The sequence below is a fragment of the Panthera pardus genome, unplaced genomic scaffold (genome assembly GCF_024362965.1).
Source record: "Panthera pardus isolate Hobbes unplaced genomic scaffold, ASM2436296v1 HiC_scaffold_13, whole genome shotgun sequence".
In the NCBI taxonomy this organism is placed as follows: domain Eukaryota; kingdom Metazoa; phylum Chordata; class Mammalia; order Carnivora; family Felidae; genus Panthera; species Panthera pardus.
In genome coordinates this window covers 195,105,212-195,249,390 of record NW_026526688.1, presented here as the reverse complement: position 1 = coordinate 195,249,390, position 144,179 = coordinate 195,105,212, and the positions used below count along the sequence as shown (strand labels likewise).

Genomic DNA, 144,179 nt, shown 5'->3' with positions numbered 1-144,179 from the left:
AGGAGGCTTCAGAAAAGGGAGGCGACCTTTGTTTGGGGGTTTAGAAAATGTCTCTGTAGAGAAGGCAGGGCAGGGCATCCCAGAAGAGGAAGAGCAGGTAAAAAGGACGAGGGCTGATGTGAGACCCGACAAGGCACTGGGGTTGACTAAGGCACAGGATGAGCGGAAAGGGACAGAGGTGCTAGCAGAAGGCCACGTGACCCTACTTCAGTGTGTATTGGTGAGTAACAAACCCTTACAATGCGTAATGGCTTCAAGCAGTAATGTCTTCTCTCCCATGCAACACAAGTTCCTGGGGGTCATTCAGCTCTACCTGGTGCCCCCTGGGCCCCTGAGGTGGCTACAGTCATCTGGGGGGATCCAGTGGAAGCTCAGCTATGGCCGAGAGCGCCCGTTCTCCTCCTGGTGGGCATCCCCACGTGTCTGCATGGCACCTTCCTTCCAAACAGAAGCGCCCAAGAAGGAAGGTATGGCAGCTGCCAGGCCCATCAATGGCCGCCCTTGGAACCACCATGGCATCACTTTGCCATGTATATTCTATGGGTCAGAGCGGTCACAGACCCAGCCTGGGGCCAAGTGGGAACGGGAGGGAAACTGTACAAAGGTGCAAATACCTGTAGACATGCTTCACCATGGGGGGAGGTCACCGAAGTCAAGGTATCAGCAGTAGCAGTCACCGAACGATGAAAGCCGTGGTTGGCCGACCTGAGGATTCTGTGCTGAGGCAGGTGGTTCTCAACCACAATGCTGTAACACACTCGTTAGTTATGAGGTTGTGTCAAAAAAATAAATCAATAAATAAACAAAGGAGCAAAGCTTTTTGCTTCTTCATTTATTTTAGTAAATTAGAGTACATTTAAGGGGATCCCTCTTATGATAATACTTGTTTTCGCCTACATTGTGATGTGCTGTCTTTTTAGGACTCGGGGAAGTAGGGCTGTCAGCCCAGCATATCCGAGCAGCAGCGCATATCACCGCCATCCATAGCTCCCACAGCTGACTGAACAACAAAGCAGGGAGGTGGGCTTCCATTCTAGAAAGATCACTTGGCTGCTGTGTGGAGCATGAATCCTGGAGATGGAGACATCTATTTGAAGGTTCCAAGAGATATGAGACAGCAAGAGGGAGACCCCACCAGCCGTGGAGAGAAGCTGCAGGAGAAACCAGCTCTGATCTTGTACTTTCAGCCTCCAGAACTGTGAGAAAATTCATTTCTGTCATTTAAGCCCCCCAATATTTGACATTTTGCTATGGCAACCGTAGCAAACTAACATGTATACGTTCGATATTTATATTTGGCATATTCGATGTATACTGATGTATGTTTACTGGTAGGGCTGTGCAATCAGAACAGCTTGCTTGTTTGGCTAACTCAGATTCCCGTCAGGGTCTGTCCTCCACCGCCAGAGTAGTCGGGATGGGTCTCTATCCGCTGTAACCATTACACCCTGGTTAAGACTCTCATCCATCCCAGCCCTTTATCCCAGAGAGTCATGGCAGTCATGCCTGGGACTTAGGCTGGACTCCCACATCCTCCAAAGGGTGGCCCAGCCTAGTAGCTTCTCTGTAAGAAAAGGAACATCTCATCTAACCAAGAGACCGATGTACCCACCTCAACTGGTCTATTGGACAAGAACTGACCTGTGCGTGGAAACCCATCTGACTCCTCTATTTAAATTGATGCAGGCGATGTGTTTTACAAGCTGTCCAGTGTTCTCTTTCCTTTTCTTTTTCTAGAATGCGTGACTCTCATAAGGTTCCATAAAACTTTAGAAAGGCCACGTAATATCAACCCTGTCTAGTGTGAAACTATCAATACATTTCAGATAATGATTCTTCCTAGTGAATCAGTGGAGATGAGGGAAAGAATTTGCGCAAATATAATACATCGCTGCTCTCATTACAGCAGCTGCTATGCATTAAGTCCTTTACTCTCTGCCAGGCACTGTGTTCAATGTTTTATTTAGAGAGTATTTCAAATAAACTTTATTCCAACCCCATAAAATAAGTGGTACAATCATCCTCAACGTACAGGTGAGGAAACTGAGGCCCAAGGCCATATGATTGCCATGTGGAAGTTGCATAATTATAACAAGGCTCTGGCTCCAAAGCTTGTGTTTTTAAATACTTTGCTATATGCTGATCTTTTTGACCGCTTTCATAATACAATCACAAGATGCGTGTTGACAAGTTTTACATACTTCCTACAAGACCTCAGGTCAAGTTCAGTGGTTCTCAAGCATGCTCACTCGTGTTGTTGGAGTAACTAAAGTCAGGCAACATCCTAAACATGGTTACACAGTTAACTAGATTTTTGGAATGTGAGCAGAAACATACATGTGTTCATGACATTAAGTCTCACCCAGCACAAGTATCCATAGAGGAAGGAGCTGACAGTGAGCACAGGAGACTGGAGACTTCTCCTTTATGTGGTTGCCATGTAAAGACTTACAAGAGACATTCAGGGAAGCCAACAGGGTTTAGGGAAAGATTGTAGGAGAAAGACTTAACACTGATGAAAGTGCATCCCGCAGAGCCGGGGGGCCTGGAATGAGGCCTCCTGGATGCCGGTTCTGATTCTACTAATTCGAGCCATACCCACAGTTCAGTTTCCTGATCTGTGAAAGGGGGATAATATTCCTAAGTACCTCCCGCGGTTATTGTAAGGATTAAACAGCACATGTGACATACCTTCAACCTAAGTAGTCAGTAAACACAAGCTCTCATCCCATCGTCACCAATTTGCTTTTCCCACAAGACTGGAAAGGTCTGCCATTATTCTCAGTTGGCATCTGGACATTCATGTCACGCAGAAGCTCCTTGAGACTACTGCTCCAGTGGCACTGATCGGCCACTGATGATCTCAGGGGTGTGGGGCCAAAGAAGGGCATAGGGAGGGATCAGAAAGGTCTCTTCCAATAGTTCTATACTTTCACACTCTTTCACATTTGTTAAGACAGCATACAACACCGTTGCATATTTTCTAATCTAACCATGTCAAAATCAGGTTACCATGAGCTCAGAAATCAAACGATACAATCACGATTTCCTCTTCTGCTCCATCCCATGTTCCATAAAGTCAGGGTTTGGGTCCACGGAGACGGAAGAGGGGATCATCCCAAGATCCGCAGCTAAAAAGGCACGACGCTGTGCAAAATACATAGCGGGGAAGACCTCCCTCAGAGTTAAGGGACAGACTCACATTTCAAGATGTAGAACCTGCACTGGGGTTTTGAGAAGAGTAAAACTAAGATAATAACAAGAAACCACGCCACTTTCCAGCACAAGGCTCTCGCTCAGCGCCGTGTCTTCGCGAGGATGGCAGGCTTCCCCCTGCAGCGTCCCCCCCCTCCTCCCCCTGCAAACAAGCTGGCCAGGAGGGAGGGGGCAACAGCACGTGGGAGGCGGAGGACAGAGTTCACCCTGTGAAAAATCATTAATCATCCTGAGGTCACCAGCCCTGAACACGTTTCCTTCTCAATCCCGTCCTGTGGGCGATCTGTCTCCTAACAGGTTTTGTAATGCTGAGTTGTAAAGCGTTCCTGATGAATTATTGTTGGCACTCAGTCCAAAGACTTGAAGGCTTGAGTCCTCCAGAAGAAAAAGCAGACCCTCTTTCTCCCGTGCCTGTTGTCCGTGGGGCCCAGCACAGGGCTTCCATTGTGTGTGAGGGCGGATGGTCTGTGGGCCCCTCATCCCTGCAGCCCCGACTCCAGGAACGGCCTGAGCCAGACTGGCGTCTATCACTGTGTTTCCAAGCAGGGGCGTTTGAGGGCAGCTCCACTGTTGGCCATGTCCCTGTCACAGCACGCCTCTGGGTGGGGGCAGGATTTATGTTCCACGTTGACAGATAAAGAACCTGAGGCCAGGCCTATGTCATGGCACGTCCAAGATGGCCTAGCTGCTTTGGGGCAGAGCCCAGAACAGAACTCAGGTCTCCAAAACTTCCACCTCTTTCTTTTCCTCCACGCTACTCCCTCTGGGCTGTACCCCCCCCCCCCCACAGTGACATGGGCCCTCACCATAGGACCTCATCATCCCACACCACTCCTGCCTCACCTAAAGCCTCTGGTGCACACCTCCTGCCTGGTCTGCTCCCAGGTACCCCCAGCTCTGTCCCATCCGGTCATCCAGGGCCAGTTTAAGGCAGCCTCTTCAGGGAGGCAGCCATGACCCCAGAGTCTAAAACAGCCTCCATTGTTCTTGATCACAACGTCTTACTTTACTTCTTCATGGCGCTTATCACCCTCCAACCTATCTTGTTTATTCACTTGTGTCTTCGTCCTCTGTGTGTTTCTGTTGTCCCTGAAGGTCCGGCTCACCCAGAGTGCGAGCTGCAGGAGGGAGCCATTGTGGTAGTCTGGTTCTCCACTGTGCACGCAGCACTGAGAACTCTCACTGGCACCTCGTGGGTACTCAGTAAGCTTTCTGTTGATTAATCAACAAACACTGATAATTAATAATGCCTTCCCTTCACAGGGAGGGAGGCAAACCATAAAGCATAGAGAACACGCTGAAGGGTGATGGAGGGAGGTGGGGGGGAAGCCAAATGGGTGGACAAAGTGCACTTGTTGGGATGAGTACTGGGTGTCATATGTGAGGGATGAGTCACTGAATTCTACTCCTGAAACCAATGCTACACTATATGTTAACTAACTTGAATTTAAATAACATCTTGGAAGAAAAAAATTGTCTTCCCTTCACATAAAGACTTTCCAAATATAAATGTGTACATGGATATAGTTAAAGAGAGAGAGAGATGAACTTTCCAAAGCGTTTCTCAAGTAATATTTGACTGTCACATGTCCCGTGTAAGATAGCAAGACTAGGCTTTATTATCACCATTTTACAGACAGAAAAATTGAGCCCCATAGAGATGTAGTGACTTTTTCTCCCAACCAGGGAGAAGTCCTGCAAGTCACCTGCTATATAAAGTTAGAAAGGTCACCTTTCCCCCTTTGTGCCTCAGGCTCCTTGCAACGGGAGATTATAAACTCAAAGATCTCTAAGATTCTTTCTGGGAATAATATTCTAGATGGTATTTCCCAGACAGTGTGCTTGGAACCCCGGGATCCAAGGAGAAGGTAATGGGTGTTCTTTGTGTCCATTTGGGAAACACCAGTCTAGCGTTGACTGTAGTTTACGTTAAGGCAAGTTCCGTATCCCACAGCAGGTAAGATGTGTCAAGGCTTCACGAAGAGTAAGAAACGGAAAAAGAAGGAAATGGATCAGTCCCTGCGCTGTGCCAGGTGGATGGTGAGTACTTCCCACTTCCCATCAGCTCCTTTAATCTTCAGAACCCCCATACTTCTGCACACCTGGGAAACGAAGTACAACTGAGGAAACTCAGAGAGATGACATATACGGTGGAGGATGGTTGTTCAACACCATGACCTCCAAGGGGTCAAGCAAAAACCTTAAAAGGGCTGTAGAAAACTTAATCATTGTTATGCATTTGATTCTAAGGAACCCATGCTTCACTTTCACCTTCCAAATCTCAAGCAAGTGCATCCACTAACTGAATGGGATCTAGAGCTCTAGCTGCAAGGGAGTCTGGGAAATGTAGTTCTCTTGGCTTTTCATTCTCTGTACTACAGGATGGCAAGCCAGAAGGAGGGTGGTAATGATGCTGAGTGCCGAAGGCCGTATTCATCATTCACCCTGAGGTCAACGAGGTTATCAAAGTCTCCTCAGGACTCTATGGGTCTGTGAGCTGGGGAATTAGGGATGGGGGAGGGAATCAGTGAAGGGATGGATTTGGGGTGGGAGCTGGCAAACAGGGTCCAGGATGAAGACACAAAGCTCCTTCCCAAAATTGCAGCAAAAGCGAAAGAGAGCTGAAAATATGGACTCACAGATGCAGAGAGCAGGTGAAATGTTATTTTCTCAGATTAAAGCCACTTCAAGGGGTTTCACTCCTGGTCCCTCCCATCCTCACAGAGAGGTCTCAGGCATCTTCCCTGCCTCTCTAAAAATCACTTCCCACTTTTCTTTTCCCTCTGGTTTGACTATCAGTGCGGCACAGTACGTGGACCAGATTTATTTGTGCCATTAAGTGACGCACACATGAGAAAGACTGTGACTACCTCCTAACTGGCAAAGCCAAGTGGCTTCACCTGTTTGCCTTTTGAGCTAAGCTTATTTAACCTGAAAAGTTATGCGAGTGGCCGAGTGGTCTTTCAATATAATTTCAATTCAGAGGGGCAGGATTTCATAGGGTTTTTATCTCATAGCGATTTCAGGAGTATGTCCTACTTTCACAATCAAGAAAAAAATAAGTGAAAGATATGATGTCTCTCTCGGGAGGGGCAGTGGGAGAGATGAATAGGTAGGGCAGAGCCCAGCGGATTTGTAGGGCGGTGAAAATATTCTCTACAATTCCATAATGGTAGATACGTATCATTACACACTCGTCCAAACCCATAGAATGTCCACCACCAAGAATGAACCATAATGTGAATGATGGACTTTGGGTGATGATAATGAATCAGTGTAGGGTCATCAGTTACAACAAACGTGCTATTCTGGTGGGGGGTGTTGATACGTGGGGGGACGGAGGCTTGGCAGGTCCAGGGCAGAGGGAATATAGGAAATCTACCTCTCCTTCAGTTTTGCTGTGAACCTTAAACTGTCTTCATTTTTAAAAATCTAATGCCTTGATGGGGTGCTCGGGTGGTTCAGTCGGTTAAACATCTGACTTTTGATTTCAGCTCAGGTCACGATCTCACGGTTTGTTAGTTGAGCCCCACATCAGGCTCTGTCCTGATGGCATGGAGCCTGCTTGAGGCTCTCTCTCTCCTTCTCTCCCTGCCCCTACCCTGCTTGTGCGCTCTCTCTCTCTCTCTCACTCTATCTTTCTCTCAATAAATAAATAAACCTAAAAAGAAAGAAAGAGAGAGAGAGAGAGAGAGAGAGAGAAAGAAAGAGAGAGAGAAAGAAAGAAAGAAAGAAAGAAAGAAAGAAAGAAAGATACAATGCCTTGATCAAAGTAAAATAAAATGCCCACTTGTAATCCCTCTTCCTGCACATAGCACATACATAGTTTTGCACTCACAACTGTGACCTAGCATTTACAGTTCTCTTTGTGAGATCACAGAATATTTGGGCCCCAAAATACCCGAGAAATCAAGGAGCCAAGTGACATCAAACCACATGCTGAGGACCCTAGGAATCCCCAGAGAAGCCTCAAGGGCTCCCCTAGCATAGGAGATGTAGTGACCTGGTTCGCACAGTGCTCCTGTGTAAGCCCCAAGGGCTTGGATTTCATCTATTTGATATTTTGGATTTGCCTGCAGGATTCTATTTTAGAAAGAAATCTCGCTGCAACACACACACACACACACACACAAGTATGAACACCAGGGAATGAGCTCAGAGCTACCTCGCTTGTGCCATTGTTCAGATGGGAAAGTGGAGGCAAAGAGAACTCAAAAGCCCACCTATAGTCCCACAGAAGCAGGAAAGCAGCGTCTGGATCTGGAAATCAGAGGCCTAATCTGTTTTCCCTCTGCACCACTGCAAGGATCCCAGGCTGAGTGGCCCAGATAGATGTGGCTGTGATCCAAGGGTCACATCATTGTTGGTGCTGTTTGTTTGCACAACGTGGAACGTTGTTTGAGGCCTGAAGCTCAGAGACATCCCCTGGTGAGACTCTCTGAACTGGAGCCCAGAGGGGCACGTTTCAAGAGCCTGCGGTCTGGACGGAGAGCCCGCTGGTGAAGACAGGGAGGCTCTTCTCGGGTGGTGGGTTTTTCTGTTCCACGCCACGCCCCTTCACAGTATTGTAAACACAAGTCCGGTGTGTGTTTTTAAAACGTGAGAAGAAGCAGGATCCTGCCGGAGTGTTTTGACATAGCCTGCAGGGAGGGAGAATGGGACCAGCGGATCTCGCCTGTGCAGAATGTAATTGCTTCCCGCACCTGATGGTTAATCTCAGGCCGGCCAGGCTGTCGGACAGTCCCTCCTCCGAACAGCCCACACCGGCCACACAGAGCAGAGACTGGGGACCCATGCTGGGCTTCACCACTCATGGGCTCTGGGACTTTGGTCCTCAGTTTCCTCACCTAAAAGTAAAGAGTCTTGGCTTGGCCTAAATCATGGTTTTCCAGCTATCAGAGACTCTGGATCCGTTTTACAAAGTGGGTGTCCTGGTAAGATTTAGGCTGAAGTTTCTGCTACTAAAAGGAAGTTGGAAATCCACTGGACTAGATGTTTCTGATAACTCTTTCAGCTCCAAGATATTGCAAGTCTTGATTTTATTTCTCTTTAAGGCGCTGGAAGAAGTTTCACTTGCACTCAAGAGAGATCAAGAAAGGCACTCTTAGTCCTTGGAAAGGTAGCGGATGATCTCGGGGTCTGGAGAGCCCAATCTTGCCACCCCCCCTCCCCTGCCCCTTTCATTCCTGCAGGGTTAGCTGCCCCCTACTCTGCCCCATGTGGCACCTTATGTCCATACCAATGACACTGCCATGACTGCATTGCTTCTGTCCCACCACCTACCGCTGCTTCTGCTTCCTACCTTCCATCCCCGCCGAGCTGCCTGAAGCCTGTAGCTGTGTCTTATTCCTGGCTGAGACCCCAGTACCCGGCACAATGCCTAGTATACTGCAGATGCTTAATAAATGGATGTTGAATTTAGTTGCATTTGGAACAACTGAACTGACTTTCAAACCTAGCAGTCTACAGCTAATCTTTAAATGCAATTTCCAGAAAGAATATTCTGGCCTCGTGTAGAGACGGTATGTATCCAATCAGTCAGCAGATGTTGAGCATCGACCATAAGCCAAGTACTACTTTAGGACCCAGAGATACAATCGAGAATAAAGCCAACCCCATCTCTGGCGGAAAGGTACCAGAATCACATAATAGAACTAATTATACAATGAGGGCTGGGAGAACCTCTGTTCCCAGAGCATGAATCTTTCCAGTGTCATGAGTCCCATGTAAAAGCTGAGGCTTAAGGTGTGGTGGCCTTAGGGAAGAAGTCCACAGAGCTAGGTTCTTTACTGAGACAAGAGCCCTCCAGAAGGGAACACCAAGCCACCAGTGGAGATGGTAGAAGAGGGCACCGTGAAGAAAAGACAACACAAGAGAGAAAGACTGTACATTCCTTCTCAAATTTCCTGTCCCGAAGACTGTAGCTGGTGGCAGAACCAGAATGGACTTTGATAGTGTTGGCCTTGATTCTGGTCACCGTTACTTGCTGTGGGATGAGAGGTCAGTTGCCCTAACCTTTCTGAGAATGGCCTGGGAGAAGGACCGTGAATTAGGGTGGTGTTATGTTGAGTTGGAAGTGACTTTGGGATTGTCAATGGAAGAGCCCAGGAGACACATGGCCGACAAGGGCTGGAGCTCGGGGTGGTGGGGGGGATGCTAAGGAGAGGGATTCTGGAGTTAATTTACATGTATGTGTTTCTTGCAGCCATTGGTATGCCCGGCCACACCCATGGAGAAGATATAGACAGAAGAGTCGGGGGAAGAGGTGAGGAAGGAACCACAGGTTAGAATGACCCAGAACCTAACACCTCTGACACTCATGTTTGCCCCTCTGTGCTCCTCTAGGACCTTCTACTATAGCTCCCAACAAGCTGCCCCCCTCAGTACTGTGAACTGTCCGAGGATAGGGCCAGGGTTGAAGCCATCTCTGTATCCCCCACATCTCACCCAGTGTTTACTGAAGGAGTACGTGAACAAATGAACTCTGAGAAACAATGGAAGACTCTGTAAATGCTATCTTGGAGAAGACATGGCTCAGGGCACCCAAAGAGGGCTGACCTATGGAAACAGGGAGAACACCACTGTGTCGATGTGAGAGGAAAACTATCTCAGTTCAACACTAATGGAATGGGCCATCTGGTGCAGCAGTGAGTACACGTACACGTAGATGGGTGATGTTCTCCCAGGACCAAGGAACTGGGTGGCAGCCTAACCACACCTTCCAGGCATGCAGCTCTGAGAGTCTGTGGTCCCAGCTCGGCACCCAGGCAAACCCATTACTTATAGCAATTGACTTCAGAAGAGAGGAACGGGGCCCATCCCTACCAAATAAAGATGAATCTCTGCAGGTGTGGGCTTCATTCTATGGAACTTCTAGAAAGCCACCTGGTCCAACCTTTCCCTTGTCATTCTGCACCCTCAGTGTCTGGTCATTGCCTGACGTATCTACTACTCATCAGTTCCACTTCCCACCCTAACCTCCCTTTAGTGGGAACCCTTTGAGAGTAGGGACGAGGCATCATTTGCTCATGAGGCAGCTACATGGCAATGGTTAAGAGTACCAGGACCATGTTAGCCCGCCTTCATTCCACCGTCTGTAAACCTGAGACACTCCTAGGACTAGTGTAAGGATCAAAGGGCTAATGCACACAATGTGCTTAAAACAGTTCTAGCATGGCGTAGGTTCCTAAAAGAAGTTAGCTACTCTTACTATATCAGTTTCTCCTGTACCTGGCAATAAAGGTTTGATGAATAAAAAATTAGTTAATCAATCAATTAGTAACTAAACGTTGATGTTGCAATCACCGACTGGTCAACAAACACTTATTAATTCCAAATAAGCACCCGATACTATTCTGGGAACTGAAAAAGGCAGAAGTGGAAAAAATACATAGTTCTTACTTCCAAGGTATTTTGCGATCAGGTGATAAAGAGAAATGTTGCTAATTTTTTTTTAATTAATCAGTTTATGGCAACATCCAACACAGCTTAAGGAGTGCACTTGTGATGCGCACCAGATGTATGGAAGTGTTGTTAGCATACGCATGAAATTAATATGACACCGTGTGTTGACTAACTGGAATTTAAATGAAAACTTAAAAAAGAAACTAACACAGCTTTTATAAAGTAACACCTAGACCGGGCCCTGCTAGCTTTCCCAGGTTATCTTATTTGATCAAGTTCTAAATTGTAAGGGCTCTCCAGTGAATGCTTTAGGAGAGAAAGAGGAAATCATGTGGGCTTTCTCCAGGAAAAGATTACGACTTTCTTAAAAAGTTCTGTTAGTTTTCTTACTATTGTACGAGTTTCTCTGAAATATTCAAGCCAGGTAAAATGGAGAGGTGAGGGAACAGGGAATAAGCTGTGGCAATATAAAGCATATTGGATTTATACCCTTTATCAATTTGAGTTTATTTAATCCCAACCTTAAAGCTACTAAGCAGGTGTGGGTTTTTTCCCCGGGAAAATCCTGGAGTTAATCATCTCTCTGTTCTCCAGTGTCAGGATCCATAGAGAGATGCTTCTCTGGCACAGGAAGGAGTTCTGCCCTCTGCCCTTCCAAGGTCCAAGGAGCAAAATGGACTTTGGCCAGTCACACAGAATGATCCCTTGCAGTTGGTCATGGGATTATGTGCAAGTTCACCACCAATGTCTTCCCCAAAGAAAACATAAGCACCATTGATTACCTCCTAATAACTATTTTATTATACATTTTATATTTATAAAAGGGCACTGAGAGAGGACTGTTATTATTTCTCTAATCCAAAGCAGATGGGCCTGACAGAGGTAAATGGGACTTTCTGGGTGTGGCCCTGAAAGTTTGTGTTTTCCCGGAAGGTTTTGAGCCAGGGCCAAACCAGACCCAGAAGTTCCCATCCACCCCGTCTCAACACATGACTTTCATTAACAAAATTGCATTGCTCTTTTCTGCAGAAAGTGGTACCATTACTCTAATAAAAACATGTCCATTATGGATCGATTGCCACCTACATGGTGGTGAGGAGGACTCAGAAGCGAGAGGGCAGGGATTGGTGAGAACAAAGAAAGGCTGGTCTTGCAGAGGGAGGCCCCAACCACTGGGCCTCCTTCCCAGCCTGGGGCTGGAGAGGAAAGAGTGAATCAAACTTGTGCCTTCAGCACAGATCACCCCGGGTTAATCCCTTAAAGGTGGAACTTGGCCCTTGGAAGGCTTCTGTTCGAGTCCTTACACCAGCCACGCCCACTACGTGAGCCGTGTCCATGGAGACCAACACAAGCACCACCAGCTGCCTTCTCTCCAGGCCCACTCTTTGGGCTCTTCTAGACCCTCTAACTTTGCTCCTGACTTGGCTTTCTTTCTCCATCCCAACAGCTGCCCCTGTAGTCTCCAACCTCATGCTCACTTTTTAAATTTAATTTGGATTCCACCCACGCCTGGTATACTCAGGATACCCTGCCTGGCCACTAGTGGAGGTGTTTTTTTTTTTTCCCTCTACCTATGATTCTCAAGCTTCTAGCTGCAGGAGATTCAGCTGGGGAGAGCTGGAAAATAATTCCTGAGTCCTATCTTCAGAAATCCTGATTCTATACATTGACAGTGGGCTAAGAATCTGCATTTCATATGGTGGATGGTTCCAGTGGAGGAAGGAGCTGGGAAGCTCTTTGAACAGCAGGGCCTTAAATAGTCCCCATATGCCATCACCAGTACATGACCCATTGGGGAAATATCCATTTTTTTTTTTTGTATCTGCTCAATCCTCTGCAAGCACTTGCACATCCATTTGTCCATGCCACCCTCTCTGATTCTCTCTCTCATTAAAGGTACTACTATGTCCATTTGATGAAAGAGGAACGGAAGGCTCAGGGTAGTGACATGAGGCCTCAGATGCCCAGCCTGTAGACATCTCTGCTGGGCACAGCTCATGTGTGTCCAAACCTAGCATGCCCACAGAGCAGCTCCTGTTCTACCTCCAGATAGATTCTTCCCAAAGACTTCTCCATGCCATTAATGGTGACTTCACCCTTCGTGTCATTGGTCCAAATCTTTGAAGCCATCCTTAATCTGCTCATGTATAATCCACATCAATTCCTTCCAAATATATCCAGTATCAAACTTCCCCCACATCCCTTGCTCTACTCTGTTCCACCATCATTTTTCTCCTCACTCCTGTCCAAGTGTCTTAGTCAGCTCTGGCTGCTATAACAGAATACCATAGGCTGGGTGGCTTAAACAATACACATTTCTTTCTCACAGTTCTGGAGGCTGGAGGTCGAAGGTCAAGGTGTTGGCCAGTTTGGTCCCTCACTTCTGGGAGCTCACTTCGGGCTTGCAGACAGCTACCTTCTCACTGTGTGCTCACTCGGCCGGAAAAGAGAGAGAGAGAAAGAGGGAAGGAGGGAGGGAGTAGTGCTCTGATCTTGCTTCCTTTTCTCATAAGGACATAAATCCATTCATGAGAGCCTCATGACCTCACCAAACGTGGTCACCTCTCAAAGGCCCCACCTCCAAATGCCATCACATTGGGGGTTGGGGCTTCAATATATGAACTTGATGGGGGACACAATTTAGTCTATGGCCCCCACTTAGGTCCATTCTCAATGCAGTGGCCATGATGAGTCTATTGGCATGTAAGTCACATCATGTCCTGCCTCCACCCAAGCCCTCCAGTGACTCTCATCCACTCTGGGTAAAACCAAACTCCTAACAGGGGCTACCAGGCCACGCCGTCTGCCCTCACTCCCCACTGCTCTTTTCCTCCCTCCAGTCCAGGCACATGCCCTTCCTGCCGCTGCTCCATCTCTCCCAGCGTCCTCTTGCCTCAGGCCCTTTGCACGGTCTCTCCCCTCTGCCTGGAATGCTCTTCCTCTAGAGATCCCTGTGGCCACTTTGTCACCTTCCTCAGATCTCTACTCAAACGCTGTCTTCATGAGGTCTTCCTAAACTCTATTTAAACTTGCCACCCCATCACTACTCATAGCCCTTCCCCACTTTATTTTGACCTCCTACTCTTTCTCTCCATTACGATATAGTTTATCTAATTATCACCTCCCAACATGCTATATGGTCCATCTAATTGTTCCGTGAACAACTTCTCTAGACCATCAGTTCCATAAGGGCAGGTGTGAGGGTGTGCACTTTGGCCATCAGCTCCCCAGCGCCGGGAACAATGTCAGTGACAGTGGGCACTTAGTAAATCTCTCTTGAATGAATAAAGAAAAGCCGAGGCCTTGAACAACACCTTCTCTCCCTCCTCCTGTCTCTCTGCCACTTGAACAAGGGTGAGGCACTGTCCCCGACCAAAAAGCAAGGCTCGGGTAGGAATCTGTTCTGAGCTTTTGACTGTGGACTCTTTGGGGACAGAAACCCTGGGCCAGGCACTTCTATATCCTCCCAGGCATCTGAGATGGTGCCCATTCCATGCCTGATAACTCCATGCTGAAGTGCTGAATATGATTTGAGGAGACTTATTTGCATTAAAATCTAGTTTCTTGCCCTAAATGGCAACCTACTCTCTATGGGACGAATTTGGATCCACAGACAGCAGGTGGGAGATGGCCCCATGGTGGTGTGAGAGGCAGCTCTTATCAGGGGCCCAGTGTGCTCAAAAACATAAGGTATAGTTGGCCCCAACGAACAGGCTCTGGAGCCAGACAGGAGACAAATCCTGGCTCTACCCACTTGCCCTCAAGCCTCATTCACGGTCAAATGTCTAAGCCTCAGTTTTGTCTGTAAAATGGAAATGATCCTTCCCTCATAGGTAGTTGTGAGCTTTAGGAGGCAAATTTTTGTAAAGACCTGGCACCCAATGGGCACTCAGTCAATGGTAGTTTTATTAAATTCTTGTCCCTGAAGTCAAAAATGTAATCTAATTAAAGAGCGAAGACTAGGGGCGCCTGGGTGGCTCAGTCTGTTAAGCGTCCGACTTGGGCTCAAGGGCATGATCTCACAGTCTGTGAGTTCGAACCCTGTGTCAGGTTCTGCGCTGACAGCTCGGAACCCGGAGCCTGCTTCGGATTCTGGGTCTCCTTCTCACTCTGCCCCTGCCCCGCTTGCGCTCTCTTTCTCTCTCTCTCTCTCTCAAAAATAAATAAATAAACATTTTTTTAAAAAAATAAATAAATAAAGAGAGAAGACAAACATGCAAGAAAAATGTGAGTCAGGGCTTGAGAAGAAACAGTGTGATACCCGCTGGAAGGGCTGCAGAAGTCTGAAGAAGAGTCACAGTGGGGAAGAGCTTTTGAAGGAGGTGGGACTTCCCTGGGCCCCAGAGGAGACCCAGGAAAACCAGAGAATGGGTGGGCCACTGGCCTGAACCACAGCAGGGCAGCATATTGATCAAGAGGGCCATTTGGGGAAGTGAGTTTTGTCGTTGTTGTTGCTGTTGTTGTCGTTTTAATTCACACCTACTTTGGTATAGATGGAAAGGATTTGAAAAAAAAAGGACCAGGAAAACTATATTTTTTTCAAGTAGACATCAAGACCAAGAATGGAAAATAGGATCAGAGTGTTCAGGTCATGAGGCTACACCCACCTATTTGAGGTCCAGAGATTTTACCCTGCGTGTGCTGGCAACCAAAAGGGAAAGGAAACCAGAGGCAGTTCCATAAATCTTTCTGTCGGAGAGAAGGAAGAAACACATGCTGTTCTGCAGAAGGTAGATTACCTATTCCTAATATTGCATTGTAAAGAAAATGTCTCATTGGAGTTATTTCAAACAAAGTTTTATATGTTGGCCCATATTTGTTGTATATCATGAGGTCTACAAGGCTGTTACTTTGAGAGTCCCTCTAGAAAACATGGACGTATTAATCACAATCCGGCAGGACAGAGAGGACAGGATGACACGTGGGGTAGTCATCCCTGTATCCTCCCTGGTGGATCTAGCTGATGCTCAGGCTTGAGTTAGCCCACGGTGGGGCTGCCTTGACTGCCACCTCATCCGTGACACTGGCCACTGGTGCTGAGCTTTTCAGAGCTCCCCACTCTCTCCCAAGCAAGTCCAAACTCCTCACCATGACCTGTAGAGACCAGCATGATTTGGTTCTTGCCCACTCCTCAGGCTTCTCCTCCCATCCACTCAGCACCACCACACTCAGCCACACTGGCCTTCCAGAAGGGGACCAATCTCTGTCCACCCACCCCCCCAATCCTATGTGCTTGCTCACTCTGTGGACAGGGCTCCTCCCTCAGCTTTTCCCATGGTGCCTGCCTCCTGATTCTTCGGGTCTCAATGTACTGTCACTTCTTCCTACGGCGCTGCTCTGCCCAACCCTTGAAATGAGGCCTCACCCATCATTCTCTAGCAGTCTCCAGTGTCTCTCCTCCATAGTGCTCATCACAATCTGCCTTTACACGTGTGTTGGTGTCTCCCCACTAGAATGTAAGAGGGTGGGGGTCTTGCTTGCCTTGCCTCCACCGTGTCTCGAGGGTCCAAAGCAGCATCTGACACACAGTAGGGGCCTATATATCTATATCTATATCTATATCTATATCTATATCTATATCTATATCTATCTGCTGAATACACACACACACACGCACACGCACACGTGTGTGTGCGTGTGCGTGTGTGTGTGTGTGTGTGTGTGTATATATATATATCTATATATATATATCTATATATATCTGCTGAATAAGGAGGGAAAATTAATGCTCTGTGGGGGAGCCTGGGGGGCAGTCTTCTCTGCATTGAATCCTGGCATAAAAAATCCAACCATTCAAGAAGATATCCTTCCAAGGAAATCAAGGAACCCTAAACAACATTCATTCCAAGGACAGACAGCCAACTCCAGCACACTGATAGCTCCCAGTCCTCTGTGCAGACAAGGTCGAATTTCTCTGAAGAACTAATTTCTTGGTAGAGTCAAATTTGTTCTTTGCTGCAGTATTTGTCAGGGCAGGCTGGGGAGCAGAACATGGAAGGATAGCGGGATTCCTTTCTTCTGTCCCTTCCAATCCAATCCCCAAAGAAAGTTCCCCCAGTGGGATGAAAACATACCTCCAATCCAAAGGCACCAAAGAGTACTACATGGTATAACAAAATAAAAAAGAGACACTGTCTGGACATGAATGGAAAAAAAATTCCTTACTTGGCCCTTTTCTGGTACCAGGGTCCACTGGCATTAATATGCAGCTAAGGGCAGGAGCCTCTCTTGAAGTGAAGCTTCCACCCTGCCCCCCGCAGAGAGAAGCTGGAACCAGAGCGAGGCCACCCACTGCTGTCGGCAGCCCAGGCTCAACTGAGGGCTTATTATCACACTCCAGCCCTCTCTGTTCCCTTTGGTTTCCTCCTCCTTTCCCACACTCTTCTATGGCTCCAAACAGGCCACCTGGTGCCCACACCCAAATTCCTACTCTCCAGTCTGTCCTTCTCTACAACCACCTGGAGCGAGGAACGCAACCTAGAAATTTCTCCAGCTGGACACCAAAGTGGTCAGAGGCTTCATTCCTGCTTAGCCACTCTCGAGCTGTAGGACCTTGAGCAAAACTCTTCCTTGCCTTGCCTGTAGTCATCTGTAAAATAAGCAAACTGTTCTCATTCCTGTACCCACCTTCATGATTTTTACCATTTCTTCATATTACCTATTCTCTTACTTAACACATGATTATCTAATGTTTGCCTTTAAACGTATTCACTTGTTAAATACTATCATGCGTACGCTATGCGTATTTTTCTAAAATATTTTCAAGATATAAAACTATTAAAAAATGAATCAATCTATACCCTAAGTCATCTTGTACTCCATCGGTCTAACATGCCTGCTTGTGGAAACCTTGGATTAATTAGTTGGTCTCTATGATAAGTTCCTACAGTGTGTGATGCCACAACATAGAGCAACTACTTTTAATTCCTGAGGATACAAATGTTGTGGCTGGGATTTTGGCACATCCCCGGTGATGAATCCCTTGCTTGGTGTCCGTGGAATACCAACCCCACTGCTGATGGTAACAAGCCCCAAGAGTGAAGGTCCTGCTCTTAGTATGACTTGATTTTTCAGGCATTGAAGTTCCTGTTACATGTCATGTCTGATGCTAGATGGTTGCAGAACAGAAGCGGTTGAAGACATAGGTTTGTCCTCGTTGGGTCTAGCAGGAGACAGCCTATCGGGGTTGGAAAGTAGGAGCTCTGTTACGACGTGGTGAGAAGGCCAGGCTCAAACTCTTTGAGAGAGGAGACCAAGCAGTATTCACCAGTGAGTCCTGGCCCCTGGCACAGTGCCCAGCACACGGTGGAGACTTTCTTGTCCTCCCTGTTGAGGTTCAATAACGGAGATATTTACACAGCACTGCAAGGGAAGAGCAAAGACAGAAATTCCTCCTTCATAGTGGGCATCATGGAAGGCTCTACTAAGCAGAATTTTGAAAGATGAGGTGTTCTCTGGTGAGGAAGTCCCCCCAAGGCAGACAAAATAATCTAAGCCATGACTAGGAGGTGAGAGACATGGAGTGTAGAGATCTAGGAGTCATTAAAAACCACAAAAACCACATTAAAAACCACTGCGCAGGAAAGTGGTGAGGGCCGAAGAGATCCAGGTAAGATGGCTGAATGGGAAGCATGTACGTGAGTTATGGGGACTGAAGTTCAACTCTGAGCAGGCGATGAGGCGTGTGAAGATGGAGAGAAGGCAGACTGGCGGGAGAGCTCAGGCCCCAAGGAACAATGCAACAATGAAGTCCCTGGGTTTTCTATTTGCCTTGGATATTCTGGACTGGTTAGAGAAGCCAACAATCCCAAACCCCAAGAGGCACAGACAAGAGAAAGAAGAAAGAAAGAAAGAAAGAAAGAAAGAAAGAAAGAAAGAAAGAAAGAGGAAGGATGGAAGGAAGGAAGGAAGAGAAAGAAAAGAGAAAGAAAGAAAGAAAGAAAGAAAGAAAGAAAGAAAGAAAGAGAGAGAGAGAAAGGAAGGAAGAGAAAGGAAGGATGGAAGGAAGGAAGGAAGGAAGGAAGGAAGGAAGGAAGGAAGGAAGAGAAAGAAAAGAAAGAAAGAGAAAAAAAGAAAGAAAGAAAGAAAGAAAGAAAGAGAAAGAAAGAAGCACATGTACACACACACACACACACACACACACACACACAGAACTAGGTAAAGTGCAGTCTAACCAGATAGGGAACTTTCAGACACTAACTGCTCTCCTCCAGCTAAAAAGAAAAGCCCACAGCCCCACTCCTACTACAGCCAGCAGAGGCCAAGGAGGAGCTAAGACCCCTACCTTCATCAGTCTGTCACAGAACAGCCACCCCCACCACCAGGATGGTGTCAGAGAAGGCAAACTGGAGAATGGAACGGTCATCTCTGCTAGGCAGTAATGGGCTCCAGGAGGTTGAATTTCTACCCCTACCCGGAGGTAAAGGGACATGTGGTGGGGGGCTGCCAGAAGAACACCCAGATCTCTTCCACTGCTCAGGGTAACAGGCCACTTCTCTGCAATGCCCGGGGGGTGGGGGGCGGCTGGGGAACAGCGAACCTTAAGTACCTCGCCTCTCTCAGCCAGGATGGCATCAGCAGAGGTCAAGCAGAGAGCCCAGACTCCTCCCTCCACCCAGGAGCCATCGGGCGGTGCCACCCTCTCCCACCAGAGCAGAGTCAGAGGAGGCCAATGCCGACACAAGTTTGCAATAACCTAATTCCCATGATGTCAGGGTTTCGATTAAAAAAAATTCACTCATTATTCCAAAAACCAGGAACGTCTCAACTGGAATAAGAAAAGACAATCACACCAAGATGACCAAGATAAGACAAAAAAATCTCCCCAAGATTTTAATGCAGCCATGATAAAAAAATGCCTCGGTGAGCAATTAGGGTCTTGAAACAAATGAAAATAAAAACAAAACAGAGTCTACGCAAAGAAATAAAGAAAGAGGAATGAAAATCTTAGAATTGAACAACACAATAGCAAAAATAAAAAAAAGAAGGAAGCTCCAAAATCAGTCATGACATCCAGGAGCTGGCAAACTATGGCCCAGGGGCCAAATCCAGTTTGCTGCCTCTTGCTGTTAACGGTCTTATTGGAAGACATCCGCACTTGGCTAGATTACAGACCGCCTATGACAGCTTTGTGCAACAAGGACAGGGTTGGGTAAATGCAACAAAGAGTGTATGGCCTCCAAAATCTGAAACATTTACTGCCTAGCCCTTTACAGAAAATGTTTGCTGGCCCCTGATCTAAGCCACCACCTCCGCAAAGTAGAAAAAAGAGAAAATGAGACCCAAATAAATAAAATAGAAGGAAATAATAAATGTAATCAGTATGAAAGGGTCATGACAGAAGTTTCAAGACTGAGGAGAATGTTCTAAATCTTGACCTGGGAGATGGTTTCATTGTTTTCCAAAACTTATCAAATGACACTCTTCAGGGGCACCTGGGTGGCTCAAGGCGGTTAAGCGTCCGACTCTCGATTTCAGCTCGGGTCATGATCTCACGGTTTGTAGGATCGAACCCTGCATTGGGCTTTTCACTCTCAGCACGGAGCTTGCTTGGGATTCTCTCTTTCTCTCACCTCTCTCTGCCCCTCCCCCTTGCTCACTCTCTCTCTCTCTCTCTCTCTCAAAATAAATAAACTTAAAAAAATTTTAAGACTCTTCAGAGCTGTGTGCATTTTACTGCATGTAAAATATGCCTCCAAAACTTACACGGTCAGAGCACGCCGCTCTCTCGCTCACAGGTTCTCAGTGACCCTCCATGTCACTTAGATGAAAACTGACCTTTCAGTGCCCCCCAGATCCCTGCACGACCCCCTACACGTGCTGCCCATCCTGACACCATCTTCACCCCTTCCTCTCTCACCCCTTTCCAACTACCCTGGCCTCCTTGATGTTGCTGGAAGAGTCTAGTGACTCTCCTACATCAGAGCCCCTGCACTGGCTGTTGCATCTCCCTGAATAGCACAGGCTTCACCCTCCACTCTTTCCGGTGTTTGCTCAATAAGTCCTAGCCTCTGAACCTGCCCTGCCTTTTTCCTTTTCTACGGCATCACCTTTAATACACTACATAACTTACGTTTTTTTTCTTTTCTTTTCTTTTAAGCCTACAGCACCTGGTATTCCCAGGCAGTCTCCCATCAAAGTACTGGCCAGGCCTGTTAGCTTCTGAGACCAGTTATGTAATTTGCTTATTATACCTATCATCTGTCTTCTCCCACTGTGCCAACACGCTAGAACGGAAGCAGAAAGGAGGTGGGCGTCTTTCTGTCTTACTCACTGATCCCTCACAACTACTTAGAACAGTGCCTCACACATAGTGGATGTTCAAGACATGGGCAATAGATACAGGTTGTGAAAGCAATTGAGGCAAAGCAAAGTCTAGATAACATTTATGCGGATATGGCAGAGCAAAAAAGGCAGGTCCTTTACCCTCGACATTCTCTCCTTGTTCTCGGACCCTTCCCATCTTGACCTCACACTTACAAAGCCCACACCCTGAGAATCTATGTTCTCTGACCAAAAAAAAAAAGCTAGTTCTATGAGCAGCAAGGGTAGCACCTTGCCAGATGATCTGTCTTCTTTGCCAGCTGGTATTCTATAGGATTTAGGCATCATCCAAATGGGAGAGTGACTGTCTCTTCTCCAAAATGGGGAGCGGGGGAATCACGGTATATATTAACACCAGAGTGGCCTCCACTATAGCCATTCTTTGATTAATGTCACAAAACACCCACCATTCTGTCTCTATTAACTACTCTTACTAGATTGTTAATTTTCGGCACCTTTTAAAAAGCAGTCGAGAACATAAGGTATGCTTACCAACGTGGGCAATTCACTACCCCTTCTTCAGTTTTGTTATAAAACGACGACCAATCATCTCCGTTCTTGTCGTGCTGTGCCATTAAGTGCCCTGAACCTCTCCCTGTACCTTACAGAACAGAAGGAGCCCTCTTTATCCTAGCCCAGGGAAATTGCTGTTTCTGGGTCTGGAGCGCATGTTAAGGGAAGGTGGGCCCAAGAGAAGTTAATGAGCTCAACGGGAAAGAAAAATCAGCAGAGCTGACCAGTCAGGGTTCTGTTTACATTCTGACTGTCAACTCTAATCACGGTTTGACTGTTGGCATTAATGCCTGTCGGTTCTGCATTTCTCAAATGGGACCCACTCCGCCCATATTTTCACATGAGGGTGGCAAGAGTTGACTGTGATGGCCACCCTTTGTGTATCTGTCCAGGACGCAGGGACCTTGTGCTTCTGGAAATTTTTCTCCCCGCCCAGCTGCCCTTGGCTATTGTTTGCCCTTCTGGCCGTGGCCACTTGAATCAAAGTGGGCACCTGACCCAAGTTCCTTGTTTGTTTGGGTTTTTTTTTTCTTATGGTTATAGTTTATTTACGGTGAAAAGATACAGATTAAAATCATCCAAGGACAGAGACCCATAGGACAGAGTCCAGGAAAATTTTATGTATAGGGCTTCCTGTTGTCCTCTCCCAGTGGAACTGTGGACAGCACTGATTTCCCCAACAGCAGTCTGTGACAAAACAAATGTAGTGTTGCTAACCAGGTTAGCCACCTGAGACTTCGTGTCCAGAGTCTCCATTATATAGACACGGTTGACTGTCTACACGGCTGACCTCAGCCTCTACCTCCTCTAGAGATCCAGCTGATAGCTTGTGACCCAAATCACCTGCGTTGGGGTTTCTTTAGGAACTGTTTGAGACTCATGCATGTGCAACCTGAAGTTGTACAGGATGTTATGACCCATGGGACAACCCTTGACAAATGGGCAATAAGCAAACTCCCTGTTTCTGAGGATTCCGGGACAGTCCATGAGTCTTCGGATGTGGTTGCAGCTGAGGAGATACAGACTCAAGCCCCTGAAGGCAGTGTTTTCCCATCATGGGAGCAAGCAGTCTGCAGCGAGAAGAGCAAAACGAATGCACGAAGAAGCAGAAACCAGGGGAGACCGAGGACTTCCTCGTTCTTGCTCATTTTCCGGTTCTCGGTTTTAGTCTGCAGAGGTACCCGGACACCGTGAGCCATCTAGCTGTCTTTCTTACCATGACTCATTTTTATGTAAGCCAGCCCAACCCGGTTATTGCCGCAAATAAAGTTTGAGCTAAGAATTTAAAGGGTAAAATCATAGCTGAGCAAATAAGTCTACCCTGACCCGAACCATCACAAAGAAGACCCTGATTAACTTATCTACTAATTATTTTTCCCTGGCTGGTACAAACGTCCTCAAAACAGTATTAAAATGCCTCATAAGGAATGCTGATTGCAATAGCTTAATATCTGGCCTTCCGGCTTCCCCAGTGCCCACTCATCCTGCCCCCTCTGCTTCTTTCCCCTTGTCAAGTTATTTCCCAGATTGAGAATTCTGACCAGGTCTTCCAAGCCTTCACAACAAAGCTCAGTTCCTCTGGTGACATCCATCACCTGACAAGCATCTCACATCTCTCTTGGACCTCTTCTACCCCTTCACTTGGTCCACCCCTCCCCGCTCCCCCAGAAGGGAAGGCCTCACAATCCCCTGTGATGCTCATAACCGTGACCCTGATGCGGGAGCTCCCCAGGGCTACACTGACCAGTATGGCTGACACCAGTCACATGTGGCTAGTAGCCTTCAAGTTAACTCAAACTAAACGAAATCGGAAGTTGTAATGTTTCATGGATGCCTATGGCTATTTGCTACCATATTGGATGGCACAGATACTGAGCATTTCCAACACTGCAGAAGTTTTCACTGGACAACGCTTATCTCAAGTGTCCTTCGTCCTCCCATCTCTGCTCGTCCAAACCTGCTCACTTTTCAGGTCATAATCTTCAGTGCCACAACTTTCCACGTGAAAGCCGGATTGCCAATGAAGTGAAATTCAAGTCTTTCGTTTATTCATCCCTTGGTAGTTGCTACAGACTGAATGTTGGTGTCCCTCCGATATTCATGTGGCAAAATCCTAATCCCCGAGATGATGGCATCAGGAGGTGGGGTCTTTGGGAGGTGATCAAGTCTTGAGGGTGGAGGCCTCGTGAATGGGATTAGTGCCTTTATAAAGAGGTTTAAGCAAGCTCCCTGCCCCTCCCACCCTGTGAGGACACAGTGAGAAGACAGCCAGCTGCTAGGCAGGAAGAGGTCTCACCAGGCAGGGAATCTGCCAACACTCTGATCTTGGACTTCCCAGACTCCAGAACTCTGAGAAATAAATGTTTGTTGTTTCAGGCTCCCAGTCTAGGGTATTCTGTTACAGCATACTAGACAGAACAAGAAAGTAGTTCAGTGGGGGAGCCTGTGTGGCTCGGTCAGTTAAGAGTTCCACTTCAGCTCAGGTCATGATCTCACAGTATATGAGTTCGAGCCCTGCATCAGGCTCTGCGCTGACAGGTCAAAGCCTGGAGCCTGCTTCGGATTCTGCGTCTCCCTCTTTCTCTGCCCCTTCCCACTCACACTCTGTCCCTCTCTCTCTCTCTCAAAAATAAAATAAACTTTAAAAAAAAAAAAGATAAATATCAAGAATCTAAGGATCATAAAAGCTATGATCAAATTAGACCGTGGATTTTAAACAAGCTTTTTCCAAAAGGGTCCTTGCTCCTGGCACCTAACATACATGGAAATGCCATGGCCAACACCCACGGCAGTAATCGACAAACGGTTGCACGAGTACGTACCTGATACCCAGCGGCCGACACTGGCTTCTGCTGGGAGTTGCCCCCAGGATCAGGGGGGAGATGAACAGGGAGAGGCCAGGGGGTAGACTGGCTCTGCCACTCTCCACTCCTCCCAACTGCTTCTCAACGTGGGCTCAGACCACTCAGATGGGCAATAGCAACAGGTCTTGACACCCAAGACTCAACCTGTCTCACTGCTCAGCCTTCAAAGGCATTAGCTCCTAAAGAGGCCTGCACCCCTTCAGGATACAGTCCTCAGCACAAGGCACTGAGAGAGGAGGGGGCGGGAAGGGAGGAGAAAGGGAGGTACCACTGGGGTCCAGGCTCCCTTGCAGACCTATGCAGCCTTTCAGTATAAGCTCCCTTGATAATAAATCAATAAGTAAATAAAATAAGACACGCAAATCACACCAAAACCCTTTTAGTCTATCCTGCCACTAGGGAGGCATGAGGTGTGACGGTGTGACGCCCAAGGACATCCCAAATTGTCACTAAGACCTAGAGGTCATGAGGGGGAGTTCTGGCAACATAAAGAGTCTGGAGATCCACTGGATTTATCCACTCTCCCGCCAATCTGTTCATGAATGTTCTGGGTCCTGGAGGTAATAGCAGTTAATAAATCAAAGTGTCTAGTGGTTAATAAACCAGTGTCTGGTCCCACAGAGCTCTTCCTCACTCCCCTCCTTCCTCCTTTCCTTCCTTCCTTCCTCCCTTCCCTCTTCCCTTCCTTCCTTCCTTCCTCCTTTCCTTCTGTCCTTCCCTCCTTCCTTCCTTCTTCCCTTCCTCCTTTCCTTCCTTCCTTCCTTCTTCCCTCCCTCTCCTCCTTCCTTCCTTCCTTCCTTCATCCTTTCCTTCCTTCCTTCTTCCTTTCCTTCTGTCCTTCCTTCCTTCCTTTTGTCCTTCTTTCCTTCCTTCCTTCTTCCCTTCCTCCTGTCCTTCCTTCCTTCCTTCCTCCTTTCCTTCCTTCTTCCCTTCCTCCTGTCCTTCCTTCCTTCCTTCCTTCTTCCCTTCCTCCTGTCCTTCCTTCCTTCCTTCCTTCCTTCCTTCTTCCCTTCCTCCTTTCCTTCCTCCTGTCCTTCTTCCCTTCCTCCTGTCCTTCCTTCCTTCCTTCCTTCTTCCCTTCCTCCTTTCCTTCCTCCTGTCCTTCCTTCCTTCCTTCCGTCCTTCCTTCCTCCCTTCTTTCTTTCTGTCCTTCCTTCCTCCTTCCTTTTTTCCTTCCTTCCTTCTTTCCCAGAATATCTGTTGAACACCTACTATATGCCAGATGTCATTCTAGGTGCTAGGAACATATATATGAACAAAATAATCCATCATGAACCTTGTGTCCTAATGGAGGAGTCAGACAGTAAATAAATTACATAATATTAGAAAATAAGTAAATAATATGATCTTAGAAAGTGATATGTGCTGTGAAAAAAAAACAGGGCACAGTAAGGAACAATTTGAATGGCCATGGTGGTAAGCAGCAGTCACTGTGATTTAAATGAGGCACTCAGGATAGGCTTCATCAAGAAAGCTAGCAAAGACCTGAAAGTGCTGACAGAGCGAGGTATTAAAATACCTGGTAGGAGCAAAGCAGGCAGAGAGAACACTATGCAAAGGCCCTGAGGCACATACAGATTTGAAATAGTGTAACAGTGGTTCCCAAAGTTTGGTCTGAATTATTTTTTCCAACGAAAGTGGCCTGCCCCAGGATGTGGCTGTTCCTTCCATGTGGCACTGGGCTGTTGGGCCCACCAGGTAGAGAATCTCTATCGTATTTTCTTCCTTATCTAATTTCATCATCAAAATAGCCTCTCCACACAAAAGCACCCACTACTTGCAAAGCGATGCTGAGGCAGAAGGAAACCATGTTCATCCAAGGTTCAGTACCAGTGCAGCATGATCTAGAACACAACTCCTGGCCCTTTCTCAGTGTTTTCAGGACAGAAAAGAAAAAGATGTATTTGTTGAAATGGCTAAGATCATGCTTTGGTAGGAAACACCCTCACATCTCATTAGCTTTTCTTCCTCCCATAAAGTCCTCTGTGGATTCAGATGACCAGAAGGGATGGCCTCCTGTGGTGGCTCAGACATTCATCCTGCCCAGCTGTCTGGAAGGTGCATCTCACAGGGTGCTTCCAGAGTGGGCACAGCTGTAGAAATGAGTGCAGGATGGTCTCATGCTGGTGGTTAAATGCTTTAGCCTGGAGGTGAGGCATCTCTCGTGGGCTTACAGCCTACCAGCAGACTGGTCCGTGGGCCCAAATTCAGATGTGGGTGACACCAGAAGTAGCTACCTGAAGTCCTTTCAGAAATGACTTTCCCAGAGTCACATGGCTAAGCAGGGACAGACAGGACGGACACAAGGTCTGCCCACCTCCAAAATGCTACCACATCCCACCCAGCTACAAAGGGCTCCTTAGCAAATAAAACTCCTCTCGGACCCCAACTGGCTGTTGTGTAAACTCGGAGTTGGAAGCTCTTCCAAGGGCACCACCCACAATCTGTTCAGAGGAAGCACAGAGGAGCTTCCTAATTAATCAGACTAATTAATCTAGTTTATTCGGTACATTGAGTTACACCAGAAGAACTGTCAGACAAATAATGATAAACCTGAAGTTTTATTATGGGGGTAGATGCTATATGTGTTCCAAACATTATACGAAATTCCTCAAGTTTGAATATGTCCTGGTATAATGTCATCACTCAACACTGTAATTATTAAAATGTGTGTCGCTAAATAATTGAATTTGCTTACCAACTGAATTATAATAAACTCTCATCAGGTCTTTACAAAAAAAAAAAAAGGAAAAAAGAAAAGAAAAGCATGATCACACATCGAGTGTCAAAGGGGGGATTGTCCCAGAATGAAGACCAACGTAACTTGATCTTGTCTTCAAAGCAAAGACATCGTGTGTGATGCTCTGGGAATGCCTCTTGTCTACAGCATCGTCTGTTATTGCCAACCACCACCCACAATTCCTGGGGCCAGGATTCCTGGGAAATAACAATTGCTTTGTTCTCTAATCTTCAGTCAAACTGAAGATCTGGCCTGTGTCTCTGACTGGACAGCTGCGAAAGGCACTATCGTTGCTCTGGTGTTTCTACAGTTGAGTGAAGCCAGAGATGGGCTGTAACCTGTGCGTGGAGGGAACCAGCTTCTGCTCACTCAGATTATCTAGAATGTGACTCTGTGGGTCCCCAGTCCTGAGAATCTTTGTGAACAAAGTCTTCCTTTGCAGACAAGACCCCAACAGAAACAAGTATCTCGCATAGACAATCATAGTGCTTAACAAGAAGACGTGGAAGGAGATTTCATTTTAAACATATGCTCTGTAAAGTGGAAGCCAGAAGCCCAAGGGATATAAGCTTTTCAAGAATCACCCAAGTTCATGTCTTGCTGCTTAGGAAGATCCCTTTCATTTGAGTGCATGTGGGTCAAGTTACATTTCCTGCCTTACCTCAGGCTGCTTTGAGCCTGGCTATGGTGACAGGGTGGCACAGAGGAAGAGCACTGTCTTTTGGGAAACAGAGTCCTAAGCTCAAGGCCAAGTGTCCCATTCTAGCTATGTGACCAGAAGAGAGTGGCTCAGTTTACTCATATATAAAACAAGGATGAAAATATTGCTCATGCAAAGTTGAATAAAATGCAATGATACCTACAGAAATATCTACCATGGTGTCTGGCCTAAAATGACCATTCAATAGGTTGTGCCTGTCTTCTTAGTTACAGTGAGTACCACTGACCTTTGGAAAGAAGGTTCTAGGTGGAAGAGGTGACATCAAAAGATGGCCAGCCAGTTGGTGGCCCTCAGTGGCCACATCCTTTGAGAATGCATCTGGACCCGGGTCTGGCCCTTAGTCTGGTTCAGCATGCCCAGAGGATCAATCTCTTACTGACAGAGGATGTAAGAAGTCAATCCTTCCCTGGGATCCCTTCCTAAATATCAAGGGTTAGTCATCAAAATCATCACATAAAAAGCAAAATGAAAGCAAAACTACAGAAAGGCTGAATGTACATGTCATTGAGACTACTGTTCTCTGAGGATTAAATTTTCATTTAAATTTTGTGTTTTGATTTTCATGATAGTCTTTTTAAAAGCATATAAGTATATTCTAGATCGATCATATGTGGCTATCAAATTTTCTGTTAACTTTTTATTTAAATTCCAACTAGTTAACATACAGTCTAATATTAGTTTCAGGTATACAATACAATGTTTCAACACTTCCCTGTGTCACCTGGTGCTCATCACGACAAGACTACTAAGATTTTTTTTTAACGTTTTTATTTATTTTTGCGACAGAGAGAGACAGAGCATGAGCAGGGTTGGGGCAGAGAGAGAGGGAGACATAGAATCGGAAGCAGGCCCCAGGCTCCGAGCCGTCAGCACAGAGCCCGACATGGGGCTCAAACTCATGAACTGCGAGATCATGACCCGAGCCGAAGTCAGACACTTAACTGACTGAGCCACTCAGGTGCCCCAAGAATTTTTTTTTTTAATTTTTTAATGAAAAGAAACTTTTTAAAATTAATTTCTTTATTTTGAGAGAGACAGAGCCAGCAGGAGCAGGGGAGGGGCAGAGAGAGAGAGAGAGAGAGGGAGAGAGAGAATCCCAAGCCGGCTCCAGGCTGCCAGCGCAGAGCCAGATGCAGGACTCGAACTCATCAATCATGAGATCATGATCTGAGAGTTGGATGTTCAACCGACTGAGCCACCCAGGCGTCCCTCAAACTGATAAGAATTTAAGAAATTTAGAAGTTCGGTTCTTCAGTCACACCAGCCTCACTCCGTGTGCTCATGACCACCACAGTGGACAGCACAGAAAGTTCTCTTAGATGATGGTGTTCTAGATCACTGTCTCATCAACAAGTATTTTCATAAGATTTAAGACTTCTTTTTTTTTAAATTTTTTTTAACGTTTATTTATTTTTGAGACAGAGAGAGAGCATGAACAGGGGAGGGGCAGAGAGAGAGGGATACACAGAATCTGAAACGGGCTCCAGGCTCTGAGCTGTCAGCACAGAACCCGACGCAGGGCTCGAACTCATGGACCGTGAGATCATGACCTGAGCCAAAGTCGGATGCTTAACCGACTGAGCCACCCAGGCGCCCCAAGATGTAAGACTTCTGAGTATTATTTGTATTTACCACTAAATCAGAGCCACCCAATACCACTTGACAAAGGCTAAGTCTGAAAAAACAACTTAATTAACGTGATACGTGCCTGTTCCCAGCAGGCATGACAGCCGCACTATATTTGTACTGAAGTTGTCGTCTCAGCACAGAGGAAAAGGGACAGGAAAGAACAGAAGGGGTCCCTGTCATGGTCTCTGCAACCAGGGAGCTGGAGAAGCAGAGGTATAATCCGTGGCTTCTGAGGCTGTTGCAGCCTGAGAGTAAAACACAGTCTGCAATCCGAGTGTAAAAACAGTATTGTCAGGCTCTCCGGGAGCCCCTGCCTCCTACTTCTTCCCAATCCATTCAAAAAGTCCCCACCCGGTGTCTCCCCTGTGCCCGAGGACACACACACTGTTGGCCGGAAACAAGGCCCTCTCGGCTGAGGGACAGAACCTGCCATTTCGTCCTCTCCTGCCGGGCCTGGTTGGGTGACATCTCTGGGCCACTTACTGCCCCAGAAGCGGGAGACCACTGTGCTGCCCCCTCCCCAGCCCGGGGAAGTCTGGGGAAAATCTGCCAACCTCTTGGCTTTGTCTCTTTCAGTGACATTTTCAGATATTTCAGTGATGTGCGGTGAAGACTGTTGTTTTCATTGTGGCACTTTCCTCCCTTCAGACACCAGCAAGAGCCCCCAGCAGGAGGCAGAGCCAGTAGACTAGCCAAGTGCTACATACCAGGCTTTACCCACCCCGCCCTCCACACCTCAAATCCTGGAGAAAAACGTGTGCATCTTCATTTTATTTTCCATTGAGATGCACTCCTTCAGGCTAAGCGGAAAAGACTAAAATTTAAAAAAAATAAACAAGAATCTAAGATCCCATATAGAGCTATATTAAATATACATGTAAGAAGAAGAAAAGAAAGTATTACCTGTGGTTACGTGTGTGGGTAATGAGACTCACTTGTTCAACAACTACCTCTTGAGTGTCGAGTAGGTGCCAAGGAGAGTTCGGGCACTGAGGGTAGAGCCGTGAACACCACGGACAAACCTGTCTGCCTTTATGGGAGTCAGTGGAGAGAGAGAATCCCAAGCCGGTTCTGCACTGTAAGAGCAAACCAGGTAAGACACAGTCTGTCAGACACCTTGCACCATGATGAAAAAGGGAGCAAGGAAGCAGAAATGGGGAAAAGGCAAGGCTCAGAAGGGTGGAGGTGAAGGTGGTTTGAAACGGCGTTCACCCATAGAGAACTTCACTGACAAGATAACATTTGAGCATAGACCCACAAAGGTGAGGGAGCAGCCCAAGCCCCGTGGAGAACCTGAAGCTCCTCCTTCTGGGGGGCTCAGGCCTCTCTCCTTCGAATCCTTAAGAATCACTCCTGTCTTCCAAGTACCGCCACCAACCAAGATTTCATTGAGCTCCACTTCAAGGAATTCACATTAACAAAATAATATCTTGGATTGTTTTGTTTTGGTTTCTTAGCATTCTGAAGATAATAGTATGTTATAATACTAAATATCCTCTCTTAAATCAAACAGCCACTGCCCAGAAATTCCATCAGACTCGGTCCCCAAATAACCGCTTTATTGAGGTAACGCTTACAGCACGTGGTATTCTTCCCAAGCCCACTTCGGGCTTTGGGCTTTTCAAAAACTCTGAATTTTCACACTCCCTCTCACGCACAGACATCTTTGCATATACAAACGCTTTTTAATAGCAGTCACGGAACAGCCAGAAAAATACACTGCAGGTAGTTCACACAGAAAGGGAAATCGGTTCTAACGAAACCACAGGGAGACCTGAAGAAGAGAGAGCCAGGGACGGCTTCCACCAGCCCCCTGCTTCACTACTAACTTCGAAAGGAGCCAAAGTTGAAGGAGTCAAAGAATGACCACTGATGAAAACCACAGGCAGCAAAGGGTTAACTCCAGGATAACACCTGGAAGCCACCACAAAGCCCCCCACTTGCCCAAACCCACCCCTCACTGCTGCCAGAGAAGCAATGATACTGATTTGGCCTCTATTCCCCCTTGTAAGTCACCCCTTGGGGCCCATTGTCGATAATGAAATCCGAGCTGGAGGCTTGCTGCAAGGAATTCTGGGAAGGGTCATTCCCAGGCTCCAGGCCCTGTGATTTAGGGAGGAGCATGAAATCTTCACCCCAGGTGGGAGATGGTGGCTCTCACATTGACAAGACACTCTTCTGCACAGTCAACTCGCCGTGCTCTTCAACTGACAAATGTGACTCGTGTAATATCCCTACCCCAGCATCTCAGCCCTGGCAAGCATGCGGATAGGCTCAGGTGAACATCTCTAGCATAGTACTAGAGCTTTATTTCCTATGTCTCTGGAGCCTCACAGGTGACCTGAGGGAAGGTAGCAGGTAGAATTCTGGGAGAATACTCCCTGTGGCAGAACTTAGCTCCCTTGGGACGTAGTCGGCGGAGGGTTATTGATCCAGCAGGATGGCCCCTGAGACAAGAGAGCTGACCAGGACTCCCTCCTGTCCCCGACTCCTTGCACCTCCGGCACCCCCACCCCCGTCCCACTTGACTTCCCACACGGAAAGCCCTAGAGTTTAATAGCCCCTCAATACACCCTGATAGGCCATCAGAAAGAGCCTCAGGGGAACACTAACACAAATTCTCTAATGTACACCTACATTCCCTCTGTTCCTCATCAGCACCACACTTTGTCTAATTTCCATTCTCCTGGGTAGGTGTTCTCTATCAATCCAGGGGAGGATGACTCCCCTCTTTAGAACGGCCCCAAATATTACTTCTTTTAATTCCCCCAAGAAAGGAAGACCAAACAAGTTGAACGTTCATGGGATTCTGTAAAGGTTTTGAGCCCGCGGTACAGCGCTTAGTTGGGTGGGCTCCCAGGCCCCGAGGCTGAGGGAAGCAAGGTTGCGCAGTGAGATCTCCGGGGATTAGGATGCTCCTGGGTCCTGATGGACGAGAACTGTGTAGCCCCTCCAGGGATGACAGTCACAGGCGGTCAGGCTGTGACAAAATCACATGGTGTGCAAATTACATCTTACAGAGAGCAGAACTGTTTTATTTATTCCATGTAAATTGGCAGGGACCCTACCTGTAGACTGCACAGAGGAAGCCAAGCCAGACACAAAATGTCTCCGAATAAGAAACTGAAATCGCAAACACATTTACATCGCAGCGTGAGAACTCAAAGCACACCTGTGTGGATGAAGCAAAACATGTGTTCCTGGATAAAAATAAAACATCCTATCTCCTTAAGTTAGACCAGGAGAGTGTTTAGGAGGAGGTCCATAATATGGCCTTTGCTCTTAGAAATGCCTACAGTTTTTCAACTTTTCGATCACAGACCCTTTGAAAATCTGGCGAATGGCAGCCTATGCTCCATGTGTACTACCGGCCCCCTCCTTCTGCCCTCTGTGTGGACCTCTCCCCACATATGGCTCTAGAAGTAAGACTGTCAATATCAGTGTGTGCAACCCCAGGGTGATCAGCCAGAGGAGCTCAAGGCCCTAGCCCCAGGGATGGTGAAGGCTGGTCTATGTGACCCATGCTGGGGACTAACAGTCACTCTCTTACCATCCGGAAGTACTAAGCTGGGAGGGGTGAGTGTGGAGTTGTTGATGGCTTTTTTTTGTCCACCAAGGAGAGAGAACATCAAATCAGAAATGAAGTGACAGGCGAGTTTAGTTGAGAGGTGGAAAAGAGAAACAGAATAACCATATTCAGCCATTCTGGAAGCTATTAGTGCCCTGGGTATAAGCCCATGAAAAATAAGCCAATAAATTACCTTTATGCTCAAGGTTTCTGTCTTATACAACCAAGAGAGTCCAGGATAAACAGATCCTCTCCCTAAAGAAAACACACAAACCTACCCGTGCGTAAAATAATTCATATAATATCAGTGGAATTTGGAAGTCCTTCCAAATTTGGAAGTCCTTCCAAAGACCCTAGGTAAAGAGCCCTGCCCAGCCCGTTTTCTAGATGGTCTTAGAATAGAGCTGATTTTACCATCAAAACCTTCTTCCTAGGCATCAAGTTTCTGTGACATGTTAAAATGTTAGACCCTGGAAAGGTAAATACCACGAGTCATTACTAGTCAGTAACAACCATTTACAAACAGTTTGAGGATAATAACTATGATTCAGAACTACCCGCATAGGCTTATTTGGCCACAGATGATGGACAAGTGACACTTGGCTCTAAGGATTTGAGTTCAAGCAAGTTATTTTCCCCATTTGAGCGGTTTCCCTATTTATATAATGAAAAGTTTGGACGTGTGTCCAAAGGTCCTTTCACTAACGGATCTGTTAAATTAACCACAAGTGCTTCTTCCATCTTTGATTATAATGCCATTTAAAGCCATGTGAAAAAAAGGAAATATTTCTTCAATGAGCACAGCACTTTGCCTTCCCCGTCCGTGAGTCCCAATGTTATACAGCCTAGCTCTGGGTTCTTCTCCACTGGGGTTGTTTATTGAAAGAGTATACAGAAGAGCCTAGCAGAATAATAAATGCATCCCATTAACCTTTAATGGCTGTTCTTTTAGTTATTCCAGGAAGACTCTAAACTCAATTAAATTCTCTAGGTTCCTCAATCTCCCCAGGAGGATTCAGAAATGAATATGTCAGTAGGGGTGTGTGTGTGTGTGTGTGTGTGTGTGTGTGTATACTTAAGAACAGAGCAAAACATTTTAAGATACAATGCCCAAGTATTCTCAGTGAAGGAATAAAATTTAGACCTTGCAACTTGAAACATGGAAGTACGTTTTTGTTAGAATCATCTCCAGGGAAAACGAGTGAATGAATAACTGTAGCTGAAATATAGTGTCTTTCTCCTCAAAAGAATATACCAGAAAACAGCCACTCTGGAAAACAGTATGGAGGTTCCTCAGAAAATTAAAAATAGAACTACCTTATGACCCAGAAATTGTGCTACTAGGTATTTATCCAAAGGATATAAAAATGCTGATTCAAAGAGGCACATGCACCCCAATGTTGATAGCAGCACTATCAACAATAGCCAAATTATGGAAAGAGCCCAAATGCCCATCGACTGATGAATGATAAAGAAGATTGAGAAGATTGGTGTGTGTGTGTGTGTGTGTGTGTGTGTGTGTGTGTGTGTGTGTATAATGGAATATTACCCAGTGATCAAAAAGAATGAAATCTTGCCATCTACAACAGCATAGATGGAACTAGAGTATATTCTGCTAAGTGAAATAAGTCAGTCAGAGAAAGACAAATACCATATGATTTCACTCATATGTGGAATTTAAGAAACAAAACAGATGAACACAGGAGAAAAGAAGGAAAGATAAAATACGATAAAAACAGAGAGGGAGGCAAACCATAAGAGACTCTTCAATACAATACAGAGAACAAACTAAGGGTTGCTGGAGGGGCGGTGGGTAGGGGGATGTGCTACATACGTGATGGACATGTTGAGATGAGCACTGGGTGTTACATGCAAGTAGAACCATTGGGTTCTACTCCCGAAACCAAGACTACACTGTATGTTAACTAACTTGAACTTGAATTAATTAATTAATTAATTAATTAAGAAGAATAATACACTGGGATCCTAGTCTGAGCCTCATCTGTGCCCACCCTGAGGTTTATTCACAGCTGGCAATGATGGAGGCATAGTGGGGTCCCAACGGGGTATATTTTAATAAGGAAGAGAGATAAGACTGTCCTGGAAGAGCAAAGCTTGCCCTCAAGGGAGTGAGCTCCTGGACACAAGTGTGGTGAGAGAGCAACTTGTCTGCATCTGTGGGGTGGGTCTGGGTAGAGCTCCTGTTGTCAGGTAGACAGAGAGCCAGAAGGTCCTGTACACAGGGCTCGGGCTGGATTTGCAGTAAGGGGGTTGCCATAGAAAAGCAAATCTGAGAAGAATGGGACAGCTTCAGGGCAGGGTACCTGCGAACATTGATGCCAAGAGCACCAAGTGGACGTGGTGTGTTTGAGGCCAGTTCCAGCAGCCTTGAGCAGGTACTAGTAGGTATCAGCAGCCCTGGGGCCAGCGTCGACGAGCAATGCCCAGAAGATGGATGGCTCCAGAAATCAAGAGTGGCAGAGGAATAAAACTGAAGCCACACAACGCTGACAGGGCAAGTTCCTGGAGGACTGAAGATGTAGTCGCTTCTTGGGCTTCTCTGAAGACTTGGAGGGGTACTCAGAGGCTGGAGTTCCTTCTCACTCCACTCTCACATCCCCCCACCCCTGGCCGTAAGGCCGACTTGCTTTGTTTTTTTTAACATTCCATGGCGTTTTCTTCAGAGAGCCACCCTATTTTCCCTCAAGACAGCATGGGCAGCAGAAGTGCCAGTAAGGTAAGCCAAATGGAGCTTTGCCCAACAGTGGTCAAAAGATAATTAGAACATGGAAAACTTGGGTTGGGTTCTACCATTTCAGGCCCTCTGCCCAAGTCGACATTATAGAGTCAATAGACCAGCTGCCAGATTTCCAACTCTCCTCTCTCTGGATTCCTTAGTTCTAAAACAATGCTATGCCATTTGCATGGATATCTTCTCGCTGAAATGCCCAGTGATTGCCAAGGTGACAACAGGAGACTGGAATATTCCAGACACAAACGGTTGTAAATGAAACTTTAAAACCTTGACCTAAAATGAGGGAAGGGGGGGCAGGCCCATTTACTGGCGAGTGAGGACTCTGAACGTGACACTTGTCACTGTTCCCTGATCTGTTATGCAAGTATTCCATACCGTATGCAACTTGACAACAAAAAATAAACAACTCGGTTAAAAAAAATAAAAAGAGGCAAAAGACCTTCGTTGACATTTCTCCAAAGATCTGCAAATGGGCAATAAGTGCATGAAAAGATACCCCAAGTGACTCATCTTTAGGGAAACAGACATCAAAACCGGAATGAGACGCACTTGGCAAGAGACGAATGGATAAACAAAATAGGATATATACATACAATTGCGTGGACACATAGTACACATACTCTGGCACGTACTATAACATGGATGAGCCCTGAAGACATCACCCAAATTGAAAGAATATAGGTGCAAAAGGACAGACACTGCACGATTCCACTGACATGATGTGCCAAGAGTAGTCACGTTCATTGCAACAGACAGTGGGATGGTACAGAATGGTGGTCGCCAGAGGCGAGGAAGAAGGGACAGGAAGAACCCTGTTTAATGGGAACAGAGTTTCCCTTTGGAAAACTGGAGAAGTTCTGGAGACTGACAGTATCGATGGTTGAACAACGACGTGAATGTACTTAATGCCACTGAACCGTGCCCTTAAAAATGATTAAAATGCGGGGGGGGGGGGGGGGGGGGGAGCACCTGGGTGGCTCAGTCCGTGAAGCGCCTGACTCTTTGTTTCGGCTCAGGTCATGATGGTCATGCGACGGGTCATGCCCCACGCTGGGCTCTGCACTGGGCACGGCGTCTGCTCGCGATGCTCTCTGTCTCTCCCTCTGCCCCTCTCCCTCGCTCATGCACGCGCTCTGTCTCTCTCAAAATAAATCAACTTTAAAAGGTTATTTAAAATGGCAAGTGTTATGTTATATATACTTAACCACATTTTTTTTTTTTTTAAAGAACGTGTGCTTCCCATGCGTGTCTGAACAATGATCGTGTGTCGAGGTGGAGAGCCTTTGGTTTGTGCTGGCCCCACACCATGTGTGAACATAGATGTCCTGTCACAAAACATGCCTTGAATCACCTGGATGAATCAAGTTTACCTCCAAAGGCTCCCGCGGGCAGACAGGAGTAAGTGGATTCACAAGATCCTGTACAATCCAGGCTACTACCATGAGGCAGAGCACGGGAAGGGACAAAGAGAGGCATGGAGCCTATTCCAAGGGCTCCCGGGTGTCCTCGGGCAGCTTCTCAGCCGGCTCAACGGCATCTGGACGACTCCAGGCTTCATTTATGCAGCACATGCGGTTTACAGAAAGGAGAAGCGGCAGCGAGAAAAACCACACCACTCCATATGCATACGAAGCCCTTGTTTAGAGAGGCTCAAAAGGGAAGTTCTTAGTCTATAATATCTCTTCCCTGAAATTCCTTCCGGGCCTCCTCCGACCTCAGCACCATATAGAGACATCAAGTGTTTATCCAAATCGCCCCCTGCTTCCTGTGGCTTCTCAGTCCCCCGGCCCTCTGACCGTCCTGGCTTCCCTCGGACGCCCAGAGCCGATTTCCTAGCTTGCCTCTTGCTTGCCCAATCTCTTGTTCGTTTTCACATTTATTTTTACTTCACCTGTGCGCCCAAAAGATTGGTGAAGCACATATACATACGCAAGTTAGCAAAGTAGACATAATCAGGACTGTGGAAGGAGAACGAAAATGCTTAAACTCTAAAAAACATAGCTGCTGCAGCTTCACCTCAGAGATGCACTGTCACATTAGCTATCTCTGTCAAAATGAAAAAGCCTAGAAGTTTCTAAGCGCAACAAAGCTTTTGAGGGTAGTGAAGTCCTGCCATTTCTTACCTTATAAATGGGACCCTGAGTGACACGGTCTTGTTCCAACTTCCCCTGCTTGCCTATTGGAGGTTTACCTGAGTGACACCACAAGACTATTTGCTCTTGGGTTCTATCCTCTTTGCAGTGGCCAACTTGGGGAGGAACGGGTCTCCCAGTTACAAACTTTTCTATGACCTGCTTCTCGTCAGGTACTGTGGTGAAGCCAGTGAGGAGCCATTGTGTCCTCTTGCACCAGGAAGTCCTTCCTCCCTGTAGGCAACTCTAGTCTCCATGTCAACATATCTGACTACCTAACTCCTTGCCCATGACTCCTCCCATTACAGGGTCTAAGCAATTGAAAAATGGATGGAAGAGCCACGTGGGACAAATTGTCCAACAAGATTGACGATGGATCGGTGAGAGCAACTGGATTATGCTACATCCCTATCCCCTCCACCTTGATTTGAAGAGAATAGTGGTCAACCTCTCACCCACCCTGGGTAAGACAAGAAAGTGAGCCTGGAAACTCATCTCCTTTGTCTACTACATGCCAGGAGATAGGCTAGAAACCTGAGATAAACCCACAGAGGAAGAGAAGAAGAGAAAAGGACAGGCAAGCAAGGAAGTATGCTCAAACAATGACCTTTCATATAGCAAACCCACCAATTACTAATTTAGGATAGCAGCCTATTTAAAAAATAATAATAATTACATTGAGTCAAGTAGCATACTTCTGGACAGACCTGCTTGGCTATTAATTTCTGTTTCCCAATATGGCAGACATTGTTGGTTGGTGGACACAATTGTCATTTCCAACTGCTGCCTCCTTATTCAAGCTTTCTATATTGTTCTAAAAGCTAAAACTTGATCTTCCAGCCTGTCTTGTACTCAGGATGGCCTTGTGACAGTTCATATCTGGGCAGTGGGAGGTAGGAAATAGCCCCTTTGGAAGGTGTCTGTGGTAGGCAGAATAATGGCCCCCAAAGTTGCTCATGTCCTAATCATTGGAACATGTGAATGTTACCTTCTCTGGCAAAAGGGACTTTGCATATAGGATTAAGGTAGGGATCTTGAGATGGGGAGCTTATTCTGGATTAGCCAGGTAGGTCAAATGTCACCACAAGGGCCTCATAAATGAACAAGGGGGGAGCAGGGAAATCAGAGAAAGAGATGTGACAAGAGCAGAGTCCAAGTGATATGAGGAGAGAAAGACCCAACTGGCTATTCCTGGCTTTGAGGACAGAATGAGACCATAAACCAAGAAATTCAGTGACTGCCTAGAGCCTCCACAGAAGAACACAGCCCTACCGACCCCTCAACCTTAGCCCAGTGAGAATCATTAAGGACTTCTGACCTCCAGAAGTATAAGGTAATAAATTTGTGCTGATTTTAGCCACTGTTGTTTTTTTGTTAAACATGTAATTTGTTACAGCAGCAATTGGAAAGTATACTGAGTCTCTTCCCAAATAAACACGTCACCCTTTTTCTCCTTCCCCTTTCTTGCTGCATAGGATGTGGGTGCGGAGTCTGAAGGGATGGCAGCCATCTTGCAATCTTGCAGCAATACCCATGAGGATGAAGGACCCATTCTCAGGATGGTGGAGCAGAAAGTGTCTGGGTCCCTGATGACCTCACCAAGCCACCAGCCCTGAGCTGCCCATCCCTGAACTTATCATCACAACACAAATAAAATGTGAGTGTGTAAGGCACTAGAGTAGGACTTTGGGCAGCAGTGTGCTGGAACTGACTGAACCAGATCCTGAGAGAGAATCGTTAAATTTTCAGAAACTTAGTGAGCCAGTTAAACTTGAACATTATTAAAAATTAAGTTATAGGGGCTCCTGGGTGACTCAGTCGGTTAAGCGTCCGACTTCGGCTCAGGTCATGATCTCCTGGTTCACGGGTTTGAGCCCTGCATTGGCCTCTGTGCTGACAGTTCAGAGCCTGGAGCCTGCTTCAGATTCTGAGTCTCCCTCTCTCCGCCTCTCTCCCACTTGCTCTCTCTCTCTCTCTCTCTCTTTCAAAAATAAACATTAAAAATAAAGAATCTCATAAAAAATTAAGTTATATAATCTTACACTCAAATACATTGGTTAACGGCAGTAAATACTGAAAACTCATCAATTCCCAAATATTTTACAAATTTTGCTATTATCTACGCTCATGAGGCTATGGACATGTATTGTATCTGAGTGTGGGGATGGCACGTATCTCCCGACACCATACTATACGTGATAGTACACACTCTACCAGGTACTACATATCTTCTCAACTCCACATTGGTTGACATCATAATGGGAGCTTGAAATCAGCCATGGTGGGAGTATTTCCACCATAGAAATGAGCAAAAACTACAAATCAACATTTAATTTTCCCCAGAGTGTCACTTGTTAATCATTTACTGGCTCGCCACTGGTTTTGCATTCCACAGCCAAACACATTTCTAATGGATGCATCCCTAATGGTTTTTCATGCTACTTGTAATAAGATAAGGACCTCAAGTTGTCAACTCGAATTACACTTGTAGGAAACTGGGTTCTCCTGGCCTCTCTCTCAAATGACCATTTAGGTACCAGACACTGTGCTAGGAAGATTCTTTTTTACTCTACCTCACATAATCCTTCCTAGATCCCTGAAAGGTAAATATTCTAAACCTATTTCACACACATGAGAAAACCAAAGCTCAGTGGGAAGCAGGGTTTGCCAATGATGTCCAGCCAGTTAGGGGCCAAGATAGGATGTGAACGCCCTTTCATCTGACCCAGAAATCTATACTCATTCTCCAGCAACACAATATGTTTTTAACATAGCACGCACTGAATAAATACTTGGTGAGTTATTGAAACAGATATTAACTACTCCTTCCAAATAGTTAGGGACCCAAGATGCTGAGCTCATGTGCGAGGCGGCTTTCACACCATATGTGCAAGAGACATTGGCACTAAGCTACTTTTCCTGAACATCAAAGAGAGCCCTGAAACTCTTATGGTTAGAAGATTGAGTTTCATGAAAGTATTAAATTTATGTTTTTTCGAACAGCATCACTGGGGGAGAGACCGTGGTTACAACTCTCTCATCTTGAAATAGACACAGAGCAATTTCCTCCATTGCTGGTTGTCAGCCTGGCTCCCAATCATTGCCCCCAGAGCTGGCAGAATTTCAATGACTCTAAAATTAATCTGTGGGGCAGAGAGTTTGCCCAGTGCCTTGAAATTCTGGGAGCTTTGCTGTGGTCAAAAAGTCAGTGCCTAAAATGGCAAGTCAGGAGGTCAAAGGTGAAATCCCAGTTCTTGGCCCAACTGGGGACCTTGGAGAATCCTGAGGATACATTTCTCCCTTGGTTTTATGATGGGAAGCTGCACAAATTATTCTGAACTAGAGTGATCGGCAACTAACACAGAATTTCTAGGTACATACATGGGATATTTAATTAATTTGTTCAACATTTGTTTGAATTCCTAAGGAAGATAGGCATGTGAACAGATAAACAGTGTGATGTATATAGTGAAGAAGACATGCACAGGCTGCTAGGATTGCACAGAACCTGGGGTGACCAAGCCTATGCGATGCGGAGGAGGAGGCCAGGCAAGGCTTTCTGAGATGACGAAGACTGAGGTTAGATTTAAGGAAAAAATGGAGCTGGAGAAACGAAACAGGAATGTAAGGGACTACAGGTAAAGAGAGTAATGCCTCTACTAAGGAATTAAGATGGTTAAACTACAAGCAGTTTAGTGTTATAAAGCATAGAGTGTAACATGCAGAGTGGCATTAAAAATAGCTAAAGGGGTAAGGACCAGGATGCCCTTAGATATGCCCAATAGAGTAGGGAACAAGGCTATTCCAGGAAAGCACTTGAAGTGTACTCCATACGGAATGGGAAGCCACCAGAAGTTTCAACCAAGGGATGATGTAGCAACAAGGGATATTTGTTATCAGAGACCATCCTGAAGGCCCCCAAGTCCATTAAAAGGTAACTGCAAAAGAATAGGTAGGAGATGAGGGCCAAGGATGGGGCTGTAGTGAGAGGTGAAAAGGGCAGCATATAGATTCAGAAACATTCATTGACAGAGTCACAGGATATAGAGATTGAGTCTAGGATAAGCCCTGAGTTTGCTTGGGCACCTAGCTGGGTGTGATACCAGTAACTAAGCACAGGCATGGGAGCGGATCTGGAGAAGAGAAGAGTTGTAGAATGTGTGTATCATCCAAGTGGATACATCCAGTAACCAATGGACATATGAGTTTCGGAGACCATGCTTTATTCATTTTTTAATCCAACCTAGAGCAAATCCTAGCACATGTGAAGATTTTGACAAGTGTTTGTAAATTGGAAGGATAGAAGCCTGAATAAGGCTTAGGAGAATGGTTCAAGATAGTAACGGAGGTTTGGTGGGGAGAGGTTAGCAACTACTGAAAGTGATTAAAGCTGAGAATGAATGAAATGGCAGAGAGGGTCTCTAAAGTGAGAAGATAAGAGAGCCAAGAATGAGATCCTTGGGAGCACCAACATGCAGGAATGGATGAGACATACCAGTACAAGGGGATGGAGACCAAGGCACAGAGAACTTGGAGGGGGACTAAGACAGGGACGTCATGGAAGCCAAGGAAATCAGGTGGAGAAGCAGGGTCCTAAAGATACACCCAGAGAAAAGTCCATAGGGACCATCCAGGGGCCTCTGCAAGAACAATTCCAGTGGAATGGAGGAGACAGAAGTCAGAATACCCTGGGTATTCTTGGGTGAGGAGAGAGATAATAGGTGGGATAATCGGCAGACTCAAGGTCAAGGGGGGATATTTTAGGAAAAAAAAAAACAACTTACACATGGTTGGAAGTGTTAATGGGTTGAAAATATGGGAGAGGCTCCTGGGTGTCTCAGTCGGTTAAGAGTCTGACTTCAGCTCAGGTCATGATCCTGCTGCTCCTGGGTTCGAGCCCTGCACCAGGCTCTGTGCTGACAGCTCAGAGCCTGGAGCCTGCTTCTAATTCTGTGTCTCCCTCTCTTTCTGCTCCTGCCCCGCTCATGCTCAAAAATAAATAAACATTAGAAAAAAAAAAAAAGATGGGAGAGAGATGGGGTCATCCACCCTCTAAGATGCCATAGAAGGTGCCCAGGCAGGAGACTGGCAACCCAAGTGGACAGAAGAGGTGCTGTGGCTTCATCTGAGACTGTGAGAAGGTAAGGAGAGGCATAGAGATTCCTTTGCAAGAGCAGAGGACAGAAACTGCTCCATTTGCTAGAGCTTAAAAGTTGGGGAATCCCTCCATGTCCAAAAAGGGGGAAAGGGCTATATAATTATATCTACATAAAATAAAACAAAATATCTTATGCTCACATATAGTCATGAAATGATGTGGCCATATTTAAAAAGGAGTTATAAAACGATGCTGAACAAAAAAGATGAACAATTCCTAATTCAAGAGTCACAATTATTTTTATAAGAAACTTCAGAAATATGTCTAAGTTATTAACATCAACCGTGATCATGTTAAGGTATGGAGGTTTTGTGGGTGCCTCTTAGTACCGTGTCTTTGATTTTCTACAAGTTCATTGAATGTATTCTGAAAAAATTTTTAATAATACAATAGGACTTACAACAGGTAAGTTTTTCCATAGGCGATAATTCTCATCCTTCTACATAAATGTATCCAAGAATCAGAGCTCCAGATACCTCTGACCTCTGCTAGAAATCTTTCTCCCATTCTTCAAGTTACACCTGATGGGACCATCACATCTGCCTCATAATTTAGTTCTCACCTTTTCCTTCACTGCCCTTCCTCTGGAGAATCCAAAGACCGCCCCTGCCATGAACACAGGCTTTTCGTTGCTGTGTCCAAAGAACTGCATCCAGACCACAAGAAAGCTTCTGTCCTCACCATGGGACAGATGTGCCAGCCATCCCTAAAGTCAGCCTGTGTTCCATTGGATACTTTGCCAAAGGTCTCACCTAATTCTGCAAACGTAATTGAGACAGGCACCTTATGGGGAGAACCCAGGTACCGGAGTGAGACAGAACTGGGTTAGAATCTCCGTGCCCTCTTCTTACTAGGACAAGCTACTTACAAAAACGGACCTTCAGTCTCTACATCTGTAAAATGGGGGTAATGAAACCTACCTCAGTGACTTTGGAGAATTGTTAAAAGCATCACATATGTGTGTATACTTATTATATCTATATATGACAGTATCTGTATCTAAATGTCTATATTTACATTTTACTGACCTAGAATTTCACAGTCTGGGGCTTGCCATTCCATGTGGTCATTTACAAACCATCTGAGACTTTGAGCATGTTACTTAACTACCAGTGACTGAGGACGAGACGGGATAATGGGGGACGTCTCTATGGATGCTGGTGAGGATAGATGTAGTTAGAGACCAAATCGATCAGTCTCTTTCAAAAGGTTCCAGAACTTGTCCGTGACCCTGGGGAAAGACGGGACACACGACTCAAGTGTAAAAGGAGCTTGAGACAAAAGTTTAATTTGTTGGGGCGCCTGGGTGACTCAGTCAGTTAAGCACCTGACTTTGGCTCGGTCATGATCTCACGGCTGGTGAGTTTGAGCCCCACATCAGGCTCTGTGCTGACAGCTCAGAGCCTGGAGCCCGCTTCGGATTCTGTGTCTCCCCCTCTTTCTCTGTCCCTCCCCCACTCATGTTCTTTCTCAAAAATACACATTAAAAAAAACAAAGTTAAGTTCGTTGTAATAGAAAAATAAAGGTATATTTCTAATACTCCTGAGTTTGCACACGGAACATTGCATGGTAACTTGGGTGGGAAGACAGAAGTGGACTTAGCTGCTTAGTAGTGTGGAGGAAGGTGGCAAGACAAGCCTATGTTTCCTTCCCGATCTAATATTCTCATTTTACAAAGCACTCAGTGGGAGCCCAGACAGATGAAGCAAATTGTTCGTAATCACAGAGCAAACTAGAATTGAGGTCTTCCAAATCTCAGGCTCACGTTGCCTGCTGAAATAGTTTGTTATGGTTTTACCAAAAGCAACAGAATGGGAACGGGATGCCCTAGGTTGGGCAGAACCAAAGCCCCGAAGCTGAGCCATTTGCCCAAATTGCAGTTGCCTGAAGCAAGAGTCATTAGGAGAAAAGCAAAGCCGACAGTCTCTACAGTTCATCTGACTCCTCAGTTACATCTGAGGACACATAACCAGTGTATCCAAACTGACTGACCCAATAGACTATCATCTATAGAGTATATACTCATGTCACAATTTGCTCAGCAGCATTCATTCCTAAGGCAGGGGCTTGCCAGTGAGAATGTCTGCCAATGTGACAGAATCTCTGCACCTTCAACCCAAGTGACCTTGGATTATTTTCTACCTAAATTACTGTGTGGCTTACGATTACTTTGGCCAAAAGTACATGCCTTGAACTAGCTTAGGTAAGCATGTGAGCTTCTTATATTTTTTTTAATGTTTATTTATTTGAGAAAGAGAGAGAGAGAGCTCAAGCAGGGGAGGGGCAGGGAGGGAGGGAGAGGGAGAGGGAGAGAGAGGGAGAGAGAGAGAGAGAGAGAGAGAGAGAGAGAGAGAGAGAGAGAGAGAGAAAGAATCCCAAGCAGGCTCCACGCTGTCAGCAAAGAGCCCGATATGTGGGGCTCAAACTCACAAACTGTGAGATCACGACCTGAGCCGAAATCAGGAGTCGGATGCTTAACTGACTGAGCCAATACAGGCACCCCAGCATGTGAGTTTCTTATAAGAATGTTTCTGGCTCTCGCTCAAGACCAGACACGTCTTTGGGCTCCAGGATGCATTGGAACTAGGGGTCTGAATGCCATCAAAAACTCTGTCTCCATCTTGCATTTCTAAGGCACTGTTCCTTTCCTCAATTCAGTAATCCTGGAAAAGGAACTCACTGATCTGTTTGGATCAAGAACTCACCCTGAGCTGACCAGCTTGGCTAGAGAGGGTGAGTCACAATTAAATGCCTTCTGCTGTTGTTTAAGGATGAGCTGGGAACAGACAGGCACCAAGTGTTCATTTTAGTATTTATTAAGTGTAGGGCTCTGTACTAGGCTCTGGAAGAGAAGAGCAGCAAGGGAAACAAAACGCTGGCGAGGAAACAGATTCCTCTCTCCAGGAGACTCCCACTTTGGAAGGGAGAGTGACCTAATAGGGCCGAAGCAGTGCCACCACCATGGGGAAATCTCTTCTTGCACAGGGCTTGGATTGGATTCTGAAGTTAGTAAGCAAAGCAAAAAAGGTCTGTGGTCAAATATGACTGCCCTAAGTACCTGAATCGCACCCAACACAACAAGATTCTCGAAGCAGGAGACCCCCAGAACAAAAGTGACTCAGCACAGATCCATACCTCCCACCTCTCGCTCCAGGGTACGTGCTCCCTGAAGGGACCGGCGGGCAAAATCACCCACCATCGCCCACCCTATTGAGAATAGTTCTCTTCTTTTCATGCCATTTTACTGACTGCGTGGAGTTAAAGCTTCAGAAATTCAACACATTTACAACGTGACTCATTAACTTGCCAAAGTCACACCACATTGAACTTGAGAACCAGAATCTGAGCCCAGGGTTGCCTGACTTCTCAGTCCATGATCACTCCCCTATGCGCCGTCTCCCGGAGTTGCCTTTTCCCCATTTTCGAAGCCGTTTAAAGCTGGAGGACCCAACTTGTCCCTCCTGGGAAATGCCTGGCCCTCAGCCCAGAAGCAGCACAGAACTCTGCTCAGGTGAGTCCGTGTGCGCAGTGTCGGGCGGGTGCTGGACTGAGCAGAATCGGAGGGTCATCTGGACAAGCACAGGGGACAGTGATTCCAGGGCAATGGGCACAGGGACATTCGTTTTCCTTGGTTGTATATGCTACAAAGAGCTGATCGAGGAGATGTTTATAAACGGGGAAGGGAGCTTGCTGTTTTTAACCAATTATAACACGTTGGTTCAGTGACCTGATGGTGCACTTGCATGAACTGTTACTTTACACTTGACTCTTTTTCTTGGATGGTGGGCAGATAAAGAGGCTGCCGGGTTGACACAGGGGAGGCTGGCCATGCCCAGAGCTTCCATTAAGCCATGAAGCATGGACTCTTCAGGCTCTGGTACAGCTTAGAATCCACCCAGGATCGACATTTTGCTCTTTCTACACGGCCATCGAAAACCTTCCACCACCTACCCCTGCCGAGGGCCCCGTGCGTGTCTCAGGTGGGAGGGGCTCTCAGCTCCTATGCCAGTCCCTCTTTCCAGAGCTTTCCTAGCTCCCTGGAACTGTACTTATGTTGGCAGATTCTTTTGGATGTCTACTCAGATAGCCATACTTCCCTTTCCAAAAAGGCACCCCCCATACCAGGAGCTAAAACTTGGTAGAGTTACACCAATGATTCCTAACCCTAGATGTTCATTTTGGAATGCGTGTGCCACACACACACACACACACACACACGCTCACCTGAGTGTACAAAAGGACACGAGCAAAGCCCAATTAAATCAATCTCTAAGGGCATAACCTAGACACCTGAACGTATTTTAAAGACTTCCCAATTCACTCTCTGCCAGAATTGAGAGTCACCGGCCCTAACCATTCCCCCTACCACTGGTCTGGGATGAGCATTTGATAAAATCCTGGCCAATGAGAAGTCTTCTGGGAGGTGGGGCTTTGGGGAAATTTTTCATCTTTCTTTAAAGGAGACATGAAGACAAGATGGATCCCCTTTCCTCTTTCTGACCCCTGGGTTTTGCAGTATAAAGACATAAAAGCCTGGAGTTGTTGCAGCCATTTTGGGACCATGAGGTAGCCAGCCTAACCACCAACAGGCTAAGAATGGCAAAGACAAGAAGGAAAGCATCTGGGAACTTGGTGGCATCTTTGAGCAGCTTTGTTCAACAATCCTGGAATCAGCTTACCCTGAGAATACGTGTGGTAAGAGGCGATTAATATTCTTAATTGTCTAAGACACTTGAAGTTAAACGTTCCATTACTTGCAGCCAAAAAGATCTCCACAGACATACCCACTAATGAGCTTCCCCTGCCTACTGCCTGAGCCATTTCTAACAGGCGCAGAAGGACATCAGCAGCTGGGCCCCCCCAGACAGTAAGCCTAGTGAGACCCAGTCTTGCTGCCCAAAAGACTAATAACTAACATGAGCCCCGGGGCGTGTCATTAAATAACTAGTTACCTTGAGAGCTGTTCCAATAATAACCCTGACATTTATTATGCACTTACTTCATGCCAGAAACTGTGCGAAGTGCCTGAAGTATGTCATTTCATTCCATCCTTAAAATTACCCAGTGAGATAAGTATTATCTATGTGTTACACATTAGGCAACTGAGACCCAGAGAAGCTGAGGAATTTGACCAAGTTTGCATAGCTAGAGAGTGGCAGGGGGCAGAATGCCCGCCCCGATCTGTCAGACTCTCGAGACTTTCCTTCTTTCCAGGAGACCATGTTGTTTCATTTCCCTATGACTTATGATGCCCTGTGTGTTCACACATTCGCTGAAGTGCTTAACGACGCGAATAAAAGGCATTCATCATTGTAATCCCTAATGGAGATAACAGAAATATTAGCAAAGGCTGAAGTGAAAACAGTTCAAGTGAGGCCTCATTTTTTACAAGGCCAAGGAATGATTTACTTTATCACAGCAAAGAATTTTATTTGACAAATGCATACTTTATCATCTCTGGTCTGCTGAAAATGTAAGTTTACATTTTTCCTAGCCATAAAATTAAAATAATTTTGGCTCCAAAAACTTAAGAGAAACCCCATTCCAGGTTCAAGCATGTCCCTGGAAATGGAAAGGCTAAATGTGGAGCGTGAATGAACTCCATTGCCGTTGGGCGGGACAGACTGGAGTCACTAAGAGGCGGGCTCAAATCCTGGTCCTGCCTCTTACTGACAGCGTGATATTGGACAAGGACCAATCGCTCCATTGAGTCTCTGCTTTCTGGTAAGATGACAGTCACAACTGCCACTGCGGGCCTGGGACGAGGATTAAACCAGATGGCCTATGTAATACTGCCTGGCAAAGCAGATGCGATAGAAAGGCCGCCTGTTACGAAATATACGTACAAAGTGCCGAGCGCGGTACCTGGTGCAGAGCAGCTACTCAGTAAACCTCTGATGTCTTCCCTCTACCTTCCCTCATCTTCCACTGTCTTCGGGAGTGAGCCTCCAAAGATGAGCCAGGCTAGGTCCCCCCGGTTCTCGGTTGGGGAAGGAGGTGTGGGATGGGGTACACATCTTGGTTCACTCAGCTTCGATGGCATCTTCCTCCACCCTGACCCAAACACAGGGCAGCTAGCCAATCCGTTAGCGGGCCACCTGCCAATTTGGAAGACAAATCTGAGAAAGTGTCAGAGGATAAGAACAAGCGACAGAGCGGGGGTGGGGTGCGGTGAGAGGAAATGGTTAAGCTGGTTCAACGGCCAAGAGTCTTTGGGAAGCCAGGAGGAGACAATCCACACCCCCCGCCCCCGTCCCCAAATTAGAAACAAATGAGGAGATTTCAAGGGAATCTAATCTGCTGGTGGGAGAAGCCAAAGAGGGGCCTCAGCAGATTGCCTATCCGTAACAAGGGGGGCCAAAACTGGACTCCCAAGTTGCACAAGAAAAGCACACAGAAAAGACCAACAGTTCACATGCTTGTTTGGAATTGTTGTAAGTTTTTGAAGTCCTGCCTCCCATGATTAGGGTCTCACGTCAGCCCGAAGAAGCTCCTAGGACAGTCACCATGATTATCATTCCATTTTACAGATTTGCAGATTGAGGCTTCAAAACTGGCAGTATGTTCTGGGTCACATAAGGGAGCAGTAGATACACTGAGAGATGAGTTTGTCCAGTGCTTTCCTTTTTTTTTTTTTTTTAATATTTATTTTTGAGAGAGAGAGAGAGAATTAGTGGGGGAGGGGCAGAGAGGGAACACAGAATCCAAAGCAGGCTCCAGGCTCCAAGCTGTCAGCACAGAGCCCGACGCAGGGCTCGAACCCACGAACCATGAGACCAGTACCTGAGCCGAAGTCAGATACTCAGCCGACTCTGCCACCCAGGCGCCCCTGTCTGATGATTTCCAAACAGAATCCAGGGCCCTGCAGCTGAGGTCGAGCCCCAGAATTGGTATTTTGTGAAGCCGCTCAGGTAATTCTGACAATCAGCCAGGTTTGGGAACCACGGACGGCATGTACCAAACTCGCTGTGGATGAAGAAAATGGAGCCTGACAGGGGTGGAGGAATTTGCCCAAGGTCACACAGCTGGCGAGTGGCTCAGACAAGGAGAGCTCAAGGTCGGAAGAGGAGTGAACAGGAGATACTTGGCCGTGGGACGGCTCGGTGCTCCTACTTTGCTCAGAGCTGGCCGGGCGCTTGGGCCCGGGGTCTCTGCTGGGGCCGCGGTCCCATGAAAAGCTGCAGGATTCCCTTCCATGTACAAGACAGGGGCTCGAGGGCTTAGTAAGTTCTGCCGGATGGCAGGGGTTGCGGCCAGGGAGGACTAAGACTTCAGAGGAAGGCAGAGAGAAACAAGGAAACAAAGGCTCCTTCTACGGAAGGCTGGCTATTTTTGTTTTAATAAAGCCACTTGCGTGCCGTGATTTTATACAACTCGAGTTAGGATAAACGATTCAGAATGAAAGCTTTCTAAGGATATTTACTGGGTATACAAGGAACAATCTGACATACTAAAACACTTAGGACCGAAATAGAGGCAGCAAGGAAGCATTCCTGTAGACGTGAGTCCTCGCTGTCGCACACAGACCATATCTGCCTTTGCTCACGGTTGTTGATGAAAGTCTGTCCACACCCGTGCTGTGGAGGGCACTAGGCAGGTCAGTGAACCCGCTACATTTACACGAGGAACTCATCGTACTCTGATGTTGCCAAGGTCATGGGGAAGTGGACAGTGTCACCTGGCATTAGCAGAAAAAGTGGTACAATATTTCCGAAACGCGGTTTGGCAAAATTTATGAGAATATAAAATTGTTTTCAAAATACCCTTTGAGCCAGAATCCTACTTCTGGAAATCTAGTCCATGGATAATAACATAAAGGCAAATACAGAAAGTTATACATAGGATGCTCAACAAAGCATAGTTTCCAGTAACAGTGAGAACTTGGGAAAACAACAAATGTCCATAGATAGAGGAATGATTACATAAGTTATTGGATTATCCACTCAAAGACCAGGAAGCCATTAAAAATGATGTGTGTTTATGTTATGGATGTTTACCTATGATAGCACTTAGCGAAAAACATACATCGCAAAGTGAGTTATTTAATGTAATGCAGCTCATTATTAGTATAGCCTCTGGACTTGTGGACTGATGCACAGAGAGATCTAGAATCGGCTTTTCATCAAAATGTCAACGATAATGAGCAGGGCAGGGATGATTGTAACCTCTTTATTTTCCTCTGTATTAAGCATTTTACAGTATGTTAAAATAATTCTTAAAATTCTACCTTATATGAGTGGACTTGTGCTGTGAGGCAGGGATCCAGGTTTATACTTATTCCTTACTGCTGGCTAGTTTTCCTAATATTACTTGTTGAGTGATACACCCTTTCCCCACTGATTTGAAAAGTCATCTAATGCTTATTGCTGAGAAATAGGAAAGTTATTCATACTTTTTAAAAATTACCATTGGTATACAATATTATAGTAGTTTCAGGTGTACGAGATAGCAATTCCATATTTTTATACACAATGAAATGATCACCATGACAGGTCTAGTTACCATCGGTCACCATACAAAATTATTACACTATTGACTGTATTTCCTATGCTGTACGTTCCATCCCCACGACTTATTTATTTTATAACTGCAAGTCTGTACCTACCAATCCCCTTCACCTATTTATCCCATCCTGTCACCCCCTTCCCCTCTGGCGACCACTAGCTTATTCTCTGCACCTAAGAGTCCGTTTCTATTTTGTTTTGTTCACTTGTTTTTTTTAGATCCCACACAAAAGTGAAATCATATGGTATTTGTCTTTCTCTGACTTATTTCATTTAGCATAGGACCCCGTAGGTCTGTCACAAATGACAAGACCTCATCCTTTTTTACAGCTAATGTTCCACTGCATGTACATATATACATAACACATTTTTATCCATTCATCCATCGACTGGACATTGGCTGGTTTCCAGATCTTGGGTGTTGTAAATTATGATGCAGTGAACATAGGGTCACATATACCTTTTCAAATTAGTGTTTTTGTTTTCTTCAGAAAAATACCCAGAAGTGGAATTATTGGATTACATTCTTGTTCTATTTTTAATTTTTTGAGGAACCTCCATACTATTTTCCACAGTGGCTGCATCCATTTACATTCCCACCAACAGTGCATGAGTATTTTAGAATATCTATATAATCAGAAAAATGACAGAGGTCTTTTCATTTGGAGACTAAACTTAGTCTTAGGCAGTAAGAAACTCCAACCTGACTTAATGGAGATTGCAAATATTCATTATTTTTAATATATCTATACACGCAATCCACTTAAATGTTCAGTCATGAAAGAAGTTTGTTCATTCATTTGAAATTGCTTAATAAGCACGTACTGTGAATCAGCCACAGGGATGCTAATAAGTAAGGAGTATCACACAATACCTAAGAAGTCAGGCTTCTGGGGTATCTGGCTGGCTCAGCTGGAGGAGCACGTGACTCTTGATCTTGGGGTTGTGTGTTTGAGGCCCACATTAGGTGGAAAGAATAAATTAATTAAAAAAGAAAAAAGTCAGGCTTCTGAGTCCAGCAGACCTGTGTTTGGATCCCTGTTCCATCATTCCCCAACTGTACAACCTCCTCCAACAAGTTATTAAACTGCCCTAAGCCTTAGTTTCTCCATCTGTCAGAGAGAATACAAATACCCACAGTATTGGTCACCCAGCACTGTGAAGCAAATTGTCCCAAGAGTTAGTGGCCTAAAACAACATTAATGACTTATTATCTCTCCTAGTTTCTGTGGACTTTGGAGACACCTCAGCTGGGTGCTTCTAGCACAGGGTCTCTGGTGAGGCTGCAGCCAAATGAAAAGCCAGAGGATTCACTCCCAAGCTGGCAAGGGGCGGTTAACTGCGGGTGGGAGGTCTTCTCACAGTGGCCTTCCCCACACTGCTGCTTGAGCGTCCTCGTGGCATGGTGTCTGTCTTCCCTCAGAAGGAACAACTCGAGGGACCACGGTGGAGGCTGTACTGCCTCTTGAACTCCCATCACGTCTGCAGTATTCTACGGGTCACATGGGTTAGCCCCGATTCGGCACAGGAGGGGAGACCACAGGATGTGAATACCAGGAGGCGATGGTCATGGGGCCATCTGAAAGGCTGGTTACCACACAGGGCACTGAGAAGATGTCTACAAAGAGCTCAGTATACCTGCTCTGCATCCATAATGCGCCATGGTGACGACAAAGAGCAAACAGCACCGTGCTTCACAAATGGGTCCCAGGAAACTGGGCCTGGAGACGTCAAGTGGTGCCACTCATCACACAGCCCATTGGTTGTTGAGCCAGCAGAAGCCGCGGGTTTTCTAACTTGCCTCTTCAGGGTCTCTCTTTCCACTGAGAAGATCCCAGTGGAGACCCAGAGGAGGGGGACCACTTGCTAGAATGAAGCAGTCACCAGAGTTGAAGACGAACGGATGTCACAGAAGCAAGCATGGGGAGGCAGTCAGAGGTTCTGAATGTCAGGCTGAGGAGGTCACTGTCCTCTCATGGAAGAGGCCATGGGGAGCCACTGAGGAGTTTGGAACAAGAGTAACTTAATTGAGACCCATGGGTCAAGTTCATTCTCACAGCTGTGTGCAGCACATTGTGGAGGTCTCTGCAGGAAGCAGGCCGTTGGAGCAATCCGGGCATCAGGGGATGAGATACGGTAGCTAGGAGTCCTAGCCACGCGCCGCCTGTGGATTCAGGTTAGTTAAGGACTGAGGCGGCCAGGTCACCAGGATTAGGTGACGGTGGCTCACTGAGCTGGCCTGTGCACAGTACCGGTGACGTCTGCCCCTCCAGCCCAACCTCCAGCCCTGAGCCTCACTTCAATCTACAGTGTGGGAGGCCCAGGAGCATTCAGCACAACTTGGAAACAGCACTTTAAAACAAATAGTCTGCCTTTCCTCTCGGTTCCAGCTCTCTGGGGTGGAAAACTGATGCGATGAAGGACCAGACAGAATGGAATGTATGCGGTTCTGAGCTCGGCCCAAAGGCCCCACTCTACAGAAAGGTTCACTTCCCCGGGCTGATGGTGTTGGGAGGGAGGGTGCCCCAGGCCAGGCTGTCAGTCCAAGCCTCACCTCCCCTATCAGATCTGTCCTGACCGCTCCCTCACGCCGTCCAGACAGAATTTACTTACCCTCAGCGCCCCTCACACTGTTTATCAGCACGGCTTCTCTCCTGACACCCAGGATGCCATGACGCCCTGGTAACCTGAGGGCACAGAACGCATCCCTGGGCAGCGCATGTCCCTAGGGCCCAGTATGAACACCAGGGTTTTGCTAAGTAGAAGTTTGACAAATAATTCTCCCTCCTAATTCCATCAGTTTTACATCCAGACACTAAGGTTTACAGTCACAAGGGTGGCAATCCGGCCACCAAAGGACTGAATGCACCACACCCATAGGCTGCCATTCAGATCACAAGTATAGTAGATTTATCACCCATTTTCCAGCACAGTAAAATGCCTTGTTCTAACAAAATAGTGTGGCAACTTTCTTTAGGACGGAAGCAAAGTGACTTGAGAAAGGAACATTTTGTTTGTCCAATTGGCCCAACAATTCTATGATGGGTTAGAAGTGGCCCTGTCTATACCTAGGTTTTATTGGGCAGATAGAACTTAAAAATTGGGATTGGAATGGCTTTAGACAGAGCACCCCAGCTTAATACCCACTCCTTACTGTCATACATTCTTAATCATTCTTTATTCATTCATTTACCTACCTAGTCCCTGATGGCCCACGAATTTGCAGCCCTGCAATGTGGCACACTCCACAGAGCAATGTCTTCTTTGGGAAGCAGCTGTTTGCAAGGTTCTTTCTTGACCTGGACTGAAATCTTTCTATAGCTTCTGCCTACCCATCCTACTTCTGAGGTCCTATAGGTTCTACAGTAGAAGATTCATCTTTTTCTAAACTACAGTGTTTCACCTACTTAGAGAGTATGATCAGAGTCTCTCTGAGGCCTTCCCTTTTCCATATTAAGCATACTGTCTTCCTTCAACTGTTTCCTAGGACACCGGATCCCCTCACCATTATCAGAACATGCCCTGTCATCCTCTTAAAGAGGGGTACTGGGAAGGGGGAAAATGCTGCAGGCATGGTCTAATTCCTTACAGTGCAAAGTGTAATCCAAAAGCCTGCAGCATGAAGTACCATTTAGGAGCTTGTTGAAATGCAGAACCTTGAACCACCCCACCTGGGGTCTCCTGGATCAAGATCCTCTGGATGATCTGCATGCACAAACCACCTTGAGAACAAACTCTCTTGGCATTAATGTAGCCTAAGATAACATTAGCTTTTGAAGGTGATTCTTTCCCACCGTTGACTCTGATTCCTGTTATCTGAAATCCTTATTTTGCCACACACACTGCTAAGCCACATCTTCCTATATTGGCTTCACTGAGGCATTCAACAGGGTCATTACACTTTGAAGAGTCGTACATGTGCCTGGACTAAGGTCTTGAGGACAAAACACAGATCATGTTCACCCCTGTCTTTGGTTCCAAGCAAAGGCCCCGGTACCTAACAGTTGCTTATGTAAGAATTAAGAAAAGAATAAATCAACAGTAGCTGAAATGAGAAAGGAAACTGAGTCACGCTGTTAAAACAATCTGTGGCATGGCTGGATCCGGGACTCCGCTTCAGGGACTGGGACCCTCCCGCTCGTCACCTCTGCTCCCTTGACATCAGCTCCGTACCTGGGCAGCCCCCCGGCTCTGTGTTCTCAAGACAGCTGCCATGGCTGCTCGGGGCCATAGCCTTGCTCATTCAAGTCCAGTGGGCAAAGAGTCATCTGGAAACCTCAGGGGATGGAAACTTTTTTCTTCTCTTTTCTCTTTCCGAAACCTCAGCAAATGTCCCCTCCAGTTTCATTAACTTTCATGGAGTTATCCACTCATATCTGAGCCAATCCCCGAGGCCAGGAAAAATTAATATCCTAATGGGTTCGAGCCAGTGAGGATCCACTCCTAGGGCTTTGAGTGACTGGAAATGGAGGAGGGCTCCACCAGGCAACCAGGGAATACTGTGGGAGGTGTGGTGGCGTGGCTGCTGGGGAGGCAGTGAACAGATGTCTACCACAATGCTCGGTAGGTCTGCGTTTCCGCGGCCTTTGAGTCTTGCAACGGTCTTCCAGGATGGCCAACATTACAGCAATCACTAGCCTGGGCGATGGCCAGAAAACTTCTCTAGTTTTAAATTTGACACACAAATTATTATGCTCCATCACATTGTTTCAGCGATCGACTTTAAAGGGCCCTGGCTTACCTCCTCCTGGAATAATAAAGCAGTCGCAGGAGTTCTTTGGGCCACTCCAAAAACCACTCCAGAGCGGTTTGCCACACATAATAGAGGGTGCACTTGAAAGGCAGCATCCAATGACCAGTTCTGGCTGAAAACTTTTGTGTTTTTTGAAAGTTCAATAAGCAACAGAAGTGACCACAATGCGTTTGAAACTTTATAGCATGTGTCTTCAGGAGACGAAGTGCCTAAAACTAGACGGAAAGACTTGTAATTTTTTAAATTAAAAACTGTAGACAGGAGAGGTAACAGTCAAAGTAAAATAAGCACGAATCCTACTTTTTTCTTTCAAAAATAAAACCCGAGGTATGGGGAAAATTGTAATATGGAATTCAGAAATCTGCTTTGGCCATATGTTACACTGCATGCTCGCTGTGCCTGCTCTCCTTGGGCCAAAAGGCTCTCAATGATGGGTCAAGCTTAGCTGGGGAAGACAAAACCGATGGGACCAAAGGTGCAGGGTGGGGGTGGGGGGCACACTTTCTGTCCTCAAGTCAGGGATAGAGGGCAAACTTAACCGCCACCAGCCTCTTTGGACGACACTAGTGGTCTAGGTGGTCGGTGTGCAAAGGTGGAGGGACCAGTGGTGGACATCACTACTTCTCGAGACACTCAGGCCGGGTCAACTCCCCACAAGGAGGTCAGCTTTGTGATCTGCACAAATGGAAGACAGCCAAAATCAATACCCAGCCTTGTCCATCCTCTCTCAGAAATGGTTTGTGCGGATCCTGGCTTTACCATGTACTCAAGGAGGGAATTGGTTATAACCACTCCCTCTCAGCTTTGGGGTCCTCGTGTGTAAAATGAGGGCAATGATACTCATGTTGCAGACTGATGTGAGAAAAAAATTAAAAAAAAAAAAAATAGCTCATGTGACAAGTGCCTGAAAATGTCCAGGACAAAGCGAACCCTACAAAGACCATTCTCCCTCCTGCTCCAGCTCAGTCCCCTTCGGTGCTCTAACTTTATAAACATACAACTAAAGTGCTTTGGTGTGATCACAGACCTTTCGTAACTTCTCTCTGCCTTTGCTAGAATGCGTGCAGCACTGAGCTTGTACAATCATATATATTTTTCAAGTCATACCTTTTAGTGCTGCAGTAATTGGATTAGGGGGAAAAAAAAAAAACAAAACTGTGAAAAATCTTCCAGTTTTCACACGGACGTAAAACAACACAAAATGACCGCAGGAGCATGGCTTCATCTCCTGCTGAACGTACCGTCTTGGGCAAGTTTAGTTTAATAGTAGATTTAATCACAGCTTTTACAACAGCAGCAACAACAAACATTTCTCCTATTAGATTGTAAGATCCTTGAGAGTTGAGCTCTCTTTTATTCAAACTTCTATTCTCCTGAGGAACATAGGGAGAATACAGTCTCCGTCGAAGCCTGGCCAGCATGGTAGGAGAGGCTGAAGGGAAGGATAAAATGAAATACCTTGAAGGGCTTATTGCCTTGCAAGGCTGAAAAGGCTGCTTAATTGCTAGAAAATAAAAAACAAAGAAACCACCGTTGAGAAAGGTGGACTTGTTGCCTGAGGACTACAGAAGTCACGATTTTTTTAAATTTCTTCGACTTCAAATCACTCTTGAGAAAGGGTCACCCTGGCCTCGAGACAGGTTTCCTATCGGGTCTAGCTTTGATCCCATGACCTCTGGGAAAGCTCCTTCTTCTCTCCAAACTTCAGTTTCCTCAACCACACAGGATACGAAAGAACAAGTTTTCTAAAAATCCCTTACAGCTATAAAATTAGGTGTCCAAGACTTCTGCGCGTACTTGTGGCAGTAAGTCTCCCCCGAGAGAGGCACCCCCCACCCCCGCTACACACTCCCGGGACAGACCTGGACTGTCCTTCCACAGGCTCATGGCTTCGTAAGCAATAAAACACAAGGACGCAAGTGACCACGATTCAAGGTGGGAAGGGGGAACGGCCATCCAAGAGGCGCTCACGCGGAATGTGGGCCGTGCAGACGAGGGCCAGCTTCGTGGCGGGGCGGCATCCGTGCCTGTCTCCGTGTGGCGAATACGAAGCAAGCACTACGCCAGACACCGTGCCTCAGTACGAAAAACACCACACAGCCGGGCCTGAGAGAAACAGAGCCAGGCCCTCACAGTGCCTGAGGCCGGCTGGCAGGAGGCAGACATCTGGAGCGGGAGGGAGGCCAGGCAGAGGGACCTGGACCTCAAGACGGGAGGGCAGGGCCTCCAGAAGCACACAGGGGCGAGCCTGCGCTCGGCCTGTGCGCAGGCGGGCAGGGCACAGGCCGGCGGCAGGAGGAAAGGCAGACGGGTGGAGGGTGGAGCCCCTGACGTTGCCAGGCTGCAGGGTCTGGACCCGAATCCGTCCAACGGAACAACCTAACAATTCGAAGTGACCGAACGCTTAGGAAACGCGACGTGATCGCTCATCCAGTACCCGAACACACCGTTTACTGTCACTACAAGGCAAACGGCAGAAGGAAAAACACCCCCACGAAAAGTAACTGGAATGAGTTTATTTGCAGAAGAACGTCTGAACATCAGGGACAGTCCGACCCACAATGATCCAACAGCAGTCGTGACGCGTCCTGGGAGGGCTCTTGCACGGTCGCCGGACCACGTCCGCGTGCAGCACCAGCTGGACAGTTCTCCAAATTCACAAAGCCATCTAACCTGAGTAGTACACAATATACCATGAGCATGATACAGTAATAAAAATACAATATCGAATACTCACTACTCTGTGAGCTATAGCTACTATAGAAACCATTTAGGCCTTTTTTTAAAAAATGAAAAAAATAGATCTATTAGAGCTTTATTTCAAGCATTTTCAGGTGGATACAACTTTAGATATTTTCACTCACAAGAGATAGCAAAAGAATGCCTTCTGAAGTATCTGTAGATAAAATACGTTACTTGTTTAAATGTTTGCACTCTGACGCGTACTTTGCCAGGTAGGAGTTCAGAGAAGAGAATGAAACCGTGCCGTGGCCAAATCCTGGCTGCTGACCAAGACTCGTGGAGTTTTGAGATTTGTCTAAAAAAGTTTACATCAGGTGAGAGAGAAGGGAGAACGTAAAGAGGACCAACATTATTCTTTTCCAGTGAAGCCAAGTCCAGAGAAGGGCCATTTCGGATTCCAAGTGTGCCGTCCAGAAGTGGAATTCCGTCCGGGCCAGGGAGCGGCCTGCGGCCGACTGAGGGAGCTGAGAGGAAAGCGTTAACTGAACAACAGAGATGGCCACGGAGAACACAAGCTTCCAGAGGCGCCGGGCCCACACAGAGGCGAGGGGCAGCCAGGACTACGGGGACAAAAGCAAGCTGTGCTCACTGAACTGCACACATAGAACTCCTAGGAGGGTTAACAGTTCTTGACATGGGCTCCTGGTTGTAGTTTACAATATCTGCCTTCACCACTCTCTGTCATAAAAGAAAACAGAGTCATTATCAGGACATCAGAACATTTAGAAAGAGCTCCTTAAAGTATATTTTTATTTTCTGAACTCTGGTGAACTCCTGATGACAGACATCATAAATGAAGCCGGAGCGGATATTAAAAGAATCAATCAGAGAACAAACTCATGTAGAGCTCAGACGGTGGGGAGAGAGGGATGTGGGTTTTTGTTTTTTGTTTTTTGTTTTTTAAGGATGGAATATTAATTCCCTTGCCGAGTCTTCCCTGGTTTCATGACGCTAACTTGAGGTCACCAAAAGTCTAATAAAAAATTGACAAATCAACATGCCTTATAATTTAAGGCAAAAGAATTAAAATTAATCATTCAGCATATTTTAATTCATAGGTAAGACCTCATAATTTCGAAGTAAAAATGTCGTTATTTATTAATATTTAAATAGACATTATTTCCAGCCGTAACTTTTTTAGAATGTTTGCAGCAATTTGTGAGTTAGTAAGAAAATGTGTAAATGTTAAATAGGAGTCACATATAAAGGAGAAATGTTTTGAGCAGCCCAATTTTTAAAACTTTCCTCCCAAATCCCTAACTTACTTCCAAAGAGCTCACTATTGGGCTATGAATAATGTTTCTAACAAAATACAGAAAGAAAAATTTAGAAGATTACCTCAGATTCGTGTTTTTAAAATAATTTAAACCAAAAGACACTTTTAACTCTTCTTTCCATCCCTCTAACCCACACTTCAAGGAATATCTTCAATGATGAATTTAGCAATTATGCCCTAAGTAATAATTTAAATTAAAACAGCTCCTTTACTGTTCTCAACTCTATTACTAAGTCTGCACACACGAGCAGACAAAGAAAGGTAATTCAAGGCAAATTTTAAAAATACTCTTTTGATTACCATGTTACTTCAGGAAAAATGGGAAGGAGTGAATAATGAAATAACTGTCTCAATTCTCCACTTCACTGCACATGCAATAAACACAACTATAAAGACAAATATGTTTGAAAGTAACCGAAATGTTATTTTAATTTGTTCCAATTCCTTGTTTAATTTGTCGGTGTCCTGGCAAAGAATCAATTTTCCAAAGTTCTAAAACAGGACTCACACAATATTAATTCCCAATAATGTACAATAATCATTTGAACTTCAGAATAAAGAACAAGATAGCAACCGCTAGTTCTCCCGCCCTCCTCCCCCAAATTGCAATCATTTACCCATTAATACCTGCACTACTGTACTGAACAGATTCTACTCTGAGCAGAGTTGGTACGTTGATTATCTTCTTCCGGGTACTTCACTATTTCTGCCCTGACAATATGCTGCCAATTCCGTACGATACAAACAAGATGAGGAAGAAAGAAAAACAAAAAGAAAGAAAGAAAGAAAAAAATGGAAAGTATGTTCAATGATGATAATAGAAGGGGGCATCAAAGGAGAAAAAGAAATACACACATAACTTTCAACACGTCACAAAAGAACAGCAGAATATATGCATATAAAAGGAAAGAAAATGAACAAAGACCCAGGAAACGTAATTCTTTGCAACTCTATTTAGTTATTGAAATAGACATGGCTACTGACCCTCCCAGACGAGCTGTGAGTTCCATTTTTGGTGTCACAGTTACACATAATATACGTAGTGCCCAGAATTTCAGAGGACAGCAAGGAATTACAGGGCTTTTCTATGCTTAAGCGCAGTGAAAGTACTTAATTCCATCTCCTTCGACATTACCGAAGACCCCTCTTTGTGCCAGTCATCCTGTACTGGGAATGCGCGGGGGAGTTCACAGGCTCTGTTCACAAGGAGCTCTGGACTTAATGGGCAGAGAAACACGTACACAGCTAATTGTCATACAAGACATGCTCTACTAGTGGACTTATACTACGCTGTGGGAACACAGGGGAAGGAGTAATTAATTTTCTCTGAAGGTGGGGAGAGGATGCATAAATCCGAGGAAGCCATGTGTCACGATCTTTACATTTAATAATGTCTATTCCTTGTCAAAGATTTAATTTTGATGCTCATTCCCTCATCCCACACAACCCTTACCTTCACGCTTCCAAATTCCATATAGAAGTAAACAAGCACAAAGCATACTTTCCTATCATTTAAAAACAAAACTCCTGACATACAATATTTAAGCCCAAGAGCTGTTGTTTCAAATATCTAAGTGTTTGGTTAAGTGAAAAAGCACAACTAGTTTGCTCGGTTTGGATCGCTATGACCCTGAAGATGAGAAGAGAACGTATCACAAGCAGGTATGATAAACATGCCCTCAAGTGTGGTAGACTTGAAATTACCCTCTCTTGTTTTACGATTTCAAATACCTGATTTCAGAAGAACTCTCTTCATAATAGGATCTATTAACACATATTGAAAAGCATGTTAATCTGGGCAGCTGTTTGTGACGACATTTATAGAGACTGTGGACAAACAACTGAAAGTAAACAAAGAGGGTGCTCTGGTACATTAGCCTTGGATGGGCTCCGCTCCAGTTCTCTAGCAAGCAGCATTAACTTCTGGACAAGACTCATGATTTACTAGGCATTTGGCCTGATGCTATCAACAGAAGCATTACCAACTGCCACATGAGGTATTAACGTTGAACACCATTATCTGACCTCCTCAAACCTAACCGTTTCAGGCCAAACTATGGGTTACAATAAAGAAAAGGGATTTTCATAATCAGTAAGCAACTCATTAATCCTCCGCAATGTTGTTTAAACCCTATCCTATAAACACAACCAGGTTACTGACCTGTGGTCAAAACATTTTGGTTGAAGTATTGACTAACATAAATGATTTGGATTTTCACCATTAATTTTCATCAAATTAACGGAGAACTAACAAGGCAATATCTTTCTCGGAGGCATTGGCTGTCCGACATAAAGCTTTATACGAAGTTTCTAAACTGGAAGTTAGACCAAGGCTCTGCAGATTCAAAACTTTGCTTTCTATGAGGAGAAAAACATAACTTCCATGCAGTAAACTTCATGGTAGGTGATTTCATAGTAGGCAGCTTGTTTACAAGCCACTCAGTGATGTTTTCAGAGAAAATGTGACCTACAAAACACCAACTTCTACTTGTGGAGCCACAAAGCACACTCTGCTATTATTCTCTGCTATGAATCAATGGAGTCAAAATAAAGAAGTGGCCCTAAGGGGAAAGAGCACCAGCTTAACCCTTATTTGTCGAAGGGTATTTATGAGTGGATACTGGAAACGAACTTGTAGCTATGTAGAGGGCAAGCAAGAAAGCAACCCAGGAGCTGGGGCCATACGGTGTAAGGAGTGGATAGACTCGTGGGAAGACACTAAAGATAAATTTGGCCAATTCTGTAATTGTGTCTTAATCCAGACGGCAGCAACACATTTACTATTGTAAAACTCATGGTCTGTCATGTTCAGGATGTGGAGTAAACATACCCTGAAGGCTAAAACATCTGTCACTATCACTCATTCAAAGCCAATCACTATTCTAGATATCGAAGACATTCAGATAAATAATATGTAATCTCTGGTTTTGAGATGCCTAAGAGTCTAGCATGGAACACAGGTACGTAAAATATCATGATGGATAAACACTCAAAGTGGAACAAAATTGTAAATTACCATTTAAAGCATGGATATTGCATTTTTTTTGAAGCACAGTACTTTGCACACCGTAGGAATTTAAAGGAAACTACTTTTCTTTTTCTTCCATACAATGTGCCATCAGATGCTGCCAGTAGCTTTCATTACTTTGGGTGAAAGTTACTTTACCGCTTTGGTGCTCACAACCTCCTGGTCTATAAAACACAAGGTTTATATACATGGTCTCTAAAGTCCCACCTTTAGATCTGGACACCATACGAGAAAGTAACTTTAAAAGGCGAGGAGAGAACGAAAAACATGGGATATGATATGGAGATCTATGAAGCAATGTTCAGTATCCGATAATTAGAGTAGTATGTACAAAGTGAGTAAATACGTTTCACAAGGAAGACAAGGATGTTCAGGATAAGAAAAGAATCCCAGGGCAGTTTTTGTGAACAGGTTGAAAAAATTTATAAAGATTAACATGTAGGTTAAGAAGAATCTATGTTCCTCATGGCTCCTTAAGGAAGATCAGTTTTCAGATACAGCTGAAGAGAGGGACCCTAGGACCAGGGGTTATGGTGTACAGTTATGTGCTGACTTTAGTTAAGTCTTGAGCATGCCTACTACATACCAGGTCCTATACTAGGTAAGTTCATATATAGTATGAAAATACTCAGAGGGGACATAAGGAATACATATATTGTTAGCAAGTTTAGTATCTCAGACATGAGAGAAATTTTTGTTTTAAAGAAACTAATGCTTACCAAGTTCGAACCAAACAGAAATACAACAGTTTATTAACTGGCAAGTGAAAAATGTCAAGGCTTAAAAATGTATTAAGAACTCTTAACACCAAGTATATATGGCAAGGCCTCCTTGCAATTCAGACTGAAAGAAGGAAGACACAGGACGATGTATTTTCTTCTTAGATGATCTGATGGATTACTGAAAAGCTAAATGCTGTACGTTTTAGAGAACAGCAATTGGAAACTCGTTCTTTCCCCTAAAGGTCTGACTACTTTGTAAACAAACAAACCAAAAACTTAAGCAACATGGGAAATGAGGACATCTGTTAACAACTAGTCCTAACTTTTATAGGATGTTACAGGAGAAGAGTTGAGGGGAGGGGTGGGGCAGGGCGGAGAACAGATAAAGGATACAAATGCAGCTATTGCTTAAATCAGGGATTGTGGAAAAGGCATCCAGAGTGCACATTAAGTGTCTAAATAGCTGTCTGTCCCCGCTTATTCTGGGAGCTCCTTGAGGACAAGGACTTTAGTGCATTTCTCTCTGTATCCCCAGACGCTGCTGTGGTCCCTGGCATGAAGGAGGCCATCAAACAGTGTCTGCTGTATTAATGAACTGTGTGCCCTTTCTTTCCTCCCTTTTTCCCTTTCCCTTCCTTGCAAAGCTTGCAAAACGTGCCGGTAACTTGTTTTCTAGAACTTCCTGAGAGGAACAATGCAGGTTAGAACTAAAATAGCAGAATCTCTTTACATAATCACTGAATGGAACTAAGACTCTAATCCGATTATAAATACCTATGTCACAAACTCAATTACTAAAGTATCAATTCCCATGTGTCTGGTGAGTCTACCATCCAGCTCCTTCTCCATAAAATAATACAAAACACTATCAAATGTTATACTAAATTCCCCCAGGTATCCTTCAAATGGCATAAAAAACACAGAAAACAAGTGTGCGTGGGCTCTCCCACCCTGCCTTGCCTCCATGCCCCACCTCTCTCTCCCTCTCTCTCTCTCTCTCTCTCTCACTCACTCACCAGTTAGAATGGCCATCATCAAGAAGAAAGAAATAAATGTTGGTGAGGATGTGGAGAAATAGGAACCCTTCTGCACTATTGGTGGGAACGTACATTGGTACAGCCACTATGAAAGACAGTATGGCGGTTCCCCCCAAAATTAAAAAAACAGAACCACCATATATATGAGTTAGTAATCCCACTTTGGGGTATTTAGCCAAAGAAAAACACTAATTTGAAAAGGTATATGCATCCCCATGTTCATTGCAACATTATTTACAATAGCCCAAGATACTCAAACAACCCAAGTGTCCATCAATAGATGAATGGATAAAAAAAAATGTAGTGAAAATATATATAATGGAGTGGTATTAAGCCACGAAAAAGGAAGACATTCTGTCATTTGCAACAACATGGATATCCTTTTGAGCCCATTAGGCTAAATGAGAGATGTCAGCCAGACGAGCACTGTGTGGTATCACTTAGGTGTGAAATTTTAAAAAGTCAAACGTGTGAAAACAGAGAATAAAATGGCAGTTGCCAGGGGATAGGAGATGGGGAGGACCAAAGAGATGCCGTTTAAGGGTACAAACTTTCAACGAGTAGTAAATAGACTCTAGAGATGAAACGCACAGTACCTTGAGGATAGACAACAGTATTGTATTATAATCATGAGACTTGTTAAGACACTAGAACTTAATCATTCCAACTACTAAAAAGAAAGGATAATGATGTAATGTGACAGAGGTGCTAATTATCACTACAACTGCAACCATATTACAATATGTAAATGTATCAAATTAATGTGTCATACACCTTAAGTTTATCCAATGTTATATACCAAATAAATTTCAATTAAAAAAAAAAAAGAAAGAACTCTGGGCTCACCACAGCTGGCTGGCTTGCAAGTAAGGTTCTTAGAAATCTCTTTTTAAAAAATAAACTTTCAAAAATGTTTCCACTGAGAAACATTCATTGTGCAATCAGTAATTTAAATGGCAAAGGCACCAAATTCGTCAGATTCAGGAAAGAAAAATGAGGCTTCCCTACACAAAGGATTCTGACAAACACAACAAAGGAGGGCTCTAGTAACTTGAATTCCTTCTCAAAGAAATGAATTCAAAGTAAACGCCACCAACAAACTGAAGATTGAATAAATGTCATCACATAATAAACAAGATGACAGGGTGCACTAAACAAACAAGGTTTACAAGGTGTACAGGAAGTATAGAGAGCCATGTAATTTACACATCTGGATACCTCCGCAGTTAAAATATGCCTAGATTGCTTCAGATTCTGTGTCCCCCTCTGTCTCCGCCCCTCCTCCACTTGTGCTCTGTCTCTCTCAAAAATAAACAATAATTTTTTTTTTTAAAAAGGGGGTGCCTGGGTGGCTCAGTCAGTTAAGCATCCAACTTCAGATCAGGTCATGATCTCACGGTTCATGGGTTTGAGCCCCACGTCGGGCTCTGTGCTGGCAGCTCGGAGCCTGGAGCCTGCTTCGGATTTTGTGTCTCCCTCTCTCTCTGCCCCGCCCCAACTTGGGTGGGCTCTCTCGCTCTCTCTCTCTCTCTCTCAAAAATAAATAAACATTTTTTTTTTTTTAAATATGCCTAGATGTTAAATCCATCTCTAACGTCAAAATAGTAGCTATCTGGCTCTGGTGACTGAGAGGGAGCTAAGAACCTTAAAGCCTCCCTAAAACTTTGCCTTCAAAAGTATCCCAAGTTAGTCCATCTCTCTGGAGTTTTTCTTGAAACTGACCACTGTTGTGAAGATGAGGCAGTAGAGAGAACTTTCTCCCGGAGTGGCTGCCTGCGATGTATCAGCACACCTTCCACTCTAGGGAGGGCCCACCAGTCACCAGGGCTCTCCTTTGTCCATCCCCTTAGGAGGGAAATTGCAAAGTAATCTTGGACTTGTCTCTTTCATCCAGTCGATCCACAAGCCCTGTTGATTCTGCTCTCTTACATCCATTATTTCCCTTCCTCTCTGAGTCCAGTCCTTATCACATGAAGGCAGTATAGTCTCCTTGCTTCAATCTCTTTCCCTACCAACCACACACACTCTCACACACACGCACACTCACACACACGTGTGTGCACACAGCCATTCGATTACTCCTACCTAAAAACTGCTTTCATTTTATTTCCCAACTTTAAAAAATGATTTCCTACTATCTACATGTTACATAAAATGTATCCACTTGGCATTCATAAATCTCCATAATCGTTTTTCAAATCCCTTTCACTCTACAATGCAATGGTCATTTATTTTAACCAAACTGCCCTTCTGCTTCTAAAATATAACTTAAGCTTTTCAGCTTGTCCATACGAGCTTCTCTTTCCGTCATTTTCTTCCTCCTACTTCAACCTGCCCAGCAAATCTTCCAATAGAGCAGTGTCATTCTCAAATGACCCTGAGTTCAAATCCTGCCTCCACCACTGCCTAATCATAGGTCAGTGAAATCAAGTTACTCAATCTTAACAGTTTCCATACCCTGCCCATAAAATGATGAAATACTGCCTGCCCCACAGAGTTAAGAAGATGGTTGAATGAGGTAACACAATGCCTAGTACATGATCATAATTTTCTTCACTTAAGGCAGAAACTAAATTCCTTTAAGTCTTCTTTAGACCCACCACTATACCACATCTATATGATCAATATGATAATCACTCATGAACTCTCTAATTAACCAGAGACAAACATCATTTAGAAAGAGAAGCTAGGGGCACCTGGGTGGCTCAGTCAGTAAAGCATCTGACTCTTGATCTCGGCTCAGGTTACGATCTTATGGTTCGTGAGATCAAGCCCTACATCAGGCTCCTCGCTGACAGGGCAGAACCTGTTTGGGATTCTCTCTCTCCCTCCCTCTCTGCCCCTCCCCCACTTGTGCATGTATGCGCACGTGTTCGCTTGTGTGCGCTCTCTCTCAAAATAAATAAATAAACTTAAAAAACAGAACAAAAAAAAAGGAGCTAAAAAGGAGAAGAAATCATTCGAGCTCTGGAGTCTGCCAAGTTCCGTTCAATCAAGCAAGTCATGGTCATTGCTCTTCCTTGTAGCCATCCTCCTGGGCCAAAGCCAAGCACAGTTGACCTTGGGTTTGAAATGCACCAGTCCACTTATACTGGATTTTTTTTATATAAATACAGTAATATAAATGTATTTCCTCTTATGATTTTCTTAAAAAACATTTTCTTTTCTCTAGCTTACTTTATCGAAGAATACAGTATATAATACATATAACATACGAAAATCAACTGGTTATGCTATCAGTAAGGCTTCCAATCAACACTAGGCTATTAGTAGTTAAGTTTTGGGAACACCAAAAGTTACACATGGATTTTCGACTCTACGGAGGGTGATGTCAGTGCCCCTAGCTCCCGTGTTGTTCAAGAGTCAACTGTAGCTATTTTTATATGTCTGAGAGCAATTTACATGGCATAAAATATCTTAACACTGTACCTTACCATAATAAGTCTTGAAAGCTAAGAAATAAAAGATTTCCACAGTTTCAATATTATAATCAAATCCCAGAAACAGCCACATCAGCGTGACAATTTTCAATTGATATTTGCTGTTTTAAAACACACACACACACACACACGCACACACGCACGCACGCACACAGAGTGACCATAAAAATAAGAAACAGAACACTGAAAGAATTAAAGAAAAATATAAAAAGGGAAAAGGACAATTATACCCTTTTAGCTGTATGGGGTGGGGACAGAGCAGAGGGGATTGAGGAAAAAGGTAATTTATTTGTTGCCTTCTCAGCAAACCAAAAGCTTAACATTATACGATAGGCTCTTTCTCTGATTTTTCATTCTATCAAACATGTGAATTGCATAATATTATGGTGGTATTTTAAATGCTTGATTGTTGGTATTCACATTTGTTTCTTAGTCTAAGAATTTCTAGAAATAGTGAAAGAATTCAGAAATTCTCAATAATTAATACCATCATTAAACTGTGTATTAAATTAATGATAAAATAACATCAAGAATTAATATCATTACGGGGGGGGATGTTTTAGAGAAGAACGGAGAACAGAGACATAAAGAAAACATAATGTTTTACCAAAGCAAACATGGAGTAAATGCTGAGACTGAACTTTGATAAATCTCTGCCATTTTATATGAAATACAAAAAATATTATAGTACAGTAATCCTGGAAGAACTTAAGGAAGTATAAAACAATATGATCAACATCTTAACCCATTATTTAATCACTGATGAAATTTGTATTATATTAATCTCAACTTTAGGACAAAATGGAGTTTGAAGGGCATCATAATTTGGCAAAATTATTCACATCTTCCACCTTCCACAATAAACACTGATTCACACACACAATTTATTCCTAAGGCTGTTAGAGATATGTACATAGAATGCATAAATGTGAAGGGAGTCAGTGATGAAAATTAATGCCTTTTAGGAAATAAATTGTTTTTTAAAAATATAAAGTTCAAATATAATCACCTGTGACTGTTCTATTTCTGCTTTGTTTAACTTGATTCCAAGGATTTCAGCAGCAACTTTCTGAAAACACAGGAAGACCTACATAACAAAAATAGGTTTAAATGATTTAAAACAGGCATGCTTAAGTTCCTTCAAATAAATTGAATTTTCTAAAAAATGATAAACAGCAAGAATTGCAAAAATATGATGTACCAGGTTATTCCAAAAATAGCTTTGTCAAATACACTAACATTTTAAGAGTAATAATTTTTTTAAATATTGAATCATAATTTGAAAATCATACAATTCACTAAATTGATCTAAACATAAAGGGGCGCCTGGGTGTTTCAGTCAGTTAAGCGTCCGACTTCAGCTCAGGTCATGATCTCGCGGTTTGTGAGTTCAAGCCCCGCGTCGGGCTCTGGGCTGACGGCTCAGAGCCTGGAGCCTGTTTCAGATTCTGTGTCTTCCTCTCTCTCTGACCCTCCCCCGTTCATGCTCTGTCTCTCTCTGTCTCAAAAATAAATAAACGTTAAAAAAAAAATTTTAGAAAATAAATTAGCCTATACTTCAGTACCCAGGTTTTTCACTGCCAATTCTGTATCCATTTTTGGTCTGGGTTTAGCCTATCTCAAAAGGTCTTACTTTCCAACCCTTTAATAATCTTTGTGGCTCTCATGGATTTCAATAAATCCTCTGTATATCTTGAGCAAAACAACTTAGTAATGTCTACTGTATTTTATCAGTGCAGAGTAAAAGAACAATAAACTGTTATCACTAAATAGAAATCAACAATACTTTTCTATAAATAGCCTTTCATACATATGTGGCTTATAATGGGCCCACTATGATTCCTAGGGCTCCAATCGCACACTATGATGTATAACTTGTCTTGCTTCATAAGTGTCTTATATTCTTACTCCTACTTATCTCATGATTGTTTACTGAATACTTATTGCAACAAATTTAATTTTGATTTCTAATAAAAAAAAAAAGATATACATACACCCAACAGGCATATGTTGTTTACATCCTAAAAAGCATTATACATTACAGTCTGATGGTCAACAGTCAAGGAAAACAAGGAAGCTGGTGTGTTGGAATGGAGACAAAGAGAGGGTTTGTGGAAGCAAATGAGCAAAGAGATGAAGGCAATACAAATCACAAAATCTGGCAGGCTATGGAGGACTTTGGCTTTTACTCTGAGTTAAATGGAAGCCATAGGAAGATGGCCTGATGTGACTTCTATTTTAATGCGGTCAATCTGATGGTTGTATTGAGTATTCTCACAGTAGAAGATCAAAGGTACAAAAAGAGAAGCCAGCAAGGACACTGATGTAAGAGATGATGGCAGCTTAAAACGAAGTGGCAGCAAGGAGAGGGTAAAAAATAGTCACCAAATCCTGCACATATCACGAAAGTAGAGCCAACAGGACTTGGCAATAGACAGATGTGGGGTGTGGGATGTAAAAGAAAGACAGGAGTTGAGACTGATTCTAAAATTTTCTCGGCCTTAGCAAGAGTAGAAGATCTGCCGTTTATTGAACTGGGGAAGACAATGAGGGATTTTAGGAGGGACTATCAAGAGTCCAGTTCTGAACCTGAATTAAGTTAGGGCTGCTTATTAGACATCTAAGTGGAGGTGCTGAGCAGACAATTGGATATATGAGTCTTGAGTTTAGGGAAGAGGTCTGGTCAAAGCCCTGAGCCTAAATGAGATGACCAAGGGAGTAAGTTTAGAAAAAGATACCTAAGGACTGAGCCCTAGGGCACTCCAATTATTCAGAAGTTGGAGAGAAAAAGGAATCAGCAAAATGCAATGAAAGAGAGTAGCTAGCAAGGGAAGAGGAGAACCAGGAGGGGCAGTATCCTGGAAGGTAATGAGGAAAGTATTTCAAAGAAGAGAGAGTGATCAGCTATTTTACATGCCACAACTGAGTCCAGTAAGATGAGGACTAAGAACTGACCACCGCATTAAGCAAAAAGGAGGTCACTGGTGACTTTAATAACAGTAGTGTGCATCAAATACTGGGGGCAAAAGTCCAACCGCAACTGTTCAAGAAAAACTGCAAAGAGAGAACTGGGAGCTACTCTTTCAAAACATCCCAGTGAAACCAGGGGAAAGAAAGAAAGCTAGAGCTCAAGAAGGATGTGGGCTCCACAGTTCCTTGTCTTTAAGATAAGAGAAGTCATAATATTTGATATGCAGATAGAATAATCCAGTAGACAGAAAACAAGCAATGATGTAGGAAGAAGAGAGAACTGCTGAGCAATGTTCTTCACTAGGCAAGGAGAAATGGGACTAACACACACTGAGCACAGAAGGTCTCCCACAGTAATCGTAGAGAAGACAGGAAATATGGGAACAGAGGCAGCAAACATGGCAAGTAGGGGTAAATGTGGCAAGAGTATGCAGCTGTCTTCTGTTGGCTTCAAACTCCTTATAAACTAGGAAAAAAGGCCATCAGCAGAGAGAATGGACGAGGAAATGCTGAAGATCTGAGGAGAGAAGAGAAGTGATAAAAACAGTCAACAGCTCATCCTAGGTGAGCAGCAGAGACATGGTCTAGGGACACGTGGCATAATTACTGGGCAGCATTAAGGGCCTACCTCAGGTTGATGAGTATGAATTTTGAGTGAAACAGCCAGCATGCCTCTGTTCAAATACTTGGGTACGGCCACAAAACAGTGGGGGCTTGCTGTAAACCAGAGTGAAAACTTAGCCAAGTGAGTCTGATACTCTCAAAGTGGGGAAATGGAATTAAGGGCATATGCACGGCCATAATTTTGATTGCACCTGAGATTTAAGTTAGGAAAAGAGGAAAATGAGAACATGACAGGAGGTGAGGAACATTAAAAATATGTTCAGATCAGGGTCTACAGGTCCTGCCTGGACTGCAGATTGACTGGATTAGGGCAGTCAGGGGTATGAGCTGGAAAGATGGGAGGGTGGTCAGTGATTAGGACGTCTGACACTGAGACAGAGATGACAAAAGAGCTGCAGTGATTTGTAATGACAGAGCACGGGAGCCAGTGGCTGAGGTGGAGCGTGGAGGACAAAGAACATGGAACCACCGAGGATTATGACCAAGGTAGTATTAGAGAAAAGTACAGTAAATTAGGAGTGCAACTCCTCAAGCGACGAGGGGAATAACCTCTAGATGGAGAGGACTACAAGTGTCAAAGTGATTCCATAAGAACAAACGACTTCAAAGTTGCATTTAAAAAGAAAATAATGAGGATTTTTAGTGGTGGCTCAACATAAGTACACAAAAAATACTGAGTGGTTAAACACAAACTAAAATACTGGAAGTTAAAATAATTCCAAAATGACAAAAGACTCCAAGGAAGATAAATGAGAGTAGAAGCCCAGCCCATGGATAGACTTACCAAGGAGTATTGATTTTTGTATGTTTTTAAGTGGCGTGTGTGGGTATGTGCTGATGTTTGCATTATCTTGGGGAAAAGGGTTCCTATAATAATCAGAAAATAAATAGATAATGAAATCTTTAAAAGTTTAACCTTGATCAATCAAAGAAATTAAAATAGGAAAATACTTTTTTTTTTTTTTGCCTACCAAATTGACAAAGATTTAAAAGTAAATACATAAATCCTGGATGTTAAAAAATAGTGCCATGATATGGCACTCATACAAATGTTGGTGGTAGTATGGATTATTAAATCTATTTAGTAATATTAAGTGACATGGCAAAACTTTCTGCATATAAATTTTTAAATAAAAGTAAAACGCAAAATTATTTCTACATTATGATCTTAATTTTTTAAATAAACGTTTAGTGCAGTTCAAAACGCTGGAGTGTCACCGCTTGGGTTTACAAATCCTATCCCCACCACTCATTAGCTGTGCACCCTGGACCCCATTACATCATCTCTCCAGGACTCATCCTTAGCACAGAGATAGCGAGAGAATGAGAGAACCACAGTGCAGTCACGAAGCAAGCATTCAGTGAGTTCAATTCGCTAGCAGCAACAGCAGTAATGTTGAGTATTTGTGCGCATCAGAAAAAGAAAACTATAAGGAATCATATGAGGTTGTGAGCAGTCACCTCTGGATGCTGAGATAATGTATGATTTATACGTTCTTTTTCTTTTCTTATGTTCTTTTTAACTCTCATATTTTTAAATTCCCTAAAATATCCATAAAATTACGTTAAATGAATTGCAAATGTAATACAGACCAATTAAACATTATATCTATTTTATATCTTCAACAGGAATCAATTTGTTCCAAAAGTTATGTCTGGGAAGTATACTTCCTATGAATATTATTAATAAACAAAAGATCACTTATAATATGCGGTATTCATTATTTTACTTACAGAGTCTCCTGTCTTTGCTGAGACAAAGTGGCTACTAAAACCATTTTCCTGGCAAAACCGTAAATGTTTATCAGGTTTTACTGTTCGCATATGCTCCAAATCAACTAGAAAAGTGAACAAAAACAAACAGAACAAAACTCAGTATCAGAGTCAATCAATACATTGTTAACAAGTTTAAGTGTGACTTACTTTCCAATATTATATCCCAGCTTAGACACTATCTGTGTAACCTTGAGCAATTTCTTTAACCTCTTTATGCTTGAGTCTATAAATCTAAAAGCAGAGAATAACAAATAGACCTCCCTCATATAGTTATTTGAGAATGACTCCATGAACATTGCACAATGACCAGCACATGAAAAGTGCTCAAAAAACGGAAAGTACTCATTCCTATTATCTACAGCCTCAGGCACACTGATGAGACACAAAAAAGATCTCATCTTGGCATCACATGTTTAAACACAATGATTACAGTGGACTGTTGAACATCATGGGTTTGAACTTACACGTGGACTTCTACTGTATAGTACTCTAAATGTATTTTCTCTTCCTTATGACTTGCTTGATAGCATTCTTTTCTCTACCTTACTTTACTGAAAGAATATATAATACATATAGCGAATAAAAAATGTGTTCATTGACAGTTTATGTCATCAGTAAGCCTTCCAGTCAATAGCAGGCTGTTAGTGGTTATGTTTTGGGGAAGCCAAAAGTTATACATAGATTTTCGACTATACGAGGGATGGGCACACCTAACCCCCATGTTGTTCAAAGGTCACTGTAATTGAAAGCAAAATGCACTTCCCCAAGCATATTTAGTTTGAAACAACTTAATTACCTTAATAATTACAATAGTTCTATAATCCCTAGAAACTTTAATGTTAACACAAATACAAAATTAATTTTATGCCAAAAGATAACAATATTTTGTTGCATGTTTACTTTATTTATAGCCACAGTTTGATTTCACAAAGATACAGCTCAGTTGCTTTCCAAATCTAAAGTGTACATTTTGAAAGTAATGGGCAAACGACTATTTCCTTGAAAGTTGTAGGTACTTTAAAGCAAAGCACGGTACCAAAGCCAATACTGGCTTTATCCAGCACAGTCTATTTTTTCAAATGTGATCCTTTATTGAACAGTTTCTCCTTTTACAACACTACAGACCCTATAAGGGTGTTGACTCAATGCCGTCAAATTATAAGGCAAATATATTCACAGGATTTAAGGACAACTAGGCTCTTTGAGTCAATATAGGAAAAAAAAACTTAAACTGATTTCCTGAGGAAGGGACCCAACTGACTTGTAAAAACTTGTAAATTTGCAAATCTACTAAGCCTACATAATAGTGGCAATTGATTATCAACTAAAAAATGCTCTCATACTACATAAAAGGCTTTATTTAATATTATATCGAAGGTCTTTAGTTTGTAGGCTCAACAGATCTTTCTCTAGGAGATTCCTGATCTAGTGGGGGATTTCTGAGTCCCATTTACACTGCTTAGCTTGGATAATGTGGAGCTTTTTTCCTTTCTGGCCACAAGTGCTGTTCCTTAAACATTACCGAGACCTTATTTACAAGAACAAGCCAAAAAATGTCCAGATACCACAGGCATCAATTTGTAGAAGACTAAAATACTGAGCTATTAGCACTGACATTTATACATCTAGTTTATCATAATATTGAGGCTAAAATGCTTTCCTAATGCAACATGAGTAAGAACAAATCATGTCACTAAGAAAATTACCCAATGAAATCACTGTCCAATTAAAAAGAAACAAACATGAAGTTTGTCACTTAATGTGTGTGTGCATTTGTCTTTTCAAACGGAATAGTTTATCAGTATTCTGTTTTTTCTTTCTCTTTCTTCCTCCCTACCACCTGCCCCCCAACTCCCTAACTACCACTTACATTTATCTATAGCATTGGGGAATTAACCACCCAAGTACGAGTTTTTTTCCTAATGAAGACAACCATGAGAAACTAGTACTATCACTGGTCAACTGAAAACAGCAGCAACATTTATCCAGCAAACATTTATTGAGTACCTATTATACACCAAGCACTGTGGGAGGCAGTGAGAACCCAAAGATAAAAAACATATAACCCATGGGGCGCCTGGGTGACTCAGTCAGTTAACTGTCTAACTTCGGCTCAGATCATGATCTCACGGCTCACAAGTTCGAGTCCCACATCGGGCTCTGTGCTGACAGCTCAGAGCCTGGAGCCTGCTTCGGATTCGTGTCTCCCTCTCTGTCTGCCCCTTCCCCACTCACACTCTGTCTCTGTCTCTCTCTCTCTCTCTCAAAAATAAACATTAAAAATAAAAAAGAAAGAAAAGACAAAAAGAAAAATATACAATCCAAGTCCTAAAAAAGCCACCACCCTACTTTTAGAACATAAAAGACCATCAGAAACGTTATTTTAAATAACTGAGAGTCTGACAAAGGAGATAGCAGATCAAGAAAAGGCCCTCACAGAACTTCACCACAAAGTTTTCCTCTGTTCTGTTAGAATTTAGTGGGCAACCCTGAAGAGGACACAGTTACTGGAATACTTAATTCTAAATAACCCAGACATGTACACCCTGAAGATAAAGTTATGGTGAGACAATGCTAAAATCTTTCCTTTCTTCACTTTTAAGAGCATCCTTAAGATTATTATCCAGTAGTCATCTATCATACATGCGATAATACTCTCACTGCTACCGTTTAATTTCTTTTATGTCCTTCAGTGAGCTACATCATCTTTCCAGTTCTCATATTTTATTTTTGAAAATGGAATAAAAATTTCCTAATAACAGTAATACATACTCATTTCCCAAACATTCTGGCGTATATCCTTCCAATATCTAAGCAACTGAAGGACAAAGGCATTAACATCATACATACGTGCAATTCCTTTCACCTCAACCACACTACAACTCTGCTTAAACATGGGCTTAACAATCCTTTTTTTTTTTTTTTTAATTTTTTAAATGTTTACTTTTAAAGGAGAGAGAGACAGAGTGTGAGCAGGGGAGGGGCAGAGAGAGGGGGAGACACAGAATCCAAAGCAGGCTCCAGACTCCAAGCTGTGAGCACAGAGCCCAACACAGGGCTTGAACCCACAAACCGTGAGATCAGGACCTGAGCCAAAGTTGGATGCTCAACCAAATGAGCCACCCAGGCTCCCCTGGGCTTAACAATTTCTAAGGACAGCCACTTTATTGATCATTCATTCATTTGGTTATATAGGAGTGCCTATTATGGCCAGGCACTGTCCTGGGTGCTGGGGACCCAAGGAGCTTACATTTTAGTAAAGGCAAGAGACTGACAAATAAAATAACATAGTATGGCAACTGCTAATAGATCTTATGGAGAAAAATAAAGGGCACAGGAGGGGAAGTACTATTTTAAACAGGTAAGCCAAAGACCTTCAGAAGGCTAAGGGGCAAGGAAATCTGGGAAAAGCCTTCCAAGCAGAAGAAACTGTAAGGACAACGGCATTAAATGAAGATTATGCATAGCAGTAAAAGAAAAGCCAGGAGGCCAGAGTGGCTGAAATGAGTTAACAAGAAAGGGAAACAGTAGGGAATGAGGTTTAAAAAGCTAGGAACCAGATCACAAAGGGTGTGCAGGTCACATTTTATAAGGTTAATATGGGCTGCTCTGCAGAGAATAAACTACAGAGTCACATGTAAAGCAGAGAAGCCATTGAGGAAGCTACTGTAAAAATCTAAGAAAACAAGCAAACAAACAAACAAACAAACAAAACCATCAGGAAAGAAAACAGAGCCAAGAGAGACTGGGTTGCAGAGATTGTACGTATTTTTTAAGTCCCTGGATCACACCACACCTGAACACAGCATAGTTATTGGGTTTTTCAGTTATGTAAGGCAATAAAATTCCCTCTAATCTTGTCAAAAAAAAAAAAAATATATATATATATATGAATATATATATATATATGAAAGAGAAGATGGTAGTTTGGACAATACTCTAGTTGGTAGCAGTAGAGATGATAAAAAGTAGGGCAGATTCTCAATATATTTTTGGAATAAAAAGTAAATACAAAATACTAATGGATTTGATGTGGGATGTGAGAGATTCTGAGAAATCACTTGCAGATAGTAACCTGGATTTAAGATGAGACACAGTATATTACAGGTCTTGTTCCAGCCACATTCAGCTACATAGGTGGGGGTGCATTCAAGCAGAGAAATTACTTACTAATTAAGCAGAGAAACTGTACCACGTACAATTACTGCAAAGAAGGCCAGGTAAATTGAGGACAGTAAACGTAAGGAAGTGATTATTTTGATGAAGCGTGAAATCCAAGTTGGGTAAAGAGAGGTTCAGGAAATTGAAAACTGTTAACATGTAATTGGTAACTGATGTTAAGGTTTTGTGTGGGTCTAAAACTTACTGGAGTTGAGTTACTAAAGAAGCTGAGTTGGAAAGACAGGAGATAATGGACAGATTGGGATATATGAAATTAGTATCAATACTATGGGAAAAGCTCAGAAACTGTTAATGACTAGGTCTTCAGAATAACTCTGTTGGTGTCGATCGGGGGCAAGATGACTGGAGGTAAAGGATTCATGGAACATGAGAGACCAAGGACAGTCCATATGGATACTGAAACTACCAAGAATGGTGACAGTGACAGCAATGGTGTGACTGTAACCCAGGTGAAATTTCTCTGAGAAATCCAAGGAATGATTCAGGCAGGGGTTGGCTGATAAGGCCAACAAATACAAGTAGCAAGAGGTATAATCACATGGCTTGATATTCAAATCTAAGGGTTTTAGGGAAGACAAAGGAGAATGGTCTGAAAAGAGGCATATGAACAAGGTCACCTATCCCACCTCCAGTCCTTACTGATAAGGTAGATAATGGGTCTTTAGGTATTGGGTCCTGAATCATTAGTTAACTGAGCTAACAACTCAAGACCCAATCTTGAATCTAAAGTTGTCACTTCATCCTTCATTTGGCCCTAATTCCAATGGAATACTAACTCCATAAGTTGATGTGATGGTTCAAAATTTATCCACTTGGGTAACTTCCAGGATAAAGTGGCCTGTATATTAGAATACAGAGACCGATTTTATGAGTAACAAGAAGTAAATGATGTTTAATAAACAATTATTCTAATAAGTCACATCACATCAAATATCATCATAAAGAGTTATTACAAAAAATTATTCATACACCAGTAGATGATCTTTGTTACTATTTTATTGATCTGGAGTGATATATTACATATAAGAACTACTCTCATATAAGAAATAACTTTTCTGAAATTCTCAATTGTTTGCACTAAGGCAAATATAGGGGAGAAAAAAAAAAACTGTGGTTCTTCAAAAATTCACTGATTTACCTCAAGAAGTAAGACATGGTAAGTAAAGAATGCAGTCTCCAAAGCCAGACTGCCTAGGTTTGATTTCCTATTCTATTACCACTTGTGGAATTTTGAACAAATCAATCCCTTTATCTCAGTTTTCTCACCTATAAGAGGAGGCAATAACAATACCTACCTCATAATGTTACTGTGATAGATAAAATAAGGAAATACGTATAAAGCACATGCAGCACTGATTGGTACATGGTAAGGCGCATACTATGTGACTGGCACATACTCAGTAAGTATTAGTGTATTATGGTCTGTCTATCCATTCATTTATTCGTGAATTATTTACTGAGCACCTTGTAAGTGCTATAACTGCTAGGAAGGCTAAGAGAAACACATGTAGACAGATATTATACAATGGAATTCTGAGACCAAGAGAACAATAGTGGTCTGTATAAGACAAGGTACAGCAAGAGAAAAGAGAAATGAAATTTCTAGAATTGCTCAGAGGGCTAGGAAAGATGTCACAGAGAAGATGATGCTTCAGTTGCCTCCTAAACGATGAGGGGAAAAAACAATCACACAACCTTGGGGATAGAGAGGATGAACATTCCTTAACAACATCAGCCAAAAAAAAAAAAAAAAAAAAAAAAAATGTGCATGAGCATCTGGAAGAACCTGGCTTCCAAGAACTGGTGAAATCAGCAGGGCTGGGGCATGAGGGTCCTGTATGGGGTGCTAAGGAGTTCATACACATAAAGGTTCCACCTACACAGCCACATTTTCACCCATCTTACCTTATGTATTCCAGTCCACCTGAGCAAAACTATAGGCACAAAAAGGAAATCCCTCTGGGTGACATATATTAGCAAACCCTCATCTTTCCCCTGTTGGGTTCAAAGCACTTCCATTCACTATACAGTGACAACTCCTTGCTTCCAAATTCAGAGACCATTCAAAAGAAAATTACAAATGATAAAAAAAGGGTGCACTCCTACAGATTTGATGAATATGGCATTTTTTTTCCGTTTAGCCAGCTTGTATATGGAAATAGTTACCATTATCTGTAACTTTCAAAATAGAAGGTGGCAAGTGTTACACATGTGCAGCTGATGATTCTTCCTCCCCAAAGTTGTAACAATCCTACATTAATCAACCTACAGATGACTCACTGGGGGAGGAGGAGCAGATGGGGAGTGACAGGAGCCAAGAGAGTAATGATGACAGTTTCATACGATGGCTATAGGAGACCTCTTTCATCTGAGACATAAAGGATGAGAACAAGCCAATCAGGCTAAGAGGAGGCTGGAGGAGAGAAATGTTGCAGTCACTGGAACTAGGACAAAACCAAACAGAGGAAAATGTGTACAACTGAGGAAAACCAAGAAACATAATGATCAAGAGTGGGGACATGTGGCATGTGTAACAGGAAGATAGGAGCCAAATTCAGCAACATGAAGCCCTTGCAGGGTCATAGCCCATGGCACGATGTGATCTTGTGTTTTGAAAAAATTACTTGGATAGAAAAGATGAGGAGAAAGGATGGGAGGGCAAAAACAGAGAGAAACCATTCTACGAGACTCCAGAAACAATCTAAACTCCGTTTCAAAATCTGCAAAACACTCGGACCTGGTAACACTCCTGGCAAATAGGTAAAGCACTCATCTAACTCACACATAAAAGAACCAAGGCTCACGGTGACTTAACCACAGACCCAATGCTAGTTGTCAGTAGCACCAGAATTAGAACCAAGCCATTCAATGTCTTGCAAAGAAGAATGAACATCAGCCTTGGGGATGATGTTTCCTTATTTTATCTAACATCAACCTAACAGAGATTTAGTTAAAAGAATATAGATATACAAACTTTAAATTCTCATCATTATAAAAAAGTAAACTATTAAATACCTGGTTACTACTTATTAGTACTTTAAAAGTATTCATTACTAACAGTAAATCATAAAATTGAGCCCATCAACATTATAAACTAAGATACTCTTTGCCTTAGCACTTGATTATATAAAGTCTTTTGCAAAGTACTTGCAGCTGTACAAATTGTGAAATTACATAATGTTTAAAAATGATCCATCATGATTAGCCCAAATATGACAAGTAAAATACCTTTAATAATGTACTAAATTTGATTTACATGTGCTTAAAATATGTATATATTTTGACTTCTAAAACACACACACTAATATTAATTAGTCAAGTATGTGAGAACTTCTCTTTGTAAGTCCTATTTGTTTACTGGCATTCAGGCATCCTAATTCAGGACCTCCACTACATCTACCAATAGGATTACTGATATAATGAACAGAGCAGTCTTCAAAGTTATAGTACCAAATGTAATAAATAGCTTAAAAACTAGGTATATTAAAAAAAACATATCAAATGTATAATAATCAGAGCTACTGATAAGAGACTAAGTGATGAAAAATTTTAAGATTTTTAAAATCTAAAAAACATAATAGTATTTTTTTTTTATTTTGGTCTGAAACTTTACAATATTCCTATTTTCCTAATATTCATTTTTCAACATGATATAAAAACAGATTCTATAATGAATATGACTTTTTCATCCAAGCCCGAATGTATTACTACAGGTTTTTACAAAAAGGGAAAGCGCTCTATGATGCTAATTATTATTGTCTATATATATGCTAAATATTAATGTCTCTTCCCTATCAGTGGAAAGAAAGCATTAAAAGGATAAACTGGTTTTGCCCCTCAGTTCATATATGATGGCAGAAACAGAATATTCTCCGTGAAATGACTGTAAAATATGTTGCTGTCTAACTTAAAGAAGTAAAAGCAAAATAGAAACACAGCACTTGTACAGATTTTCACAGTAATTTTTAGGGTATCAAGGAAACATCTAGAGTGTTGATCTGGTTATACTCAATTCAAACAAACTACTTGTCACATTAACTACCTCCAGGAAGTTACTCCAAACACAAAATAAACTGTTTATGCCCCTACTCAGATAGATAACATGACAGATTGTTATTAGTTGAAGACAGATGAAATACATTAATTTGATTGTGAGCATGTGTTTAATTTTACCCTGCCATGTACACTCTCTAATGCTGTCTTTCTCTGATGACACAGTAAATCATACTGTATTAGAAGAATTGCTAATGCCACAAAATAAAAAATTACCAGAACTTGACTTTGTAGATTCTTAAACCAACCTTCTTAAAAAAACATAACTGCCTGGAAATCACTGTGTTCCACAGATAAAGAAAAAAGGTGTCATCAAAGAAACTACTTTAGTTTCTAGTAGAAATTTAAAGACCTCAACGCAGTTTACCATTTTTCCTGTACACTAGATGTTTTATATGGGTGTACATATATATATATATATATACATATATATATATATATATATATATGTATGTGTGTGTGTATATACTAGTTTTTGTATTTATTTATCAAATGTCTCTTCCTTTCTTTTCCATTGTCTACTGTGTTTTAAGTGTTTAACCTTATCAATGTGTATAAGCACTTTCTTTGATAAGGACATTTGCCAAATTTGTTCCAAACATTCCCCTCAGGTTACGATTTTCCTTTCAATTGTTTCATGATGCTTTAGAAACACAGAAATTCGGATTTCATGAAATCAAATACACTGAGATGGCAAACTCATTACTTAAGACCTGCTAATTTGGTTCTTTTGTTACGTGCAGCTAAAAACAAAAGCAGATGAGCACAGGAAAGCACAGAACACAAGAGCCACTGACAAAGTTGGTGTTGAATAAAGACAAAAACATTTTTAAGCTCTTAAAAGAAATAAAAGGATCAACTGTGTCTAAAATAATACGCAGTGGACCCTCGAAGGACTGAGTTTGAGCTGCATGCGTCCACTTGCGTGTTGGCCTTTCTTTTTTCTTTTTTGAGTTCCAGTCCCACTTCCTTTTTATTTAAATAACCAAAGCCACTGCCTTGGCACAGAAGAGGGAGGCTGGGCTGGAGTAAGAGGCGGCAGTAAGTAGTATGACCTACGGGGGGAGGGGGGGACGGGGGAGGGGTGGTGGAAGGGAAGCAGTGCCTGAGTCACACCGGGCTCCCCACACGGGCGCCCCACACCCCTCCGTCAGGTTCGGCAGTCCCGGCTGTGGGATTAGGGGCACCAGAGAGGAGACATCAGGTAATGATGTCTCACCAAGTCCCAGAGACCTTGGGGATGGGGACTAAGTCAGCTCTGGCCAGTGGCAGAGCCAGGGCATCCCAGTCTGGGGTCACGGGGCCTGGGCTGCAGTGGCAGCTAAGGTTTGTCCCGCAATGTTGAAGACACCAGAAGCTAAGCCTTGCCGGGCCTCTGAGCGCTGGCATCTGTTCGACAGCACAAGGAGCGGACCTGCCTGCACATCACACTTCCCAGGACAGTGATGCCGGTGAAGAACATCAGATGACAAAACCACAAACAACAGCAAGGAAAAGATTAGGACGAAGGATAATAGTTGCCTCCAGAGCTAGAAAGAGGATTGATAAAGACACTTCATGGGCCTCTGGGGTGCTTGGCAATACAATGCTCTGTTTCCCAACCCGGGAATGGCTCTTCTCTCATCTGTACGTAGATTTTACATATTCTTATGTACGTAGATCTCACTATATAAAACTTCCTATTAAAATGATAATCATGACAGTCTTTTCCTCAAACCTATTTTTTCATATGATCATAAAGAAGGTTCATTGCTGCAAAAACACTGACAGTTTTCATAGTTTTTCCCAAGGACCTTGATCAATCCTTTATCAAAGCCTATTCTTTTGACCTCCTATATGCGCCATGAGTCCTGTGGATTTTCTCTTCAATTATTTACCACCTGACTCTGCCAGAGCCTCATTTGTTACTTACTTTGCTTCTAATAATCCTGCAACATGTTCACAGATTCTCTATATTGTTACAGAATTTGCCTAATCCCTTTGCATTGCATTTGTATTGTAGTCACATACGTATCACAAAGCAACGTGTAAGAATTCTGAAGTGATAAGGAACATGAACTCCGTAGAGTCACGAGACCAACACCAACAGCAGCCAGAATCAACAGGACAGGAGGGAGTATGTGACAACTCATATTATTTCCTCAACTTATTTAGCTTCATTAGATCACCTAAATTCTTTCTGGCGATAGATAATGGATAACTACTTCTCCTCTAACTTCATGCTAAAATGAAATAATAGGTCGAAATGAGAACACGGCACCACAGAGTAAGTAAATCTTTCTACATCTGTGGCTGTCTACAACTTACTATTGCTTTCTAGAACATGTGTGCATAAATCATGAAGATTAGCATTAGCCCACATGCCAAAAGCCTAAGGGAACTGGGAAATCAATTCACGTTTTAAACATTCTCCACAGGAATTCTCACTAGGGAATCGCATACCTGCACAGAACTATATAGGTTTGTGTGCAAAATTCTGCATGATATATATGTAATAGATAGGTATAATAGACACAATAAGGTCCAAGTTCACTTATGCCTTTCATACACAGACTTGCATGGGACAAAAAAAAAAAGTGTACCTGTCTTGCCTAGATACCAGCATACCCTGGGATCTTGCAAAGAACAGAAGCCACAGTGAGAATTGCCTCAACTGGCAATGACACTATGGTTATCCAATTCTTCTTTATATTTTCCAATTCCCCACCACAGACTAGATCTACTGAGAGAGGCGCAATGAAAGAACATCATTTCAAATAGCAACAAAAAGGAAACAGTAAAAGAACAGAGGGCAGTCGGACCAGCTAACATACACAAAGCAGCGCAGTTTTCCACGTGCTTTACTCCTGTATCGTATCCGTTCATCCTCACAGCTACCGTCGTTGACAGATGAAACAAGTGAGGCACGGAAAGGGTTTAGGACTTCTGGAAGGACACACATCTAGCGAGGAGGAGAGCCAGAATTCCACCCCAAGGCAATCCAGCTCCAGAGTCTGCGTTCTCAACTCCCGCACAACTTGCCCTTCACACGTGTAGTGTTCCGAGACGGTCTGTTTCTCATACCGCGTCGTTTCAGGCATGGTATCCCAAGTCGAACAGTCCACTTGCTTTCACCGCCACAGAGGACACCTCTGGACGGACACAACACAACTTAGAGATCTTTCCGCCCGCTGATGGACACGCAAGCTTCTCCCAGTTGTTGGCTATTACCAACAACGAAGCACTGTGATCATTCACAGTACACGTCACCGGACACACATGGGAAGCAGTCTGAGATACACGGCAGAGTAAAACTGTTGAATCATACTCTACGAATGTTCACTGCTTCTCGGCCTTTTGGCTAAGACCAAGCATCGTCTATGAATGTTCTTCACAGATTAACGCCAAGTCATTTTCAAAGCGATTGTACCAATTTATAATCCACCCAGTAATAAGTATGAATTCTTATAGATTCATATTATGTCTCCATCGCTGTTATTCTGAGGCTTCTTGATCTGTATCTTATTTCTTCCCTGTGGTCCTATTTTGCATTTCCTTCTTAGTGATGAGACTGCACTTATTTTCACCTCTTTGGGTCATTTGTCTTTCTTATTCTGTGAAATCCCTATTTCTGTTTTATTTCCATTTATCTAGTGAGTTGTCTTTTCCTCATATATTTGTAAAGTATACTAACCTTTTGTCATTTACTTTTATTATAAATACCTTCTCCCAGTTTGTGGCTCATCTTTTGAATTCTCTAATGTGTCACCTGAGAGAGGCAAACGTGTTTATCTTATGTGGTTGATATATTCAATATTTAACTGCATCTTGGTTAAGAAACCCTTCTATGTACCAAGGTAAGAGAGAAATTCCTTTATTTTTTTCTTCTAAAAAGTTGTGCCAAGGAACCTGGGTGGCTCAGTCGGTTCGACTCAGGTCATGATCTCCCAGTTTGTGGGTTCGAGCCCTGCATCAGGTTCTGTGCTGACAGCTCAGAGCCTGGAGCCTGCTTCGGATTCTGTGTCTACCTCTCTCTCTGCCCCTCCCCCATTGCACTCTGTCTCTCTCTGTCTCTCAAAAATGAATAAACATTAACAGAAGACCATGGGGGAGGGAAAGGGGGGAAAAAAACTTACAGAGAGGTAAGGAGGCAAACTGTACGAGACTCTCAATAACTGAGAATCTCTTAATAACTGAGAATAAACTGAGGGTTGATGGGGGGTGGGAGGGAGGGGAAAGTGGGTGATGGGCACTGAGGAGGGCGCCTGTTGGGATGAGCACTGGGTGTTGCATGGAAACCAATCTGACAATAAATTTCATATTAAAAAAAGAAGAAAAAAAATTTAATAATAAATAAATAAACAGTTGTGCCATTAACATTTCATTCCAAGTGAACAGTTTTTTGTGTATGGGAATAACATAGCGATCCATTTTCTTTTTCAAGTAAACAACTGTCCTAGGACTACTTAAACACTCTACTCTTTCTCCAAGGTCTCCAAGACCATTTTCAAAATAACATCAAAGTTCCATTTACGTGAGCTTCGTTGCCAGTACCTCTACTGTGTTTCCTGGAATGAACTCCACATTGTCGTTATTAAAAGCTACTTATAAAAAGTCTTGATCACTGGCAGGGCAAAGGTTCCTCACCTAATTCTGAAGCATAGTGACTATTCTTGGTCCTTTACTCTTCCACATACATTTTAGATTTGGCTTACTTAAACACCACACACACAAATACCATCTGACTTTTACTGAAATGATGCTGGATCAATAACTCAATTTGAGAAGAACTGACAATTTTATAATACTGAGCCTTTGTATCCTTGAATACAGTATTTTTCTTATTTGGGTCTTCTTTATGCTTATACACTGTTCTCAACACAGGGATTTTCTTTCTTTTTTTTTTTTTTTTAAGTTTATTTACATTTATTTTAAGAGAAAGAGCAAGCAAGGGAGGGGCAGAGAAAGAGAGGGAGAGAGAATCCCAAGCAGGCTCCACACTGTCAGAGTGACCCTCAACACAGGGATTTTCAACATAGTTAATCACATCTGAGAATTTGGTCATTTTGTTTCATTTTTAACCTGTACATCTTATATCTTTTTCTTACTGTTTTACAATAGCCAGGACACCTTAAGAATGATGTTGAATATGAGAGTCGTGGGAGGAGACACGTTCTTGAATGTACACATTCTTGCCTTGTACTTGATCTCAGGGGGAAAGTATTCACCCTGTGACTACTAAGTATGATATTGACTACAGGTTTTTCATAAGTTCCATTTACCAGGTTGAAGAAGTTCCTTCTCATTCGTAGTTTGCTCAGAGTTAAAACGGATGTTGAATTTTATCAAATGCTTTTTAGATATCTACTGAAATCATCAAACGGCTTTAAACTCCTTTAGCCTATTAATAGAGCAAATTATATTAATTGATTTTGAATACTGAATTAGCCTTGAATTTCCAGGATAAACCCCCACTTAGACATGACGTAGTATCTTTTTTATTCTGTATATTGCTAAATTCACTGTTAGTATCTTGTTAAAGATTTTTTGTGTGTGCATCTGTGTTCATGAGGAATATTGGTCTGTAGTTTTCTTACAGTGTCTTTACCTGATTTCAGTACCAGATTAATGCTGCTGTTGTGAATAGGGAAGTGTCATATCCTCTTTGGTTTTCTGGAAGACTTTATATACAACAGGTATTATTTCTTCCATACGTGTTGGTAGAATTCACAGGTAAAACCATCTGGGCTTGTAGTTTTCTTTGTGAGAACATTTTAAACTATGAATTCGATTTCTGCAGTATTCAGTTTACCTGTTTCTTCTCAAATGAACTCTGGTAGTTTGTATCTTTATAGGAATTTATTTAATCTAAGTAGCCAAATTTATGGAAGTAAAATTGTTCTTAATATTCTCTTATTCTCCTTATAATACCTGCAAGATGTGTAGTAAATTCTTCACTTTTGTTTCTGATATTGTCATTTGTGTCTTATTTTTTTCATGCTCAGTTTGGTTAGAGGTTTATCGATTTTACTGCTCTGATTTCAAAGGACCAGTTTTTGGTTTCATAGATTTCTCTACTGCTTTGGATTTCTACTTTTGCCTTCACTTTTCCCTCTCTTCTGCTTGCTTTAGGCTTAATTTGCCCTTCATTTTCTAGTTTCTAAGGAGGAAGCTTAGATCACTGATTTTTTGAAATTTTTTTTTTCTTTTCGAATATAAGCATTTAACAATGCTAACAATTTCTCTCTAAACACTAACACTTTGCTGCATCCCATAAATTTTGATATGCAGTATTTTCATTTTTGCTAAATTCAAAATATTTAATTTTTTCTGACTTCTTCTTTGACCCATTGGTTACTTAGTGAGTTAATTTCTAAATATTTGGGGATATTACAAATATCTGTTACTGATTTCTAGTTTCATTCCATTATTGACAGTAAACACATTCAATTCTTTTAAATTTTTAAGACTTTTTTATAGGCCAAAATATAATGTCTTGTTCCATGTGCACTTGAAAGCAACATTTACTCTGCCATTGTCAGATGGAATGTTCCATAAATGTCCATCACACCAATCAGCTGGTCAATGTTGTTCATGTCGCTATGTCCTGACTGATTAACGGGGTATATGCCCTGTCAGTATTGAGAGCAGTGAGAAGTCTTGCCAGTAGTGAGAAATCTCAGCTGCAATGGTTCATTTGCCTATTTTTCTTTACTATCAGTTTTTGCTTTAAGTATTTTGAAGTTACGTTTGTGGGTTTATACACATTAAGGATTATGATTACTTTTTTGTGAAGTAACCCTCTGAATATTATGTAATATCTTTTTTTAATCCCTGAACTAAATTCCTTGTTATTAATTTTCTACTCCAACTTTCTTCTGATTAGTGTTTGCAGAATATATCTTTTTCATTCCTTTTATTTTTAACCTGTCTATATCTTCATATTTGAAGTGGGTTTCTTATAGATAGCATATAAGTGGTCCTTGTGTCTTTATCCATTTTGAATATCTTTATATTTTAATTTATGTATTTAGACAAGGTTTTGGCAAACTTTTCTCTGTTCAGTGTCAGACAGTAAATATATTAGAGTTTGTGGGTCATACGTTCTTCATAGCAACTACTCAGCTCTGCCTTTGTGGTGAAAATAACAGCCACAAACACAGTAAAATATGAGTGTGGCTCTCTTCCAATAAAACTATGAATGGTCGATTTTCATATAATTTTCAGAATATCATTCTTTTGATGTTTTTCCAACCATTTAAAAATATAAAAAACATTCTTAGCTAGTGGCCACACAAAAAGAGGATATGGGCCATAGTTGGCTGACCCCTGCTCTACACTACTGGTCAAATCACTCTTCTGTAGCTCTCAGGAGAAAATCTAAACTCCTTAAAACATTATCTCTGTTTCTCAACTCTCCTTGCCTTACACCCTAACTTCCAGCTGGGACAAATGTAAATTTCCCTTATATTTCAGACTGTTTCCTAGCTTCTAAAGTCCTGGACTGGTCTTTCTTGGCCTTCTCTGTACGGTACATTCCTTAAGGGATGAGACATATCCCTTAAGATTCTGTTTACATATTTACTTCTGCTGTAAAGTGCCCCTGTGTGCCAAGCACATCACTCTAGGACAACACTATCATATGGCTCCTCCACCATTGTGCTTGGTACAGCAAAGGCATGAATGAATGGATACTTTTAAATGTAAGTAGAAACTGAATGTGTGCAAATACTTACAATAATAACAGTCAAATTCTAACACACAATTGTTTTTAATGGTCATCAGCATGTGTTTTAACCAAACTGATTTTAGAAAAAAAAATTTAATTCTCATAAAAGCTGAAAGCATTTTCTTAATTATAAAATGTCCCTTTGACTTTGATATTAAACTATAACAAACTCTCAGAAGGTGGTGCTAGCCCAAATGTCAATAAGCAAGAATACAGATAATTCCTAACAGAAAACTTCTTTGAAAGAGGAAAATTTCACTCCCGAACCTAAGATTAAATGTAAAATTTAATCAATTCGTATAAATTCTTAAATACAGAATAGTGATCAGTAATTTTTAATGCTTAAAAAAAAGAGATCCCGAAGAAACAAGGAGCTTAACTGCAAACCTAGAAAACACTAATCTCCACTGACAAAGAATTCAGTCCAGTCTCAATATATTGGTGGATCAAGGTGTAACTCTATGGCTATATGTAGCAGTGGTGAGGAAGAAGACGGAATAAAAAATGAAACAAAATTATACAATCATTTTGGTGTTCAATTTTAAATAAAAAAATACGTTTTTAAACTGAAACTAAAACGGGCAAATTCAGTTGATAAGTTTTAACAGCACTCACTTGTTTTTTGTTTTCAGACACCTGCCATTTTGGGTTTTTTTTTGTTACGACTGAACAGACCACTCTGTACTTTTTGGCTAGTCCCAAATTACAGAAAAATTCTAAAGTAAGATTTAATAAACACTTCTGAAGATTCTTAAAACTCTACATTCAGGTATTCATTTTCAAAAAATTTATCATTTTTGTGTAGAAAATCTGTGTCTCCTAATAAAAATGTAAACCCATATTTAGAAGTCAATGCTTGTATTGGAAGATTCAGTGAAAATCTTCTGGCTGAGGAGGATACAAACCACCTAGGCAAAATCTCAAATCTAAGACTATCTGACTTAAAACTATCAGTCTTTCTTTTATTGGGGTATGTAACTAAATGATACATCCTAGCATTAAAATACATTCAAACAGGGGTGCCTGGGTGGCTCAGGTCATGATCTCACAGTTCGTGAGTTCGAGCCCTGCATCAGGCTCCAGGCTCTCCGAGAGCTCGGAGCCTGGAGCCTGCTTCGGATTCTGTGTCTCCCTCTCTCTCTATTCCACCTCCACTCACTCTCTTTCTCTCTCCCTCTCAAAAATACATAAACATTAAAAAAATTAAAATAATATGGGGTGCCTGGGTGGCTCAGTCAGTTAAGTGTCTGCCTTAGGTTCAGGTTATGCATGATCTCACGGTTCAAGGGTTCAAGCCCCCCACATTGGGCTCTGTGCTGACAGCTCAGAGCCTGGAGCCTGCTTCGGATTCTGTGTCTTCCTATCTCTCTGTTCCTCCCCTGTGCTCTCTCTCTCTCTAAAAAAAAATAAATAGAGATTTTTTAAAAATTAAAATAATAAAAATAAATAAAAGACATTCAAATACATACAAATACAGCACAGGGTACTTCTTATTCAAAATTAAACCCTAGAGGAGTGCCTAGCTGGTTCAGTCAGTGGAGCATTCAACTCTTGATCTTGGGGTTGTAAATTTGAGCCCCATGTTGGGTGTAGAGATTATTTAAAAAAATTTTTTTTAATCTTAAAAAAAACATAAATCTCAGAAATATCTCTCATAGGTGCAATATGTTCTATGAAGCTGAAACAATAAACACACGTGTTTACACCCAAAAGAGGCAAAAGAAAGCTGTCAGCCTATATGAATTATACTGTAAGTTAGAGATTACAGAAAATCCAACTGAAAACTACAGTGTATCTTTAGATAGGTAACTTTACTTATGTTAATGAATCATCTGATTCTGAGGCTATCAAAAAACAGACTTCTTTTAAAAGAAAAACTTTTAATAAGAAAAGCTGACAGCCTTTCTGCTAATTACATATCAGTAATGCAATCAATATTTATGGATAAAATTCTGAGATTTCTTAATGAATATTGTAATCGTGGGAGAGCAATGAAAAGGAAACTACTGAACTCTGATTCCCCTTTTTCAGAATACTCACTATTTCAAAAATAAATGAAGATTACACCTTGAGAATTTAGAATGAATAAGCATTAAAGCTTTTTAGGTGAGAGAACCTAATAAGAGTTTTCCATTCCTCTTTCCATTCCTCTTATCACTGTCTCAGTTTACTGGGATCTATTATTCATTTAAGTTGGACTCTTGATTCACTGTCTCTCTTATAATAGTGAACATTATAGAAGTCATGGTTCTTGAATTCAGAAATAATCACAAAGAAATAATCATAAATAGAAAAATAAGTAACCTACAAGGCATCCAATCAGTAAAAATTTTAGGTAGCTCTTCAAAACACAGCTTTAAAAAACAGGTCTGCATTCAAGAAAAATACATAGGTTTAAAACCGTCAGTGAAAAAATACATATACAGAAAGAGATTGAAAGAATACATGCATATATTAATAAGTGGTTGGTTCTGTTAGGTAGAATTATGAGTGATATTTTTTTTGTCTTCATAGGTTTCTGCATTTTCCACATTTTCTAAATCGAGTATGTAATGATAATTTTTTTTAATTTTTATTTTTTTTAGCATTTATTCATTTTTTGAGAGGCAGAGAGAGACAGTATGAGTGGGGAAAGGACAGAGAGAGAGGGAGACACAGAATCCAAAGCAGGTTCCAGGCTCTAAGCTGTCAGCACAGAGCCTGATGCGGGGCTCGAACTCATGAACAGTGAGATCATGACCTGAGCTGAAGTCAGACGCTTAACCAACTGAGCCACCCAGGAATGATCATTCTTTACTTTAAAATTCTACAAAATATCTGTTACATAGTAATTGTAGAATAACTCTAGAATAACACTATAACAATGCCTTAGAATACATTACACAGTGACATATATTAAATACTCCACTATGCTAAAACTTCAATGAGACATAAATGTACGGAAAAATGAGTTTTTAAATAAGTATATCAATGGCATCTTTGGCATCAATGGCACTGTAAGAAGTTATGAAGTTACTCCACTAATATTTAACAATATATTTTATTAAAATTTAATAATATTTTCAGATCTCCCCGTTTGGAATCAATTCATTCAATAATTATTTACTACATTGTCTTTTAAATGTGTCTTGGAAAAAAATAAAGCATTACAATAAGATCTCATGTGGGGCAAAAGTGGCATCAATTAATTTGAGTGGTCAGAAACAATTCTATTGCCAACAAAGAAGTCAACCTCAAAAGTCAAAACATTCAACCTCTGATACTAAATAGTCATGCTAAAAAAAAAGATATGCAAGCCAATTCCAATGAAGAATCAATCACATGTCACTGAAAGCTGTTCAAACTTTAAAGTTGCCAAAAAGAAAACTCTATGCTGATCATCACATCACATTACATTATATGGCTATAGCATAATGCAAAGCTATGTCTGAATGTCAGTTGTCAAACATGTTTCATTATGCCTCTGCCACACAGAGCTGATTTAAAGTGACATTTGTGTCTCACTCTAGACCCTTTAAATGTGAGGACTTCTTTGGGTTTTTTGTACCTTCCCCAGCTCAATGTTTTTGTTACATGAGTCTTTTTGGTAAAAAAAGACTTCAACTATCTTTAAAATATGCCTGTTGGGGCGCCTGGGTGGCTCAGTTGGTTGAGTGTCTGACTTTGGCTCAGGTCATGATCTCACAGTTCGTGAGTTCGAACCCCGCGTCGAGCTCTGTGCTGACAGGTTGGAGCCTGGAGCCTGCTTCAGGTTCTGTGTCTCCCTCTCTCTCTGCCCCTCCCCTGCTCATGCTCTCTCTCTCTCTCCATCATAAATAAACACTAAAAAAATTTTTTTAAATAAATAAAATAAAAAATAAAATAAAATATGCCTGTTAAATGTTTTTAAAACCAGCCCTTAAGCACAATAAGGATTTTTTAATCCAAACTGTTATTTAAGGCTCAAAGTACCATTAATATGCCAGATGAAATATTAAAAATGAGAATACATAGCAGTATTTTTAAAAAATAAGGAAAAGGTGCCAAGAGTAGAAGAGAAAAAAATTCCTGGAAGATAAAATGAGCTGGTAGAAACAACTCTCTAAGTACGGGATCTAATATAAAAGGTTTCTATATGAATCCTAGAACGGGTAAAGTGTATCAATCAGGGTTGGATCAAAGAGGCAGAACCGGTCTGGTGATAAAGAAGAAGTATTTGTTGTAGGAGTTAGACCTTGGGTGCAGAAGCTTTTGGAGCAGTAGGTGTAGTATGCTGCTTCTGCATCTAATCTTGAGCCTGAAGTCACTACAGGTCAGCCAGACCAGCAGTCAGCAAGGGAACTGGATAAGAAGAGGAGCAAAGACAAATTGGAACCTGTGAGGATGAGCTAGAACTGATAAACACAAGAACAAACTGGAACCAGAGCGCCTGGGTGGCTCAGCAGGTTAGGTGTTCGACTTCCGCTCAGGCATGATATCACAGTTCATGAGTTTGAGCCCCACAATGGGCTCTGTGCTGACACCTCAGAGCCTGGAGCCTGCTTTGGACTCTGTGCCTCCCTCTCTGTACCCCTCCCCTGCTTGAGCTCTGTCTCAATCTCTCTCTCTCAAAAACGAATAAACATTAAAAAAAGAAAAAAAGAGAAAGAGAGAAAGAAAGAAAGAGAGAGAGAGAAAGAAAGAGAGAAAGAAAAAGAGAGAAAGAGAAAGAGAGAGAGAGAGAGAAAGAGAGAGAGAAAGAGAGAGAGAAAGAGAGAGAGAAAGAAAGAAAACCATGTGCAATCCTATAACTACAACGTGAGCAAACAAATCAGGGACACTACACTGTAAGAGAGCTGACACAGTGCCTGGTACTCAGCACTGACCCTACGAGAGACAAAAAGCATGCAGCATGCCTGTCACTTCCTGTGCAAAATGTAACCAGTGCTATCCAAAACAAAACACGGAAGGAAATTTGGGAGAACATTTTCACGTCAGCCAAGGTGACCACCAGAGAGAGAAAACAGATCAGCAACTCCACATAACCTCAAATTTTACAAAGATATAAAGAGTGAAAGACAGCTATACAGATTGGGAAATCAGTGGTAAATCGGTGCAAAGAAATTCCTCAACTTCAAAATGGACGGGGGGTGCCTCAGCTATTGCTTGCCTGTATATCTAAATTAAATTAAGCCTGACCTTTCAACATCCTACCAATACACTATGTTCAGGGCGAAATATACTGCAAGCCCTGAGATCTGTCCTCACATTCATAACAACTGCTAAGAAAATCCAAATTGGCTTTCATCATACATTTAAAAACCCGGATCAGCTACTAATACTATTCAATTCTATCTACACATTTAAATAGGAAGAAGCAAGCATCTATAGATCGTAAGGAATCAAAAACATGAATGTGAGGCCACAGAGCTATTGGCTCTCAAGAAAGAGTCAATTAAAAAAATGAAGAACAATGCAAAAAATAAAACATGCAAGCATCCTGTCCTTCTCATCTCCAGTCTCTTCCTGTTTGCCTTCTGGGGGCTGCTGCTACAATTCTGCTTCTTTCATTTCTGCATCATGGTAGAGACGATGGCTGCAGCGGGGTGTGGAGGTCAGTGAGGAAGACCGGGCTCGTCTGGGATAGTAACATTCTGTATTTGATAAGGATTTAGGTTTTACAGGTGTGTGAACTGTCAAAAGCAACAAATGGTACTTGAAATTTTTTTCATTTCACTGTCATTAAATCTCACCACCAGAAAAAAAAAAAAAAAAGGAACTCTAAGTAATGATATATACAATGAAATGTTTAGGTTTAAAGAGCACTGTCTGCAACTTATTTTGCAATGCATCAAAATGTAGCTGAACTGCTAGACTGATAGAGGGGTGGACAGATGAACAGATATGTGGTAAAGCAAAAACAGCAAGACAGTCATTATAAACTCTACATCAGGGGTCAGTAAACTATAGCCGGTGGGCCGCATGTGGTCTGCCACCTGTTTATGTTATGGCCCATGAGCTAATAACATGGTTGTACATTTTTTAAAGGTTGAAAATAAATGAATAACTCATGACATGAATGTGAAGTATGAAATACAAATTTCAGCATCTATAAGGTTTGATTGGAACACAACCACACACATTCATTTACATATCATCCGTGGCTGGTTTTGCCCTACAATGGGCCAGTTGAACACTTGTAACAAACACTGCATGGCTTGCAAAGGCTAAAATATCTACTATCCGGATCTTTTCCTTTTTTTTAAATTTTTTAATGTTTATTTATTTTTGAGAAAGAGAGAAAGGGACAGAGCTCAAGCAGGGGAGGGGCAGAGAGAGAGGGAGATACAGAATCTGAAGCAGGTTCCAGACCCTGAGCTGTCAGCATAGAGCCTGATGCAGGGCCCAAACCCACAAACTTTGAAATCATGGCCTGAGCTGAATTCGGAGGCTTAACCAAACTGAGTCACCCAGGTGCCCCTATCTGGATCTTTTTTAAAAAAAGCTTGGGGCACCTGGGTGGCTCAGGCGGTTAAGTGTCCGACTTCAGCTCAGGTCATGATCTCACAGTTCATGAGTTCAAGCCCCATGTGGGCTCTGTGCTGACAGCTCAGAGCCTGGAGCCTGCTTTGAATTCTGTGTCTCTCTCTCTCTCTACCCCTCCCCCACTCACATTCTGTCTCTCTCTCTCCCCCCAATTTTTTTTTTTTAATTTTACTAACCCTTGCTCTAGACAGTAAGTATACAAGTGTTTACTGAAAACTTCTCTCAACTTCTCTGTGTTTGAAAATTTTTATAACAGAATGCTAAAAAAATAAAATAATAAAATCAGTCTTTTAACTGACTCTAAACTAATTCTACATTGGCCCACCAGGAGGGGAAGGGACATTCCATCCTTTCTAAGTGCTGCAGTCAGCTTTTCTAAAACCTGCCAAGAAAACTCACGTGCTTGGAGATGCAAACGGAGAGAAATCTAGTACCAAGACTCTAGTGTGAAGCCGAGAATCCTGAAGAGATGCCTTGTCCGTTAAAAGTGGGGAGAAACATTCTACCCACCAGCCAATGAAAATGTCAAGGCAGCCTGACATCATATGAAGTCTTAGGTCAAAGAAAGAAAAGTTAAGAGACATCCAGAAGAAACCAAAACCTCAGGGCTTCTTCCATTCTCCCCATCAGTTAAAGGCTGGTCGTTTCCAGGAGCTGCCATTAACAGCGTATCATAAACTAGGTGGCTTATATTAACACAACAGAAATTCATTCTCTCGCAATTCTGGAAGCTAGAGGTCAGAAATCAAAGTACTGGCAGGGCTGTGCTCCTTCTGAAGGCTACAGGGAACAACGGTGCCTTGCCTCTTCCTAGCTTCTTGAAGTTTCCAGCAAACCTTGGCATTCCCTGGCTTGCGGCTGCATCGCTGCAAACTCTGAGTCCACCTCCACATGGCTTTCTTCCTCATTTGTCTGTCTCTGTCCAAACTTCTCTCTCCTTAAAAGGATACATCATTGGATTTAAAGTTAACTCTAATCAAAGTGTGACTCACCTTAACTTGATTACATCTGCAAAGATCCCATTTCTACATAAGGTCACAGTCACAGGTACTGGAGGTCGGGATTTCAATATACCTTTTTGGAAGGAAATAGTTTAACCCACAACAAAGACTATGCTTCCTATTTCACTGAGAAACTGGAAACAGCCGAGACCCTCCACACATCAAACATGGTATAAGAAATTGCCTATACTCCTGTTACTATGAATTGATAAACGGTCCATGCTCCTACCTCAAGCCAAACATTTGCCCCCGAAATCCTACCCCTTTTCAACCATCTAATGACATCACTGCAGCGATTCTAACCTCGCTCCCCTACATCATCAGTTCCACCTTATTACTTCATTTCTATCAGCATACAAACGTATTTCTCCCATCCGAAAAAACAAAAGCAAAAATAATTTTAAAACTCTTCACCATCCCCTACTTCTATTTCTCTGCTTTCTTAAAATTCCTCAGAAGAATAATCTAAACTTGTTGATTCCAATATGGCTTTTGTACAACACCATAATGATGGACAAATGTCACTGCATATTTTTCCAAACCCAGAGAAGGCATAATACCAAGAATGAATCACAGAGGGAATGACGGACTTTAAGCGATTATGATGTTTCAGTGTAGATTTATCAACTGTAACAAATGTACCACTCTGGAGTGTGAAAAATGGGAGAAGCTAGCCGTGTACCTTCCCTTCAATTTTCCTGTGAATCTTACTTACACTGCTCTAAAAAAATCAGTCTTAATGATATTAAAAAAAAAAAAAAAAAAGAGTATCAGTAAGCAGGCAACTGATTCCGGAATTAAATAAGCTTCCGTGGATATTACTAAAACTAAAGACTGGGCGCCTGGGTGGCTCAGTTGGTTAAGTGCCCGACTTTTGATTTTGGCTCAGGTCATGATTTCACAGGTCATGGGATCAAGTTCTTGTGTCGGGCTCTGCGCTAACAGCATGGGGCCTGCTTAAGATTCTCTCTCTCTCTCTCTCTCTCTCTCTCTGCCCATCCTCCACTGCACTCTCTCAAAATAAATAAACTTAAAAACAATATGAAAAGCACTCAAGATCCTACATTAAAGCTGTTGGTGTGGAGGTTGCAGGGGGTGTATACATAGGCAACTGAGCAGGAGGAATTCTTAGAGAAAGCCAAATTTGATCCACATATATTTTTTTCAAGATCTTGAATTTGGCATTATAGGAGGATCAATAGAAACTTCTTTTTCTTAAGGATTTATTTAAGTTTATTAACTTTTGAGAGAGACAGAGAGAGAAAGAGAAAGTGAGCAGGGGAGGGGCAGAGAGAGAGGGGGACAGAGGATCCAAAGTGGGCTCCAGGCTGACAGTAGAGAGCCCAATGCAGGGCTCAAACTCACATACCGTGAAACCATAACCTGAGCCAAAGTCAGACACTTAACTGACTGAGCCCTCCAGGTGCCCCAAATCAATAGAAATTTCTAACCTCTAGCAAAGTTCCTGGCTTTAATACATCCTGGAAGTTTTCTGGGTTTTGATTTTTTCATTTACCACATGTATACGAAGTTCTGTGGCAAGAAAAACGTAACAGTACAACAGTCATACTTTGGAGCTGAATTAATTCTAAACAATACATACATAATGTTCACTTTGAGATACTACTTTCCCTTTCCATTTCCACTCAACACCTACTTGTATTACAGTAGCGAAATAAATAAAAGAGAAAAGAATTTGGGGCACCTGAGTGACTCAGTCGATTAAGGGTCTGAGTTTGATTCAGGTAATGATCTCATGGTTTGTGAGTTTGAGCCCCGCATCGGGTCTGTAATGACAGCTTGGAGCCTGGAGCCTGCTTCAGATTCTGTGTCTCCTCCCTCTCCCCCTCCCTCCTCTCTCTCTCTGTCTCTCTCTCTCTCTCTCTCTCTCTGTCTCTCTCACACACAAAAATAAGCAAACACTAAAATATTTTTTTTTAATAAAGAAGAAATTAAAACTTAGGTTAAAGGCAAGATTTGATTTCAAATGTCACACTGATAACTTTGGCTTAAGTTTCATGACTATCATATTACTATCAAATCTATTTTCTCTAGAGATTTAAACTTGAGATAATGTTCAAATTGAAGAGGACACAAATTTGCCCTGATTGCTGTTTCAACCTGGAGCCCCTCTCTTTGACATTCCCATCTTTTGAAAAAATTCCTGGGAGACTCCGCAAAGATTCAGTGCAAAGGCCTTAATGGGGAAGAGAGGACAGAGCAGAATTCATCCTCTTCTTCACCTCAGGTCACCATCTGGTCTCACCTAATCTCCCAGGAATCCTGTGCAATTTAAGAAGCAACCTTGGGGAAGACTCTCTGAGGAGGAGAACCTGAAGTGAGGCCTCAATACAATGAGAACCATGAGGAAAAAAACATAAATGATGCCATAAAACCCCAAATGATATGTCATCCACATCTATGCCTTTTTTATTCCATAGTCTTCACATTGTACTGATCCTTTACCTTGATCTCCATGTAATATCCCACCTTCCCCTGACTGTCCATACTTCCAACCGTATGATTCCAACTTTCCTTGTAATTTTATGACCATATCTTGAAAACTATCAGGTCTTTAAGGATAGGGACCACACCTTAATCTTCTTGTATTCCCAGTATTTAGTATGATTCCTAGGCATAACAGGCCCTTAACAGATATTTGCTAAGTAAGCATATTACTATATTGCACTGCTGAGATGATACTCATGTTATTCAATAGTATTAGTCAAAATATTTGGCTGACCTTTAAAGTACTTAACTATTAGTCTTAGTAACCTATACTCTAAAGAGTATCACTAACAAGAATATTTTTACCCTATGGGTAACAACATGTACTTCAGAGGTTTTTATTTTCAAGGGCCACTTTCTTAAAAAAAACATCAGTTTGTGTGTTTTTTTTAATCATCATCAACACTGTCTTTCTCTTTACTTTCCATGAAATCAAGGTATGTACGGTGTAAGAAAGTGGCTCAGCCTCATGACCCAAATGAGTGAAATTCCCTATAGATTGGTATTCTGAAATGAACTGATTTTTTTTTTAAGTGGGGAGAGTGCAAGTGGAAGAGGGGCAGAGAGACGGGGACAGGATCTAAAGTGGGTTCTGTGCTCATAGGCTGACAGCAGGGAGTCCAAAGTAGAGCTCGAACTCATGAACCGCGAGATCATGACCTGAGCTGAAGCTGGATGCTTAACCAACTGAGCCACCCAGGTGCCCCTGAACTGATCTAGTTTTGCGTTTCTCTAATTATTTTTAATCTTGAAACTCTCTTCATAAAAAAACCTAATATAAAACACTGGTAAGTATAATCTATGTTTTATTTGATATACAAATCTGAAAATACAAAACGTTTTGAAGATATAAAATATTTGATGACTTTCTTAGAGTACTACTACTTCCAGTTACGATAGAATACTTGGGACAAGATTTTTCTCCTACCATAAACCACTAGAAAATTGGACAAAATACATTCAGCAGACACTGAACATCAGGCCAGATGACCCCTGAGAGATAAGATACAAATAAAGTGAGTTTACAGTCACTTTGACTTTCTGGACCATACAAAGGAAAGGGAGAACTGAAGTAAGCACCATCAGCTCACTGCCGAGGGAAAACTGGGAACACAGTTCAAATCAGCAGAAGCACCTGGGACTCTGCAACAGACTACCGAAAAGGACAATTCTACAAGGAGAAAAAGTCCAGAAATCTTTAGGAGAGTCTCTTTGAGCCTGTTCTGGACTAAGGTACATGTGTATAGGGCAAAATTCCATAAGGCTGGGCAAAGAAGAACCAGAAAGATTGCCAGAAAGCACAGATCTAGATCTAGGAGATATTCAACTTCCAACCAACTACAGAGGATGGAACTCACTGAATACCCAGGGCACTAAGTAGAGAACACAACAGGGTAGCACCTTAGGAATGGAACTAAGTTAGCCCTAGAGTACAGGGACTCTAACAAAGCTTAAAAACTCAAGCTACAAAAAATTTAAGTGCCTACCAAAGCACAAGAGAAGGTAATAAAATACAGCATTCAAAATTGTCCAAGCCCAATAAGTATTTATATGAAGAAACAAGAAAATCTGAGCAATACTAAGATAAAAGCCAGTCAGAGAAACAGATTCAGAAATGATAAAAATCATGGGGTTAATTAACAAGCACTAATGAAAAATTCACTAGAGAAGTTGAAGTCATAAAATAGCAGATTCAACAGAATAGCAGATTCCAGCAGGCAGGAAAAACGAGTAACCTAAAGACAGGTCCATTGAGGCTATTCATAATCAAACTGGAATACAGAAAAACAAAAACTAAAACAAAACAAAAAAAAGAGATGATTGTCTCAACAGATACAGAAAAAGCATTTCATAAAATCCAACACTCTTTCACGATAAAAACACAACAGGGATATCTGCTCTCATCATTTCTGTTCAATGGAAATTCTAGCTGGGGCAATTAGACAAGAAAAGGAATTAAAAGGCATCCACGTTGGAAAGAAAAAAAGTAAAACTATCTCCACTTAGAGATGACATGATCTTATGTGTTGAAAATCTTAAAGAATCCACACACACATAAAACTATTAGAAATAATAAACTAGCACAGCAAGACTGTAGAATATAATATTCAAAAATCATCGCATTTCTATACACTGGCAATAAACAACCCAAAAATGAAATTAAGAAAACATTTCTACTTATAATAGTACGATAGCATTAAAAAGGATAAGATACTTAGGAATAAATTTAACAAAAGAAGTATAAATTTTACTCTCTGAAAACTATAAAACATTGTTAAAAGAAATTAAAGAAAAACTAAATAAATGAAAAAACTTCCAATTTCATGGACTGGAAGACTTACTATGGTTAAAATGGCATTACTCCCCAAACTGACCTACAGATTCAACACAATATGTACCTAATTTCCAGCTGACTTCTTTGTAGCAAATGACAAGTAAATCCTAAAATTCATATGGAAATGCGAGGAACTCAGAATAGCCAAAACAATCTTGAAAAAGAAAAAAAAAAAATAGGAGGAATCACACTTCCTAATTTCAAACAAAGCTACAGTAGTAATTCAATGTGGTACTGGCACAAGGACAGACATACGGATCAATGAAATATAAATAAGAGTCCAGAAATAAACTCATACATCTTCAGTCAATTGACCGTAACAAGTGCCAAGACCATTCAATGGGGAAAGAGTATTTCCAACAAACTATGCTGGTACATACACATATGCAAAAAAGAATAGACCTGGACTCCTATTCACAGAATACAAAAAAACTTATTCAAAATGGATGAAACACCTAACCTACAGAGTTAAAACTATAAAACTCTTAAAAGAAAGCATAGATATAAATCTTCATGACCCTGGATAGGGCAACAATTGCTTAGATAACACCTAAAGTGTAAGCAACCAAAGGGGGGTGGGGGGGGTGGGGAAAGATAAAACAGATTTCATCAAAGTTTAAAACTTCTGTGTATCAAATGGCATTAACAAGAAAATAAAAGGTAATCTGCAGAATCAAAGAAGATATTTACAAATCATGTATCTGATAAGGGTATAATATCATATAAAGGACACTAACAACTCAATAATAAAAAGTCAACCGCAGCAACTTCTTGCTAGACATGTCCCCAGAGGCAAGGAAAAATAAAAGCAAAAGTGAACTATCAGGACCCCATCAAGATAAAAAAACTTCTGCACAGCAAAGGAAACAACCGGCAAAACTAAAAGGCAAACGGATGGAATGGGAGAAGATATTTGCAAATGAAACATCAGATAAAGGGATAGCATCCAAAATCTATAAAGAACTTAAACACAATACGCAAAAAACAACCCAGTAAAGAAATAGGCAGAAGGCATGAATAGACACTTTTCCAAAGAAGACATCCAGATGGCTAACAGACACATAAAAAGATGCTCAACATCACTCATCATCAGGGAAATACAAATCAAAACCACGATGAGATACCACCTCACACCTGCCAGAATGGCTAACATTAACAATTCAGGAAACAACAGATGTTGGCGAGAATGCAGAGATAGGGGAACCCTTTTGCACTATTGGTGGGAATGCAAACTGGTAGAGCCATTCTCAAAAACAGTATGGAGATTCCTCAAAAGATTAAAACCAGGGCTACCCTATGGCCCAACAACTGCACTACTACGTATTTATCCAAAGGATACAAAAATGCTGATTCGAAGGGGAACATGCAACCCCAATGTTTACAGCAGCACTACCAACAATAGCCAAATTATGGAAGGAGCCCAAACATCCATTGACTGATGAATAAAGAAGGTGAGAAGGTGATATAATATAATATTTGTGTGTATGTAAATATTTATGTATTTATGTGTATATATGTATGTGAATATATATTATAATATGTGTATGTATGTGTGTGAATATATATTTATGTGTATATATGTATGTGAATATATTATATATAATTATAATATATAACATATACACACAAATACATAAATATACATACACATAAATATACACACATAAATACATAAATATATACATACAAATTTATATATATACGTAAATACATAAATATATACATAACACATAAATAACTAAATAACTAAATAAATAAATAAATAAATGGAATACTACTTGGTGATCAAAAAGAATGAAATCTTGCCATATGCAGCAATGTGGATGGAACTAGAGTGCATTATGCTAAGTGAAATAAGTCAGAGAAAAACAAATATATGGTTTCACCCATATGTGGAATTTAAGAAACAAAACAGATGAACATAGGGGAAGGGAAGGAAAAATTAGATAAAACAGAGAGGGAGGCAAACCATAAGAGACTCTTAAATATAGAGAACAAACCGGGGGTTGCTGAAGGGGATATGGGTGGGGGGATGGGCTAAATGGGTGATGGGCATTAAGAAGGGCACTTGTTGAGTTGAGCACCTGGTGTTATATGGAAGTGATGACTCATTGGGTTCTATTCCTGAAGCCAAGACTACACTGTATGTTAACTCACTTAAATTTAAAGAAATAATTTTTTTAAAGTTAACCCAATTTAAAAAATGGGCAAATGATCTGAATATGTATCTCTCCAAAGAAGATCTGCAAATAGACATTAAGTACATTGAAAGATACCTAACATCATTAATCGTTAGGGAAATGCAAATCAAAACCACAATGAAATATTTCAGAAAACACACTAGGATGGCTATTAAAAAATGAGAATAACAAGTGCTGGTAATGATGTAGAGAAACTGCAGCCCTCATACATGGCTGGTAGAAGTGTAAAATGGGGCGGCTGCTGTAAAAAGTAGCTTGGCAATTCCTCAAACACTTCCTCAAATATGACCCAACAATTCCATTCCTAAGGATCTTCTCAAGAGAAATGAAAAACAGGTCTACACAAAAACTTGTGCACAGATGTTCATAACAGCATTATTTATGATAGTCAAAACTTAGAAACAAGCCAGTGTCCATCACCTGATAAATGAATACACAAAATGTGGTAAAGTGTCTCCACATAAAGCAATATTCTTCAACCATAAAAAGAAAGGAAGTAGTGATACCCATTATAACAGAGTACCATGAAAACATCATCATTAAGTGAAAAACCCAGAAACAAAGGCCACATATTTCATGATTCATTTATAAGAAATACCCAGAATAAGCAAACCCACAGAGATGGAAAGTTGATTAGTACTTGCCAGGGGCTAGGAATGGAAGGGGGAAGAAGGGAAAAGGGCAATGAGTACTAATGGGCAAAGAGTTTCTTTTTTGGGGTAACAGAAATGTTCTGAAATTCGATAGTGACAATGGTTGCATAACCTAGTAGATATTCTAAAAACTATATGCTTTAAAATGGCAAATCTTATGGTATATGAATTATATCTCAAAACAAACAAACAAAAAAGATCCTAAAACTACAGCATCTTAAAACAATAAAAGGGAAAAAAACTATAAAAGCATAAGATACTATATGGTCTCTTGGACTGATAAGAGGTGTTTTGATTCCTATTTTAACAATCTGAACTAATACATGGACGACAAAACTTTAAATCGTGCATCCAAGACTCCCAGAGCCTCTTTTAATCCTCAAATTTTTTTCCAATACAATATGCGATGAATAATGCCATCAAACACAATTATGTATGCACAATTCCCAAAGCACTTACTGAATCTCCACTCATTTCTCTCTCTTTAGAAAGCCAATCAGAATACAAGGTAATACTTTATATAGACATATAGTACATTATATAGTTATCATATATTACATACATAGATCTGCCTCATTATTACTAAATTATTTGTAATACAGAGCACAACTGATTACATCAAGTGTGCCATGACTGCCTTTATTGCACCAGAAAATTTTTTCTGTGATGATTTACTTGAAAAAACAACTACTGTTCCTTCAATAAATATCGTTGGGAAAACTGGACAGCTACGTGCAAAAGAATGAAACTGGACCACTTTCTTACACCACACACACACACACACACACACACACACACACACCCTCAAAATGGATTTAGGACCTAAATGTGAGACCTGAAACCATAAAATTCCTAGAAGACACCACAGGCAGGTATTTCTCTGACATCGGCCATAATAACATCTTTGCAGATATGTCTCCTGAGGCAAGGGAAACAAAAGCAAATAAACTATTGGGACTACATCAAAATAAAAAGCTAACTAAAACCAAAAGATGACGTACCGAATGGGAGATGATATTTACAAATGACATATCCGATAGAGGATTAGCATTCAAAATATACAAAGAACTTAAACAACTCAGGGTGCCCAGGTGTCTCACTTGCTTAAGCATCTGACTCGATTTCAGCTCAGGTCATGATCTTATGGTTCATGGGATTGAGCCCTACATTGGGCTCTACGCTAGCAGCAGGGAGGCTGCTTGGGATTCTCTCTCCCTCTTTGTCCCTCCACCACTCACTGTCTCTTTCTCAAAATAAATAAACTTAAAAAAAAAAAAAAAAAAGAACTTTTACAACTCAACAGCCAAAACCCAAATAATCCAATTAAACAATGCGCAGAGGACATGAACAGACATTCCTCCAAAGAAGATATCCAGATGACTAACAGATATATGAAAAGATGCTCAACATCACTTGTGATCAGGGAAATGCAAATCAAAACCACATGAGATATCACACATAGCTAAAATATAAAACACAGGAAACAATTGTTGGTGAGGATGTGGAGAAAAAGGAACCCCTGTGCACTGCTGGTGGGAATGCAAACTGGTGTAGCCACTGTGAAAGACAGTATGGAGGTTCCTTGAAAAATTAAAAATAGAACTACCCTATGATCCAATAGTCATACTACTGGGTATTTATCCAAAGAATATAAAAACACTAATTTGAACAGATATATGTACCTCTATGCTTACTGCAGCATTATTTATAATAACCAAATTACAGAAGCAGTCTAAATGCCCACTGATAGATGAATATGGATAAAGAACATGTGGGGTGTGTGTGTGTGTGTGTGTGTGTGTGCGCGCGCGTGTGTATACACACACATATATAAATAATTCAGCCATTAAGAAGAATGAAACCTTCCCATTTGCAACAACATGGGTGGATCTATACAGATGGCTTAATGAAATAAGCCAAAGAAAGAAAATTCCGTGATTTTACTCATATGTGGAACTTAAGAAACAAAACAAACAAACAAACAAGAGACAAGCCAAAAAAATAGACTCCTCACTATAGAGAACAAACAGAGGGTTACTAGAGGAGAGGTAGATGGGGGAGGGGGTGGTGAAATAGGTAAAGGGGATTAAGCGTACACATACCCTGATGGGCACTGAGTAATATATGGGCACTAATGGATGAACTGCTATACTGTACCCCTGACAGTTATACAACACTACACATTACACTGGAAGAGAGGAGAGGAGAGGGGAGAGGAGGGATCAACATCAGAATCTTTGATCATATAGAAACTGATAGATTATAATACGAAGTACTTCTTAAAAACACAGTTACTTTTAGTAAGTATCCAGTAGCTTCTTGTATAGTTCATTTGTACCTCATCATCTATCAAAAATTATTTAAAATTTATAGTTCCATATTACACATTTATTAAATTTGAGAAAAATCCATAGAAAAGCATTAGTTCAAAAAGAGGTAAAAAACCAAGCTTCTGTAATTAAACCTACATACTCATTAAAAAAAAAAAAGTACATTTGAATGTTAAATATGTTTCTAAAAGTCATATGTAATACTGTATTTCTGTACATCAATTCACTATCACCCTTCCTTTGGCTTCCATTATATTTTTAGAAGTACTGGAACAGAAAAAAAGAGGGAGGGCACCATTTACTTTTAGAAGTATTCTTCCTTAATTTGCAAAGTATGTGCATTTGATTCTCCTAGTACCAAACAAAAAAGTTATTTAAATAATCTGATTCATCACCACAATAAACCACATTTTTATATACTAAATATTAAAAGGTAATTTGTAAATTTAATTCCCACTAATTTTCATGTTTCTAAAAGAGCTCTAATTTTGGTTTTCTCATTAGTAAGTAAAATAACAAAATTAAAAAGTTCTAGATTCTTCTAGTTTCAACTTCTATAATTCTTTGAGATTTACTTCCAACATATTAAACATAATGGTTCTGTTTGGGGCTTAACTGTGTCACCCCCATCCCCACGAATTCATATGTTCAAGTTCTAATTCTCTTGTTCCTCAGAATGTGACTCTGTTCGGAGATAGAGCCTGTAAAGTAAGAAGGTAAAATCAAGGTCCTACGGATGGACCCTAATCCACTCTGACTGGTGTCCTCACAGGAGACTAAGATACAGACGTGCACAGAGGCAAGAACGTGTGAAGACGAAGGGAGATGACTGCCAGCCAGCTGCAAGCCAAGGAGACAGGTCTCAAAAGGAAACCTTGATTCTGGACTTGTAGTCTCCAGAACTGTGAAGAAGTAAATTTCTGTTGCTTAAACCACCCAGTCCAATGTACTTCATTATGGCAACCCTGCCAAATTAACCCAGGCTCTAATATTTTTCAGTTATTTAGATTTTCTTAGCATGGAAACAAAAACAAAATAAAGAAATAGAACTCCTATTTCAAGAAACTAAAATGAGTTCTTTGGAGATATAAGTGTGTAAAAGGGCTCCGGACATCCTTCCCAAGAAGCTGAATTATTTTGGGTGCAGCAGGGCTTTAGAAATAGTAAATTCCACATCCCTAAAGCAAAAGTTAACTTTCTACCAGCTTTTTGTGTTATGGTATATGTATACATACGTTTCTTTAGTGTTTTTTTTATTTAATTGCAAAAGAGCCAACGTTAAGTTCCATATGGATAGATATCCTTGAATTGGCTCAAAACAGCTGTAACAAAATGGAAAGGAGTGAAGGTCTTAAAGAGGCAAACAGCTGAGTTCAACTCTCAGCTCCACCTCCTACTAGCTATCTAACAACAACCAATCTACCGTCTCTGAGATTGCTTCCTCAGTCATAAAGGGATATCACTTCGCATGAATGCCTGGCACATAACAAATGTTCTATAAAAGGGAACACCATACCATCACTATATTTAAACAACTCAGCATTAGTCCAAAAGGAACAGTAAGCTACCCACCTAAGCACTGTGTGTGTGTGTGTGTGTGGCAGCAAAATGCCAAAAGCTATAATGTAATTTTTACTATGATTTTAATAATAAAGCCCAAATAAAATCAAATTGACACATAGCTTATACTGCTTTGAAAAATAGTAAATACCTGGCATAGACTCTATTAAATGAATCAAATAATTAAGGATTCAAGATTCTGTCAAATTCTCCCTAAATACACTTTATCTTAAAATGTTAACATTTTGCCTGAATTTCAGTCCTTCCATTTATATATCCAAACCCTACTACTTTTGCAAAGACTCAGTGTGAGTTACACATTCCTCTTAATCCTTAGGTGGCAATTTTTCCCTCCCACTGATACGACAGTACCAAATTATATGTTGTCTTTCCTTTGTACTTTTTATGTTAATCTCACTTCCACAACAAGACCTGAAATTTCCTGAAAGTAGGATCCATGATATATTTGCCTATAAAGCAGCCATGTGCTCACAGAAAGAACTTACTACTTTATGGACTGTTATAATGAAGTTTGCTGCTGCCTTTCTATGTTGCTTAACTTAAAGGTATTTCAAATTAGGGAGAAAGCAAAACATATGTAGAAGCACACACAGACTTGAAAGCATCCTAAAGAATCACCTAACTTAGCCTAATTACCTAATTACTTCTTTAAAAGTAATTATTAGATCAAATACAGACCACATAACATTTTTTTCATTTTTTATTTTTTTCCATTGTCAGCAATAGATCTCTTTTACAGTCTACAGCAGTTAATCTCTACCCTTCCCTGAATGATAACGAGAATATATTTTCACAGTAGCAACTGGTGACATTTCAATAAATCAATGTGCTGCAGTGATACCTAAATAAAAGCTTATTTCACTATAATGATGCTTCCAGGCTTCCCTTAAGTCAGGTGGTTACTTGCAGTTAATGATCTGTGACATACCACACAAGTAGTCCTAAAAAGACTTATTATCCACTGCGTGTGCAACAATATTTGCTTTATGGATGGCTAAATGAATGAAGACATTCAATGTAACTGTAAAAGTAAAATCAAAAGAAAACGTACAAGTAACATGTTTTCTTTAAGTAAAAGGGCTGTGACCGTTTTCCATTAATACTTAACCTTTTGCTGGAGCAGTGCAACCACATATAATGCTCAAATCCATAAAGCCCAAGAGCTGTTCTGGGTTAATGCTAATTAACTGCCCCCAATCAAAAGAGCAGTAACTTTCCAAAAATGTGAGATCATCAGCCTCTATTGTTGACATCAAAGTCATATCACAAAGCTTAATGAACAATAAAAGAGACAAATATGCTTTATATATAAGAATCTTTTAATCGAATTTCTATAAACCTGTACAATCCAAACATGTCAAGAAAAGAATTATTATGCTGCACACAAATTTGCTAATCTCAAACAATACTCCATCCTTCATGGCTGCCAGACTTTGCAAGCATTCACATGTTTACCATTTATAATTTTATTTCATTCACTAGACTCGGCTTTTGTCCACCATATGTCCACTGTGGATTAACTATTCCCTTAGGTACAATTAAGGCCTTTCCATTTGTTGTAAGAAGAGCTAAGTATGAAGGACACGGCCAGAAATAACATTTATACCTCCACCAAAAACAGAAGCACATTGAAACTCAAACGATGGTTTATGCAGCATCTTTTTTTTTTATTAGACATATGTCTACATAGCAAAATAAACTTGAGATAAAATTCATGGCAACTATACATCAGCTTTCACCATTAAGATTAGATATCAAAATCCTATCACCTCCACTGAGTTTAAATAATTTTTCAGAAAAATGTATTTCTAAAATATAAGCTAAATGAAGACTGGCTTCCAAATATTAATAATAACTGAAATTTTAATCACTATGTATTTCAGAGACATTTCACATGATTTTTAATGGTCTTGACTTTTAAATCCTTAAAGTAAAAAATTATATATACCTAGCAATACTTCCTCCCATTATCCATAATTAGAAGACAGAATTTGAGGACACAGTAGGAGACACAATAATGACAACTAACACAAAGCACCTGTTACATACAGGCATTGGTTCTGGGAGCTTTATATAAATAAGTCTTGCAACAACCTCCCTGTAAATTATTCCCACTTTACAGATGAGAAAATCGAGCTACAAAGAAGTGAGTATATTACCATGGTCAACAATTAATAAGTGAGCCCATATCTGAACTTAAGTGGTCTTACTTAGAAGTCTGTGCCCTTAACCACTGTATGGACAATATTAACGTGCCAGAACGCACTATAAAGTAAATATCTATAAGGGAAAATACAATTTCTCATCTTTTTTAAACTAAAATTTTGTGTGAAAATTAAGAGATTAATTAAAGTTAGGAGTTTGGTTTTCAAAAGAACTACATGTGTAACGCAGCAGGTGTCTTGCCTGGTCTGATGTGATAGTGACTCATAAGCATGAAATGAGTCTGTCATTATTAAACTCCTCTTCTGATTCAAAAACCTGGGCTCAGCATTACACAAAAGCTGGAAGAACAGTATTATTTTCACTTTATCATCTCAAAAAGTCCATAGTTCCGTTTTTCACTATTCATTCAGTAGAGAATGAATACTTTTCAAGTCATTCATAACAAGTATCTACTGAGCACTTCGGGTGTTCAGGGACTAAGCTAGATAGATACTAGAGAGACAGCCGTGAACAAAGCAGTCTCTGCCTTCATGGAGCTTCAATTACAGAACACCTGGATAACTGCAAAGGGGGTGGGGGGAGGAAACGTGTATTCGGAAAAAAGGTGACTTTTTCAGAAAAATCTCAGAGTTTAAAAAGCAAGAAATAGCTAATAATTATTAAAATCAAGCAAGAAACTACCTAGCATTCTGTCCTACTCCTATTCTATTTGTTCGTGTCTCTCAACCCTCTAAGATGAGTTTAAGATTTGGGAAAGTCCTCACAAACCCCTCATGTTCTACTTTTTCACTAATCAGAATCAGTGCAATAGACTGAAGATTAAGGAGTGGAGCTGACTCATTCAAAATTGTATCTAAAAATAGAATCAGAGCTAAAACAACAAAAGAAGACGTAAGACGTGCTTAATCATCAAGTGTCTGCACACATACCTCCATGTCTGTCTCTCTCCTCCCATAAACACAAAACATGCTGTAATCTCTCCCATCCTTTAAAAACAACACCAAAGAGTTCTGACCCACATTCCCTCCAGCTGCTGCCCCATGTGTCAATTCCCTTGTAGACTGGCATTACATATACATGTTGCTTCTATTCGTCATCTACAACTCATTGTCTTCCTTTCTCTCCCCAACTCACTATACTCAGCTCTCACCCCCACCACTCCGATGAATCTATTTGCCAAGGTGATCACCAATCCCCTCAGCATGCTTAATCTAATAACCATTCTTAGAGCTCACCTGTTGATCACTCCCTTCTTAGAACACCTTGACATGTGGCTTCCAGGAAACTTCACTCTCAGACTTTCCTCGTATCTCCACTAGCCACATGCCAATTCCTTTGCTGATCTCTCTTTATTTCCCCAAGCTTTAAAACATGGCTGTAACCCAAGGATTAATCTCTGTAATTCTTCCCTTTTTATACTCACTCCTATGTAAAGTTCACCCAGTCTCAAGGATTTAAATATCATCAATATGCTGTTGACTCCCAGACTTTTATCTCTAGACCTTCTCTTGCCTCTGAACTCCGGACTCACATATCCAACTACCTATTAAGTAGCTCCACAGAGATGCTTAATAGAAGTACCTCACACTTAACATGTCCAAAAGGAAACTTGAGATCCTCACCCAAATCCGTTCTTCGTGCACTCAATTTCTGACGTCAGTAACCTGAACTTCAGCATTCCAAACGCCTAGGCCAAAACTCTTGGCATTATCTTGCCTCCTCTCTCCTCTACTCCACAGCCAACCTATGAGAAAATCCATCACCTGTCCCTTCAAAATATATCCAGAAACCAACTCATTTTCTCCACCACTTGCACTGCTGTAACCCTAGTCTATGCCACCATTACTTCTCACCTGAAATACGTCCAGTCTCCTATCTGTTTACTTTGTTTCCATTCTTACCCACTGTAGTAAATTCTCAAAACAAGAACTGCAGTGATCCTTTCAAGTTAAATCACTTCACTCTGCTGAAATCCCTCAGTGGGTTTCCATCTCACACACAGTAAAAGTTGAAGCCCTGACAATGGCCTACAAAGCTGTTCCTGATTTGTCTTCTTCCTAGATCCTTCCCTCTTTATATCTAGTTTCATGTCCTACACTATTCTTTCGCTGACTATTCCCTACTAATTGCTGCCTACACACACACACACACACACACACACACACACACACACACACACTCCCTCTTTATAGCTCCTAGGGAGAAAAAACAAAATCAAGAACAAAATACTACCTCAGGGCTCTGTTCCTACTCTTCCTCCTACTTGGAAAAATCTTTTTTTTTTTTTTTTTTTGAGAGAGAGAGAGAGAGAGAGAGAGAGAGAGAGAGAGAGAGAGAACACGTAAGCAGGGGAGGAGCAGAGAAAGAGGGAGGCACAGAATCTGAAGCAGGCTCCAGGCTCCAAGTTTTCAGCACAGAGCCTGACGCGGGGCTCGAACTCAAGAGCCATGAGATCATTACCTGAGCCAAAGTCGGACACCCAACCGAATGAGCCACCCAGGAGCCGTGGAAACTCTTCATCCAAATATCTACATGGCACTCTCTGTCTCTTCCTTTATCTCTTTGTTCAAATGTCATCTTCTCAAACTTTCCTTGCTACCATATTTAAAATCTTAACACCCCCTTCCAAGTCTTCCTTTTTCTCCCTTTCCTGCTTTGTCTATGCAAAACTTACCATCATTTAACATATTATATATTTTCTGATTTACTTATTTACTACCTTCTTCTACTGGAACCAGGCTAGATGAGGGCAAAAAAGTTTGTCTCTTCATTTCTGTATCCCTAACACCTAGACAGGTATGGGCTCAATCACTAACTTTTAAATGAAATGAATGAAAGAAGACATAAGAAAGCAAAAAAAAAAAAAAAAAAAAAAAAAAAAAAAAAAAAAAAAAAGGAAATACATGCTGAATTGCTCTATTTATACTGCAAAACTACACATTCATGTGAAATTTGAGAAAATGTCATAGAATATAAAAAATAATTAAATCTAACTTCAAGAACAATTTTAAATTAAGAAGAAATGCTATTTTTAGAGCCCCCAAAACACTCCAAAGTTGACCATAGTTCCAGGGTGTGCTTGGCAAGTAGTAAGAAGTCAATAAATCTTAGCTAGATTTATTATTGTTATTATTAGGTATGGGCACTTATCCATGTATAAAGAAAATAGATTCTTAATAATCTAACAAGTGAATAAAATGACCTAAGAAACCATCTCTGCAAAGATAAGAAGACAGTGTTTACAATACACATAAAGTTAAAATTAAACTCTCTTAAAATTATATGGCAGGGGGGCACCTGGGTGGCTCAGTCGGTTAAGTGTCCAACTTCAGCTCAGGTCATGATCTCGCGGTCCGTGAGTTCGAGCCCCGCACTGGGCTCTGTGCTGACAGGTCAGAGCCTGCAGTCTGCTTCAGATTCTGTGTCTCCCTCTCTCTCTGACCCTCCCCCGTTCATGCTCTGTCTCTCTCTGTCTCAAAAATAAATAAACGTTAAAAAAAAATTAAAAAAAAAAATTTATATGGCAGGGATGCCCGGGTGGCTCAGTCGGTTAAGCATCCTACTCTTGATTTCGGATCAGGTCATGATCTCATGGTTCATGAGTTCAAGCCCCACATTGGGCTCTGCACTAACAGTGGGAGGACCTGCTTGGGATTCTCTCTCTCTCCCTCTCTCTCTGTCTCTGTGCCTCTCTTCTGCTCGCTTGTATGTGAGTGTTCTCTCTCTCAAAATAAATAAACATTAAACAAATTATAAAAAAATATATATGGCAGTAAATATGTTCAATTAAGCAGACTTATTACTGGACATGTTTGGGTCATTGTATTTTAGGAATGGAAGGTGCTTATGATTACCGAGTATAATCCTTCATTTTATACATGAGGATGATCCTAAGTGATTAGGTAAACTGCCCAAGGTGACATAACCAGATAAAATGACAGCCCTAGCACAGAAGCTAAAGTTTTCTGATCCTCCCTGTAAATGTTCCTTTAATCTATATTGGATTTGTTCCTCAATCACTGCAAATAAATTTAAATTACTAAAGGGACTTAAATTACATTAATGAAAATTTTAAATCTTTTCACAAAATCTGTTTTTATACCAATAAAAGTTTAATTTATACATTTTACAATGCTATATATTTTTAACTTTTAATAGATTAAAATTAAGTTTAATATTTTATAATTTCTTCTAATTTTTAAAATCAGAGATTCATCATAAAAGAAATAAAAAGTAAAGTGGATGATCCTTTCTTTAGCATTTAATAAACTCTATCATGACAAGAAGATGGACAGAAATCATATAAACCTATTGTTATAACATACACAATGCTTACATAATTGCCCCAAACAAAGCAAAACCATAGAAATCTTAATACTTCTCAGGCTGAGGAAATTACAATACTGTCAAATGGTTTGAAGTAGACTATCTAAAAAAAAGTTACTCTGAAATGACATAGTAACATCACTGCAACAATTGTCAGGTGAAAATGATTTTTGATTAGTATTATGAAAAAGCACTCATCTGACATTCTGTTCCCCAATAATGACCAGTCCTAACACCAGTCTGAATGCAAGCTTATGCATTTGAGGAAACAACTCCACCAATTAAACTGGAAATACTATCAAAATGTTCTGAAAGTTCAGCAGAAGTGTCAAGTATCATGTAAAAGAATAGTTTTAAGAGTATGTATTAGGGGCGCCTGGGTGGCTCAGTTGGTTAAGCATCCAACTCTTGATTTCGGCTCAGGTCATCATCTCAGTTTGTTAGATCAAGCCCTGTGTCAGGCGCCGGGCTGTCAACACAGGGATTCCCTCTCTCTGCCCCTTCCCTGCTCACTCTCAGTACACAAAATACTGATGCTGTCACTATCAGAATCAGATGCTTTCAGCACCTACTAGCAAATAACCATAGCTCCAGTTAAACAAATTTACATATAAAGAGAGGGGAAAAAAAAAAAGAAGAAGCAATAGAAACAAAAATATAAAGTCCATCTGAAAAAGACACTTGGATCTGATACTTTGGGATTACTATTCCCAGAACAAAAAAGAACCAAAGTATTAAAACAAATGGGCAAAGAGGTGGAATGTTTTAATTCACAATGTATAAACAGAATGAATTTTTCAAATCTTCAAGAGCTTTGATTCATGCTTTATAAATTACAAATTCTCTTAAGCAAACTGATAATAATGACTCACTCGTTCACTTTGTTATAATACTGTAGATGGTAAATTTTACAGAAGTTGATACGAACTCTTCAACTTAGGAATCAGAGTAAATGTCACCTACCTCACAGTTTCCTATTTCTACTCTCCAGATAAAATAAGGATTTTTGAAGACTCAAAAAGTCACAGTATAGGCAAGCACTTTCATGTAAATCCCCATGAAACTTTTCAAGCCGGATGCATAACCATTTCTTCACGCTCCTCTATCACTAAAAATAATCTTTAAAAAAATTGTCATAATTTTATTGAGGGTATCAGTTAAATTTTCCAACCTGAAATGTACTTTTTTACTAATACATTTCCATTGAGTTCAGGGAACACAACTACAGAGTACATTAAAATGTGACCTTTGAACCTCGCAGTGTAACACATCACTTCCTGGGCAGAGATAGTACTCCAAGAACAATCAATCACTGTTAAGAAGAATATACACTCAACATTGTTAATTAGTGTTGATGCACTCTTCTCGATGCCCTCATCTGTCATGAAGATTGTTTAAAAATCTGAGTTATTAGTCTTTATTTGGGAAAGGATCTGGTTAATATCTTTAAGAGCAGAAATCATTCATCTATCCACTCTATCTTGGAGCGTGATAATTCCTACCCCCAATACAAGTTACTGATAACCACCACCCCTCCACTGACTAAGAAACTATAAATCAGGAAGAGGGCAGCTTCTATGCAACCCCTGTTAATTTCTGTTTACAATCTATCCAACCGAGAATGTTAGCTAGTCAGGGGAGAAACTAGCTGATGGATCAGATAGTAGGAAAACATAACAGCTTAAAGATAGAAAATAACAAAATGACAAATTAAAATCCCATGTGCTTATAACAACATGGATTGAATTTAAAATTAATTCAAAAAAAAATGAATATTCCTGAATGTTCATTTAATTTCAATGTGAACCTTCCCTGAAACACTGAAAGAAACATGAAAACTGTTACTTCAATGCAGATGGTTTTTGAAATTAAACAAAAAAATTAAAAATAAATAAAAAGTAAAAAGCATAGGTTTTCTATCATTACATAAAGGTCACTTTAGGAAAAAGCAAAATCCTTAATTCTTTTGTATTTATTTAACCTAAAATCATGATATAAAATCTATGACATTTTATCTTGAACATAATCCAGCATAATATAACTTCAGAATATTTCCTAAGAAACTCTCTGACATTATTCACCCAAGTGGAATTCAGTAGGCCAGCCGGGCCTGAAGGCCATCTAATAGATTCCCTGTATCTACGTATGTATTTTTCCTCATTAAGAAAACCATTTTCCCTTAATAACACATCCCAGGCCATAAACACTTCTAATTCCAACAGAGGCTTCATGAAAAGGCTTTTATTCATTCATTCAGTATTCATTCATTCAGGCACTATTCTAAGCGATGAGGTCCCTATGCTTCATTAAGCTTAGATTTTAGCAGGGAAAGACAGACAGGAAACAAACAAGAAACATCAGATGGCACTGAGGTGACACAGAGAAGTGAAACAGAATGTCCTGAGACAAAGGGACTACACAGCTCGTTTACACTGAGTGGTCAAGAAAAGCAACTCTGAAGAGATGACATCTAAGATGTGATCCAAATGATAAAATGGAGCCAATCAAGTAAAGAGCAGAAGAGAAAAGTACTTCGAGCAGAAGAAACTCTATGATACAAATTAACTTGGAATGTTAAAGCAGAGGAAAAAATACAAGTGTGTCTTAGCACAGAGTGGGCAAGGGAACACACAGATGAAGTCTAAGAGGCAGGTAGGAGCCGGATCACCTAGGGTCTGGTAAACCTGGATGAAGAGTTTAGGTTTCATTTTAGGTGTGATGAGAAAGCACTAGAAGAGGCATACCATGATTTGCCATTAGAGAACTGGATAGTACGAGAGCAAAGCTAGAAGCAGGAGGGACAGTTAGCAAGCTACTGCAGTATTCGTGTGAGAGGCGATGGTGCGGTGTTAGGCCATGGCCAGGTGCACCTGTAATAAGCCCATAAAGAGGACATGAATGGAAAACCCCCAGGTTCTGCAGTGTAGGCTCTGGTCAAGTGGGAGACCAAGACTTTCAAAACCAGGAAACCAGGTATCAGACCTGGTAAACATGGCTCTGTGAATTGCAGAAATTGCCTTTAGATGGTAACATCATTGTTTCCAGGTGCCTATCAGTCATCTCCCCCCACATCGGGCTACAGACACGATCAAAGTTCAACAGAACTTCTGTAAAATACACAGAATAAACAGTTGACTTACCCTCTTTCCCATTTTGGAAAAGACCTAGCAGGAATTTATATTTACCTTGCTAGGAAAAAGTAGGGCCTTCCATGAAGATTTGGACATAATTGTATTTATTAATCCCAACAACCAAACAGAGCAAAAGAAAGGCAGTCAAGTTTTTAGAAAACTTGAAGTCAGCTAAAAAAAAAAAAAAAAAAGAAAAAAAAAGAAAAAAAAAAAAAAAACAACCCCAAAAAACTAAGAGTAAGGTTAACAGGCCCTTTCACTACTTAAAAGCACTCTAGCTCAAACTTTGTGCAAATTAACAATGACTAACTGAATACACATAAATGGCACTCAAGAGTGTCTGCTGAACTGAATCGCCCTACCCATCTTATGGTACAAGAAGTATCAATCTAAAAAAAAAAAAAAAAGGAGGGGGGCGCCTGGGTGGCTCAATCGGTTAAGCATCAGACTCTTAATTTTGGCTCAGGTCATGATCTCACAGTTCGTGAGTTCAAGTTCCACGTCGGGCTCTGCACTTTCAGTGCAGAGTGCTGGGGATTCTCTCTCTGCCCCCACTCCGTGTGCCTCTCTTTCTTAAAATACATAAACTTAAAAAAAAAATTTTTTTTAAGAAATAAATGAGGCATAAGATAGTGACAAAGGAATTCTCTAGGAACCATTTCCTCCAGGCCACTTTTGTAAGATGTCTGTTTCAGCTGTACTAATGTGTAATTTGTGATCACTCAAATTGAAGCTATAGTCAGTGTTTTTTAAAGGCTATTGTGATTAATAATAATAATGATGATAATAGTTACTGAGCATTTACAGTATACAGACCTCATGCTAAGCACTTTCCATGTAAATCTCACTTAATCTTTAACCTTATCAGACAGAAACTACTATCTTTACCTGCAGATGAGGAAACTGAGGTATAAAGATATAAAGTAACCTATCTGATGTCACACTGCTGTTAAGTGAAAAAACCTGGCCTTGTAAAAGCAGTCTCTAAATTCAAAGTCCTATGATCTTAACCATGACTCAATACTTCATTTGAAGTCTTCTATACTACAAAAAAAATCACTAACTAGTGCCTTACAGCCTTTCAGAATATGGAAAAAATAAACTTGTTTTAAGTATTATACACTGAAATAATTTAGTCATTACTAATTCTATTTCATTAAAGCAAATCTCTTCCTCTACTGGCTACTTCATTAACCTACTCTAGGTACTCTTTATATTTAAACATAATAAAACACAATTTTTAGTAAAAATAAACCTATAATTCATCCTTACCTAAGAGTATCCTCAATCTTCAGTCCAAATTTCTGTTTACTATATTTTCATAAAAACACAAACAATTTTAGGGGCACCTGGGTGGCTCAGTCGGTTAATCGTCCGACTTCAGCTCAGGTCATGATCTCAGGGTTCATGAGTTTGAGCCTCACATCAAGCCCTGCACTGACAGCTCAGAGCCTGGAGCCTGCTTCAGATTCTGTGTTTCTCTCTGTCTGTCTCTCTCTCTCTCTCAAAAATAAACGTTGAAAGAAAGAAAGAAAGAAAGAAAGAAAGAAAGAAAGAAAGAAAGAAAGAAAGGAAGGAAGGGTCTCCTAAAATGAAAAGCTGCACTCAGAAATAGAAGGTAAGGTCACCAAAACTTATGATTTCTAAAGGGGAATTTCAATGAATTGAAAAGCATCAGATTCACTCAATTAGAATTATTTACAGAACAGAAAAGTAAAATTCACCTAAAACTTAAAAAAAAACTGTACCCAAGGCATCCATTTCATGATCTGTAATACTATTTTTCTAGACACTATTATAAAATGTGTATTTTTAACTCTTCAGAGAAATGATATCCACACCTGTTTTGTAATGGTTTTAAAGTAAGGCTTGGATTTATTAAATGTTCATCTAAGTGTGCAAAACCACATAATGAAGAAATCTTGGTTTAGTCCTTCAGGAAGTACTATTTCCTAAATAATTACAGACCAAAAAAATGCACTATACTTTTAAAGACCTTTGGAGAAGATAATTCTCTTGGTAGTATACTTGGGTATTGGTTTAACAACGCTTGTAGTCAGGAAACTCTTCCTGACCTAAATCCTCCATGGTATAATTTAAATTCATTTTCTCTTTTTGTGACCTCAAATAGTTGTAGAAGATTAGGTCATATTATAATATTTTATATATTTAAAAACCCTTATTAAGGTCTCCTTTTCCAGGTAACTGCACTGCAGGACTATGAACAAAATTCAGCCTTATAATTTTATATGCCGTATACAATAGCCCAGCTGACAGATCTCAAAAATTATCCACCCTTTTCACCACACACGACTCCTCCCCCAATACACTCTTTCTCAAAAGACAAAACAACACAAGCAATTATCTGTACTTTAGAACTAATCTCAAAGTTTAGAGAGAAACTTTGCGAGAGAGTTTGCGAGAAACAGGAGCAAGGAACCACACACCCAAAACTCCACCCGACGCTGCTCTCTTCCCTACAACGGGCGATCATTTAATGAAATCTCTCTCTCAAAATCTCTGGGGCAGAGCTGAAGCTGCAGTGCAATATCATAAAATCTGCAGCTGTGTTGCTGTTCTTAATAGTCCGTGCTGCTTCCTTAGACCACAGGAAGCCAAAACACACACTCTCAGAACAGAACTTACCTTAACGGGAATCGGCCAAAGCAGCAGGGCAGTGAGATCAAGCATCAGAACTGTCACTGAAAAGATCGTATACATCCATGCAAACTTTCTCTTCAAGCAATTTACTTACTCCAGGAAAGCTGTATCTTTTATGTTTCTACACATCAAAATTTGTTTAGGAACAAAGACTAAAGGATAGGCAGATAAACAACGATACAGAAAGAAGCATTAATGACTTACTTTTATTGCCCACCAAGGCAACCAGCGGCTGAGTCTCTGACTCCTCGCTCACTTTCTTCACCACAGAATACCAATCTTCTAAATTCTCAAAGCTTTGATAATTTGTAATATCATATACCAACAGGATTCCCTGTCACAAAAGAGTTACAGAACTTTTTGTAAGATACCTGGCATAGACGTGGTGAGCTACCACAAATACGAAAAAATCCTATCATGGGTGAAAAGGCTGCAAAGGTCTACAATCCTGCCTGTTACTTTCATGAGGTCAAACATGTAAACCTTCCAGTAAATAACCATCTGCTGCTGCTCTTTCTAAATATTTTCAAAAATGAGATTCCATGACATCCCTTGATAGTCAATTTTAGTGTTTAACACAATTTTCTTTAAATGAAGTAAGTCGATTTCCTCTTTTGGTCCTCTGTGCATTTGGAGAACAACACTGGGGTATCCTCCTTGTAATAACCCTTCATGTACTTGAAGATAGTTAAGTGACTCCTTTACCATCTCCTTTCCAGAATAAACAAACTCAATTCCTTAAACTTGCCTCAAAGGACCTATTTTCTATCCCTTTAATCATAGTTGTTGGGTTCTTCCCAGGACACACTACATACAGTTTTTTGACATCCTCTTTAAAATGAGCAATGTAAAACTGGACATGATACTGTAATAAGAGCCTGAACAAAGCCAAATACAACAGAGGGATTGCTTCCTGCCTCTTATATATCATATTCCTTTTAATATATCCCATTATTTTGTGTGGGAAGGAGAAGTATGTACACACACAAAAATAACAGTGCCACATTCTTGATTCTCATCCAGTTCGTGGTCAAACACTTAATACAAAGCTCTGCATATAGTCTAAGTCTGGACCCTAGTAGCATTTACGTCTCCTCCTTCTTAGGATATAATCACAAACTTTTACTACATTTTTGTACCTACTATCCATCTAGACATATATTTAGATCTTTTCATTAGTCCTTACAATAATCATCTAATGCTGCTAACTCTTATTCTCATTTTACTAATAAGGAGAGGCTACAATAACAAAGGTCACCCATACTTAGGTCACATACCACTACCACTAGGGTAGGTGAGGAAGCCAGATCTGAATCAAGGGCTGTGTGAATATAAAGTCTACTCATGCATTCTATAAGCATTTGTCTGCCAACTATATGCCAAGCATTGTGCTGGGTCCTAAGGATATAAATTCCAAACCTCAAGAAACTCAGTCTTGCAGCCAGGCACATAAACAGACAAGTATAGAACACAAAAGTAACGACCAGTGATATGCTGGTAAATATTAATAAACTGGCTAGCGCCGTGGTGGGGGTCGGGAAGGGTAGAGTGTTATTTGTCTCATTTGCCTATTTCTGTGGTACAAATACTCCCCTGTGGCCATTTTCAAGCTATCAATGTCACTTCACTCAACAAAGCTGGGTAGGACATAGCCATATTGCATCTGAACCATACAGGTACATTAGACATCAATAATTTCAAGAACCTACTTAAGAAAATATATGGTAAAATGATTAGTAATGAATTTTGAGCATATATCTTCGTTTTTAATATAATTGATGAGTTTACGTATTTTTAATCATGAATGTATTTAACGACTGGCTCACAAAAATTCCCGAAAATTTAACAACTGCCTTTCTCAAGCCAGAGAATAGCATACTACTATTATAACCTTCTAGGACCATGTTCTTTTATTAAATTACACTGGCCCCTAAGTCACTTAGCTCCTCTGGGTCTCAGGTTGTTTGCCTCTAAAATTAGATCACTGAAAGTAAATGGTCTCTAACATCCCTTCCAGTTTAAATATTCTATAATTTTCATGCAAAATCACTTGTCTGATTCATTTTGGTAGCTTAGACACTTCTTTCTGTCTTCCTAAATGCTTTGAAATAATGCCCAGCAATAGAATTATTTGAAATAATCAGCACAAGCCCACTTTTCTTATTAAGAATAATGCCCCAGAACTGGCCTCTGAAGAAAACTAATCTTCAGTACTCATTTTGGCAGCACGTATAGAGAGGAAGAGAGGAAGAGAGGAAGAAAGGAAGCTAATCTTCAAACGACTGACTCCACCTTCAGTTGACTCGAATGATATCCCATATTGTGTTGAAGGAGCTCTGCCCTGAAAGTCAGATCGCCGCTGGACTGCAGTCCTGGCCTGGCCCTACCATCCACTGATCTTGAGCAACGCTTCTGTAATCTACCTTGATGATAGCTGCCATGTCTAAGCGATTATGGGAAGTAACAAAAAGATTTATTTAAAAACTAACATACTACACAAATACTGGGAATTTTTATTATTCTGAGTGAGTAAGAATCACATTTTCAAGGCAACTCTGTGATAGTTTTTGTAACTCATAGATTGAGCTGCTGACCCATGATGAGTCTTAAACCTTAAGATGTTTGGAACCCTTCTAAATCAGTATGTGAAAATCTTCATCTCAACATGGGCCAGTACGTGCATATGATGCAAATAAAACATGGCCACAACCCTTAATGATCAGTACTAGACCAGAGCTTAGAATAAAAACTAAACACTAAGCTTAGAATAGGTATCTATTATATACCAGAAGTCAGTGAACTATGGTCCCCAAGTCAAACTCAGTTCAAAGCCCATATTTGTGAATAAGCTTTTATTGAGATATAGTCATACTTACCTGGTTAAGTATTATCAAGGGCTGCTTCTGTACTACCACTGGAGAGTTGAGTGGCTGCAACAGAGCCAGTACGGCCTGTGACACCTAAAATATTTCCTGTCTGGCTCTCTAAGGAAAAGCTGGCCAATTCCAGAGCTAAACCAGTGTGTGTCAGTATTTTTCAGAGATCAATAAGTATGAATCTTCCAGAAGTCATGAGAAAGGCAAAAGGTTAAATGCCTTTCATTAATCTAGCTATCCACAAACCAAACATCATATACCCCATTCTCAATACCACTTAATGTAAAAACTATGATTCCATCTTTGCTCCTAATATGGCAATTTTTCATCAGTTCTAACCTATACCAATGTGGTCAAAATCCAAAAAGGGAAATGGGAAAACCAAAAAGACATCAAAACACAAAAAAGTTCTAGAACTTTCAGCTTCAGTTCTGACACGTAAAGACCCAAGAAGTCATCATGTCTGTCTTTACAGTAAGAAAAAATCTAAACAAACAAAATCAATGACTCTTCTGGACAAAACAGAGAGCTGAGTTTGCAGGGTAAATCGCCACCCTGAAATCTGGGGAGACAGGTGAATCCAAAGAGTCACAGCCCAAATATGCTAACCTGGCACAGAAGCCACCATAGCCAGGAAACGGTGGGAACATTTAAACGGTAATTTTGATAAACTGGTGGAGGCTGCCTGTGTTCCACTGTGAGAATGAACAACTACCAGGCGACACAGTCTGTGGGGGTACCCCCACACTTTCATGGATTTTACCTCCAGAAACCCTACCACATCCTCTCGGTAGAATCAAGAAAGATCCCCACATGGCTCTGACATGGGGAGGGAGACATTACCACTGTAAATATGCCCAGAGTATTAGCCATAAAAAAGGCACACTGCCCAGGAATAAAGCTTAATGAGTGTCTTATATCACATGGGGGTAGGACAAGTTCCCATCTCTAGCTCCTTCTAGCCATCCTGTGTCACCTAAGTGGGAAGAGCTAATAAATACCTGTGAAGGTCACAGCCCAGGGACACAGGCCCACCATAAGGCTATGACTTAGTCATAAGAGCACAGAATGAGAGAATTCCCTCCCCCTCCCTACACTTCACCACGACACCAACTGGGCTCCGGCATAATAGTAGTATACTACATTTGAAAGAGCTGCAAAACATAAACTTCAACTGAGGAAGAGTGCTTTGAGATGTCTAAAAGGACAGGGAGAAAAAAAACAAGGACACTAGAGGAATTTGACGTCTCTGGAACCTAGAGCCTCAGCAAACATTAAACGCAGACCAACTCCTGGCCAATTAACATAAAGCTCCACACTAAAGGCCTATTTACCTGAGTTCTTATCTAGCCTTCAACAGAAAATTAGAAGGCACATTAAAAGGCACTTTGAAGAGAAAAAGTAAGCCTTAGAATATGAGTAAGACTCAAATATGATACAGATTTTGGAATGATCAGATGATGACTTTAAAACAACTATGATAAATATTTTAAAGGTTCTAGTACAAAAGGTAGACAACACGCAAGAACCGGTAGATAAGGTACAGAAAGAGATGGAAACACTAAAGGATAACAAAAAGAAAATGCTAGCTATCAAAAACACTGTAACAGAAATGAAGAATGCCACTGATGGGTCTCATCAGTAGACTAGACACAGCCTAGGAAAGAATCCATGAGCCTGAAGATAAGCTAATAGAAATTTCCAAAACTGAAATGCAAAGAGAAAAAAGAATGAATAAAACAGAACATTAAAAAACTATGTGACAATTCTGATTTGTATATCATACATATAACTGGAACACCAGAAGAGAAAAGAGAACAGAGCTTAAGAAATATTTGAAGTAATAATGGCCAAGAAATTACCAAAATCAATTAAAGACACCACACCGTTGATGTAGAAATCTCAGAAAACACCAAGTAGGATAAATACCCAAAAAATCTACATGTAGGCACAGCATACATCCAAACTGTGTAAAACAAAACACAAAGAGAAAATCTTGAAAGAAGTCTAGGGGTAGGGAAGGGGTGGTGAGAGGGAATATGTTATCTACTGAGGAACAAGTATAAGAACTACAGTGAATTTCTTATCAGAAACCATATAAGAAAAGAATGGAGTGAAATATTTAAAGTGTTGAAAGAAAGGAAAAGACCAATCTAGAATTCTATATGTAAAATTATCCTTTATAAGTGGGGGAGAAATAGACTTTCTCAGATAAACAAAACCTGAGAGAAGTCAGAGCTAACAAGACTGCCCCAGAGAAAATGTTAAAAAAGGCCCCTGAGGGGGGGCCTGGGTGGCTCAGTCGGTTGAGCATCTGACTTGGGCTCAGGTCATGATCTCATGGTTCATGAGTTCAAGCCCCGCGTCGGGCTGTGTACTGACAGCTCGGAGCCTGGAGCCTGCTTCAGATTCTGTGTCTCCCTCTCTCTCTGCCCCTTCCCTGCTCATGCTCTGTCTCTATCTCTCAAAAATAAATAAACATTAAAAAAAAATTTTTTTTAAACAAAAAAAAAGAGGCCCTTGAGGGAGAAAGAAACGATATGATATGGGTCAGAATCTCATTTCTACATTAAGAAAAGGAGAATTTCAGAAAAGGAATAAGTAAAGATAAAACAAAAGCATTTATTTTCTTATTTTTAACTAATCTAAAATACAACAGTTTAAAGTAACAATACTAACAATGTATTGAGTGATTATAACATATGGGTGAGTGAAATGAATGACAGCAGTGTCACAGGGCCAAGAGGGATGAATGGAGAATATGCGTTCATGAAGTATGTGAACTACATGCAAAACAATACAGCGTCAGATGAAGGTGGACTTAAACTAGTTAAAAATGTATACTGGAAATGCTAGAGCAATTGCTAAAAAAAATTGTTCAAGTATAACTAATAGGCTAAGAGAGAAGGTAAAATGCTCAAATAAAACAGTAAGAGAAAGAGAAAAGGAAAAAGAAACAACAGACAAACATAAATAAAAAACAAATATGATAGAAATGAACCAAAATGCGTCAATTATCACTTTAAATGTGAATGATCCAAATATATCAATTAAAGGACATATCATCAGAATAGATGAAAAACCAAGATTCAACTATACGATGACTACAGGAAATTCTCTTTACATATAAAGACACAAATTAAAAGTAAAGGAATAGAGAAATACCATGCTAACACTAATGAAAACAAAACTGGCATACTCGTATTCATTTCAGATAAAGCAGACTTCAGAATAAGGAAAGTTATTAGGTACAGAAATTGGCACAATGATAAAGGAGTTAATTCTCCAAGAAGACATAACAACCCTTTATGTATACCCACCTAACAACAGACTATCAAAATATGTAATGGCAACCTGATAGAACTGTAAATCTGCAGATCCACTAGCATTGTTGGAGACTTCAATGCCCCTTTTTCATTGACTTTTACATTAAGCAAGGAGAAAATCAATTAACTCACAATTAACTCACATGAAATATGCACCAAGTCAGATGACATTCTGGGCCACAGAACATACATTAACAAATTTATAAGACTGGAAATCATACCAAGCCTGGGAGTCAGGCTGCTTGTATGAGTGTTGGTAGTTTGTGTCTTTCAAAGGACTGGTCTATTTCATCTACATGAGCAAATTTTTGGCCATAGGGTTATTTATGTTACTCCCTTATTATTCTTTTAATGCCTATGGGATTAGTAGCGATGGTCCCTCATTAATTTGTGTTTCCTCTCTCTCTCTCTCTCTCTCTCTCTTTTTTTTTTTTTTTTTTTTTTTTTTTTTGGTTAACCTGGCTAGAGGTTTCCCAGCTTTTGGTTTTATTGATTTTCTCCATTATTTTCTTTTTTTAAAATTTCACTGAGCTCTCCTCTAGTTTTTATTATTTTTTGGTTCTGCTTTCATTAAGCTTAAATTGCTTTTCTTTCTCAGTTTCTCAAAGTAGAAGCTTAGATTACTGATGATTCTTCTCTTCTAATATATATACTCACTGCTATTCATTTTCCTCTAAGCACTGTTTTTGCTATCTCCCACAATTTTTATTAATTTAAGATATTTTAAAACTTCTCTGGAGACTTCTGTGTTATTGAAAAACATGTTTTTAAATCTTCATAGATTTTGAGTTTTTCCAGCTATCTTTCAAGTACTGATTTCCAGTTTAATTCCTTTGTAGTCTACCCCAGAGCCAGACCTCTAAGTACTCACCTCTTCAGGAGCCTAGAACACAAGCACCCCCAATGCCTAAGTATCTCCCCACATCCATCAATCCAGACCTCTTCTGACTGCTTCCAGAAAACTGTCAGAATCCTCTCAGCCACAAGAAGGTGTAACTCCCTCAGAAATGCAACGCATCTTGGCAACAGGGGAAACCCATGAAGAATCTACCAGGAACTGCTGGAAGTCATTTTCTTGGCAAGCCGGTGGCCATCGAAATCCATCATCACGTCTCCTGTCCCTGATGGGCTTTTATCACCCTCCTATCTACCATTCATCTTTTTCCATCTTTTCCCCACACTGCCCCATGCTTGCTCTTCCCATCTTACCCTCCAACTGCTCCTCTTCGTCCCAAATCTTTTTGATAGGACTTTTGGAAATCAGATTTCAAGTTTAATACATTCTTCTATAGTTTCAAATTCTTCAACAAAAATTCCCTATATTTTCTATGCCTTCACTTCACTTTTTCCACCTAAAATTCCCCAGAAGATACTATCACCCTTCTCTTCATAAACCTCAACACTTTTGGTAAATATTACATAAAGTCTCTTCACACAGCACTCTGTTTTCATCTCTCTACTGATCATCATATCTGATGAGCACGACGAGTCATTAACCAGGCAGAAACCATTCTCCAAGGAACACTGAAGTCTTCAAGGAAACGTAAGCACTGGTGGCAACATTTAAGTCCTGTAGGTGACTCCACAGATTTAGTTCTAAAATTCAACCCACACAGTACGTACACCATTTAACCTTCCCAAAACTGAAAGGGTCCCAAATCCCACAAAGCAGGTATTTTTTTCTCCCTGATTTGTATGACAAATAATCTACAGCCTTTTATACGCAGAAATGGATTAGACCATACAGATTATACCACAGTCCTAACAACACATACTTTGCTGTGTAAGAAGGAACACTAATCCGAGAAAGGTGTGTAATCAGTTCTAAGCTGGCAAATAGCCAACTAAAAATGCATAGTAAAAGACAGCAGAGGGTCTCAGAGAGTCCAGCTTTGAGATGCGCTCTCTCCCCAGCTGCCATCCAGGCAACCAAATCCTTTTGTAGCTGGTTAACAGGCAAGCTCATCTGTGGGGGGCACTGGCACACAATAGTAGTTATGTTCTGCCTTACAAGTGACTACACTTCATTGAGTTTATGCTCAGTAGGGCAGTGTTTGCAAACCACTTAGATTCCAGGACGGAAAGAGCTACAAAAATGAAACACCCAGTCCTTCTCTGAGGTTTGTTATTAGCCTCTGTTAGCCACAGGTTACAGGGCACTAAACACTATGTACTGTGTGTTTGCTCGTAACCACTATGAAAAATAGCCTATAACATCTTTCTGAAGACTCCTAGAAAATTTTAAGTTAATTTAAAATCTGGGAATTTAACTGGGAAATACTTCAATTCTTAGAACTAGTTCTTGTCAAAATACCTCATTAATTCTTTCTTGGGTGTCAATCCAATTTTGTTTCAACCAACACTGTTCAACAGACGATTGCTGAAGTTTAATGCTACTAGGGGAAAAATGTGAACGGGGTGAAATAATCAGTTCCATTTGAATCTAAGTTCATTCCCAGCCTACAAGTAAACCTCTTTCTGATGTTAAGAAATGTTTTCAGAAAAATCGATTCAAGGGGCACCTGGGCGGCTTAGTTGGTTGAGCGTCCAACTTCAGCTCAGGTCATGGTCTCACGGTTAGTGAGTTCGAGCCCCGAGTCAGCTCTGTGCTGACAGCTCAGAGCCTGGAGCTTATCGGATTCGGTGTCTCCCTCTCTGTCTGCCCCTCCCCTGCTCATATTCGGTGTCTCTCTCTCTCTCTCTCTCTCTCTCTCTCTCTCTCTCTCAAAAAATAAATAAACATTGGGGCGCCTGGGTGGCTCAGTCGGTTAAGCGTCTGACGTCAGCTCAGGTCATGATCTCACGGACCGTGAGTTCGAGCCCTGTGTCGGGCTCTGTGCTGACAGCTCAGAGCCTGGAGCCCATTTCAGATTCTGTGTCTCCCTCTCTCTCTGCCCCTCCCCTGTTCATGCTCTGTCTCTCTCTGTCTCAAAAATAAATAAACGTTAAATAAATAAATAAATAAATAAATAAATAAACAAACAAACATTAAAAGAAATTAAAAAAAAAAAGAAAAATAGATTCATTAGCTTAATAGCCCAGGTATGTATAAGATGAGGCTTTCCATACACCATACAGAAGTTAGAGAACCTAAAAGAAAATCCTAAATACACAGTAAACTGATGTCCTTCCTCAAAACAGCCAGTCAAAACATCATTTCTGAAAGATTTCTATCCTGTAGCATGTATACCAAAATACAAAGTATTCATAACCAACACAAGCATCTACAAGAACTCTGGAAAAAGTACAGATCCACTCTGAAGAATAATTATATGACTACACAATATAAAGTGATTGAGTATATTAAAATACTATTTAGAATGCTTCTGAAAGCAATATTTTTAAAAAGTAACATTCCTCCAATTTATGGTAGTGAATTGTAGTCTGAGCTTCTCTGGCCTAGATAAAATATTTACATATATCGGGGCAGCTAGGTGGCCCAGTCGGTTGAGCATCCAACTTCGGCTCAGGTCATGATCTTGTGATCAGGTCATGATCTGTGAGTTCGAACCCCGTGTTGGGCTCTGTGCTGACAGCTCAGAGCCTGGGGCCTGCTTCGGATTCTGTGTCTCCCTCTCTCTCTGTCCCTCCCCCACTCGTGCTCTGTCTCTTTCTCTCTGTCAAAAATAAATAAACATTTAAAAAATTTTTTTTAATCTACATATATTTTACAAAAGAAACTACTAGTAAATGTTGTTTATGTATTATGCATAATTTAGTTTAGAATCTCTGGAAAGCAGGGAAAATTTACTATGTTATCATTAATTTATGATAATTCATTTTATCACCTCAGAATTCCCCATTTCCTGGCACAATTTCATGGAAATGTTCATGAACTTCTCAGAAATACTGTACTACATTGTTGTTTAATGAGACAAGACATATGCTTATAACATTCACAGAAATTGTAAAATATAAATAATATAAGGTACCATCCAAAGGAAAAAACCTCCCATGTACCTTCAAAACAGAAATCTTATTTGACAAGTTCTAAGAAGGAATATAAATATAACAAGCTCTTTCTCACAAGATATGAGGTACAAGAACAGAATGAAGACATCCTACTGAAGTCAGGTCCTCTCAGAAAAGATGAAATTTTTTTAATTTCTACAAATTTAACCTATAATATCTGATTTTTAAGCAGTTACATAATAGCATAAAATATGCACTGTAAAAAAAAATGATTTAAAAGAATGGCCACAAACATTGTGAATGCACTAAATGCCACTGATTACATACTTTTAAAATGGTTAACTTTATATCCTGTCAATTTTACATCATTAGTTTTATATATAATTTTATATTAATAAACTGAATTAATTTACATAAATCAAATAATAAATTTTTAATGATCTGAAGGTAAATTTAAGAGAATCCAAATCATGAGCACTATATTCTCTCAATTTTTAAGTCAAAAAAAATTCATTAATTGAATTTCATATTATTATTTGCCCTGAGAGTCATAAAATTTCCTGTTCTCTAGATAAATCTAAATAATAAAAAGTTACTTTATTTGACATTCAGAGTCAAATATTATGAGAAGCTTGACACATCTAATATTTATTTTTTTTTAAGTCCAATATGCACCCTTGAAGGTATACTTTAATGGACAAAGAGGAAAGAGACTACTATTTTCGAAACCAATTTTACCAAAAAGGGGAGTAAAATAACAACTATGGCTTCCCACACATCTCTGTCCAGAAATTTTTCTTTAGCTTAATACCTACTTTAAATATAATCAGTTTAAAACAGAAAAAATTAAACAACAAAAAGCCAGACACAAAAATCTTGAGACTCATCTTTTAAAAGAAAAATGAATACGCATAAAATATTAAGTCATACGTTACAAGTGAAAAATGCTAAATAAGCAACAAGAGTTTCAGGAGACAAAGAACAATGCAGAAGAAAACGCATAGAAAAAATAGTTCTAAGATCCAAATCTATATATTAATAGTGCAAAAACCAATACTCTAGGCCCTTCACAAATGATTCAGAACCAGATGAGCTTCATGTACTTTTCTCTGAATATTTTAGAAAATAATTCAGAATCTATTTTCCATCCAAAATTAAGGCAATGGCATATGCCAAGCATCAGCATACAGAACAGTGCTTAACAGTCTGACTCTGTCTCCTGTCTTTGTCACTTCCTACAAACATAGTTCCACATAACCAAGGTAAAATCCTCCCACTTAAAACATTAAACTCCAACAGAGAACCAAATAAGGGTTATGGCTATTACCCCCTCTAATGCTTCATGATGGTGTAAAAGACACACACTAGAGTGGAAGAAAAAGCAAAACTAAACAGCATGTCAATAATTAACTTTTTAAAGTATATCACTACCATGCATGTTTTCTATTTGTATAATAATTTAGCAACTTATAAATTATGTCCATATAAGCTCATGTTGCCAAAAAAAATGTGTTATATAATTATTTGAGTGATTTTTCTCCTTCTATATAGATTTTCTTCTGAAAAGATATCATATATTATGTTAAGATACTGTATGTGCTTCATATATATAATTTTTCATACTTAGTTTGCTCATATAATAGATTCATATATGTATTAAATCTGAACAATTATAAATATTTAGTAAACCATTTTATAGCACAAAAATATATAAATATGCTTTTTGTCCTTACAACTTAAAATGAAATTAAATTTTTCCCTTCTATATTTTTCATTCAGTTTGAATATTCTGAAAGCAGTCACTATAACCAAATCAGCTAATAAATATATCACTTATCATGCATTTATTTAACTGCTGACATAATACCTAACAATATAAGTAAGCATACAAAAGGTATTAAAGTCACACCAGTTCCCTGACCCAAATCATTCCAAACATAATTTGGGGACGATGAAACCAAAGGATTAGCACAAAGATAAAATCAGTCTCTCCACATATCAGATAAAAATCAAGTTATAGTGTGTCTGTGTGTGTGTGTGTGTGTGTGTGTGTGTGTGTGTGCGTGTGTGTGTGCACATGCGTGTACCCAGCTATATGTGCTGGGAGAAGATATTTTAATACTGGAATAATCACAGAATGTCATACCTGTGCTCCATAGATATATTTATCCAACATCTTGCCTCCTATTGTCTGTCCTCCTATATCCCAAACTTGAAGAGTAACATTCAAGTTTCCTTGAATATAAAAATAAGAATGCAGAAAAGATAAGTAACAAAATAACTGAATACAGTTTCAGAGAACACTAAGTCACAATGATAAACTATGAATCTATTTTGCCTTTTATTCTGCATGTTCCTATGGTCAGATATTTGGAACTGTGAAATAACGTTGCCAAAAGATATTATAGTGGGGGAATTTAGGTTTATACTTTTACCCCATTTCTATAGAACCGTATTTATAATCACCTTCAAAACAAAAGAAAGATTTAATTCATAAACCTCTTAAAACTTAAAAAAACAGTAATTTTCTTAAACAGAGAATAGAACAATAAAGCACTTATATGTGGGGTAAAAAAATATATACTTAAAAAATAAAAATAGAGCCGTATATACTAACCTACCCTATAGCACATAATGAATTTTGCTGTAATCTAAACTCCATAGCTTCTAATACTCATAGATTAATAATAGAGTACAAAAATGGACCCAGAGTTTCAACTCAAATTAATGGACCTTTAAAATTTGAATGTCACCTATTATATGCAATAGTAAACACATTTTTTTTAAAACTACATGTTTTCAAATTTAACCTATAAAATATAAACACATACGATAGCTATCTTCATAACAGGATAGATACCCAGTATTTCACTAAATATTATGATACATTTATAACTGTTCAAAGAATTTCCGGTGAAACAAACTATTACATGTGCTTCAAAGCCTTCATAAAATGGTGTAAATCTTCCCCACACAAGCATAATGAAAGCATTTTAAAATACTAAAAAGCAATCTTTAAATTTCTTTTTTCTATTTTGTAAAATATTCAGCTGATCCAAAAATTTATGAGATAAGCTATTCTCTTATCAATGCAGAACCCCAGAAGTTAAAGACCATGTCCAACATGCTTTTAACATTTCAAACTGTTTCTCCTAAGAAAACCATACAGTTTTCTCCAAAGTTAGACAAAGTCTCAATTAGTACCTTCAAAATGAACTCCCATACTACAAATGTATCTTTCTGAATGATTTGCAAATAAGGAAAACTCAAAATAAAAACCTAAAGACAGCAAAAAATGGTCTTGCTTCAAAAGCAACAATAAAAAAGATTATAAAGACATGAATTTTTATACCAATGCAAAACACTCAACTTGGAGAATGTCAGTTTCACCATTCCACTGAAAAGCAAGTATAACACTGGATTAACCAGCCAAGTTTTACCCTTGACTCTAAGTTTTGTTGGGTTTGTAATACAGTCTTTCCATTATTTTGAGGTGGGTCTGTTGCATCTGCCAATGGGCAAAGGATTTACATGGGGAACTTCCATGGGCATTAATGAGAGCTCCTGGAGTTTATCACTCGTCATCATTCCCACATACACCGTCAAGGCTCACAGAGTAATGACAAAAATGTTCTTAAAGCTCTATGAATGTGAAAACCAAAATGTCACAAACTAAGACTGTATCCAATAACTGGGATAAACCCACTTACTTAAAAATCTAAATTTTTCAAGATTCAAAGCTGAACTCATTCTCCTCTGATGTGGTCTCAAATTAAGCAGGTGAGAAAGGGCCAGAAGTCACTAGATCTATGTCAGACAGCTTCAGAAGCCCCTAGATAAACAGGCAGTACTCTATCCAGTTTACTTGCACACTCTTACAGTCATTTATTTACTTCAAACCAACAGTGTTTAACAAAATTAACTTTCTTATAGGATTTTAGGCAACACTTAATAAAAGGCATTTAATCCCATTTTCTTCAAGGTCAATAACTCCTATCACTTAACTTTATATCAAGGAATAGAAAGCTTTTCTTTCTTTAAATTCTAATAGTGAGATCCTATCTGAATTAGTTATTGTGAACACCTTAACTACAACTTTAGGAATATGAGTTTCATTACACGTTTCCAAATTCTGACTACATCATTTCAAGACTCTACATTGTTTATTCAATTGTCTCCCATCCAAGAAGCTTTGATTTATATTCATGTGTTGCAGGTATTTTTTAAATCCATACCTTTCCAAATACAGTGTGTTGGTTGTTGTTGGCTTATTTCTTTACTATTTCTTATTTCCTTAATATACATATTCTAGTGCCTCACAAATAAAAATAGTTAGGCATTACTGATAACCCACAATGCTAGCCAAAGCTGGGGGGGAAAAAAAACACTTTTGCTATCAGTATAGCTTCAACAAATGATACTAATTTCTTACTCATTTCATATATCTAGAAACATATTTTTAACTTCCACATTTGAATTTTAGGCTTATTAACAAATAAAAATAAAAATAAATGAGAGTCCTCTATTTGGGAAACAAAATCACATACGGATGAAATTCAAGTTAATACTCATTTCAGTTTTCCCAAACATAAACATATAAAGCTTCCAAGTATATTTTCAAAGTGACATACCTAATAACCTATGTATGAGTATTCAAGTAATCAATACTATAAAATTTTTAAAAACCAAAAATCCATCTAACATAAATTTCCAACTAATAACATTAAGGAAATTGTCAGCAATCTAATCTTGAATGTAAAATGCTACAAAATTCCTGCTCCTCAGTAAGAAACGACATGTAACCAGGGAAAAAAATAAAATAAATGAGGTGACAAAATACAGGTAAGTTGCTTTTGGTATGAATCAAAGCCACCAAGAGGATTCAACAGTGACCTTGTAAAAGTACACTTGGAGCCTTGGTTAACCTTACTTAAAGTGCTGCATAGTCAAGATGGAACTAAAAACACAAGTCTGCCCACTTCTTGTACTAAAGACTTAGAAATCCTTTTCACAGTAGAACGCTGTTTACTGGACTGTACCCACAAGCTTCCTGAAAGTATTTTGACTAAGGCTCTTAAGAAGCTCTATCAGCAGAATCTCTGACTAACAGATACACTATTTTAAGCAGTAAAATCTGCACAGTGGTTGCATCCAGACTATACAGCATACCGGAACATGAAATATACTAAAATGGATGAATATTTACAAAGTAATGACCTTGAAAACTTGCATGAAGAGAATGTCAATAGATGGACAGGAGGTATTACACCTCTAACAATCTGAATGGACAGAAGACTTACCAGAATACTTAACAAACATTAGATTTGCCTAGTACACTCTATAAATTCAATAATGCTGTCTATAATGTTTTAGCTAGCGATACAAATATTAATCATTCTACATTTGACACAGTTAAAATTAAGGTTGAAGTTATAAAGGATATACTATGAACCTTGTAATTTACTTATCTCATTTGTTAATATACTATTAATTGTATAAAATCAAGTTATATTAAAATAATTCTTCCTGCTGAAATTTCTAACATATTTTGAGTCTATTAAGCAGCATAAAACCAACTGCCTTAAAAAAATTTTTTTTTTTTCTGGAACTCTACCCATCAAAATAAAAACTTAATCAGGAATATTAAAATACACATTCATTGGACTATCAATTTCCTAACATCATTTTTAATAGAAGTACTCTCTAACTCTAAAATATTATACTATAAATGTTGATTTCAAAAAATACCAAGTATTTTTACAAAGTCATCAAAACTTTAAAATGGGTCACACTGTGCAACAAATCCAAAATCATCACATACATATTATATATATATAAGATGTCCAAAACCAGTCTTAAAATATCTTAATATCTGCGTGGTGCTTATTCCTTTATTTAAGCCTTTGAACTAAAAAAGTCGGAAAAACTAATATTAATGGTACAGAAAGCTGATGCTTTTGCCGATTAGCATCAAAAACAGTCAATAATTATATACATATTAAAGTTCTCTGTACAATTGGCATCCCTGAAAACACTGTTGCAAAAAATAAGCTTCCAGCATGTATATTACATGATTTGAGCATGTATTCTGCCAGTGACTGCTGTAAAAATTCTGAATGTAGCGTTGACCTATCCACACTAGTGAGAATAATAAAATGAGATTTTCAGTTTTGAATAGATTAAAAGTGAATACAATTGAAACAAAATATGCATATGTTTCTCATTAAGCCTCTTGCTGAACAATAACTTAGAATGGAAAGTTGGAAATCTTTTGTCACACTGTATCTTTTAATGCATTCTTCATTGGTAGCTGCATTCAGTCACAAAATATAATAGAGCATATTACCAGTGAGATATGCAGAATACCTTCAATTACCAAGAGTTTTCATTAGCTGCTCTAAAGCTTTCACAGAGAGATGTCTGATAGATGGGATGCTTGAGAGGCTAACATATTTCAATAATATTGGAATTTATTAAACCCCTGCCCACTATATCACTCATGCTCCAGTATATGAATCTGACGCTATACTTGCAACCGTTTTTACTCAAATGTGTTTCCTCAGAGAGGAGAGGGATGGACTGGTTCAGAAAGTCAATCAAGATAAACTGGTTTTAATAAAATACTTTAAACATATAATTTAACCATTACAAATGAATGGACAGAGCATTTTAAAGCCCCAATTGTTCAGAAACTAACTTAAAACAGAAACCACTCTCTTTTTGTTATTATTTCCCTGTATTTCCCACAAAATGTGCTGCAACTGGCATCTAAATAGTTTCTTTGCATGGTGAACTGAAACATCTTGAATGCTCAAACTGTATTTTTATGAGTGCCTAGGGACCCTAAATTTTAGTGGTCTATTAAATGCCAGCAATTTCATGCTGCCTTGCATAAAACAGCATTCACATATTAGAGCACAGAAGTTCCATAGCTACATTATACTTCTGTTCCAACTTTCTCTCGAACAAAAAACTGAAGCAGAGGCTAATCAAAATAATATTTAAAAAAAATAATCCTTTCCAGTCTTTTCACATTTAGTTTATACAATATCTGTTTATAATTGTACAGCATTTGATTTTTTTAACTTTTTAGAATTTTATAAACAACTATTATGTATCCTCAAAAAAATGTGTAGAGTGGTCAAAAATAGCAGGAGAGTAGGGGAGTATATAAACTTTTCTCTCACGCCCATAGACAAGTCGTCGTCATGGTAGATGCTGATGAAAGTTAACCTCTGAAGATAGATTTGCTAATTATATATATTTTCACACAGAAGCGACCCCCAAATTTATTTTGCATGTCTCCCTATGTCTCTTATTGTAAGATATATACAATTTACTATGTTAAGATTTTTTAGTCTCTTACCTGGCAGTGTTATCCTTCTCAAAAAGAAATCCAGTCCTATAGTTTGTTTGTACTGTTTCCCAAAAGTTTCTTGAGCAAAACACGTAGCTAAGGAGGTCTAAAAAATTGATGCATAGAAAACCAAAATTAATGTCTTTGTTGTAGAAATGTAAACATAAAATCACTACTAAACCTTATTAAGTAATCTTAGTATTTACACTCCCATTAATCCAACAAGCAACTTTAAGCAGTTCTAATCAGTTGCAAGGGGAGGAGGGACTTAACACTCCCCCAGGTAAATTCACTTGCAACTACTATCCGTGGGGACAACAGGCTAATGGGTTGGATCTCTTTAAATCCCCAGATAGTCAGTCAAGCTCCTTCTTGCTGGAAATCAGAATTTGAGATCTATCAACAAGAAAACTCAAACAACACGACTAAAGATATGTAGATCTATAGATATCAGTTGAATACAAATTTCAGAGAATTCTAAGTTTCATTTCTGAGGTTAAATATTCTGAGTATTTGTGCCCTCAGCCAATAACAAGCAGTACTAATTAAAAAGGGGGAAAGACTGTTTATATAATTTCTTTTTTCCCCACAAAAAAGTGTCTTTAAATGTCTAATTTTTCTCTACATTAAAGATGTTAAATGAAAATGATCCTATAGAATGACTGTGATAATATTTATCTTTAAAATTAAAAAGCATTTTTGAGACTAATATTATAGGCAAAAATAAGTATCTTCAATCCAACAACCATAAAGATTAAAAGTCACAAGATTATTATAACCAGAACAGATGTGTATATATATATATATATATATATATATATATATACACACATTTTTTTTTAAATAAAAACTCAAAGTTGTACTCAAAACTCTAGAGTACCATTTCATATCAAAGTAGAATCATCACTCTGGTAACAACTGAAATAACTCAATAACTTAAAGGCTTCTTAAACATTAAATGCACTATTTATTTGTACACTTCACCAAAAAGGAGAAAGGCAGCTTCACGAAGCTTTTATGCTCTTTAAGCAAGACTCCCAAAGTTAAGTGAAAATTACCCTTTTTTACTCTGAAAGTTAAAATTAGATGTCAACTCCCAAAATAACGAAAACTAAAATAAAATTTCGAAGATAACTTAGTATAATTAATTATGACATAAGTGCAGTAATGCAAAAGAAAACTTGGCCACATTTCAATTCCTTCAAACAAAAAGACCTAAAATTCCTTTTGACACAAGAACCAGATTTTTCACACAAATAACAATTTGCACACCCTCACTCCAATTCTTTTATTATTTAAACACTCAGAACTTGTAATAAATTTCTAAGATATTTGGTCAAATATTTATTGAGCACCATAGGAAAGAGGTTCTCCCAGGCACTGAGAAATAAACTCACTACACCCAAATGACAATTTATTTGGCTTCCCTGAACAATAGTATAAAAACTAAGAGATTAGAATGAAAAAGGTAAGCATTCCTTTTTAAAGCTTTTTGTTTTTCATTTAGCTTTATTTATGCCACCGAGCTTGTTTAACTTAAAGTGCAAAATCTGTTAAGAGGCTCATAGTTCTAGAGAAAAATACCACTATTTAGTACAGATGTTTCAAAGTGTTTAACACAGGGATGGTTGATATACTTTTATAAGACAAAGAGAAATTCAAGGCACATATAGCATTAGCATCGTGCCATTTAAGGTAATTTTTCCCATTCATTTAGGGTTTTCAAAGTTCAGTATTTTTACATTGATGAGTATTTAGAAAAATTCGAAGGTTCTTTTCTTGGAAACAGGACTGCAAGATTCTGAAAGCCCTACCCTCACACTTTTGAGGCAAACGCAAAGCTAGGATTTTTATCGGAATAAAGTATAATCTGTCAAAAGCATAGGTCACTGGGAACACAGAATATTAACATGTATTCTTATACCATCTCTGGACAGAGAATCGGCTGAATCAGTGGTAAGCACTTCCTCAATCATCTGGACTTTCTGCCTCTTTCATACTCAAATAAGTTCTCACAAGTCATTATATAAATATCATTCTTAAACAATCATCTACCACATCTGAAACATTTTTATCTGATTCTTTATATTGGTTTTTTTGGGGTGAACTTCTGCTTATAATTTTTACCAATATTACATTTACTAATACCAAAAAAAAGAGACCAAAAAAGAACATTCTGCCTCAAAAAAATCTTAAGAAATGTGTAATAAAATCAAAAGTATGAATCAAAACAGAAAGAAATAGAAACACATGTTATTAGGAGGAGGAGCTTATATTTCTCCTGGAGAAACTGTTAGTGATTATCTCAATATTCCACTGCCTCCGTCCATGTGTATCTAAATGCCAGCAGTTAAAACTAACAAGAAAAAATCATGCTAGAAAAAAGAGTCAGGCGTTGAATCAGGATACAAGTAAGAATGAAAGAGAGGCCGAATTCATAAAAGGATAGTAAAGGAAACAGAATGGGGATGTTGATAGCAGCCAGTAACTTGAGGGCTGGACAGGGTATGGAGGAGAAAAAAGCTTGGTATACCAACAGAAAAAACGTTCAGATCCTGATGTCTGTGTCTGAGAATCTCTGGCAGAAAATGCCTTTACAACTTTCAAATAGATTAGTCGAGATGACAGACTCAATCAGAACACCATGAAGAGTTACCACTGTTACCCTCTGAAGCAGAATCATAGTCCTAATTCAACAGTATGGAAGGGAGAGAAATTATGCCCTGTCCTACACTAGACGGAATTTTATAAAGAGATGAAAAACTGCAATTATTCACATTAAATTAGCAATAAGAGGAAAAAAAAAAAAAAAAAACATATGGCAGGCTAAATAAAAAGCCCAGATACAACATGATGAACAAACTTCAACTGAGTCACACGTGTATGAAGACTGATATATACTAGGAGGGGAAAAAAAAAAAAAAATGAGCAAAAGTTTAAAGACTTATGATAGAATGCAGGATAAAGGGCAATTTTTGTCTCTTTAAACAAGTGTATTGGTGCTACAGACTGTCATTACAACTTGAAACAGGAAATAAATTCAGTTATGAGCTGACTGTAAAAAGATTTAGGAGATGAAAGATAAGAAGGTATTCAGAAGGAAATTGAATAAAACCATACAAATACACAACTTAATTTTTTTTTTTATTAAATAAGAGTGTTAGAAACAATGCCGATTTATTTAAAACAGTCGAACTATTCAAAAAGTTGCTTCCCCAAAACCTTCAAAGGTCATTAGAGGGTACGAGGTCGCTTTTCCTCAGCAATAAAAATCAGTAACAAAATCTCCACCCGGAAAGGCAGAAGGAAATCAACGCAATGCTCCCCATTTTGCATGTGGATGCCACCTCTCCCAGGTGCCCCAGGGAACTCGAATCCCACAAAGCCAGGGGCAGCTCTGCAGGGCCGACTGCCAGGGAAGATGTAACGAGCAGGCGTCGCCACAGAAGCCAGGGTCCGAGCTACACCAGTCACACGGATCGGTGAAGCCGGACACTGGTGGACAATGACCACCTGCGTTTCTGCAGACTCTGGCTGGGAACAGGGAGAGGGGAGGAACGGCGACAGGCTGCAGCAAGATTCCAGAAACCGTGGGCGCCTTTGACAGAAGCGACAGGTGTGAAGGCACCGCGGGCGGCAGCTCTTCGCTTTGTTTGGGGGAGAGTCACTGACCCTTCGGGATCCCGTGGACCCTCACCAAAGAGCAAGCACCGAGAGAGGATTTTACACCATTTCCGGAGCTCCACGACCCAGACTTAAAAAGCTCAGCCTAGGAAGCCAGGAGACTGGCTGTCGGATGTTCTCGCGCACTCGGTCTCAACCAACCGTCCCCAAAGGCTAGACCCTAAGCAAGGATCCCCTTCGGCAGGAGGGCGGCCGTACCCCCTCGGCACCCGGCCCTCACTAGGAGCGCCCAGGTACTTGTTGAATGAATGCTTGTGCGGACAGGTGCTGCATGAGCGGCAGCGACGACGAGGTATGACGCCATCAAACAGCAACCGGCGTTTATTGGGTGCACGCCGCGTTCTGAAAGCTTTACGTGGGTTTTCACATCTCATGTGCATTTGCACACTGCACCCTTTGAGGCGACCCCTCTCCATACCCACCTGACCGATGAAGCCCAAGTAGGTTAAGAATTTGCCCTCCGCTGCCCCCGACCAGTTAGCGATAGAGCCCCGAGGCGCACCCAGGGAATCTGACTCCAGAGCCAAGTTCCTGGCAGCCGCCAGCGCAGTGCTGGTATCCGAAACCGTAAAGCGGCCGGCGGCGCGGAGACTGGGGGGCGGGGGTGGGGGGCGCGGAGGCAAAGTGCGTCCTGGACTAAAGGAAGAACAAGTAAGAGGCCCTGGCAGATGTCTTGCCAGTCGTCGGAGGCGAGAAGCTGGAAAGCTTCCCAGGAGGGCGATGCTGGCCCGACTCTTGAAGAAGTAGGAGTTCGAGATCCGGGCAGAGAGAGCTGGGGAGTGACTTTTTTTTTTTTTCTTTCTTTCTTTTCTTTTTTTTTTTTTTTTTTTTTTAATTTAATGGGAGCTGGACAGCTCCGTCAGCCTTCACCCAGCGCCTACTTCGTGTCTGGCCCCAGGCCGCACGACCAGGTGGGCCCCCGCCCTTGGGGTAATGAGGCGACGCAGAGCGGCGGGGAGAAGGCTGGGGGGGGGGGGGGGGGGGTGCCGGGGCCGCGCCGGGGTTCCTGCAGGCCGGGGACGGCGGGCCCGCTGGAGGACTGACCTTCCCGGAGGTGCCGTCCCCCAGCACGACGATTTTCAGTTGCCGGTCCTGGCTCTCCTCCTCAGAGTCCGACATGGTGTCCCGGGAACCAGGCTCGCCCTCCCCACCCCCACCCCGAGGTAGAGGGAGGAAGGGTAGGGGGGGGTCTCCGGGGGTGGGGGAGAGGAGGAAGGGCGACCGTGGGGGCAGGACCCCCCGCCCCGGTGTCTCAGCGGCCGCTGGACGTATCTAGGGTGAATCACTCGCCGGGCGCCATCTTGCCTACCTCCCCTCCCCCCTGAGCGCGGCCCCGCCCCCCCACGCGCTACGTCGGTCGCGCTCCCCCTCCTCTGGGCCAACCCGCGCCGACCGCGAGCCTCCCTGGCGAGCCGACCCATCCGCCGGCCTGGGATGGGGGAGGCATTCGAACCGAGCAGGGAGAGATGGGCGCTCCTCTCGCAGGGGCAGCTGTGAAGCATAAAACTAAAATATAGGGTTCCAACCAGGTAGAAAAGTGGAAGCTGAGGAGCTCTCAGACGTCGTATCATATTCCCGTGTTTCCATCACCTCCTGAGAAGGTCCCTGAAGCAAATGGTTTAGTCCGAGGGGGAGGGGGGGCGCGTAGACGCCTGGGCTGCGCGCCACGGTTGCCATGGAAGGCGGTGGGGCGGGGCCTGTCTCCAGGCGCCCGGGAAGCCGGTTGCGAGGGGCAGCGCACTGGGGCGGAGCCTCTGAAAGTGGTGTGGGCGCCGGGGGTGGAGAACC

The 144,179-nt window shown here is 41.0% G+C and overlaps 1 protein-coding gene across 6 annotated transcripts; it reads right to left on the bottom strand.

Moving 5' to 3' along the window:
- Positions 1-30,294: 30,294 nt before the first annotated feature.
- On the bottom strand, positions 30,295-143,716 carry RAB28 (RAB28, member RAS oncogene family). 6 transcript variants are annotated; one of them, XM_053901690.1, is made up of 8 exons: positions 143,436-143,716; positions 138,717-138,813; positions 133,497-133,585; positions 121,441-121,570; positions 73,855-73,958; positions 69,536-69,613; positions 60,927-61,021; positions 59,380-59,701 (listed from the first exon to the last, which is right to left on the bottom strand). In XM_053901690.1, exons 1-7 carry the CDS (start codon positions 143,508-143,510, stop codon positions 60,932-60,934), a joined length of 663 nt encoding a protein of 220 aa, XP_053757665.1. In that variant the 5' UTR covers positions 143,511-143,716; the 3' UTR covers positions 59,380-59,701; positions 60,927-60,931. The 6 variants fall into 6 exon arrangements, with proteins under 6 accessions (XP_053757662.1, XP_053757661.1, XP_053757663.1 ...); XM_053901691.1 differs by having other exon boundaries at positions 59,471-59,487; XM_053901687.1 differs by lacking the exons at positions 59,380-59,701; positions 60,927-61,021 and adding an exon at positions 30,295-30,486.
- Positions 143,717-144,179: the final 463 nt, after the last annotated feature.

Coding starts and splice junctions, on each gene's coding strand:
- RAB28 (XM_053901686.1), bottom strand. CDS start 143,510: ATGTCGGACTCTGAGGAGGAGAGCCAGGACCGGCAACTGAAAATCGTC. Junction 138,814..143,435: donor GGGACGGCACCTCCGGGAAG/GTCAGTCCTCCA, acceptor TCAATTTTTTAG/ACCTCCTTAGCTACGTGTTT. Junction 121,571..133,496: donor AATATATCTATGGAGCACAG/GTATGACATTCT, acceptor CTTTTGTGACAG/GGAATCCTGTTGGTATATGA.